Here is a 144,179-nt window from a genome sequence, read left to right on the forward strand (position 1 = left end):
CCATCTGTGCCACAGGATAATTTATTTTTTAGTTTGCTGATGGCATTCTCTACTTCATGTACTGTTACAGGATACAAAAACATAGTTTTGGGATTCAATGTGATGTTATGACTGATGTCTGTACTACTTTGGGTTCATATGACGTTTTGAACTACACTTGTAAAATGACTGTTGAATATATTGGCAATGTGTAATGGATCATTTATAGTTTTGTCCTCAGTTTTAATAACAGTGTTGTTTCTTACTTTGCTTCTTCCTAAGTTACTGTTGATCACTTTCCAAACTGATTTCATTTTGTTGTTGCCATTATTTCTACTGATATATGAATCATTATTTAACTTTTTTGCCGCAGTAATTACTTTCTTGTATAATTTCCTATAACACTTAACATGTTGTTTCAAAGTGGGATTTTGCCTTGCTGATTTACTTAACATTTTGAGTTGCTCTCCAGATTTTCTTATGCCCTGTGTTATCCATGTGTTAATTTTGCTTTTACTTTCATTTTATTGAGGGGAAAAGCAATTTCAAAGTTATGTTTGTAACCAGCTAGAAATGACTCAAACTTCATGTCTATACTGTCATACTTATCTACACTCCTGGAAATGGAAAAAAGAACACATTGACACCGGTGTGTCAGACCCACCATACTTGCTCCGGACACTGCGAGAGGGCTGTACAAGCAATGATCACACGCACGGCACAGCGGACACACCAGGAACTGCGGTGTTGGCCGTCGAATGGCGCTAGCTGCGCAGCATTTGTGCACCGCCGCCGTCAGTGTCAGCCAGTTTGCCGTGGCATACGGAGCTCCATCACAGTCTTTAACACTGGTAGCATGCCGCGACAGTGTGGACGTGAACCGTATGTGCAGTTGACGGACTTTGAGCGAGGGTGTATAGTGGGCATGCGGGAGGCCGGGTGGACATACCGCCGAATTGCTCAACACGTGGGGCGTGAGGTCTCCACAGTACATCGATATTGTCGCCAGTGGTCGGCGGAAGGTGCACGTGCCCGTCGACCTGGGACCGGACCGCAGCGACGCACGGAAGCACGCCAAGACCGTAGGATCCTACGCAGTGCCGTAGGGGACCGCACCGCCACTTCCCAGCAAATTAGGGACACTGTTGCTCCTGGGGTATCGGCGAGGACCATTCGCAACCGTCTCCATGAAGCTGGGCTACGGTCCCGCACACCGTTAGGCCGTCTTCCGCTCACGCCCCAACATCGTGCAGCCCGCCTCCAGCGGTGTCGCGACAGGCGTGAATGGAGGGACGAATGGAGACGTGTCGTCTTCAGCGATGAGAGTCGCTTCTGCCTTGGTGCCAATGATGGTCGTATGCGTGTTTGGCGCCGTGCAGGTGAGCGCCACAATCAGGACTGCACACGACCGAGGCACACAGGGCCAACACCCGGCATCATGGTGTGAGGAGCGATCTCCTACACTGGCCGTACACCACTGGTGATCGTCGAGGGGACACTGAATAGTGCACGGTACATCCAAACCGTCATCGAACCCATCGTTCTACCATTCCTAGACCGGCAAGGGAACTTGCTGTTCCAACAGGACAATGCACGTCCGCATGTATCCCGTGCCACCCAACGTGCTCTAGAAGGTGTAAGTCAACTACCCTGGCCAGCAAGATCTCCGGATCTGTCCCCCATTGAGCATGTTTGGGACTGGATGAAGCGTCGTCTCACGCGGTCTGCACGTCCAGCACGAACGCTGGTCCAACTGAGGCGCCAGGTGGAAATGGCATGGCAAGCCGTTCCACAGGACTACATCCAGCATCTCTACGATCGTCTCCTTGGGAGAATAGCAGCCTGCATTGCTGCAAAAGGTGGATATACACTGTACTAGTGCCGACATTGTGCATGCTCTGTTGCCTGTGTCTATGTGCCTGTGGTTCTGTCAGTGTGATCATGTGATGTATGTGACCCCAGGAATGTGTCAATAAAGTTTCCCCTTCCTGGGACAATGAATTCACGGTGTTCTTATTTCAATTTCTAGGAGTGTAGATCCCAACTTGTATTTTTTAACAAGGAATTAAAAATCCTAATGTTGTCCTCATTAATACATCTCCTGTGGATGTGTTTCTTACTTGGCCTACAGTTTTTACAGAGTACATTATTTATACTAAGTTTTAGTGCTTTATGATCAGAGAATCCACTGTCAATCACTTCTACAACATTGTCTAGTTTATGTATGTCAAGAAATATTTGGTCTATTATTGTTTCAGAGTTCTTTCCATGTCTAGTGTATTCAAAGATAGTTGGTGCTAAATTATGCGAACAAAAGACATTGATCAGTTTTGTAACATTTAAACAGTTGATTTTAAAGTTGACATTGAAATCTCCAAGTACAATAATGCTTTCTGTAGAATGTCTTAACTCACTAAAAAGACTTTCAACACTGTCCAAAAATTCCATAAAGTTGGCTGAGGGGAACAGCATACACACACAATAATTATTTTAATGTTTATAAGTTTGCAAACGCAATATTCAAAAACTTTTTCAATGTTTTTTATCTTACTGAACTTGATTTCTTTACATTCAATTCCTTGTCTGACATAAATGCATGTTCCTCCCCCTTTAAAAGTTTCTCTACAGAAGCTACTAACCATTTCATATCCTGTTATTCTGGCAGTAAAAGCTTGATTTTCTTTTAGCCAATGTTCACATACACATAAAACTGAAACATTCTTTAGTTCATCAAGCAATAGTACTCCTAATTCTGGAATCTTACTAATTATACCCTGTACATTTTGATATAAAACTACTAATTTTTTATCCTTAGCATTTGTTGCAGTGCTCATCGCATTGGCTGATTGCTGCCTGCCTCCAATAAAAAAATCTTTGAGATGGCCTGGTGGTGACACTCTTCTTTTGCTTAAGGGGCGGGTGGTTTTCATTGCTTCTGCTGGTTTAGTTGGTACTGTTGTTGAACCTGTCAGTGATGTGAGCTGATCTGCTTCTACTGAAGACGGTGATTGTAGTACTGGAGAAGATGCTGTAGACTGGGCTACTGGAGGCAGAAGAATAACGGTCTCTCTTTCCTTAGTAGGTACTGTTGTTGAAGCTGCCAGCAGTGTAGGCTGATCTGCTTCTCTTGAAGATGGTGATTGTTGTCCAACACATGATGCTGTAGACTGGGTTTCTGGAGGTGGAAGAATAATGGGCTCACTTTTCTTGCATCTGCCTAGTGAACAAAGGAAGTCTCGGATTTTTTGTCCTAATAGAATCTTTCCCCTGTTGTTTAAATGCAGACCATGTTGGGTATAATGTTCTCTCTCTAGTGAATCTACACTCATGAAATGTGAGTTCTGGAATGCTTTGCATATCTTCTTGAACTGTCTGTTAGCCTTAATGATTTCTTTACTAACAATAGAAGTAGTCATAAGATCGTGTCTATGGGGAATACCAACGACAATTACAGGTGTCCTAGCAAAGCCCAAAATTTCTTTCAAATTGTTAGTGGATTTGTAAAGTTCATTCCTGTAGACATCATTAGCTCCACCTATTATAATTGTACACTGAGTTGTGCTGGGGCAATTTCCGACTTTTATGTTTGTTGTGATTTCAGACATAGGTGCCCTCGGTTTTACAATGGCGGTTGCATTTACATGATAATTATCACGTAAGATTTCAGCAAGACCATGTCCGTGGCTGTCAGAATATATACACACATTTGATTCAGAAATCTGTGAATGTAACACTGTATTAATTTGCACATGTTCCTTTGTGTGATTTACAGTACCGGTAGGACTACCTGTAGTTACTTCACTCTGCGTATTTATCACTGTGTTTACAGCTGTATGAAACATATTTTTACACTGTTTACGATGCACTGCACTAGACATAACATAATCTTCCCTGTACGTAGTTTTACCTGTATTCACACCTGCCTCAAGTGCACTGATACATACGTTTATTGCTGTGTGCAGCATGTCTTTACACTGTTTACGATGCACTGGATTAGGTGTAACATATTCACTGTTATCATCATTAATACTATCCGAGCTGCTAAGAAGGTTTCTCATCATTTTCTTAAGTAGATTTGTATACTGTTCGCACATTTCCACATCACGCTGTAGAGAACATAATACACTTTTGTCTTGTCCATCTGCAAACATTTTGGCTGCAATCTGTCAGCTGTTACATGTTGTTACCCCACACTCACAACTTGGATTATTAAAGTTAGTAACACCAAAACATTCTATGTGGTACCATTTTTGCAATGTAGAACAAATTTTTATTCTCTTATGTACTATTTCACTACATAATACACACTTTATAGACACTATGCAATTAATTTTCATGGAGCAACTCATTTGTCCTACTATACCAGACGCCATGGTTCTAACTGAAATCTTCCTGTATCACCCGGTCTTTTGCAAGTTTACCTTCTCCTCTTGTGATTCTTGAACAGAGTATTTACTATTACTTGCTGAAATTTATTACAGAAGTCAATTAGTCTTTCTCCTCTCTCATTCCTTGTCCAAAACCCATATTCTCCTCTAACCTTTTCTTCTATTCCTTCACCTACAACTGCATTCTAGTCTCCCATGACTATTAGATTTTCATCTCACTTTGTGTACTGTATTATCCTTTCAGTATCCTCATATACTTTCTCTAGCTCTTCACCATCAGCTTTCAATGTCAGCAAGTGTATAAAAAATATTGTTGTCGGTGTTTGTTTGCTATCAATTCTGACAAGAACAACCATACTACTTGACTGTTCACTGTAACACACTCTTTGCCCTCCCTTTCTATTAATCATAAATCCTTCTCCAGTTATACAATTTTCATGCTGCTGTTGATGTTACCCTATACATATTATAAGCTTAATTAAACAAATTGGCCACAATATGCCCAAGAATTAAATTTTTGGGGATTCTGCTTATAAACTCAATTTACCAGCATTTAAACATAAATATAAAGAATGTATGTAATAAAAAGGGCCTAAACGAATGAGTGTTGATTATTCACACCTCTGATTATATCTGCTTGGATTATAATTCATTTAGGTATGCTTAAATTGTAAGTCTTTGCTTAGCTTAGGACCTACCGACTTAGTTATTATGCCTCTGTCTAATACATCTAGTAGAATTTCTACTTTAATCTCCTTCTTGTGATTTGTAAAATTTCTTCCATTCCATTAGGCCATCTGGTGCAGCAACCATATGCAGAATATATGAATTAAAAACAGTTTTGGTTGCAATTTATTCTTTTATTAACAACATGTTTTGCCTTCATGTGGTGTCTTAAGATTATTTATGGGGATAACAACATGAGCAAAAATAAGGTATGATCTATCTTGCACATCTCTAAATGGGAATCAGAAATTCTTACTGACATTAACCCCCCCCCCCCTCCCCCACTCATGTACCATGGACCTTGCCATTGATGGGGAGGTTTGCGTGCCTCAGCGATGCAAATAGCCATATCGTAGGTGCAACCACAACAGAGGGGTATCTGTTGAGGGGCCAGGCAAACGTGTGGTTCCTGAAGAGGGGCAGCAGCCTTGTCAGTAGTTGCAGGGACAACAGTCTGGACGATTGACTGATCTGGCCTTGTAACTCTAACCAAAATGGCCTTGCTGTGCTGGTACTGCGAACGGCTGAAACCAAGGGGAAACTACAGCCGTAATTTTTCCCAAGGGCATGCAGCTTTACTGTATGATTAAATGATGATGGCATCCTCTTGGGTAAAACATTCCGGAGGTAAAATAGTCCCCCATTCAGATCTCCAGGCGAGGACTACCCAGGAGCATGTTGCTATCAGGAGAAAGAAAACTGGCATTCTATGGATTGGAGCGTGGAATGTCAGATCCCTTAATCAGGCAGGTAGGTTAGAAAATTTAAAAAGGGAAATGGATAGGTTAAATTTAGATATAGTGGGAATTAGTGAAGTTCAGTGGCAGGAGGAGCAAGACTTCTGGTCAGGTGAATACAGGGTTATAAATACAAAATCAAATAGGGGTAATGCAGGAGTAGGTTTAATAATGAATAAAAAAATAGGAGTGCGGGTAAGCTACTAAAAACAGCATAGTGAACACATTATTGTGGCCAAGATAGATATGAAGCCCAAGCCTACCAATGTAGTACAAGTTTATATGCCAACTAGCTCCACAGATGACGAAGAGATTGATGAAATGTATGATGAGATAAAAGAAATTATTCAAATAGTGAAGGGACACGAAAATTTAATGGAAGAGGAAGCCGCCTGGTAGAATTTTGCACAGAGCATAACTTAATCATAGCTAACACTTGGTTCAGGAATCATAAAAGAAGGTTGTATACATGGAAAAAGCCTAGAGATACTAGAAGGTATCAGATAGATTATATAATGGTAAAACAGAGATTCAGGAACCACATTTTAAATTGTAAGACATTTCCAGTGGCATATGTGGACTCTGACCACAATGTATTAGTTATGAACTGTACATTAAAACTGAAGAAACTGAAAAAAGGTGGGAATTTAAGGAGATGGGACCTGGATAAACTGAAAGAACCAGAGGTTGTAGAGAGCTTCAGGGAGAGCATTAGGGAATGATTGACAAGAATGGAGGAAAGAAATACAGTAGACGAAGAATGGGTAGCCTTGAGAGATGAAATAGTGAAGGTAGCACAGAATCAAGTAGGTAAGAAGACAAGGGCTAGTAGAAATCCTTGGGTAACAGAAGAGATATTGAATTTAATTGATGAAAGGAGAAAATATAAAAATGCAGTAAATGAAGCAGGCAAAAAGGAATACAAATGTCTCAAAACTGAGATCAACAGGAAGAGCAAAACAGCTAAGCAGGGATGGCTAGAGGACAAATGTAAGGGTGTAGAGGCACATATCACTAGGGGTAAGATAGATATTGCCTACAGGAAAATTAGAGAGACCTTTGGAGAAAAGAGAACCACTTGTATGAATATCAAGAACTCAGATGGAGACCCAGTTCTAAGCAAAGAAGAGAAAGCAGAAAGGTGGAAGGAGTATATACAGGGTCAATACAAGGGCGATGTTCTTGAGGACAATACTACAGAAATGGAAGAGAATGTAGATGAAGATGTAATAGGAGATATGATACTGCGTGAAGAGTTTGACAGAGCACTGAAAGACCTAAGTTGAATCAAGGCCCCGGGAGTAGACAACATTCCATTAGAACTACTGACAGCCTTGGGAGAGCCAGCCCTAACAAAACTCTACCATCTAGTGAGCAAGATGTATGAGACAGGCGAAATACCCTCAGACTTCAAGAAGAATATAATAATTCCAATCCCAAAGAAAACAGGTGTTGACAGATGTGAAAATTATGAACTATAAGTTTAATAACCCATGGCTTCAAAATACCAACACGAATTCTTTACAGATGAATGGAAAAAATTGGTAGAGGCTGACCTCGGGGAAGATCAGTTTGGATTCCGTAGAAATATCAGAACACGTGAGGCAATACTGACCCTACGACTTATCTTAGAAAATAGATTAAGGAAAGGCAAACCTACGTTTCTAGCATTTGTAGACTTAGAGAAAGCTTTTGACAATGTTGACTGGAATACTCTCTTTCAAATTCTGAAGGTGGCAGGGGTAAAATACAGGGAGCGAAGGGCTATTTACACTTTGTACAGAAACCAGATGGCTGTTATAAGAGTTGAGGGGCATGAAAGGGAAGCAGTGGTTGGGAAGGGAGTGAGACAAGGTTGTAGCCTATCCCCGATTTTATTCAATCTGTATACTGAGCAAGCAGTGAAGGAAACAAAAGAAAAATTCGGAGTAGGTATTAAAATCCATGGAGAAGAAATAAAAACTTTGAGGTTCGCCGATGACATTGTAATTCTGTCAGAGACCGCAAAGGACTTGGAAGAGCAGTTGAACGGAATGGATAGTACCTTGAAAGGAGGATATAAGATGAACATCAACAAAAGCAAAACGAGGATAATGGAATGTAGTCGAATTAAGTCGGGTGCTGCTGAGGGAATTAGATTAGAAAATGAGACACTTAAAGTAGTAAAGGAGTTTTGCTATTTGGGGAGCAAAATAACTGATGATGGTCGAAGTAGAGAGCATATAAAATGTAGACTGGCAATGGCAAGGAAAGCGTTTCTGAAAAAGAGAAATTTCTTAACATCGAGTATAGAGTTAAGTGTCAGGAAGTCGTTTCTGAAAGTATTTGAATTTAGTGTAGCCATGTATGGAAGTGAAACGTGGACAATAAATAGTTTAGACAAGAAGAGAATAGAAGCATTCAAAATGTGGTGCTACAGAAAAATGCTGAAGATTAGATGGGTACATCACATAACTAATGAGGAGGTATTGAATAGAATTGGAGAGAAGAGAAATTTGTGGCACAACTTGACTAGAAGAAGGGATCGGTTGATAGGGGATATTCTGAGGCATCAAGGGATCACCAATTTTGTATTGGAGGGCAGCATGGAGGGTAAAAATCTTAGAGGGAGACCAAGAGATGAATACACTAAACAGATTCAGAAGGATGTAGGTTGCAGTAGGTACTGGGAGATGAAGAAGCTTGCACAGGATACAGTAGCATGGAGAGCTGCATCAAACCAGTCTCAGGACTGAAGACCACAACAACAACAACTGACTTTAAAATTTTCTTCCACAACACTTTAAAAACAATATAACAGCTATGTGCTAGACTGAGGCACATGTTGCATCAGATGGAGCTGCCGAGACCTCTTCCTCGGCAGGTTCATCTGATTCGACATGTACTTCTTGTGATTATTAATGGTGGTAATCTATTAATAAATGATCCATACATCACTGTAGAATTTGGTTTCCATTTCTCTTCACATTTACTAACACAAAGTTTAGTTCAAAGATGAAAGGAAATTATCAACAAAATAACTGTGTGTGTTGTCAGACTCACTGTGAAATTTACCATACTGACACACAGTATCTAAACATTTCAGCTGAATGACTTTTAAGTTAAGATTTCTATTAAAAGGCGCAGACTGACTAATGTAGTGACTGTGCTGACTGAAAACGTAGATTATCTGTGAGATCACTGCTAGACCCTGACTGACTGAGGCTATGTGCGTAATACCTCTTTGAAACACGTGTGTTACAGAAATTAAGATTTGGTAAAATATCAGTTTATATCATTTTAAATATTAATGTAATTATAAAAGACAGAAAAATTAAAAGGAACAAAGATAAAATAAGAAGAGAAGTAAGTTTAACTACGAGCTGTACAGCTAGCATATGTCAAAATTATCAGTGCTTCGGTATGTGAGAGGAGTTTTAATGTGCAAAGGGAGTCCCAAAATTTGCCAATGAGTTTTTAACAAGTGAAATCTTCTAAGTTAAATAATAAACCCACTGAAATGCTACTTCAGTGAAAGTATGCATTTTCAGAAATAGAAAACTTAGGGCTACAAAACAAAAGCACTGGATTTTGGAAAAGAGTACATTTTGAGAGTAGAACACTGTGGAATATGAAAATTTTTAAATACAAACAACTTTTGAAATATTAAGTTTTTGCAAGAAGTGAGATGTTTACTGAAAAGTAGAGGATAAGGGCTTTATAAAAAAGCTAGGCCAACCTTAAAACAAGAAATTTTTAGCATAACTGAATTTTAACATTTTCATTGCTTGTAGGTGTAGTAAACCATAAATATTTCTTTAAATAAAATGTTTCCATAAGAACTAAATATACTTCTGTCATCAGTAATTAATAAATTATACAGTGAATAATGAAATACTCCTTGAACAAGAAATCAATTATTTGATGCAACTACTGTGCATGAACTACTAATGAAAAGAACTATAAAATTAAAAAATTATAATAATGACATCACTATAACAAGCAAGGTAATACCACTTTGCCCTGTCATTGGCTCCTCCTGTTCTGCAATCCATTAGACATGTCACTGCTGTGATCCATTGGTATGACGCAAATAAATAAATAAATAAATAAAAATGATTCACCATGGACATTAACCTGCAAATATTTCAGCATCTTTTCGTGGAGGAATTTGACATGGGAATTGTCACTTTGTTCATAGTTTCCGTGAAAGTGACAATATTTCAGAGCTTGTCCAAGATACAAGAGAGCTCACTTGTTATTTTCATCACATACCTGCAAGACAATGATGTGGTTAAGTCCTTTGAAATAGCTGCCCCAGTAATTATTTTTTAAGGCAAATGCTGAGAATTTTGGTCGTGGTACTGTAGTCACTGTCATGGATTTTATATTTAAGTAGTACCAACAGCTACATTTGATGGTGGTGCTTGAGGTGTTGCATTAGTTGCAGCAGTTTTGTTATTGTTGCTGGCACCGTTTCTACAGTTGTACAAGTTCTGTATACACGATCAGTGTTTGGTGCTGCATTAAATTCAGAAATTCTCACTGCCATTCCATCTTTAAGCATTAAAAAATGATGCATCAGTGTCATCTGTTGTATACGTACACACTTACATAAACAATACATTGATGTAACAGATACTTCAGATCATTATTGCCTGTCAAGGGACAAAACTGTCCATCATACTGCACATGATACATTCAGTATGAGGGTGGTTCGATAAGTATGATAAATTTCCTTGAAAGAATGGAATGTTTTTGTTGTGCCTTCATGTTTGGTAAGCTTGAGTATTCCAAGGATGTATAAAGAATTTCAACAACATATAGTGTACAGTTCATTGTTGACAGCCCTCTGAATTGGTAAGTGTGTTGACTGTGATTTAAAATGAAGAAAACTGTATTTTGTGCTGTTCTTAAACATTTTTATTTGAAAATCTGGACTGCCCACCTGACTAAAACTGAATTGAATGAAGTACACGATCACTGAGGACTATTTACTTTTGGTTAATGAATTTAAATATAGTCAGACAAGCAACAAAGATGAAGTGAAGCATCCTCTGGCCATCCAGTTGAGGCCACCACAAAGGAAACCATTGATAAAACCCATGATATGGCATTGCAAGATTGTGGATTAGAAATTTCTGAGACTGTAGGCATCTCAACTGAGTGAATAAATCCAGCATGGATAATTGGCTATGAAGAAGCTGTGCTTAAGATGAGTGCCATGATTGCTCATAGTTGACCAAAAGCGCATCCGGCACAACATTTCAACACAATGTCTGGTGATGTTTAGTTACCATATACAAGGCCTTTTGCTTCTAATTGTGACTATTGATGAAACCTGGATCCATCATTACACACCACAGTAAAAATAATAGACAAAGGCTGGTGAAAGTTCACCAAAGCAGGCAAAGATCATTTTGTCATGGTTAGCTCACTGGACTTGCATTCAGGAGGATGACAGTTCAAAAGCGCGTCTGACCATCCTGATTTTGGTTTTCCGGGATTTCCCTAAATCACTTCAGGCAAATGCCAGGATGGTTCCTTTGAAATGGTGTAGCTGCTTTGTTCCCCATCCTTCCCTAATCCATTGGGACTGATGGCCTCACTGTTTGGTCCCCTCTGCCCCAAACCAATCAACCAACCAGCCAAAGCAAACATTTTGTCAGCTGTTTTTATTTATTTATTTGTCCATATAAATCACTTTTTAAGCACATATATTGTACACAGGATATTGGACAGAAAAACTTTTAGCTATTAGATTTTCAAATGTCAAACATACATTTTATAAATTTTTATGACAAATTGGATCTATACAGTTAATAATTACAAATTTTTGAAATACTCTATATTTATAACTTATTTCTACAATTAAAGATACAAATTACATGTTTTCTTGCATAAGATACTGAGAGATTGAATAGTGGCAGTTTTTCAGAAGGTAGGATGTCACATACTTTTTAAAGCTTTGAAGTTCAGTAAGAGATTTTATATGTCTTGGTAATCTGTTGTAAAGTTTTGTTCCTGAATGATATACACCTCTTTGGCATAATGTGGTGTTACAATGATTAACATGTATGTCACTGTCTGACCTGGTACTGTAATCATGGACACTTTTGTTTTGAGGAAAAAGGTTTTCTTTTCTCAGTATGCTTTTTTTGACATGCGTGACTTCTTCCAGTATATAAATGCAGGGAAGGGGTAGGATCTTTAGATCTTTAAAGAAAGGTTTGCATGATTTTCTGCTGCTCACTTGTTTCATTATTCTTATAATTGCCTTTTCTTTCCTGAAAACTGTTATGGCCTGATGTACATTTCTCCAGAAAATGATACCATACTTCAGTATTGAATGTACACGAGCAAAGTATACAGCCCCAACTGTTTCTGCACTAGTACTGTTGCAGAGAATTCTTACCACATAGCTCATTTTTGCTAGTTTTGAATTTAGGGCTGTGATATGAGTGTTCCATTTAAGATTTTCCTGGATATGAGTCCCAAGAAATTTAGTTTCATTGACAGCACTAATGTTTTGGTTATCTATACATATTACAGGTTGTGCGGGATTTTTATTTTGATCAGTGTGGAAATTCATGAGTACCGTTTTTTTGGGGATTAACTATTAGCCTGTTTCTGGTAAACCATTCAGACACTCCTTTTGTAATATCTTTTGCAGATGCAGTAACATTTTCTTCACTATTCCCTTCAATCAATAGACTGGTGTCATCTGCAAACAGTACTGGTTCAGAATCCCTAACATGTGATGGGAAATCATTAATGTAGATCAAAAAAAGAAAGGGACCTAAAATGGAGCCCTGTGGGACACCATGACTTAGTCCACATGGTTCTGAAAGGTGTACCTGGAGTTCATTTCCCTCCACGTACTTAATTTCAATTACCTGAGAGCGATATTCCAAATATGATTTAATCCACTGATTTGGCACACCTCTTACACCATACCATTCGAACTTCCTCAGGAGTATAGAATGACCAATCATGTCAAAAGCTTTTGTTAGGTCCAAGAATAAACCTGAGATATTTCTGTGGTTGTCCACTGCATTTAAGACATGGTTTATCAGATTGAAAGTGGCAGTTTCAAATGATCTCTGTGGTCTGAAGCCATGTTGACATCCAGAAATAATATTATTCTTGTCGAAGAATGTAATTAGTTTTGAAAGGAACACTTTTTCAATAATTTTCGAAAACCCTGACAATAGAGACACAGGCCTATTGTTACCCATATATTGATGATCACCTTTTTTATATAGGGGTATTACTTTTGCCATTTTCAATTGCTGATGGAAGACGCCACATGATAAGGATGAATTGCATATGTCCAATAAAGGTGAAAGTATTTGCTTGCTGTTATTTTTATAATATAATCTGGAATATCATCAATACCAGTTGAGTACTTACTCTTTAGTGAATTAATGGTATTTAGGAGCTCTGTTGGGCTTACTGGACTGAGGAACATGGATATATTATTTATTTCAATAGATGAAAGTTCTTTCCATGTTGTATTAGGTGGATTTCCAAATTTTTCCTTCACTAATTTCCCAGCAACAGTTGCATAGTAAGAATTGAAACTGTTTGCAACTTCCCTAGGGTCAGTGACATTCTTGCCATCATATGATATCACAACATTTTTGCGAGTTGTCTTCTTCCCTGTAAGATCCTGCACAGCTTTCCACATGGACTTAGTTTTATTGGATGACTTCATAATATATTTGTCATTTTCCTTAATTTTTGCCTACTTTATGACGTGTTTCAAAACTAGCTTGTATTTTTTGAAATAATTAATAAATTCTGGACTGCTGTGGGTTTTTGACTGCAGAAAAAGTTCCTGCTTTCTTTTACAAGATACTCTGATGCCTGGTGTAATCCAGTTTTTGAATCTATCTGTGCTTTTGGAAATAACTTTAGCTTTGTGGAAAAGCTATGTCAAAATTATGCTTGAAAATGTTCAAAAAATGTTCCATCTTTTCGTTAGTATTAGAGGTATCATATACTTCTCTCCAAGATTGTTCGCTGATTATGTTAAGATGATGGCCATTGTTTTTTGGGATTCCCAAGGAATAATCCTTAAAGATTACTTGGAAAAGGCAGAACCATAACTGGACCCTACTATACTTCATTATTGGAGTGTTTGAAACAAGTGTTGGCTGAAAAAGGGCCAAGGTTGGCACTCAAAAAAGTGCTCTTTCAGCAGGATAATGTACCATCCCACACATCAACATAACAGTGGTGAAAGTGCATAAATTGGGCTTTAAATTGGTTTCTCATCTATCCTATTCACCAGACTTGGCCCCAAGTCACTTCATCCTGTTCCCTAACTTGAAACTTTGGCTTTCTGGGACGAAATTTTCATCAAATGAGGAGGTGGTAGTTGCAGTCAACAAATATGTTGCAGAGACTGGCATAACCTATTTTTCCAATGGAATTAAAAATCTGGAGGCTCACTGGATCAAGTGAATATCCTTCTAAAGGAGACTATGTTGTGAAATAATGTGAGTTGTTTATGAAACAAACATTTTTCTTGCTTTTTAGCAAACTTATTAAAACGCCCTTGTAAATTCCCATATGTAAATTAACTACATTTGAACTTAAGATCATCTTTAGGGCACATTTTGAATTCTTCTATTGCATAAAATGCTTTTCCTCTAAGCCATTTCTGTGTAAACCTTTTAAACATGCTCAGTGATATTAAACATACTTGGTGAAACATTGTATGCCTGTACTGGCAACAAGTTAAATAGTCTTATACCCATGTACTGGTAACTATCACCATATAGAGGATATGTTGAGTCACAGACAATCCATTGTTTGACTTTATTTTGAGTTTTCTTAAGTCTTGCAACTGTGATGACAACCTGCTGTTTTAGACATGTGTTTTGTTGATGAACAGATTGTCATACAAAGCATGTCAGGAAAGTAATTACTGTTTTGGTCTACCACCACTACAGCACTGTTGGTGAAGCTACACACTTTTGCACTTGTCTCTCAGGTTCACTGTTTTTCCACTGATGCCTTTACAGGTGGATTGTGTTGTTAGTGTTTGTTTAAAATGTGTGACACTCATGGAGCCTGCCATGTGTGAAATGCATTCTGCTGTACAGTTTTTGACCATGAAGTATATTAACCCAGCTAAAATTCATTGTCAACTTGTAGAGATTTAAGATGAAAATGTAATGACTGATGGAAAGTGGGTGAGACAATGCAATGATTGGTGAAGAAATTTTCATGATGAAGCACAGAGTGAGCAGCCTTCAAATGTGAATGATGGTTTGGTTGAGAAAGTGAATGAAGAAATTTGTGAAAACAGATAGTTCAAAATAAGAATCCTCTGTGATGACCTTCCACAAATGTCAAAAACTGTTTGGCAGAGAGACTGTCACAAATCGCTTAAAGTTTTACAAATTGTGTTCCCATTGGATTCTGAAAATGAAATATAGTCATCAATGCAGTACAATAGTGTGAACTGTTGAGAAAACTTTGGCATGCAATTCAAAACAAAATGCATGGAATGCTCAGTCAAGAAATTGTGTTGTTTCAGGATAACCCATGTCCCCATTCTATTGGTATCAGTCAAAAACTTATTCAGCAGTTCGGTTGGGAGCAGTTCGGTCATTGCTGTACAGCCCCAATCTCGCACCTTCTGACTATCACTTGTTCTTAAACTTCAAGTGCGATATTGGTGGAACTCACTTTGATTAAGTGCAGTGACTATCTTCACTGGTGTCAGCTTTCTATGAAAAGGGAATAGAAGAGTTGGTTTCCCACTATGACAAATGACTGAACAATGGTGGTAATTATGCAGAAAAATAGTTTGAAACATGTTCTTAAAATAAATTTTGGTTTGAAAATATGTTTTTATGAGTTTCTTCCAAAACAGTACTTACATTCCAGACATGCCTCTTAGTTTGTGACTGTTGGTTTTCTTTAGTATGTGTTAGACAAAGATAGTATAAAAAGGGATGTAACTGTTGCAATTTTTAGTTTTTTGAAATATGGCTGACAAGACTCATTATTTCTGACTTCACAGATGCATCTGATTGCCATCTCTTGCCAAATGAGACCTTTTTTGCTCCAGGAGAATAACCCCTTGATAAAATGGCGTACGTCAAGTATGTGCCAAAAAAGGCACAGTATGTGTGGCAAGCAGTTATTGCCAGTAGTTGAATGCTGATGATGCCACCACTTTTATTATTCAAGCAGCTCCTCATCTGGTTGTAGATGAAAACAAAAAATCCAGTTAAGTAAATGGCCAGCTGCTAGTAACGTTTTCACATAGATAATCTACATCTACATAGATATTCTGCGAATCACATTTAAGTGAATGGCAGAGAGTTCATAGAACCATTTCCACAATTCTCTATTACAATCTTGTATAGCATGCAGAAAAAATGAACACCTACATATTTCCATGCAAGCTCTGATTTCCCTTATTTTATTATGGTGATCATTTCTCTTTATGTAGGTTGGCATCAACAAAATATTTTCACACTCAGAGGAAAAAGTTCGTGATTGAAATTTCGTGAGAAGATTTCACCACAATGTAAAGACTTTGTTTTAATGATGTCAACTCCAAATCCTATATAATTTCAATGACATTCTCTCCCCTATTTCATGATAATACAAAACATACTATCCTTCTCTGAACTTTTCCGATGCACTCTGTCAATCCTGTCTGGTAAAGATTCCACAACACGCAGCAGTATTCTAAAAGAGGATAGACAAACATAGTGAAGGTAGTCTCTTTAGTAGATCTGTTACATTTTCTAAGTGCCCTGCCAATAAAATGCAGTCAGCAGTATTCTAAAAGAGGATAGACAAACATAGTGAAGGTAGTCTCTTTAGTAGATCTGTTACATTTTCTAAGTGCCCTGCCAATAAAATGCAGTCAGCAGTATTCTAAAAGAGGATAGACAAACATAGTGAAGGTAGTATCTTTAGTAGATCTGTTACATTTTCTAAGTGCCCTGCCAATAAAATGCAGTCTTTGGTTGACCTTCCTCACAACATTTTCTATGTGTTCTTTCCAATTTAATTTGTTCTTAATGGATCTCATTGGTATGCCTACTGACAGTTCCATATCGTCAGGAGTTGTTGTGAATATGATTTAGGTGACATGAAAAACGAAAACGAAATCTGGAACCAGTTAAATAATGGGAAGTCCAGGATGGAATAACAACAATATGGAAAAGACATTTTCTTACTCACCACATACAAGAGGAATTGATTCACACACAAGCACAATGTAAAAGAATGCTAGAAATGTTCAGCTTTTGGACTACATCCTTCTTCAGAACTAGAAAATACATTAACAGAAGCACAACTCACACACACAGCAAGCTTGAAAGGAGTTGAATTGTGGCCTTCTTAGTGGTACGATAGTTCTTTTGAAGAAATGTCACTCAAGTTGGACATGTTGCATCAGTTGTGCAATGATGCTGGTATCAGTGTTCATGTGAGCATTCTCACACCCCTAGGTGGGACTCTGAATGTTGACCCAGCAAAGAGGCCTGCGAGGATCATCTTACTGTAAGGGCAGCAGTGGCAATAACTTCTTGACTGTTAAAACTCTCCAGCCCTGATACAGTCTCCACTTTACCACCACATACTAGAGCCACAGTAACCCAACCATTACCATCTGCACTAACATCAGCATTAGTAAGTGTAAAATTCAGAACACATCCACAAAACACTGAATGACCATTCAGAATAACTTGCGCACCTACTCCGCTCTTTGTAGTAATATCTGTATTATCAATAGCTTTATACAATGTAAGGCACAAATGCCTTCTCCTCCTAAAATAACACAGCATAACTAGTCTGTGTTGATGGTGCCGCATGTGCAGCTGCTCTACGACTGACGCCGTCTTATCAGAAACGTCACAGCACAGGTCAGAGGGCTTGTGAACCAAGACATGTCAACACTAATTGTTATGAGCCAGTTATTATCATTGGGACTGTGAGCATGCTCACCTCTAACCTATCTTCCACTCATGCTATAGCACAGATGTGCATGGCTTCACTGGTTCCATCAATGGATCACTTGGAGGATGGAATATCATGGCATTGCCTTTAATGATGAAAACAATTCTGTCTGCATGCAAGTGATGAACTTCTGCGCATATGACATGGACCTGGTGAGGGCTGTCTCATAGACTGCATTTGTCCAATACACACTGGCCCCACCCAGGCCTTATGGTTTGGAGTGCAATAAGCTACAACTCTCGTTCACATTTGGCGTTTCTGGAGGGGATGCCAAACAGTGCTTGGTTTTGTGCAGAACACTGTTACATCCGTTCTTGCAACAGGAAGGTTGTGAGTTGTTCTGACAGGATAATGATCACCTACACACTGCCCGGGAAACTCAATTTGCCCTGCAAGATGTGCAGCAACTTCCTTGGCCAATATGATCTCTGCTCTTGTCTCCATTATTTCAGCACATGAGGATATCATGGGACAAGAAGTAACTCATGTGACTTGTCAACCAGTAATTCTTACAGAACTATGTGAACAGGTCAAGCAGGCATGGCACAACATATCCTAGACAGTATTCAACATTTGTACGATCGACTGAATGCCAAAGTAAGTCCCAGAATTACTGCCCCTGGAGGCTACATCATATATTGATATGGGTATTCCAGCACAAGTTGATATCTAGTACCTCAGAACTACTTGTGCTATTGACCTAACTGTAGTAATTTCATTACTTCATGTGCACTGTAGCAACAATTAATCTTGAGTGAATTGGAAATCTCTAACTGGTGTACTAACATTTTTTTCAGTGTAGTTATCATGCTATCTACACAGTATTTTAACTTCTACTCTATGTTGGAGGTGATATTTGTGAATGTACCTGTTACCCTCAAATGCCATTTAGGGAAAGTTATGCACCCATACTAGCAGAATTGACAAAACTTATCCTACTAAAATTCTACTGTTTATGAAACTATATTTGTGTAATGACAATGAAACTAGAGACTATTTAATATAAACACTATTACCTTTTGGAGAATTATTCATTTATACTATGTTTCTGGTAACTGATTGAAGTTTAATTTTGGCAGAGTATCGTGTCTGGTTGTTATCTATGATACCCTGCGGGGTGGGGGGTATTGACACATACCAATATATGATCATTAGAATAAGTGTGACATAAAGCATAGACATCAGGAATCAGACTGCCACATTCACAGACTTACATAAATTTTATGACTTTCTTATTTCATTTGTCTGGTCTTGTTATAACTCAATTTATTCTGCTGCTTGATATTCTGTCCTTAATTACATTTCAATTATACTGAGTGCAAAAACATCTCTGACCTGATTAACTGCTACTGGTCAAACATAAAGCATAAACAATTCTCATTTTGTAATTCTATAATACTTTTCACAGGAAGTGAAATAGCTTTTCATTTACATTTAGATACAGAACTTAAGTACTTGTTCTAAAATTTTCCATCTAATAATTTTCATGATGTAACTGATTTTGTAAAATGTATTGCTTGCATTTGTATTTTGTAAATTTTGGTACTAAAAATGAAGAACCAAGAATACCTAATATCCTAACATAAAAAGGACAAAGTACTGTTTAATATCCTACTATCAGTTTGTGAATGCCAACTTGATTTTGATTGTAATCCTCAAATTTTCTGTCTGTAATAAAGGATGATGTCACCAGTAATTATTGAAATGATATATAAGCAGTAATCAATCAGACATAGGGGAACCAATTATGTAACAGTTTTTGAGCATGAAACCTGTACCAAAGACAGCAATAAATATGTAATTACTTCAAATCTCTCTTGGCATACGCAATCGTTAGCTACACTGTAAAAAACTTGGGAAGTTCCAGGAAATTTGGCAGATCAGATATTCTCAAATCTTTTTGCAGCAACTGCAGTGTTGGAGTTTGCCAAAAAACAAAGATGAGTATTTTTTGCTAACTGTTACACCCACAAAACAGTGTATTAACTTAAGATAAAATGGGAATGCACACCTAGCCCCATTGTATTTCACACACACACACACACACACACACACACACACACACACACACACACACACATGAGTGCCTCATTCTGTTGAACAGTCCCTGTGGTTTTGGATTTAATCATTTGACAAAAGGTTTCATCTAGGACTTGTCAGTCAATGAGGCACATAGTCTTCACATTAATGCGAGGAGCACTCCCAGTGATGTACTTGAAAATATATATATATTTGTATTCACTTGTTTATTTGTAATTGCACGTTTGCTGCTACTAGGAAGTAGTAATGATTGAATTTTATGGACAACTATCTTAATATTATCATTTAAGCCTCAGCTATTTAAGGGTTCTAAATCTCATTCATGTCCTCCTTTCAGTTTGGTTATTTATTCTATTTCTTTCAATTGAATTTGTGTCAGTGACAAAATGACACACATTATTTCATTCCCTTAATACAGCTGATTGGACCTAACATATTCCTGTAGATAATGGAATCATGGACCATGGACCTTGCCGTTGGTGGGGAGGCTTGCATGCCCCAGCGATACAGATAGCTGTACCGTAGGTGCAACCACAATGGTGGGGTATCTGTTGAGAGGCCAGACAAACGTGTGGTTCCTGAAGAGGGGCAGCAGCCTTTTCAGTAGTTGCAGGGGCAACAGTCTAGGTGATTGACTGATCTGGCCTTGTAACACTAACCAAAACGGCCTTGCTGTGCTGGTACTGCGAACAACTGAAAGCAAGGGGAAACAACGGCCGTAATTTTTCCCGGGGGCATGCAGCTTTACTGTATGGTTAAATGATGATGGAATAATCTTGGGTAAAATATTCTGGAGGTAAAATAGTCCCCCATTCGGATCTCCGGACGGGGACTACTCAGGAGGACATTGTTATCAGGAGAAAGAAAACTGGCGTTCTACGGATTGGAGCGTGGAATGTCAGATCCCTTAATCAGGCAGGTAGGTTAGAAAATTTAAAAAGGGAAATGGATAGGTTAAAGTTAGATGTAGTGGGAATTAGTGAAGTGCGGTGGCAGGAGGAACAAGACTTTTGGTCAGGTGAATACAGGGTTATAAATACAAAATCAAATAGGGGTAATGCAGTAGTAGGTTTAATAATGAATAAAAAAATAGGAGTGCGAGTAAGCTACTACAAACAGCATAGTGAACACATTATTTTGGTCAAGATAAACACAAAGCCCATGCCTGCTACAGTAGTACAAGTTTATATGCCAACCAGCTCTGTAGATGGTGAAGAAGTTGATGAAATGTATGATGAGATAAAAGAAATTATTCAGGTAGTGAATGGAGACAAAAATTTAATAGTCATGGGTGACTGAAATTCAAGAGTAGGAAAAGAGAGAGAAGGAAACATAGTAGGTGAATATGGATTGGGGGCAAGAAATGAAAGACGAAGCCGTCTGGTAGAATTTTGCACAGAGCATAACTTAATCATAGCTAACACTTCGTTCAAGAATCATAAACGAAGGCTGTGTACATGGAAGAAACCTGGAGATACTAGAAGGTATCAGATAGAGTATATAATGGTAAGACAGAGATTTAGGTACCAGATTTTAAATTGTAAGACATTTCCAGGGAGAGATGTGGTTATGAACTGTAGATTAAAACTGAAGAAACTGCAAAAAGGTGGCAGTTTAAGGAGATGGGACCTGGATAAACTGACTAAACCAGAGGCTGTACAGAGTTTCAGGGAGGGCATAAGGGAAAAATTGACAGGAATGGGGGAAAGAAATACAGTAGAAGAAGAATGGGTAGCTCTGAGGGATGAAGTAGTGAAGGCAGCAGAGGATCAAGTAGGTAAAAAGACGAGGGCTAATAGAAATCCTTGGGTAACAGAAGAGATATTGAATTTAATTGATGAAAGGAGAAAATATAGAAATGCAGCAAATGAAACAGGCAAAAAGGAATACAAACGTCTCAAAAATGAGATTGACAGGAAGTGCAAAATGGCTAAGCAGGGATGGCTAGAGGACAAATGTAAGGATGTAGAGGCTTATCTCACTAGGGGTAAGATAGATACTGCCTACAGGAAAATTAAAGAGACCTTTGGAGAGAAGAGAACCACTTGTATGTATATCAAGAGCTCAGATGGAAACCCAGTTCTAAGCAAAGAAGAGAAAGCAGAAAGGTGGAAGGAGTATATAGAGGGTCTATACAACGGTGATGTACTTGAGGACAATGTTATGGAAATGGAAGAGGATGTAGATGAAGATGAAATGGGAGATACGATACTGCGTGAAGAGTTTGACAGAGTACTGAAAGACCTGAGTCGAAACAAGGCCCCGGGAATAGACAAAACTCCATTAGAACTACTGACGGCCTTGGGAGAGCCAGTCCTGATAAAAACTCTACCATCTGGTGAGCAAGATGTATGAGACAGGTGAAATACCCTCAGACTTCAAGAAGAATATAATAATTCCAATCCCAAAGAAAGCAGATGTTGACAGATGTGAAAATTATGAACTATCAGTTTAATAAGTCACAGCTGCAAAATACTAACGCGAATTTTTTACAGACGAATGGAAAAACTGGTAGAAGCCAACCTTGGGGAAGATCAGTTTGGTTTCCGTAGAAATATTGGAACATGTGAGGCAATATTAACCCTATGACTTATCTTAGAAGAAAGATTAAGGAAGGGCAAACCTACGTCTCTAGCATTTGTAGACTTAGAGAAAGCATTTGACAATGTTGACTGGAATACTCTCTTTCAAATTCTGAAGGTGGCAGGGGTAACATACAGGGAGCGAAAGGTTATTTACAATTTGTACAAAAAACAGATAGCTTTTTATAAGAGTCGAGGGGCATGAAAGGGAGGCATTGGTGGGAAAGGGAGTGAGACAGGTTTGTAGCCTATCCCCGATGTTATTCAATCAGTATATTAAGCAAGCAGTCAAGGAAACAAAAGAAAAATTCGGAGTAGGAATTAAAATCCATGGAGAAGAAATAAAAACTTCGAGGTTCGCTGATGACAATGTAATTCTGTCAGAGACAGCAAAGGTCATGGAAGAGCAGTTGAACGGAATGAACAGTGTCTTGAAAGAAGGATATAAGATGAACATCAACAGAAGCAAAACAAGGATAATGGAATGTAGTCAAATTAAGTCAGGTGATGCTGAGGGAATTAGATTAGGCAATGAGCTGCTTAAAGTAGTAAATGAGTTTTGCTATTTGGGGAGCAAAATAACTGATGATGGTCGAAATAGAGAGGATACAAAATGTAGACTGGAAATGGCAAGGAAAGTGTTTATGAAGAAGAGAAATTTGTTAATATCGAGTATAGATATAAGTGTCAGGAAGTCGTTTCTGAAAGTATTTGTATGGAGTGTAGCCATGTATGGAAGTGAAACATGGACGATAAATAGTATGGACAAGAAGAGAATAGAAGCTTTCGAAATGTGGTGCTACAGATGAATGCTGAAGATTAGGTGGGTAGATCACATAACGAATGAGGAGGTATTGAATAGAATTAGGGAGAAAAGGAGTTTGTGGCACAACTTGACAAGAAGAAGGGACCAGTTGGTAGGAAATGTTCTGAGGCATCAAGGGATCACAAATTTATCATTGGAGGGCAGCGTGGAGGGTAAAAATCGTAGAGGGAGACCAAGAGATGAATACACTAAGCAGATTCAGAACGATGTAGGTTGCAGTAAGTACTTGGAGATGAAGAAGCTTGCACAGGATAGAGTAGCATGGAGAACTGCATCAAACCAGTCTCAGGACTGAAGACCACAACAACAACAACATGAACAACAACAACAATGGAAAGAGTTTTTAAGGAGAAAAATATCTAATGTTGTGTTTACATTTGATGACAAACTACAATATCAAATATTGAAATTTATTGCTGAAATTGAGCTTAGCTGTAACAGGTATAGATGTACTACCTAAAAGACATATGAAAATTTATGCCAGACCAGGACTCGTACCCGGATTTCTCATCAATCGCGGGGAGTGACTTACCCCTTATGCTATCCAAGCACACTCCTGGACCAACCCCACCTTCTGTATGCTACAAACCTATCAATTTCTTCTCATCATCATCATCATCATCATCATCATCATTTAAGATTGATTATGCCTTTCAGTGTTCAGTCTGGAGCATAGTCCCCCTTATAAAATTCCTCCATGATCCCCTATTCAGTGCTAACATTGGTGCCTCTTCTGATGTTAAGCCTGTTACTTCAAAATCATTCTTAACCAAATCCAGATACCTTCTTCTTGGTCTGCCCCGACTCCTCCTACCCTCTACTGCTGAACCCATGAATCTCTTGGGTAACCTTGCTTCTCCCATGCGTGTAACATGACCCCACCATCTAAGCCTGTTCTCCCTGACTGCTACATCTATAGAGTTCGTTCCCAGTTTTTCTTTGATTTCCTCATTGTGGACACACTCCTGCCATTGTTCCCATCTACTAGTGCCTGCTATCATCCTAGCTACTTTCATATCCGTAACCTCAACCTTTTTGATAAGGTAACCTGAATTCACCCAGCTTTCGCTCCCATACAACAAAGTTGGTCGAAAGATTGAACGGTGCACAGATAACTTAGTCTTGGTACTGACTTCCTTCTTGCAGAAGAGAGTAGATTGTAGCTGAGTACTCACTGCATTAGCTTTGCTACACCTCGCTTCCAGTTCTTTCACTATGTTGCCATCCTGTGAGAATATGCATCCTAAATACTTGAAACTGCCCACCTGTTCTAACTTTGTTCCTCCTATTTGGCACTTAATCCGTTTATAACTCTTTCCCACTGACATTACTTTCGTTTTGGAGATGCTAATCTTCATACCATAATCCTTACATCTCTGATCTAGATCTGAAATATTACTTTGCAAACTTTCAATCGAATCTGCCATCACAACTAAGTCATCTGCATATGCAAGACTGCTTATTTTGTGTTCACACATCTTAATCTCACCCAGCCAGTCTATTGTTTTCAGCATATGATCCATAAATAATATGAACAACAGTGGAGACAGGTTGCAGCCTTGTCTTACTCCTGAAACTACTCTGAACCATGAACTCAATTTACCGTCAACTCTAACTGCTGCCTGACTGTCCATGTAAAGACCTTTAATTGCTTGCAAAAGTTTGCCTCCTATTCCATAATCTCGTAGAACAGACAATAACTTCCTCCTAGGAACCCGGTCATATGCCTTTTCTGGATCTATAAAGCATAGATACAATTCCCTGTTCCACTCATAACACTTCTCCATTATTTGCCATAAGCTAAAGATCTGGTCCTGACAACCTCTAAGAGGCCTAAACCCACACTGATTTTCATCCAATTGTTCCTCAACTAATACTTGCACTTTCCTTTCAACAATACCTGAGAAGATTTTACCCACAATGCTGATTAAAGAGATATCTCTGTAGTTGTTACAATCTTTTCTGTTTCCATGTTTAAAGATTGGTGTGATTACTGCTTTTGTCCAGTCTGACGGAACCTGTCCCGACTCCCAGGCCATTTCAGTTATCCTGTGTAGCCATTTAAGACCTGACATACCACTGTGTTTGATGAGTTCCGACTTAATTTCATCCACCCCAGCTGCTTTATTGCACTGCAATCTATTGACCATTTTCGCCACTTCCTCAAATGTGATCCTATTTCCATCATCATTCCTATCCCATTGTACATCGAAATCTGAAACATTACTGATTGTATTTTCATCTACATTGAGCAACTCTTCAAAATATTCCCTCCATCTGCCCAAGGAATCCACAGGATTCACCAGCAGTTTTCCTGACCTGTCCAAAATACTTGTCATTTCCTTCTTACCTCCCTTTCGAAGACTGCTAATTACACTCCAGAATGGCTTTCCAGCAGCTTGACCCAAAGTCTCCAGCCTGTTTCCAAAGTCTTCCCAAGATTTCTCCTTGGATGCTGCAATTATCTGTTTGGCTTTGTTTGTTTCTTCAACATAACTTTCTCTGTCTACCTGAGTTCTAGTATGTAGCCATTTTTGATACGCCTTCTTTTTCCTTTTACAGGCTGCCTTGACTGTGTCATTCCACCAAGTTGTTTGCTTCATCCTACCTTTACACACTACTGTTCCGAGACATTCTTTAGCCACTTCTAGTACTGTGTCCCTGTACCTTGTCCATTCCTTTTCCAATGACTGTAATTGACTACATTCTACTAACTGGTACCTTTCTGAGATCATTGTTATGTACTTGTGCCTGATTTCCTTATCTTGAAGTTTCTCCACTCTTATCCTCCTACATATGGACCTGACCTCCTGCACTTTCGGCCTCACAATACCAATTTCACTGCAGATTAAATAATGATCAATGTCATCAAAAAATCCCCTGAATACACGTGTGTCCCTCACAGCCTTCCTGAATTCCTGATCTGTTATTATATAGTCAATGACAGATCCGATTCCCCTGCCTTCCCAAGTATACCGGTGAATGTTCTTATGTTTAAAAAAGGAGTTTGTGATTACTAAGCCCACACTGGCACAGAAATCCAAGAGTTGTTTCCCGTTCCTGTTGGCCTCCATATCCCCTCCAAATTTACCCATAACCTTTTCATACCCTTCTGTTCGATTTCCAGTCCTGGCATTAAAATCACCCATGAGCAGAACACTGTCCTTGTCCTTTACTCTAGCAACTACATCACTGAGTGCATCAAAAAACTATCCATCTTATCTTGATCTGTCCCTTCACAATGCGAATATACTGGCACAGTCCGAATTTTCTTGCTAGACACTGTCAAATCTATCCACATCAGTTGTTCGTTTACATACCTTATTGCAACTACGCTGGGTTCCATTTCTTTCCTGATGTAATGCCCTACACCCCATTGTGCTATTCCTGCTTTGACTCCTGACAGGTAGACCTTGTATTCTCCCACTTCCTCTTCTTTCTCACCCCTTACCCGAATGTCACTAACAGCTAAAACGTCCAGTCCCATCTTACTTGCAGCCTCTGCCAGCTCTACCTTCTTCCCAGAGTAGCCCCCATTGATATTAATAGCTCCCCATCTCATTACCATTTGTTTGCCAAGTCGTATCTTAGGAGTCCCTGGTTTGTCAGTTAGAGGTGGGACTCCGTCTCCAAAGGTCTGAGGCATTCTGCTCTGATTGTTGCCAGCATCATATTTAAAGTACCAGGGAAGCAGGTTGCTAGCCTTACTTGCCCCGAGTCCCATTGAGTTTTAGCCCTAATGGTTGAGGGACTAACCGGTGGATTTGGTAGTCTTTGCCATATGAGCACAAAGGTGACCACAACTCAGAGTATGTCCGAGATGCCCAGCCTTATTTCAAAGTAACTGGTATCCCGACTGTCGGGACCACTTACTTGGCCACTCATACGTTGCACGTGGTTCATGAGCTAGGACATGCCTACAGGAACCCACACCATTCACACTCCCACACATCCTGATTCCTGTGCAGGTTTTAGAAAATGAGAAGTCATAGACTATAGGTGTAATTTTTGTCAGAAGCCCATCTTCGCCCATATATATATATATATGACCATAAGCTACAGTTTCAAATGTTGTATTGCTAAAATTCAACTTAACTGTTAAAGGTATAGATAGACTACCTTAAGGGATGTAAGAAAATCTGTGCAGGATCAGAACTTGAACCTGTGTTTCCTCTTTATCCCAAGTGGTCACCTTACGGGGGGTCCCACTCAAAGCTCCCTGATTTCAAAGACCCAGGTGTGTGTATATATATATATATATATATATATATATATATATATATATATATATATATATATATATATATATATATATATAAAGTAGATACGACAATTAAAAATGCACCACATTGTAGAGCATCTCAAAGAATTATTTATTTATCATCAATACACCTCTACATGTGAACCATTTGTAACACGAAAAATATTGACTATATATTCAATTTCTTGCCACGTTTTTTGTAACATTCCCTCTGTTATTGCTGCAATTGCATAAGTGATATGATGTTGCAACGTAGGAATATCATCTACTTTGGTTGCATACACTTGGTCCTTCACGAATCCCTACATGAAGAAATCAGGCGGCATAATGTCAGGTGAACGTGGTGGGCATGCAATGGGTCCTCCGTGTCCAATCCAACAATTGGGAAATTTCCTATCCAGGAACTTGCGGACAGCCATTGACCAGTGCGGTGGAGCTCCATCTTGTTGCAAAATGATGTTGGGTTGCAAGTCTTGTATCTGAGGGTACACAAACTGCTCCAACATGTCCAGATACACTGACCCATTCACTGTTTGTTCCGCAAAGAAGAACAGTCCAACAATCCTAGCACACACCAGCCCACACCAGACATTTAGTTTAGGGCTATCATGAACATGTTCAATGACAACGCGTGGATTTTGTGAACCCCAAATCCGAACATTATGCCTATTAACCCTTCCTGATAGATGAAAGGTTGCCTCATCTGAGTATAAACATCTTTCCAGGAAGCTGGCATCCATATCAATTCGCTACAGCATATCTGTAGAAAATTGTTGTAGGCGTGGTTTGTCGTTCAGCATCAGATGTTGCAGAATTTGCACTTTGTAAGCACACATACAAAGATGCTGGTGAACTACATGATGCAATGTTGATCGAGGTACATCAGGTTGCCTAGATGCTTGACAAATTGACTTACGTGGGCTTCTGGGAAACATTTGTCTGATGTCCAATGTCTCTTCTGAAACTCCATAATGTGCAATGCCAGATTGTTTCAGAACACTTCCTGTTGCCAGAAACTCTCTATACCATTTCTTAATCGTTTTCACATCAGGTGGATCACATTAATACACACGGCGATAATTTCTTTACAAAGTAATCGGCGATTTTGTTTCTGCAAACCACACTACTGCTTGCGCGTGCTGCTGTGGAGTCACTATTTTCGCTTCATGTGACCATGCTGCACTCTGGCGATGGTACTTGGCACTTCTGACGCAGGAATATAAATTCATTGAGATGCTCTATAGTGTGGTGCATTTTTCAGTGTCGTATCTACTGTGGTTTTTCTCTCCTGGGTTCTTGAAATCAGGGAGGTTTGAGTGGGACACCCTTTATAACTTGAGCTATGCAAGCATATTTCCTGGAGCAACCTAAACTTCCATACATCACCCACCTATCTGCCTCTTCTCATAGATTATTAAGTCATTTATCTACACTTGCAAATTCTGTGATTCCTCTGCAGGTTTTAGAATCAAGAGGACAACACTCTATGCGAAGAAATACACTCCTGGAAATTGAAATAAGAACACCGTGAATTCATTGTCCCAGGAAGGGGAAACTTTATTGACACATTCCTGGGGTCAGATACATCACATGATCACACTGACAGAACCACAGGCACATAGACACAGGCAACAGAGCATGCACAATGTCGGCACTAGTACAGTGTATATCCACCTTTCGCACCAATGCAGGCTGCTATTCTCCCATGGAGACGATCGTAGAGATGCTGGATGTAGTCCTGTGGAACGGCTTGCCATGCCATTTCCACCTGGCGCCTCAGTTGGACCAGCGTTCGTGCTGGACGTGCAGACCGCGTGAGATGACGCTTCATCCAGTCCCAAACATGCTCAATGGGGGACAGATCCGGAGATCTTGCTGGCCAGGGTAGTTGACTTACACCTTCTAGAGCACGTTGGGTGGCACGGGATACATGTGGACGTGCATTGCCCTGTTGGAACAGCAAGTTCCCTTGCCGGTCTAGGAATGGTAGAACGAAGGGTTCGATGACGGTTTGGATGTACCGTGCACTATTCAGTGTCCCCTCGGCGATCACCAGTGGTGTACGGCCAGTGTAGGAGATCGCTCCCCACACCATGATGCCGGGTGTTGGCCCTGTGTGCCTCGGTCGTATGCAGTCCTGATTGTGGCGCTCACCTGCACGGCGCCAAACACGCATACGACCATCATTGGCACCAAGGCAGAAGCGACTCTCATCACTGAAGACGACACGTCTCCATTCGTCCCTCCATTCACGCCTGTCGCGACACCACTGGAGGCGGGCTGCACAATGTTGGGGCGTGAGCGGAAGACGGCCTAACGGTGTGCGGGACCGTAGCCCAGCTTCATGGAGACGGTTGCGAATGGTCCTCGCCGATACCCCAGGAGCAACAGTGTCCCTAATTTGCTGGGAAGTGGCGGTGCGGTCCCCTACGGCACTGCGTAGGATCCTACGGTCTTGGCGTGCATCCGTGCGTCGCTGCGGTCCGGTCCCAAGTCGACGGGCATGTGCACCTTCCGCCGACCACTGGCGACAACATCGATGTACTGTGGAGACCTCACGCCCCACGTGTTGAGCAATTCGGCGGTACGTCCACCCGGCCTCCCGCATGCCCACTATACGCCCCCGCTCAAAGTCCGTCAACTGCACATACGGTTCACGTCCACGCTGTCGCGGCATGCTACCAGTGTTAAAGACTGCGATGGAGCTCTGTATGCCATGGCAAACTGGCTGACACTGACGGCGGCGGTGCACAAATGCTGCGCAGCTAGCGCCATTCGACGGCCAACACCGCGGTTCCTGGTGTGTCCGCTGTGTCGTGCGTGTGATCATTGCTTGTACAGCCCTCTCGCAGTGTCCGGAGCAAGTATGGTGGGTCTGACACACCGGTGTCAATGTGTTCTTTTTTCCATTTCCAGGAGTGTAGATAGGTATGTGACACATGGGAGATTGGGTCAGTCCAGGGACGATGCTTGAATAGCTTAAGTGGTAAGCCAACTGCTCACAATAAGTGGGAAATCTGGACTTGTGTCCCAGTCCAACACAAATTTTCATGTCAGTTTAGGTAGTACATTCATACCTATTACAGTTAAGTTGGATTTTAGAAATGAATTTCAACATTTTATTTTGGTCTGAGAATCTGCACTCTTCCATTAAAGACCTTGTGGAAACCTGTCAAAAGTTAACATTGCAGAGTTAACACATGTCTTGGACAATCATTAATCGTATTAGTTTCATGTTCAATGGATCATTTGCATGATAAACCATAATGATGTGATACAACTTATTTTCCATTCACCTCACAAATTAATCTGTAAATACGGCTACCTGTTGAATGTTTATGGTTTTCATTATTATTATTAAATACACAGATGTATGTTAATAACACCTACACATCCCCTTTTACACATCACAGTAGTAAAATTTTTCTGTGGAGTAATAGGACTTGTGAAGGAGAAACTTTTTCAGTTGGTTTTCAGATTTTACATTACTGTCTGTCAGACATTTTGTAATGCAGAGTCGGTGGTCAAAAATTTCAGTTGCAGTAGTTTGCAACCTTTTTATGCTAAAGAAAACCTTAGTGTGGAGTAATGAGTGTCATTTCTCCTTCTGGTATTCTATTTATGTACATCAATGTTCCTTTGGACCTGCAGTGGAGTATTTACAACAAACTCCATGAGGAAAAAAATATAATGCAAAGCAGTAGTTAGAATTCCCAACTCCTTAAACAAAATCGATTATTTTCATTGATATATCAACTCCTTAAACAGACGTCTACAATATGATCATGAGTGAGCACCACATATTATTCTTACAGCACAGTTTTGTGCAGTGAAGCCTTCCTTTCTAAAAGATGGGTTGCCCCATGGCATTATTGCATGACATTATTCAATGAAAATATTCAAATTATGTCTGCTTACTGATTTGCCTCTCCCCAAGATTTGCAATGATTCTAAGGGCAGAAGTGGCTGAACTAAAATGTTTTGGAGGTTCCAAAATGTGTTTTTCCTGACGAAATTCTCATCAATATGGGCAACAAAAAATATTGGTGTTTTCACCCTGTTTATTGTTTCCTTGCCATATGTTACGCTTATCATTTGTATAGTACCTCTAGATGCTCAGAACTGAATGTGTTGTATATTTTTAAAACTGAGAGTGAGACCATTAGCAGAAAATCAGTCAATGACACTGTTTAGAACACTGTTTCACTGTTTACCACTTTTTCTGTTTCTATATTTTTGCTTGGATTGATTAAAATACTGGTGTCATCTGCAAAAAGAACTATTTCTGCTACTATGAGTGCTTTGACAGTTAAATACTAGGATTTCAATTTTCTCATCTGGAGGGGGGCATTACACTAATACTTTGGGTCTTCTACAGATGTCATTAACCAGTCTGCGTGGAGAGTTGCCCAACCTAAGAAACATTTGTGAGTACCCCACACATAGTCAACTACTTGGGTAGCAGTCTCTGATGGGTAGTTCACACTTCACCCACTTAGGGGAACCCTACAGTTGCCAACGCTATGTCATGAATCCAGGAAGTTGCAGCCTAGCTTGCCAAACAAACTTGTGACTTGATACCCTGTTCCTAATTTGTCCTATACCACCTGGACTATGCCCCTCTCATGGCTATTACCTATCAGCAAGACTCTTTTCTTCAGGTTCTCTTTTGGTACTGACCTACACTTAGTTTCTTTGCTAGAAGTCTGCTGCAGTATACCGTGACTTACAAATGGATCAGGCTTTTTATCTCTTACTGCAGGTAAGAAAACAAACATTTGTGGCACAAAAGGAAGAAAATTTGGGGTAGGTGAATTGAGAACTGTTGTCAGTGACAATGGTTTCAGAGAGGTCTCCCAGTAGCACTTTGATGGTCTGGGCTAAGATGGTGGATGGCATCTGAATCACAAACAGAAAGCCCAGGCCAGCATCAATGATTATGAGCTAGAAGGTATGAAGGAAGGGACTGGCAAAATCAAGATGGATGTGAGACCAAGGAGTGGAGGCAATGGACAATGGGAAATATCTTTGGACTGGGGCAGCTTGCTTGCTCTCAAACACAGAGCAGGCAGCGAGTATGTCGGCTATTGTGACATCCATGCCCCTACAGTAGATATGTTTCCATGGCAGCCACTTAAGTCAGGATGACCCCCAGTGACCCTCATGGAGAAGCTCTAGGACACAGTCATGGAGAGTGCTGGGGACAAATGTTCAAGTCCAGCCACTGTTGCCTTGGATGAGGATGGTGCCTTGCATGTAGGGGGTTCCTGTTGATTCACCTAAAACACCTGGAGGTCAGGATGTAGCAGTGTCTTGCAGTTGGAGTATCAAGCTCAGTGGATGTATTGTAGGATGTCACAGAGGACAGGGTTGTTGGCTGTGTGCACCGTAACCCGATGCATCAGCTGCCAAGAATGGATTCATGGAAGGATCATAGGCAATCAGGCAGGTGGGCTGCAGGATTGTCCACTGTAGGACTTGAAATGCTCTGTCATATTGTGGTGACCAGCAGCTGTGTGAAACGTTCTTCTTGAGTCAGCACTGTGACATGGGGGGGGGGGGGGGGGTGAAATGCCTGTAATTATTGAGTTGTCCAAGTACTGATTCCAACTAAGATCTGTGTGACATAGTGAGAGTAGGGCAAACTCTGGAAACACAAAACATGTGTTGCATGTATTCCACTTGCCAAATGAGATCATTCACGTTCATGTTGCACCACAACTGAACCTGATAAAAAAAAGGGGAAAGAGAGCATTCAAGCTGTGTGCAAGGTCTACGGCAGATTTTCTGGCTATCAGGATATCATCTTAAGTAATTAGCCTTTCCAAGGACATCATGGAGTAACTGATCAAAATATCTCTGAAAAATGGCAGGCAAACTGACAGTTCCGGATGGCAGGTGATTGTATTGAAACAAGCCAAAAGGACTACTGATCACGAGCACTTCCAGAGAGGCAGTGTCCAATGGCAGCTGTAGATAGGTGTCCCGGAGGTCAATTTTGGTGAGCACTTTAACACCCCTGAGCAAGGCCAGAACATCTTACACTTTGGGAGTGGGGAAGGAGTCCGTCACTGACTGAGGGTTACCTGTACAACTAAAATCACCACAGGTCCTGAGAGTGCCATTTGGATTTTCTAGGAATGGCCCATCTGCTGTCAGAGACCAGCATGAGAATTACCTCATCTCGAAGCTGCTGTGGTTACTGGCAAAGCCTGTCATATATAGTGAATGGGACAGTGCAGGCCTTACAGAACTTTGGTACTGCTGTGGATAAGAAGGTGATGTGGGCTTGGAAGTTAGTGACCCTGGAGGAAGATGCTAAAAACACCAACAAATATTTACCAAAAAATTCTGATGTATAAGAATCATTGTCCACAACACTGATGGTGGGGATGGGGCTGTGAATCTCTAAGCCCAAGGCATGAAAGAGATTCAGACTAAGGGTGTTAGAAGTGTCACAGATGGCTACAACCAGAGTCTGAGTTGTGATCCTTGTGGAACCATACTAAATCTGGGATGAAAATGCAACAGAGATTGAGATGAGCGTGTTACTAAAACTATGGAGTGGCGGGGGGGGGGGGGGGGGCTCATAATGTTGAAGGAGAGGTGTCCCCACCTTTTGATACATAGGCCAGTTGATAAGGATGGTAGACGAGCCAGTGTCTCTTTGTAGGTCCATCGGAAATGTTAGAGTAAAGTTGAGCACTGGCACACCAGTTGGGAATGATAGAGCAGAGAGGGCTGTGAGGAGAGGTCAGCCAATCACTTGTTGACTGACCCCTCTCCAGGAATTCTTGTACTATGAGACTCAATTTATGCCCAATTAACAGGCATCGCTGCGGAAGACTGGCAGATGTCAGCCATGTGGCCAGAGTTGCTGCAGGCAGCACACTTTGCCCACCGGAAGTGGAAATTTGTTGTTGGTAACTGACAAAACACCGGCTACAGGAAGGGAGCTTTTGGAACTGATGAGGGCCTGGCGGTTCCTTATTGGACTTCTGGATGGGTTTAGATGGAGAAGGGTTCCATGCTCCAGGTGTGAGGCAAACACCAAAGATGGATTTTGTAAAGCTGCTGAAGGCTGCAAAGACTGCTCAAATGCCATAATGATAAGCGGACTTGCCTCCAGATACAGGTATTTGAATTTCAGAAAGTTATGACCTAATGCTTTATCTGGGGAATGAACAATGATCATGTCCTGAACAAGTGAAGAGGCATAAGATTGTCTAACCTGGGTCAACATACTGAAAACAGCACTCCCTAGAGATCCTCTGGAGGTGAGCTATACATACCTGTAAGACTCATACGGTAGTTTATGACAACAAAAGAATTTCTGATGTGGTGTGGCCACATGCACCTAAGAATCAAAGTAAATGAGAAGACTAGACTTCAATGTGGTACAAGGGAGGGCCTGGGGTTCTGCCTCAGGATGGAGCTGCTGAAACACTGATATACATAAGGGCCAGCATTTGCCATGAGGAAAGTGCATTGCTGTGTCTCACTAATGACATCATAGACAAGAAAATGCTGCTCCATTCATGCAGTTCCATCTTGCAGTCAAATTCCTTGAATGGTGGCCAGATGCTGGAGACTGAAGACTCAAGTTGTGCTATGTGTCCGCCAAACACCAATGGCAATTGGGTCATCATCATGAGCCTCTCCAAAAGGATTTCATTGGTTTTCTGTGGCAGAAGGATCACTGAATGAGTTAAGTCTACAGGGTCTGCAGGCGTTGCCATGGCTTAAAGTGTCCATACACAGAGGCGCTACCTGTAAAAGTTATGTGTACAGTTCATGCAAATGTTCATCACAACTGAAATGGTCCAGGCCCGGAACACTGTTAGACCAAACAGAAAGTTCACTGAATGCTTGATAAAACAATCCTTCTGTTACTGGAACACCCAAAGCTACTCTATGTGATATGATACATTCCTGCCACTTGACAGAACACTCAGAAATCTCTAAGTCCACACTTACACTAGGAGATGTAAGTCTTAACCAAATGAAACTTAAGGTTCTGATGCAATCAGTATAATTTCAAAGCCCCTTCAGTCACGCTGGAAGAGTATAACAGTAACGAATGGTACCAACAGTTCCTGTGAGCATATCACTGGACTTAGTGCTGTCCACTGGAGGTGATGGCGGCATGTGATCGGAAATGGTGCTGGATCCATAGCAGAAGACATCAGTTGAATGGCTGCAACAGAACTGCCTGGATTGGGGCTGGCATGGTACTAATTACATGCACGGCAGAGATATATTTGCATCTGATTGGACACATGTGACAAGGCAGTTGAAGCAAAGGGCCTGCAGCAGGAGCTGCCTTGGTTGTGTGCACCACCTGTTCTTACATCCAGTGTACGCAAAGGCCCTCTGTGAGCTCAGCTGAAAATTTCTTGGCTTGCTGGACTGTGTGGTCACTGAGTCACAAGGGCTGTTACTGCTGCAGCCTGCCTGGCAGAGATATGTGGCAGGATGGCATCAACACTCAATGGCTTCCATGACACATCAATAAGGATTTCTGGCCAGATAGATATTGGGTACTAACAACAACAGAAGAACATGGTTTAATGGGGTAGGATTCGTTAAGAATGGGTAGGTAGGGCAGATAGTGAGGCACTGTGAACAGTTCAGTGATGGTGTTGTTTCCATCAGATTCGACTGCAAACCAATACTGACAAAGATAGTTCAGGTATACATGGCAACATTGCAAGCGGTAGATGAAGAGACAGAGAAAGTATATGAGGGTACTGAACTGGCAATTAAGTTTGGAAAGGGAGATCAGAATCTAATAGGGTGGACTGGAACATGATTGCAGAGAAAGGAATGGAAGAAAGTATTACAGGAGAAATGTGCTTAGTAATAGGAATGAGAGAGGAGAAAGACTAATTGAGTTCTGCAATAAATTTCAGATGGTAACAGCAAATACTGTGGTTATGAATCACAAGTGGAGGAAGTATACTTGGGAAAGACTGGGAGACACAGGAAGTTTGCAGCTGGATTACATCGTGTTCAGCTAGAGATTCCTTAATCAGATATTGGATTGTAAGATGTACTCATGTGCAGCTATACAGGGTGATTCACAAAGACATGCAAACTTTTTAATATGTTATTCTAAAAGTAAAACTAAAGAAAAAAGTTCATATAAACATAGGCTGGGAAATGTTTAGTTACGGAGTTATGGCTAATAAAATATTTTGTCTGAAATTAGCTACTTCATCAACATGAAGACATCACAATACTGTATGAGGTTAAAGTAAAGCAGATTTCCATTTATTTCATTGTTATTTTTCTGGTGAACTGAATAAAACCTGTCCCAGATGTGTATCTGCAGTAGTTTTCCAGAACATCCAGAGAAGCAGAGATGTAATTTCATAAAATTTTTAATTTATTAACTACTTGGCCCAATTTATTTTTTAAATTTCACACAATTGCACAAAGTTTTCAACAGAAAAATCTGGGGGAAGAAAAGCGGCAGAATCATGGGGCAAATGATACTCATGAATCTGGTTCTGGTGGCAGTGCTGCAAACCATCAGGACCTGCAAATAAGTACATAAAACAGCCAATGTGCAATTGGATCACACATCTTTCCCAGCACCCAGGGTTGCAGTAAACCCTGAAAAGAACAAGATCATGTGACGCAAAGCAATACTTGCGGACCATTTGTGGCGCTGGATGCTGCGGTGGGTGTAGCAAGTGTAGCAGCGTCCTATGGTGGCGGCCATGCAGAAGTTCTGCTGGTGATGGTCCATCTCATGGGTAGGAGTGGTAGGAGGCGAGAAAGAGTTGCAGTGCCTGTTCACATGTGTGGGAGATGCAAAGCTTCGCCATCTGTTGTTTAAAAGTGCATACAAAGTATTCTGCTTCTGCATTGGACTGGGGAGAAACATAGCTCTTGTTAGATGACAAATGCCATTTCGTTCACAAAACTGTTCAAAGTCATGTGACATGAACTGACGTCCATTGTCCATAACAATGATTTTAGGCAATCCTTCAATGCAAAAATTGTGGACAGTACTTGAATGGTGCTACATGACATGGTAGAACTCATAGGTACCACAAATCGGAACTTACTAAAAGATTTTACCGCTATGAGCTGACAAGTGTTCCTAAATGGTCCTGCAAAGTCTGTGTGCACTTGTTGAGAGGAGGATTGAGTCTTAGGCCAGGCTGAGAATGTCTGTGATGGAGTGGATAGGTTTTCTGCACATGCATGACACTGTAATGTGATTTGTTCAATAAGAGCATCCATGCCCTGCCAAGTACAGTACTGTTGCACTAATTGTTTAGTGCAAACAATTCCCCAATGTCCTTGGTGGAACAATTGCAGCACATCCTTTTTCAACACTTTAGGAATAAGCACACTTGATTGTCCACTGTCATTTTGAACTAGAATCACACCCTGTTGAACTGAAAGGTTATGCCGACGTACAAAATATTGGTGCACAACTGGGTTCTGGGTATTATTCAATGAACGTGGCCAAGACATGTGAATGTAATGCCACAAAAATCTTGAGATCTGGGTCTGCTTCTGTTGCCTGTGCAATTTTTCTATAGTGCAAGGAAAAAGATTACAGCAATTCAGAGTCCTCCGTATTGATTTGGCAACAACATGCAGCACATGCATCAAAATCAGAGTCTGGGCCAATCGGAAGGTGAGATAGGGCAGCTGTATTGCTATGCTTTGCTGTAGATCAGTACACAATTTCATACTGATACAGCAGAAACAACAAAGTCAAATGTTGTAATTTTTGAGCAGTGCATGTAGGAACTGACTTTGTTGGATGAAACAAGGACTGCAAAGGCTTGTGATCTGTCACTAAAAAGAACTTGTGACCATACAAATAGTGATGGAATTTTGTCACAACACACACAATAGTGAGAGCCCCTTTTTCTATTTGAGAATAATTGCAATGAGTTTGAGTTAAAAACTTTGAGGCAAAAGCAGTAGGTCTGTCTTGTGAACTAATTCCATGTGAAAGCACAGTGCTGATTCCGTAAGAAGAAGCATCGACTTGCAAAAGTACTGGCTTGGCAGGGTCAAAATGCACCAAACATCTGTCACCAAGCAAGGCATTTTTGAGTTTCCGAAATGCATTGTGACACTCTTTGGTCCACATGAAAGACACATTTTTTTTATGCTAGTGATGCAATGGAACCGTGATCTGAGCAGCCTTCAATATGAACTGAATGTAGTACATCATTTTGCTTAGTACTGACTGCACTACAGACACATTGAGGGGAACAGGCATATCATAGATTGCAAGCAAATGAGATTGGAGGGGGCAGACACTGTGACTGTTTTTATCACATGACCTAAGTACTGAAGTTCAGTTTGAAAAATGCCACTCTTTTTGAGATGACACTTGAGTCCTGCTTCTGACAACACTTGAAAAAACATATGAAACTGGCAATGTGTTCCTCTGCTCTATGACCTGAGATGACAATATCATCAAAGTAATGTGAACAAAATGGTGCTGTTCCAAGAAACGCTGAAAAATGGCAGGTGTGGAGGAACTGCCATAGGGCAAACACAAATATCTGAACAGGCCTATGTGTACATACGACAAACGCTTTCTGTGATTCTTCATCCAATAGAATTTGCAAGTAGGCATCACGCAAATCTATCTTGGAAAAGTAACGCCCTGCACCAAGCCTGTCCACAAATTCCTCAGGACGAGGTAACGGATAAGTGTCAGCTACTGTCTGTGGGTTGACTGTAGACCTTATAATGATACAGCCTTCCCCAAAATTCATATGAAATGTCTGATACAACATTTTTTTATATATATGCATCCGGATAATTATCAGACAATTCAGTGCTTCCTAAGGCCTTGTATGTGTGTCTTTATATATATATATATATCATTCTGTCCAATTTGCTAAAACACTTTATGTTCAAAATGAAAGCAAATAGAAGGTTCTGGAAAAACGTGTATTATCATGATTATCAGCGGATTGTTGTCATTAACAAAAATTATGTACAGGTTCCAAATCAAAAACCTAGCTGAGAAGTTGAAGTAACAGATATTTAGTAACAAATGTAAAAAGGCCGTGGAAATGTTGGCTTAAGTGGTTGGCACCTCTAATTACCATAATTAGAATTGAATAACGAGTAAACACAGAAAACATCTTTATCTTGAGAAACAGGTTAAAAGTTATTACCAAGCAATGTATTTTCATTTGTTGTCTATTTTATGTCCTCTGTAATTAATATCCTTTAATTACTTTTCTAATTAACTATCCAATTGTTTAAATCACGCAGTTTTCCGACTATCAGAATTTGAGGCCTTATTTATAACTTTATAACATCGGATAAAGCACGAGTTCTGTACTATCACTGAATGTTAGTAACCAAATCCAAACTTTAATTAAATACGTAACTAAAATAATACAAGAGACATTATTAAATTAAAGTTCAGATTGATTTTCATAATTAAAACTAGTGATGATGCTATAAAAATTACATCAATTAAGATTGTATTTTTTTCCTTATTCAGCTGTAACATCAGCTACTTTATGTTTTGTAAATTTTAATTGTAAAATTGAAATTGTACAAATTTAATAATGTATTATTTTGTAATTTTTTGTTAAAATTCTATATAAAGCAAAGCAATGATTCTACGAGTCAGTCAGTTTTGAAGAGTTTTGGAAGTCAAAGAAATCAGTGATGTTAGTCAGTGTTTTGTTAACATGAAGAGTGTGCAGTTCAGTTGTCATTTGTCAATAAATTTTGTGAAGTTGTAAACTGTTATTTTCATTCATCAAATGAACTCCAGGCCAAGTTATGTTACTTTAAGTAACGTTCAAGAATATAGCATCATTACAACTTGAAGTCAACACAAATGTGAATGTGACCAGAAGGCTTAGGCAACAAAATGAGATGACTTGCCCACTGAGTAGCTTGAATTGGAGCAATTACACAATTGTCTTGCAATTCTTTCAATTCACTGGCTACTTTGTCTCTTAAAGCAGTGGAATGGGGTGGGCCCGGAAAAACTTAGGCTGTGCATTGTCTTTCAATGTAACATGCACTACAAAGTTATTAGCTTTTCCCATTCCCTCTGAAAATAGTTCAGGAAATTCTTTAAGCAAGCTAGCTACACTGACTTTTGGTTCAAAAGCAAACATTGAAAGTACATTGTCTTGGATGTTAAGTCAAAACAAATCAAAGGCATCTAAATTGAATATGTTTGCACTGTCTCTTGATTTCAACATAGTAAAATTCACTGTTGTAGTGTGAGATTTGCAAGAGGCAGGGAAACTCCACTGTCCAAGTTCTGGAATTTTCCGTCCGTTGTCAACAGGAAGTGCTTGCTAGATTTAAAAAGGCGTAGTGAGCCTAACTGTTCATACGTGGCATGATCAAGCAAAGTTATATTACTATATCTTCATTGTTTACCAGCCGTGGCTGGACAGACTGCATCAAGATACAATGTTTATCAACTAACATTTATACAACACCATATACAAAATTTGTATTACAAATGAAAGAAAATATTTATGCAGTGCACAAAAACACATAGAACATAGAGAAAATGAAATATAACTAAACAGGAAAGTAAAACTTCATAGCAGCAAATGAAAATACCATAAAGCAAAATGTTTACAGAACCAAGTAGATCACACACATAAAGTTTCGTTTTGGCAAAATATGTACTTTAAGTAAAACACAAAATTAAATGTGCAGTTAACTGAGAACATAAAAAGAAGATTAAATTTAGGCAAAATTATATATAAAACAAAACAATATTTATTATTTTGTCCATTCACTAGAACCACTGTTGAAAAACTCTTCCAAGGAATATAGTGGATGTTGTTTCAAGTCCTGAGCAATTTTTTTCCGAAATAATTCAGGCGGCAGCTATTTCACTCCTGGAGGCAGTTGATTGTACATTTTTAGGGAAACTGTTGGAAAGCTGTCTTGTGTACTTGATAGGCGACACCTTGGCACTTCAATGTTCCTCTTACAGCAAGTGTCATGATTATGTATTTCTTGTCTTATGCTAAAATTCCTTTGATTTTCTTTTATATAAATGAGGCAGAAAAACACATACTGGCTAAAAACAGTCATTATGCCTAGCCTGGTGAAAATAGGCTTACAGTGGTCCAGTCTTTTGCTAGAGGATATGATCCTGATGGCTTTTTTTTTTTTGTAATAGCAACACATCTTTGCAGCCTGAGGAGTGTCCCAACAACAACAGTCCATAGCTAATGTGGCTGTGGAAGAGTGCATGGTAGACTATTGTGAGAAACTGGTCAGTTATTACCCTCTTCAGCTTCCTCAGGAGGTATATCACACAAGAAAGTTTGATGCATACATATGCAGTATGATCATTCATGGAGAGTTTGCTGTCAATCTTGAAGCCCAGTAGTCTGACAGTCTCCATGTTTTCTTGCTCTTCAATGTTGGTTGGACCGCATATCAAATGGTGGGTTTTTTCTTCATTGATCTTCATTTTATTTATGATGAACCATTCTCTTATTTCTTCAAACATCAAATTTGATGCACCAAGAGCTTCTGCGGCTGTATGTCCTTTGGCAATAAGGGTAGTGTCATCTGCAAACTGCAACATTTGACTATTACAGCTCATATCATTAATAATAATAATAATAATAATTTTATTGTCTTTAAGCCATTACAGCAATAGACAAAGTCATACATATAATACAATACAGTACAGTACATGCTATAGAAGGACAGAATTGTTAAGAACTTTACAGTTTAATATCACAGGTCATGAAATCCTTTACATTGTAGAATGGGTTTACAACCAACCAGTCATAAAGTGTTTGTTTGTATTGTTGCTCGGGTAAATTTTGTATACCTTGTGGAAGTTTGTTAAATAATTTGTGGCCCATAAGTTCATAACTGTTAACTGATTTTGACAGTCTGTGGTAGGGCGTATACATAGAGCTGTTTGTCCTAGTGCTGTAACAATGTATATTTGCCCTGCGTTTTACTTTAGGTAAGTTCTTTCTTGTGTAGATTAAAACATAATAAATATATAGGTTTATTACTGTCATGATTTTTTGTTGAGTAAACAAAGGTTTACAATGAGCCTTGTATGGTGAGCCTGTAATTATCCTAATAGCTTTCTTTTGCAGCAATAGTATATCATGCACACAAGTGGAGTTTCCCCATAAAATAATGTCATAGGATATGATGCTTTGGAAAAATGAGTAGTAAGATACTCTAACATAATTTTTAGGTACACAGTGCATTAATCGCCTTAACAAATAGATTACCCTAGACAATTTACCGCTAATATACTTAATATGTGGATTCCAAGAAAGTTTATCATCCAAATATACCCCCAAAAATTTAACACAACTAGTATCATCTGATGGAAACTTGTCTTTTAAACTAAATACCATCTGCTGGGTTTTGCTTTCATTAAGCAAGAACCCATTTGCTTTAAACCAGAGTGAAGCTTGCTCAATTGTCTCTTGACATATATGAGGAATAGGAGAGCTTCTAAGACTGATCCTTGGGGCACTACATGTTCCAGTTTTTGTTCAAGAGAAGTTGCTCCATGCACTGATACTACCTGCTTTCGGTTTTCCAAATAAGATTGGAGTGTTGATAGAACAACACCTCCAACACCATAGCATCTTAACTTGGCTATTAGTATTGTGTGTGAGATGCAGTCAAAGGCTTTGCTGAGGTCACAGAGTGTCAGTGCCACACTTTCTCTCTCTTCAAAACTCTGTTGAATCATTTTTAATAAGTCCAACGTGGCTGTCACTGTTGATCTCCCTTTGCAGAATCCATGCTGTGTGTTTGAAATAAGTTGTTTTCCTCAAAGTAATTCAGTACCTGGCAGTGCATCACAGATTCAGTAACTTTGGCTAATACTGGTACCACTGAGATTGGTCTGAAGCTGGACACCTCGCATGGATCCCCCTTCTTATATATTGGTACTGCGCGCACCAGTTTAAGGAAGTCTGGGAAGACACCAGAAGATAGACATTTGTTTATTGCTATGGCTAGTGGCTGAGCTAATTCTGCAATAATTTTCTGTAGCAGTGTGCAGGACATGCCATAGATGTCTACACTTTCTGAGTGTTTGTAGGAGTTCACAATTTTTATCATGTCTTCAGGGTGTACTTCCTTCCAGTTTTGAATACTGCGACTGTCTGCATTTCTAATGTTTGCAGTCGGATCTAGGTCAGAGTGTGGAATTTCACTCACTGTCTTTTCCACTATTCTGACAAAATATTCATTGAAGTCATCAGGGCTACATGAATTTAAGCAGGAGGTAGTCTTCTTTCTGTTCTCATTTACAAGATTCCAGGCAGCTTTACAAGGATTTTGGGAGTCTTTAATGTATGTATTATTATATTTCTTTTTTGCTTCCTCTACTGCCTTCCTATAAGCTTTTTTGGCTTTTAGGTAGTTGTGGTGATGTAATTCTTTAGCTGGAATATCTAAAGCTGATTTCATTTGGTCCTTGCATATTGTTACAATACACTTCAATTTATTGAGCTTGGGTGTGTACCATTGTTTCACATTGACAACTTTCTGCCTGCCTTGTATTTGTCCACAGGATTATTTACTGGTCTTACCAGAAACATGTCATCAAATATTGCTTTTAAGGTTTGGAACAGACATAAGAAAGAATTACTGCCAATTAATTCTGCAATTTTCTGCTGCCAGTTTACACAAGACAGAGCTTCTTTGAGATCATTTAGTCTCTTTTCTTTAACAAATCTTCTTTTGAATGTGTAGTTTGAATGCCATGTGCTTATCTGCAGTTTGCTCCTCATACTGGTTTCCATTACTAGCTCACAGTGATCTGCTATCATAGGTTCAACTACACTGAGTTTATAATCCCAGATGTGATTATGGTGTCCAAGCATGCACCACCCCTTGTTGGGAGCTTATTTGCAATAAACAACTCATAACTGGTAATTAATCTCATAAAGACCCTCTCTCTGGCATCTCCATCACCTATGTGTATGTTAAAATCTCCACACAGTGTGATTTTTGACTTTAGGCGTGTTAGGTAAAACAAACAGTTCTCCATATGTCCAATAAAGTTCTCAAAGTTACCATCTGGTGAATGGTACACAGCAACAACAACTAAATCAATATTTGTTAATAACAGTGCAGCTAATTCAAGATCAAAATGCACACAAAAACTGCTTAAATCAATTTCCTTGATGCTATGATCTCTGTTGGCATACACAGAGACCCCACCGTGGGTTCAGTTCTTCAAAACCAAGCACTGGCCATGTCTAAGTATTCAACAGATTTATAGAAATCACCTTCTGCTTCAGCTAGCCAGTGTTCACAAATACATAAAACATCTGGTTTAATTTCTTCTATAAAGTGATAGGAGATCCATTTTGGTTCTTATGCACTGCACATTTACACTTGCAATGATTATAGGTGTATTGTTTTCAGTACTAGCAACATTCTTGTACAGTGATCCTTGATCCTTGTTTTTAACTTCATAATCTATTTTATTGGCATAATGGTTGATCTCCGGAACAAAAAATGCTTAATTACAACATTTTTGGGCCATAGAGCAGTGAGACACCTGTGTCTAACTGAAAGTAAACGCGACAGTCAGCAATTCGTAAAGAGACAAATAGTTTGTTAGAACACTGTTGCACAGCACTAGGGTGAGAAGGAGGCACAACCTTAGTCTTTACTTTCATCAGAACCTGTTGTAGTTTTGAAAAGACAGGGTTCACTGCATGTGCATGACCCTGTGTCTCAGGGAACATACAAAATTGTCGTTTTTGTGCCACTGCAAACAAACAGCTTGGACATGGCCTTTCTGTTCCACACGTGTAAGACAGTGTGTTACATGATGGGTATTCCTGTCTTTTACATCAGCAAAACATCTAGGACAAGACTTCACTAAATTCACATGGCTGTTTACATATCTACTTGGTTTCCCGCACAGCTGTGTACATGCTCGTTGTTATGGCTGCTTGAGGCGGTCACAAACAAGATGTGACTAGACCCAACAAATCGGGGCCTAGTCAAATGTATAGGTTCCTTCAGCACATGATCACATTGCTCTAAGATTTGCTACACTTGGGGAAGTGATGGATCAGAGTACTTTAAGGTCTGTTCCCATATTCTACTATCTGGGACATGTTGCCACAACTACAGTTAAATTTGCACGTCCTAGTCATGCCCGTTAATTCTGTGTACCACTGGTGGTACGTCTGTTCTGGCTTTTTCTGCAAGTGAAGAAACTGATATCTGGCTGCAGCTACTTGGTCTTGCTGGTCATATTATTGAGTTAATGCAGTGATTACTTGATCATAGACAAGTTCGTCGGGAGACGCGGTTGGGAATAGTTTTTGTATTAACCTGAGCACTGGGGTTCCTGGGCAATCAAAAGGAAGTATTGTTAACTTTATAGTACCTTGAACATGATGAACATGACAATCTGCTTGGAACTGAGTCAGGTATTCAAGCCATTCCTCATCTGTTTCATTAAATTGCCCGAATGTTGGTATACTAGTTGGTGGAACTTGTTGGGCTGGTTGGCTGATTGGTTGTGATTTTGCAGCCAGCACAGCTTGTGCAGCCAGTAGCTGTACTGTTACCAGTAAGGTAGTAATTTGTTGGTTCTCAAAATGAAAAACTTGTGTTAGATCCATCACAGTGGCCATCTGCTGCTGAGGCATGGGGCAGGGGGTGGACTGGGTGGGGAATCCATGGTTTACATAAATACCTTATATCAAAAGCAAACAAAGCCTCTGAAAAGATAAATTTGAATAGTTCTGCTGCTCCCCTCCTGGAAGAACACAGCATCAAATTTGCGAATAGAAACACTTGAACACAATCACCCCTGCAAGCGAAAACACAAGAGATGCAAGAGCGAAAACACAAGAGATGCAAGCAAAATCTTCAGCCAAGTTGATTATCTTTGATTGCCACTGAATTAGCCTTGTTCGTCATTGCAGAGTCTTGTACCACAAGGGAGAGGATGTTGTTATATGTGGATTAATATGGTTCATTATTTACATGAACTGGAAGTTTTACTCAACTTAAATAGAGTCCATTTTGTGTGGTATAGGCTCATCAGTAATAGTCCTCTTGCAGACTGATGTAAAGTACAATTCTGATTGAGGTAAACTACTCCCACTATAGTCACTAATCTGGTAGCTATGCACTGTCGTAGCCTGTGATGAACTGAACCCGCTCTGTGAGTATACTGACAGATGCTAAACTGGATGATTGAGTGTGTGAGTGAGCAATTGACTACATGAGTGAGGCCCTCCAGTCAGTGGCAGAGGGCTAAATACGAGGGCTATCCACAAAGTACATTACATTTTGGAATTAAAAATAAATAAAGTACTGGAATTTTTTTTTTATTATATACAGATGAAAGCCACACTTAAATACTACTTTTCTACATAGTTGCCATTTAAATTAAGGCACTTATCGTAGCGATGGATGAGCTTGGAAATTCCTTCATCGTAAAATTCGGCCGCCTGCGCCTTCAACCACGTGGTTACCTCTTCTTGAAGCTGTGCGTCGTCATCAAAACGCTGCATAGCCAACCACTTCTTCATTGCTGGGAATAAGTGGAAGTCGCTCGGTGCCAGGTCGGGACTGTACGGCAGATGAGGAAACAACTCCCACTTAAAAGATTCGTTGTCGTGAATCAGCAAGATCTTTGAGCCCAACTTTCCCCTGCGCTTGTTTTGTATTGCTCTTCTGAGGTTGTGCAGAGTTTGGCAATACCTTTGAGAGTTTATTTAGTGCCTCTTTCCAGGAAATCCACAAAAATCACACCTTTTCTGTCCCAAAAGACAGTCGCCATCACCTTCCTTGCCGACATTGTCTGCATGCATTTCTTGGGTTTCTGGGGGGAATTTGTGTGCCCCCACTGCACTGACTGCAATTTTGTCTCGCAGTTCACATGCTTAACCCATGTTTTGTCACCAGTAATGATGCGATCGAGTAATGAGTCGCCATCTTTCTCGTAAGCGTCCAGAAACGTTAACGCTGCAGGCATTCACTGATTTTTGTGAATCTCTGTCAAGATTTTTGGTATCCATCTTGCACAAAACTTGTGGTAACCAAGCTTTACGGTAATGATTTCGTGCAACAAACTTCGTGAAATTTGTGGAAAACTCATAGAGAGTTCCGTTATTGTGAAATTACGGTTTTCACGGACCGCGGCATCGACATTTTCGACAAGTTCGGCAGTCACTATGCTGGGTCTTCCACTTCGCTCTTTGTCATGAACGTTAGTTCAGCCATTTTCAAATTTTATTACCCATTGATGCACTCCACCTTCAGTGATTATGTTGTCCCCATACACTTCACAAAGCTGCCAATAGATTTCTATCGGTGTACAGTTTTTTGCAGTCAGAAACCTTATTACAGCACGCACTTCACACTTCGCGGCATTTTCAATTAACACTGACATTTCAAACTGTCACAGTAACTCAACGGAGTACAGCACAAACCTCTCACTAGCACAGCAGGATGCCGACTGAGCGGCGGAATGCCATGACACCAAGATGGCCGCGCTAGCCCTGCCCCTAACGGACACAAACGAAAACGTAATGTGGTTTGTGGATAGCCCTCGTACATGCTGTTGAGAGGGCAGTGGTGGTGCATTGCTTGTGGGTGCGTCTCTAGCCTCTCTTTTGATAGGTGCGCTTGATCCAGTGCCTCCTAATCGATCTTTGCCAACTAGTGTGCTGGCGACAGCTTGCACCACCACAGATAGTACATGGTAAAGACATCAGGGAATAAGTTCCATGGTACTAGAGGGGTATGTAGAGGGTAGAAACTGTAGAGGAAGACAGAGATTTAAATATGTCCAACAAATAACTGAGGACATAGGGTGCAAGTGCCACTCTCTGATGATGAGGTTAGTGCAGGAGAGGGATTCATGGTGGGCCACATCAAACTGTTGACTAAAAGAAATGATGTTTAGGGTACTATGGAGTTATGTGAAAGATAATGGTAAGGACCCTCCATGGTATAATGATTGTAAAGAAACTTCTAAAGAAACAGAGGCTACAGCATAATAGGTGTAAAACAATGTATAGGACTATACATAGAAAGATGCGGAATGAAATGCATGCGGCTGTCAAGAGAGAAATGCATGAAGCCTTCAGTGACTAGCAGAATACAGTCAAATGATTGTTCACAAAATCTAAAGAAATTCTGGCCATATGTAAAGGCTGTTGGTGGTACCAAAGTTAGTGTCCAGTCACTCGCAGACAAAACAGGAACTGAAATTGATGGTAGCAAAGCAAAAGCTGAATTGCTTAACTCCTTTTCTGGATGTTGCCTTACAATGGAAAACCTAGAAGAACTGCTGCAATTTAATCCTTGTATAATTGAAAAAATGAATGAAATAAGAGTTAGTGTCAGTGGTATTGAGAAACAGCTGAAACTGATTAAATTGAATACGCTCCAGGGCCCAATGGAATACTGATTAGATTATGTAATGAGTCTATAGCTCAGTAAACCTCTCTTCTAACTATAATCTACCATAACTCTCTCAAAGAAAAGAGTTGGAAGAAAGCACATATCACACCTGTTTACACGAAGGGTAGTTGAAGTGATCCACAAAACTATCACCTTATATCCTTGACACTGATTTGATGTAGAATCTTATAACATATTCTGAGCTCAACATAATGTGGTATCTTGAACAGAATGACCTCCTCCTTGACAGACAGTATGGACTCTAAATACATCAATCACGTGAAAGCCCACTCACATTTTTCTGACAAGACATAATGAAAGTTTTGGATCAACACAGTCAGAAGATGCAGTGTTTCTGCAAACCTAAGTGTACTGTCAAAGTACGTGCATATGGTGTATCAAGAGTAATTTGTGACTGGATTGAGGACTTTTTGGTAGTAAGGAGGATGCAACAGGTTATCTTCGATGTAGGGTCATTGTCAGGGGTGCCCCAGGGAAGTGTGTGTTGGGACACTTGCTGTTCATGTTGTATATTAATGACCTTGCAGATAATATTAATAGTAATCTCAGACTTTTTGCAGATAACAAAGTTGTCTGTTATTAAGTACTGTCCCAAACAAACTGCATAAGTGTTGAAACAGATCTTTATAAGATTTCAAAGCAATGTAAAGATTGGCAGCTTGGTTTAAATGTTCAGAAATTTATAATTTTACACTTCAAAAAACAAAAAAATAGTGTCTCCTGACCGTAATAGTAATGAGTCTCAGTTGGATTTGGCCAACTCATACAAATATCTGGGTGTAACACTTTTTAGGGATGTGAAATGCAATGATCACATAGGCCCAGTCTTAGGTAAAGCAGATGTTTGTTCAATTTATTGGTAAAATGCTGGGGAAATGCAATCAGCCTACAAATTAGATTGCTAACAAATCACTCAAGTAACCCATTCTAGAATATTGTTTAAGTGTGTGAGACCAGCACCAAACAGGACTAACTGGGGATATTGAATGTATGCTGAGAAGGGCAGCAAAAACAGTCACATGTTTGTTTGAGCCATGGAAGAATGTCACAGAGATGCTGAAGAAACGGAACTGGCAAGCTCCTGAAGACAGGTGTAAACTATCTTGAGAAAGCCTACTTACAAAGTTTCAAGAAACGGCCTTAACTGTTGACTCTAGGAGTATACTAAAACCCCTTATGTATCCTTCACATATGGATTATGAGAACAAAATTAGATTAATTACAGAACACACAGACACATTTAAACAATCATTCTTCCCACTCTTCATTCATGAATGGAACAGGAAGAAACCCTAGTAACTGTTTCAATGGGACAAACTCTCAGCAATGCACTTCACAGTGTTTGCAGTGTACAGATGTAGATGTAGATGATATGGAGAAGTATCTTGTATTTATAGTATTGGTGTTTATGGTATTGTCATGAAGCTTATGAAAGTTACTGGAGATATTAAGATGAAATGGTGTGTTGTATTCTGCATCAATTATGATGATGTTAGGTTGAAGATCTGTTAGGGACTTGCTGTTGCTCTGATTTAGAATTTATTTTACTCTTATTAGTGACACTATGTTGTATACGGTTTTGGAAAATAACTATGATGAGTTTATGTTATCTGTTAAAGTTTTGGTATATGAGTATGGTGATGATCTTTTGAGATGCTTTCCATGGGTCTGACACATTTGTGTTATGTGAATATCAGTCAGTAACTTTAATGTGATGACCTAGTATTCAGTGGCAGCTTGTGAGTATACATTCTTGGGGTTAACAAATTTTTAGATTAAGGTAAATTTGAGAGTGTGAAATTAATATCTGCTGCATAACAGTTATGCTTATCAACAAGATTATATAACCACAGTCACTGCCAATAATAATAACAAGTCATAAAAATAATCATAACAACAGCAATAATAACAATAATAATAATAAGATGCACAATGTATCTGACAAAATAAATAATTGTTTTGTGGAATTTTATTGTTTTCTAGATAATTAAGTGCAGTTTAGGGCAATAACGAAATAATGTGTAGGCTTTCACAACTCTCCATTCTGCATTTTTATGTAAGTGGAAGATTTTGTGCTTTTCCCTTTTTTTGGACACACGTACAAGATCCCTAACAGATGTATTAGTTCACTAATTTCCTTCTGGGCGGAAAATCAGATAGTCTTACGCTGCACCCACACAACAACTTGTGCTAACTGTACACTTCCTTGTTAAATGTTCACTTGTAATCAAGCTTAGTTGATTCCATCACTCTCTCAATCAAAGGATCTGTTCTCAAAGGTCCTTGTTCCTTTGGAGCTAACTTTTTCTGGTAATTTACTTTTCTGTTCCCAGAACGAGATTTTTGCTCTACCTGGCAAATTAAAACTGTGTTCTGGACTGAGACTCAAACTCAGGACCTTTGCCTTTCACGGGCAAGTGCTCTACCAACTGAGGTACCCAAGCATGACTCATAACCCATCCTCACAGCTTTACTTCTCTTTTAGCATTTAAAATAGATTCAACATAGTTCATGTTTACGCTGCACATGAAAGTCAATTCCTGCACAGTAAATAAGCATTTAACAGAATTCAATAAAAAATAACCAGTAAATCTGCAAGGTGCCGAAAGTTAGGACGTTCACATGCTCTTGTCCTCTTATACAGCAGCTGTCACTGCTAGTATTTGAATGAGAGAAATAACTGGGTAGATTCATGGGAAGTGCTGAATATATAACATTTAAAATTGGAGAAAAAACTTTGGAAACTGTCTGACTTATTAATTTCACAGCTGAAAATAAATAAAAATGGGGGTTATCACTGTCAGAAAAATATTATGTATATTTGATGGTTACAATATAACTGAAGTAGACAGAGTGAACCTGGTTTTTACATCTTACATCATATTGTGAGATTATTTAAAATTCTGTTTAATGACAATATTATGAAAAGGACAGATTGCTGCTCACCATATTGTGGAGATGTTGAGTCACAGACAGGCACAACAAAAAAACTGTCAAACAAGTAAGTTTTCAGCTGAGAGACTTTCTTCCAAAATAGATAATGTACAGACATACCCTCGTGCAAACACAAATCACACACACGACCACTATCTCTGTATCCCAAGGCCAGACTCGAGAATCTGGCCTCGGCAGCCAGAGACAGTGGTCATGTGTGTGTGAGTGTGTGCATGTGCACACATCGTCTAATTTGGAAGAAGGCCTTTTGGCCAAAAGCTTACTTGTAAATAATATATTTCAGCTATCAGCTGTCCTTTTGAAATTTTATTGGCAGATCTAGATTTCAGCTATAAACTAGCCATTCTCAATGCACTATCATTTTTGATCAATGCATGTAATGCCTGTTGGTTAGGCTTCATCCACAGTTCATTGAATTTGAGATTTTTGTGGGATTTGACTAGCTGAAAACTTAGGACTATTTCCATGAAACTCAAATATTTTTCTTACCATCTTAAAAGGTGCAAAGTCTCATTTGTCAGAATTCTTAGGTGTGAGTAGTGAAACATTATTCAATGAACTGTGGATGAAGCCTGACCAACAGGCATTACATGCATTGATCAAAAATGATAGTGCATTGAGAATGGCTAGATTCTAGCTGAAATCTAGATCTGCCAATAAAATTTCGAAAGGACGACTGATAGCTCAACTCTATTATTTACAAGTCAATAATAGTCACTGCATGCAGCAGCCTCTGAATAGAGGGTAACCTGATAAAGCTTACTTGTTTGACAGTCTTCTTGTTGTGCCTATCTGTGTGTCAACATCTCCACTAGATGGTGAATAGCAATCTATCCTTTTCATAATATTTCAAAGTTTTGTTTAATAAGAGAAGTAGGAATACTTTGTGCTTTAATCAGTATTTGTTTGTACAGTATGCTCATGTTGTATAGGCTAGAAATGAAGCTGTTTTCTTTGACTTTGAGATTTTTGTGGGATTCGACTAACTGAAAACTTAGGACTATTTCCACGAAACTCAAATATTTTTCTTACTATATTAAAAGGTGCAAAGTCTCATTTGTCAGAATTCTTGGGTGTGAGTAGTGAAACATTAATCTCAGTGTAACTTGAAAGGAGGGGAGAAAGAGGGTCAACCCCACATTTTTTACTGTATTTCGAAAGAACTTCCTGATTCATATGTTAGCAGCCAGGAAGTTATAGGTTGGTGAAGGCAATATACACCTTTTTGGGGAAGAAATGAGGAAAGGAATGGATGTATATGCAGATTTAGTATTGATTTTTCTTATGTCTTTCATAAATATTTCTTGAGTCAGTTGTTGGCACTCTGAAATAAAGATACCTTCAGACTCCAAACCCACTACTTCATCCCTCATATACCTCACTAACTTTATCCAAACTCACAATTGCTTCTCCTTTGAAGGGAAGGTATACAAACAAAACTGTGGTACAGCCACGGGCACCTGCATGGTACCCTCCTATGCCAACCTGTTTATGGGCCATCTAGAGGAGACTTTCGTAGCCTCCCAAAATGTCAAACCCCTAGTCTGTTTAAGGTTCATTGATGATATTTTCATTATATTGGTTCAGGGCCAATTCATTGATGATATTTTCATTATATGGGCTCAGGGCCAATACACCCTATCTTCATTCCTTCACAACCTCAACACCTTCTCTCTCTTCTCCTTAACTTGGTCCTCCCCAACTCAGTGTGCCATCTTCCTAGATGGTGACCTACTCCTCCCTAATGGCTCCATCAACACCTCTGTACACGTTAAACTAACCAGCCACCAACAGTACCTGCATTTTGACAGCTGTCATCTCTCCCATGCCAAAACATCCTTATAATACACTCTGGACACCTGGAGATTGCGTATCTGTAGTAACGAGAACTCTCTTCCCTACTATGTTGAGGATCTCACCAAGGCCTTCACAGACAGCCACAACCCCCAGACCTAGTAGGCAAACAGAACTCCCATGCCATTTCCTCTCACATCCCCAAATCTCCCACCAGCCCCAAGAAGAAGCCACAAAGGAGTGCCCCTTTGTCACCCAATACCACCACTGGAACAACCGAACCACATCCTTCAACGAGGGCTTTGATTATCTGTCATTGTGCCCTGAAATGTGGGACATCCAGCCAAGATCCTTCCATCCCTCCTAAAGTGGTATTCTGTCACCCCTCCAACTTCCACAACATTTTAGTCCATCCTTATGACACTCCCAATCCTAACCCCTTGCCACAGGAATCATATCCCCGTGGAAGAACCATGTGCAAGACCTGTCCAATCTACCCACTCCACCCTCCATTTCCCAGTCCTGTCACAGGATTATCTCACCCATCAAAGGCTGGGCCACCTGTGACAGTACCCATGTTGTATATCAGCTCTGCTGCAACCACTGCACAGATTTTTATATTGGCATGACTACCAAACAGTTGTCCATGAGAATGAATGGTCATTGCCAAACTGTGTCCAAGACCAAAGCAGGTCACCCTGTGGCACAAGATGCAGCTGAAATAACATGCTTGATGCCAATGGCTGTTTCACTACCCAAGCCATCTGGATCCTCCCCTCCACCACCAGCTCTTCTGAACTGTATGGATGGGAGTTATACTTACAACACATTCTCCACTCTTGAAATTACCTACATAACCTACTAAGCCCTGCACCCTCTACGCAACAGAATCCACTGCCCCTGTCCTATCACTTCCTCCATATTCTCATTTCTCATTTTCCAGGCTCTTTGTGTGCCACACTCTGCTGACACACTAGTCAATCTTTCCCCTTCCTGCTCTTCTCCTTTTTCGTTCCCAGTCCCCCTTCCCAAACTCCCTGCCCCACAGCCTCCCGACGCTGTGCCTGTTGGCAGTCTAGTCTCTGCACATTCTGCCAAACAGTACTCTTCTCTTCCACCACCCATACACTGCTATCCCTTCCTCTCTCCTGCCCCCTCCAGACTGCTGCCTCCATTCCACATGGTAGATGCATTCTGGTCTGAGCTGCTGGAGATGGTGGTCATGTGTGTGTGAGATGTGCTAGCTTGTGTGAATGAATGTTTATGTATTTACTTTTATGAGGAAGACTCTGGGTGAAAGCTAATGTAAAAGTGTCTTTTAATGGATTCTGTCTGCAACTTAATGTGTCATCTCATTGTATTTGTATTTTATTATATACATGTGAGTGTGCACCAAGTGCATGGATGTTGATACAAATATGAAACATAATAATAATAATTTCTAAAATGTTTGTAAGCATTTGTTACATGTCTGTAAATTTTTTTGAGCTAAAAGAAGTCATAATTGGGTTCTACACTGACGTTTTCTGTTAAATTACAAAGCACAGCTAACTCTTCCAAAAATGTCACTTTTATATTTATCCCATTATGTTATTTTCTGAGGCAAAAAAATTTATGCAAAGGATTAAACTTTTGAAAATCAACAGCCTATATTAGTTGTTCCAAAGCTTAGTTTTATTATAATCACAATGTGTTACAAGAAATTTACAATATTGGACAAAAAACTTACCTAAAATTCGGAATTTTTATTCAACAAAAAACTTAAAATATATGGGACAATTAGTGTCATTATAAGCAATTATGTGCCACAGGGACACACAATTCCCTGCATCATATGTGCATAGTATTTTGTATGTGTGTGTGTGTGTGTGTGTGTGTGTGTGTGTGTGTGTGTGTGTGTGTGTGTGTGGAGAGGGGGGGGGGGGAAGGGAGGAATGGAGGGGTGTTTTATAACTAACCATTACCAAAGGGACGATTGATCAATAGTAAATTTTCCACTCATTTTCCAAAAATTGCAAATCTGGTGTTCAAAAGCAGAGCCTTTGTGACCGAGATATTGTCTAGGAAAATTTACTTGAAATTTCATACTTCTTCATATTTTATGTAAAATTTTGGAAATAAATTTTTGTTTTTGCCATTTAAGAATTTTCCTATAAAATTCCAATTGTTTCTTTTATCAGTAACTGGCAGTTGTTTCTGTATTTGTACCAACTGGTCATGAAAATTCCATTCCAAAATTATCTTCAAGAATATACAAGTATTTTATTTATATAAGTTCTGTTTGTAACTGGGACACATACCAGCCTTAGGCTGTCTGTGGTAGGAAGGACAGGACCAAGGGGAGATTGCACATCATTTGCGTTGTGAACTTTCTCTTTATTTTAACAGAGCATGTTAATTTAGAGTTAATAAACGTTTATCGGGAAAACACCTCCTGGCACTGACTACTGAGAAACAGAATAATTTACAATCATAAAACAGTACCATATTGAATAATAGCAAACAGCAGCACAATAAAAGAGCTAAAAATTCTTTGTTGAAAGAAACTTTAAGATCTACAATCCAAAATAGAAGTGTACTCAGCAAATAAGCACCATACAAGACAATTACTATACTGCCATGCTGTGGAGATGTGCAAGGCACACAAGAGAGATAAACAGACAAAATTGATGTTAAATATTGTGTCCTGAAGGGTACAAATATTCAGTGAGAACCTCCATCAAATTAATAGAGTAATTTTAATTTTAATAGATTAATTTTAAGTTATGATAAACAATGGCATGTGGCTTTAGAGCCATCCTCATCAGACCACATGTATATTAAGTTTGAGGTTGAAGTGGGCATTAGACAGACCATGTCCTATAGGAATCCCAGGAAAACGGACTGGGAGGCATATAGGAGGGACCTCGACTCAAGCCTATCGGAAGTCAGTACTTCGATGAGGAATCCAGTAGAGTTTGACGAGTAGCAGAGGCAGTGACCTCATACCAAGACAACTGCTCAGTCACCAAGAAGTGCACAAATAAGAATGTGTCTTAGTGGAACAACAATCTGGAATCACAGAGGAAATAGGTACGAAGACTGTTTAACCTTGCAAAAAGGAAAGGACAATGGGCAGAATATTGGGAGGTCCTTGTCAAATACAATCTTGCAATTAAGCAAGCAAAGCAGGTACCCTGGAAGGTATTCTGTGAGGAGGTAGAATGTATGGCTGTTCAGGCCAGACTTCTCACAAAATTCTCACTAGGATACCAACTAATCCAGGAGTAACTTTCAGGAAAGAGGATGGGGAGTATACAAGGACAGCACATGAAACACTGGAACTACTTCTCAAGACTCATTTTCCTCAATGTACTCTGATAAACAACGTAGACTAGGATGACATCCCTGTGAGATACCAGTTTTCAGGTATTCAAAGGGAGAACTGGAAATCTGCCAGAGAATGTTTTGACCATAGTAAAATCCAATGGGTAGTGGGAACACTGCTGTTCCTTATTTATGTAAATGATATGCCTTCTAGTATTACAGGTGATTCAAAAATATTTCTGTTTGCTGATGACACCACCTTGGTAGTGAAGGATCTTGTGTGTAATATTGAAACATTATCAAATAATGTAGTTCATGAAGTAAGTTCGTGGCTTGTGGAAAATAATTTGATGCTAAATCACAGTAAGACTCAGTTTTTACAGTTTCTAACCCACAATTCAACAAGAACTGACATTTTAATCAGACAGAATGGGCATGTTATAAGCGAGACGGAACAGTTCAAGTTCCTAGGCGTACGGATAGATAGTAAGCTGTTGTGGAAAGCCCATGTTCAGGATCTTGTTCAGAAACTAAATGCCGCTTTATTTACCATTAGAACAGTATCTGAAATAAGTGACATTTCAACACGAAAAGTAGTATACTTCGCATATTTTCATACGCTTATGTCATATGGTATTATTTTTTGGGGTAATTCTTCTGATTCAAAAAGGGTATTTTTGGCTCAAAAACGGGCTGTTCGAGCTATGTATGGTGTAAGTTCGAAAACCTCTTGTCGACCCCTATTCAATAGTCTGGGAATTTTGACATTGCCCTCACAGTATGTATTTTCTTTAATGTCGTTTGTTGTTAGCAATATTAGCTTATTCCCAAGAGTTAGCAGCTTTCACTCAGTTAATACTAGGCAGAAATCAAATCTGCATGTGGAATGCACTTCCTTGACTCTTGTGCAGAAAGGAGTGCAGTATTCTGCTGCATCCATTTTCAATAAGCTACCACAAGAACTCAAAAATCTTAGCAGTAGCCCAAACACTTTTAAGTCTAAACTGAAGAGTTTCCTCATGGCTCACTCCTTCTATTCTGTCGAGGAGCTCCTGGAAGAGATAAAAAATTAAGCAAATTCCAGTGTTACATTCTTGATTTTCTTTATTTAAACTAACGACTTGTTTCATTTTATGTGTTTCTACAATCGTGTTATAATTTCATGTATTGACTCGTTCCATGACCATGGAGACTTCTCCTAAATGTGGTCCCACGGAACAATAAATAAATAAATAAATAAATAAACATTCCAAACGTTCAAGTCCCCTGGCCCAGATGGAATTTTCCCAGTCCTCCTTCAACAAGCAGGAGTGAACTTAATAACATGCCTATGCAGGTTATTTAGGGTCAGCCTAGCAGCAGGAATCATTCCTAATGTTCAGTTGGCAGTGAAGGTTGTCTTCATTCCAAAGCCAGGGAGAACCGATCATACCAAGGTCAAGGATATGAGACCAATCAGTCTGTCCTCCTTTCTTCTTAAAACATTAGAAAAACTGGTCAATGTGCATGTTAGGGAGAGGAGGTTAACTAGGGTCCCTCTACACATAAACCAACATGCATACCAACCAGGAAAATCATGTGAAACTGAGTGACTATATAACAACTCCCAGCTGCTTCAACAAGCCTTTTAATGTAGTAATTGGAAGTAGAGAGCTCTGGGAGAACAAATTTCTACACCATACTGGAGACATAGTCTGGTTCACTGATGGTTTGACAACAGACCAAGGTGTTGGTGCCAGGTATACAGAGTACAGCCAAGGCTGGAGAGTGCAGTCTCTCTAGCGAAGATGGCCACTGTGTTTCAAGCAGAAATATCTGCTATCAGGGTGTGCGTGGAGGAGAATTTGTGGAGGTGCTACAGAGATCAAAACATTTTCATTTATTCAGACAACCAAGCAGCCCTGAAAGCACTGGCAGCCTCTGCAATAAGATCAAAGGTTGTGGCAGAATGCCACAAAGTCCTTTTGGAGCTAGGGGAAAGCAATAGGGTGTCCCTGGACACTCAGGAATTAGTGGTATTGAGCATGCCAGTAGGTTGGCCAGGATAGGGGCGATGACACCATTTTTTGGACCGGAACCTGTCCTGACACTCACCAAGGTGATGATCAAAATAAAACTATGAGATTGGACAAGGAGACATCATGTAGAATACTGGGCTAAGTCCCAAGAGCAAAAACATGGAAAAGCCATGTTCTAAGAGAAATCTCTCAATCCTGAGCCTGAACAGGAGAGAAATGAAACTCATGTTGGGTTATTGTGGGTTATTGGCAGGCCATACAAATATCAAAAATCACCTACCTACAATGGGTATGATAGAAGAAGACCCCAAATGTAGGATGTGTGGTGTAGGCGAGGAAACCACATCACATTTGATCTTTGAATGCAAGGTATTGGAGATTAAAAGACACAGAATATTCAGATCAACCAGACCTGAAGAAATTGTGTCTGGCAAACCACTGGTAAAGGATCTCCTCACACTGTTCAGGGGCATTGTTGGCTTTACTTAGACACAGGGAATTATATACACAATAAACTCTGTTTTGGTGCACGCAGCAGCAGGCTTGTCCGATGTTGTTTTTGCTGATAAAATGAAATCAAATTAGATCAAATCGATGTGTGAGCCTGAAAAGACCTGTGAATAGACAGCGTAAAGCAGTGGACTGCTTCCAAGATGAGTGGAAGGAAGAGCACTAAAGTATAGTAGTCTCCTTGATTGTGTGAAGTTTATTACTGAGAGCAGCAGTGCACCAGATATCATTCCACTTTTGAGTAAAGAGAGATTTGACATATATCTGGATATCCACAGCTGGAGTCATGAAAGGGAATAGAGGGTGAGTATCAGCTTATCTAGCCAAATGGTCAGCCAATTCCTTCCCTGATACCCACATGACTTGGGACCCAGAGAAAGTCAACTGAGCAGGCAGCATGACCAAGGGAGGAGAGAAGGTCATGGATAGCAGAGACCAAAGGATGACGAGAGAAGCAGGCTGCTCAATGAGTTGATACATAATAAAACACAGTGGATGGAGGCCTGAGTAACAAAATGGAGGGCTCTGGTAATGGTTAGCAGCTCTGCTGTGAGCACATTACACAATTCCAGCAATAAATGGTGTTCTAAGCCAGTAGGAGACGTGAAAGAGTATCCCGCTTTATCTATCGTCTTAGAACCATCAGTGTAGAAGATGGTAACACCCTGGAACTCTGCAAGAGTGGAATGTACAAGATGCCGGAGGACCATAGGGATGACAGAGACCTTAGGACCCTGGAATAGGTCAGTCCTACACATTTCAGTGATGGAAGATGGAGATCCTGACAGAGGGAAGTGAGATGCATTCCAACAGGCAATTGAACTCATGGGCAGTGATCAGGAGGGAGACATCCCTCACTTGCAAAGAGGGCAGACTACACGGGATTGTCAGGGAATCTGAAAATGGCGATTGTGTAAGAAACAAGGAGTTGGCTTTGTCGTATTTGTAGAGCGGGAATCCCCACTTCTGTGAGGGGAGCATCAACGGGACTAGTGCGAAAGGTGCCTGTAGCCAGATGCACCCCATAATGGTGAATAGGATCAAGTATTTTCAGAGTGGAAGAAGCCATTGAGACATAAACCTGATTTCAATAATCTAGTCTGGGCAAGACCAAGCATGGTAAAGATGGAGAAGAGTAGCATGGTCTGCTCCCCAAGATGTGTTGGCCACGAGGTGAAGAGCATTAAGCTTCCACATGCATGTCATTCTCATTTACATAAAAAAAGGGTCCAAGAAATGGGACAGTGCTGCAACATCTAGGAGCTGGTCACCTAAACAAAATTCTCGATCAGGGTGTACTATGAATTGACAACAAAAATGCAAAACCTGCATTTTGGAGGGAGAAAATTGGAAGCCATGTGAGACAGCCCACGCAGAGGTCAGTCAGATGGTGCCTTTTAGTTGGCACGCAGCAGACGTTGCCAAGTGAGAGCCTGTAATGGAACTGACAAATAGAAATCATTTTATTATATTATACACTAAAGTCGTGTTAAAAAAGCTTTTGCTTAAGATAATACTAAGTTAGGTGTTGCGATCAATAATTGATATTGGAATTGTGTGTTCTTTGTAGCTTATGACTGTGATCCATTAGCCACACCGTAATGGTGTCCTTATGGAGATAATTTTTCCAGCACAGTAGAGAGGGTTCATGACAACTGGGGGCTCTTTGCCAGGACTAAGACATTTATATGTACTGGATTGACGAAATCTGTTTTGCAGAAGTCTAATGACCACGTGGTACAAAGAAGTGCTATTCATGGAAGTCAAGGGAGATGAAACGAAACAGTAAAGTGGACTGACCACACGAGTGAGGACCCAGACTGAAAAGATAAGTACATCTGTGTAGTACTGTTTATTCCTGTTATTATTTTGTGTGTGAAATTCTATGAAAATGACCATTGTGAAAGAGGAAAGTGGTGCTGAATCCGAGCAGGATTGTGAAAATTTGTTAGTCTTTGAGGACATAGACATGCCGATAAAATCGGAAGATGAGTCAGTCAAAGGAGCGGATCAAAGTCTTAATTCATCAGAACGTGAGACGTCGGACAATAAATCACTGTTACAAATGATGGAACAATCATTAGCTTTAAATCAAACAGTTGCAGCCCGCTTACAAGCTAATGAAGAACAATTGAAAAACATGAATCAGATGGTTGTGGACAGTTTTTGGGTCATAAATCAGAAAGTGTCGCGTCTAGAGGGAGCTATGAACAAAAAAATTGATGTCTTACTTTGGGGTAATAAACTTCGCAATGATATATCAAAGATAGACAAGAAACTTAGCAGGGCAGAAACAAAGATTTTAGCGGTAGAATCTAAAGTGGGAGAAGTAAAATCCAGTCTGAGTAACAAAATTCAGTCTGTAAAAAAAGAACTGGTCACAGACAGAGAGAAAAATGCAAAGTGTTTTATTAATTTTAATAGTCAACTAGATACAGTTTGTGTGAATGTAAAAGCTATGGTGGTAGATCTTGAAAGTAGAGTATCTTTGAAACTAAATGTTGTGGATGATAAAATAGAAACAGGCAGTAACACAGTAAAACTCCATGAGATTGAAACTAAGACAAACATTAGTGAATTAAAAAGTACAGTATCAGAGTTAAACCAGAAGTTAGAAATATTTAGCAACGATGCAGCTAACAAAAATTTTTCTATGAACACATGTACCTTGTTATCCAATATTCCAGTTAAAAACTTTTATGAGTGTAGCTTGCATCCTGTTCACTTTCTACAGAGTTGTAGAGACAATTTTTTGCCCAATATGAGTGAAAGTTTCAAAATTAAATTTGTTAAAAAATTTTTGGAGAGGGAATCTTTGTCATGGGACAATCAAAATTTTTCTATGGACTTGTCTTATGCAGAATTTGAAATTGAGTTCTTAAAACGGTTCTGGTCTGAAACTGAAGAAGCCAGGATAAAGAGCGAGTTCCTGAATGGACCAAATTATAGAGAAACACAGGGGACTATGAAACAGTTTTGTAAAAATCAGTTGAAGAAACTTGTACATTTGAGTAAACCCTTTGATGAGCTCACACAGATAGATGCTTTAAAGAGAAGGTTGCCAACAGATGTGAAATGGGACCTAGTGTATGGACCACATGACAACATTGAACAATTTCTAAACTATGTGGACAAACTTGACAGGATTATAGACAAAGTGGGGAAACCAAAAAACTATTTCAATCACAAACAAAGATGTGGGGATCATAGTTGGGGAAACACTAATTTAAAAGGAGGGAAAACAGTAGACCCAACAACCATAGTTTTCATCATAGGGAACAAAATAGTCACAATATTAATAATAATTTCCATTCAAGGGAAAACTATAATATCCATTCAAGACGACAATCTGGGAACAATTGGAACAGAAGTAATAACAGGGAGTCGGAAAACAGGAATCAGCATGAAAATAGTGACACCATGAGTCAAAATGCTATGGGAAGTCATGAAGTAAAAAACTAGCATGCGCTCCATTGTTGGTCCACAAGGTAGGGGTGAAAAGCATACATAATAGATGGACCAATAACAGTGACTACGTTGCACCAAGAGATAAGATTTATGAATGTGTACTACCCTCTAAACACAGTACCTGTTAAGAATGAACACATTGGTTGTAATAAAAAAGCCAGAGAAAATAATTGACTTGGTTGAATTTTATGAATGGGCAAAAGCTTGTAGTTTGTCAGAGGACCAGCAGGTTAATGATTTAAATGATTTAGGAATTGATGCACTGATGAGGGAACCAGGTGAGCAAATTGTTGACACTGATTTAACGAGCAAAGAATTAAATACACTTGGGTGTGAAAGCAACGTTTGAAGTTTTCGGGAGAGAGAGGTTGATGATTGTAGTATTTGGGAAAATGGAGATTTAATGATACATGATGATGGTGAAAAATATTTTGTTTGCTTGAAAGAGGAAATGGAGGAATTAGGTATGGTGGGAGAAACTGATATGCATGTTGTAGATGTACCCAAGGATGTTATTAACAGTTTAAGTGGTGTTAATGTCAGTGTCACAACCAATAGGATCTGTAATCCAAGATCTTGTGAAGGAACCTGGGTAGATGATAAAGATTGCCTGAACAATACAACTGACTGTGCAAGTAGGCTACCATTTGCGATGAACAAAGGTGAATTATTTCTTTATAATATGTGGCTAAAGAGTGATGCAATTAGAGATGATAGCAATTTTAGAAAAATGATTCTTAATATGTCTCAAATTTTATATCCTTATTGGTGGCAAAATACTAAACATATTATTGTTGAACAACTGAAGGATAAATACCTTAGTGATGAACAATGTTATATGGGTGAAAATATTCGGATTAATGAAATTATCAATGCAAGTGACAATGCTAATGATGCGTGTGTTAATGTAATGACCATAGATAATAAAGGTGACAGTAACATAGGTACTTGTAAGTCAGGAAGTCATTGTTTTAGTGAAATTCAAAATGATTTATTGTATGAATATGTTCAGCCTGAAAAAAGTGATGACATAGGTAGTCCATTAATTAGAGCAAACGTTGGTACCTGGGAAGGCAAGTGCCTTATAGACACAGGGAGTCAGGTGTCAGGAATATCTTAAATACTAAGCAAAAAGCTGAAGTGCGAGAAAGATTGCATTGAAATATGTCATTGGGGTGAAAATAAGAGGGGCTACAGGAAAACATAGTAAAACTGTGAAAAGTCAAACTTTGTTATCTTTTACAATTGAGGGAGTTACATTTACACATGAATGCCTAATTATACCAGGCCTCAGTGAGAACTGTATTCTTGCGATGTCACGGATTCAGAGTGTAGATGCAAAATTTGACTGGGGAGGACAAAAACTTATCATAACAACACCAAATAGGGGGTGTATCTCCACCAAGTTTGTCAGATCAAATACAGTTTTGTGTAATGATAAATTTAACACTATAAATCTTGTAAAGGAGGAAAGATATGTTGACAAACACATAACAGAGCTAGATGTAAGTGAAGTAGATTTCAACACGCTGGTTCAGATTCAGATTCTTTATTGGTCATTCGGCATTATTACGTGCAATAGACTTCGTCAGTTCACTTAACCTATTAATTTTACAAAATAAATTTTTACGTATTTAAGTTGATATTGGGCATTTCTAAAAATGCTTCTAATGAGTAGAATGGATTAGCTAACAAGAAGTTATGAACATTGTCTTTAAATAATTTGTCAGGCTTGATTGACCCATTTTTAGACAATTTGTTATATATTTAATTTCCTTATACTTATGACTATTGTTAGTCTTAGCTAATCTATTTTGTGGCAACAGCAGAGAAGTACACGTTCTTGTATAGTAGTTATGCCTTTCATTTGTTACACTTAAATTAGGTAGTTCAGCAAGTATGTAGTTAACACTGTCAAGAATATGTAAATTAATAACTGCTAAAATTCTATATTTAATGAACAATGGTTTACAATGTGTTCTATTACCTACCTTAGCCATTATTCTGATTGCTTTCTTCTGGATCACCATAATTTCATTTATTTTTCTGCTGTTTCCCCAGAATATTAACCCACACCTTAAAACAGATTGAAAAAAGGCGAAGTACGCTGTCCTTATGTACTCAAATGTCACACAACACATCAGTCTCTTCAACAAATATATAACTCTTGACAACCTAACCACTATGTGATCAACATGAGAGTTCCATGTTATACTGTTGTCAAGTACAATACCTAAAAACTTTGCCTTTTGTTTTTCTATTTTTGTAGTCTTTGATAGACTGAACCACATATTCTGGGTCTTTTCCTCATTTAATAGCAGACCTTTGGCATTAAACCATGATGTTGCATTTTCTTTTGCCAATTTCATATCACTTACAAGGTTATCAAGTACATGGTTTACAGATAGAAAAGTTGTGTCATCAGCATACATATATGTCTTTACATCTATATTTCCTGGTAAGTCATTTATGTGTACAAGGAAAAGAAGTGGTCCCAATTTAGATCCCTGTGGCACTCCGTGTTGAACCGCGAGTATGTTTGACAGATGACTTCCTGAACTCACCATCTGTTTCCTTTTATTGAGGTAAGATATGATGAGTTTTAAACTTTTATCACATATTCCATAGTCCTCAAGTTTAGAGAGCAGAAGTGAGTGGTCAACACAGTCAAAAGCTTTGCTCAGATCACATAAGGTTACCTGTGTGTGCGCATGGTCCTCTAATGCTGCTAGAATGTCTCTGACTAAGAGCTCTATGGCATGTATAGCTGATCTTCCTTTTCTGTAACCAAACTGTGATGCACTTAACATACCATTTAGTTCTAGGTACTCATACCTCTGCTTATATATTATGCCTTCAAAGACTTTTCCTAGAACTGGAATTAGTGAAATTGGTCTGTAGTTTGCAGGATCTGATTTGACACCCTTCTTAAAGACTGGAGTTACCTTGGATAGTTTGAGAGGATCGGGAAAAAACCCTTCTAATAGACACAGGTTTATAGAATATGTTAATGGTGCTGCAATGTAATGTATGATTTCTTTCAATAGATTGTTTGACATATTAAAAATATCTGTACTGTATGAATTTTTAATTTCTTTGACTATTTTAAAGAACCTCATGTTGGCGTACCTCTTTGAAGTGTTTCAATGATGATATGGCCCTATTACGATTTATGTTTGATCTCTTAAGATAATCCACACATGTTACATTGTGTTTACTGATCAGCTTTTTGATATCATCAGCACATCTTACAAAATATTTATTGATTAATGGAAAATCTCATATAAAGATGTGAAACAAATACTAACAAAGAGATAGAGGGGCTGGCCAGTACTTACCTCAGCTCAGTACAGCTGACAGATACACATAAAACAGAACCGAAAATTTACGTTCCTAGCTTTTGGAACAAATGTTCCTTCATTGGGGAGGAGAGAGGGGAAAGAAAGGGAAGAAGGGAAAGGAGATTCAGTTACTCACAACCCAGGTTATGAGGCAACAGGGAAAGGAAAATAGGGAGGGTAGCAAGGATGGAGGCATGGTTGTCAGAGGGAAGCCAAAGATATTCTACTGTAAGTACTGTGCCAGCTTCAAACCAAAGAGGATGCATACAGAAGTAAAGAGGTATATACGAGGGCGGTTCAGAAAGTAACCTCCGATTGGTCACGGTGCGGGTTGTGGGGGGAGTAGCGACGCCATCTGTGCGTTCACGCACTCAACGGGTCAGTCGGCATCAAGCCGTGGTCGAGTGAACGTCGTACCTGCGCTAGTTTAGTTTTTGTGGCAGTTTGAAATGTGTGCTGCAATAGAAAACCCCGCCAAATGTGAAGTGCTTGCTGTCATAAGGTTTTTTACAGCCAAAGGATATTCTGCAGCAGCTATTCATCGTGAGCTTTGTGCCGTGTACGGACCAAGAGTTATGAGTGAAGGAGTTGTCCGTGAATGGGTACGTTTATTTAAAAGTGGACGAGAAAACGTTCATGATGAAGAGAGGAGTGGTAGACCATCATTGGTGACTGACGAACTCGTTCAGACAGTTGATGCAAAAGTTCGTGAAAATCGACGTTTCTCAATGTCAGAGTTGTCTACTGGTTTTCCACAGATTTCTAAGACTCTCTTGTACGAGATAGTGACAGCAAGATTGGGTTACCGTAAGTTCTGTGCACGATGAGTGCCCAAAATTCTTACCGACCACCACAAAACTCAAAGAATTGCCTCTGCATTAGACTTTCTGTCACGTTATGAGGACGAAGGAGAACCATTGTTAAACAGAATCGTGACCGGTGACGAAACCTGGATTAAGTACGTGAACCCTGAGACAAAAGAACAATCAAAGATGTGGGCACATTCAAATTCGCCTACCAAACCAAGAAAAGCCTCGCAAGATTTTTCTGCCAGAAAACTGATGGCAACGGTGTTTTGGGATGCCAAAGGGGCGTTGTTGGTTGAATTCATGGAACGTGGTACGACCATTAATCAAGACGTGTACTGTGAAACAATAAAAAAGTTACGACGGGCTATACAGAACAAACGCCGTGGTATGCTGACTTCCAGTATCGTTTTTTTGCACGAAAACGCCCGTCCTCACTCTGCTCGCAGAACAACGGCCCTTCTTGAGTCCTTCAAGTGGGACGTTATCAACCATCCACCTTACAGCCCAGACCTGGCGCCAAGTGATTATGACCTCTTCATGCATTTGAAGAAATGGCTCGGGTCACAGCGGTTTGATGACGACGAAGAGCTCAAAGATGCGGTCACAGGCTGGCTCCAGGCACAAGCGGGTGATTTTTATGCAGAAGGAATTTCAAAGCTTGTGAAGAGATACGATAAGTGCCTCAATCGCTATGGAGACTATGTAGAAAAATAGTGCAAAGATGTAGTTGTAAGATGTATATATTAAAATATTTTTATTTAACTTGGTGTATTTTTTTAAATCAACCGGAGGTTACTTTCTGAACGGCCCTCGTAGTATAAAGATAAACACAACTATGTAGGATGAAAAGATGCGTGAATGGCTAAAGAGGAATCACCCGCAGACTCCCATCCTACATCAAAGACACAAACCACTTCCTAGAACGCCTCAAATCCATTCCCACCCCTCTCCCACCTGAAACCTTTCTTGTCACCATAGATGCTACATCCCTTTACACAAACATCCCACATACCCATGGTCTCTCTGCCCTTGAGCACTACCCCTCCCAAGGCCCACCCGAAGATCTTCCAAAAACCTAGTTCCTTATCACACTTACCAACTTCATCCTCACCCATAATTACTTCACTTTTGAAGGCCAGACCTACAAACAAATCAGGGGAACGGCCATGGGAACCAGGATGGCTCCGTCCTATGCCAACCTCTTCATGGGCCGCATGGAGGAGGTTTTCCTGAAGACCCAACAGCTGCTTCCCCTGGCCTAGTATAGGTTTATAGATGACATCTTTGTGGTCTGGACTCATGGTGAAGAAACACTCCTTAATTTCCTCCATAACCTCAACTCCTTTTCGAATCTGAATTTCGCCTGGTCCTTCTCCAAAACCCAAGCCACCTTCCTGGATGTTGACCTTCATCTTGTTGAAGCGCACATCCACACTTCTGTCCATATCAAACCCACAAATAAACAACAGACCTTCACTTTGATAGCTGCCATCCTTTCCACATCAAACACTCCCTTCCCTACAGCCTAGGTATTCGTGGCAAACGTGTCTGCTCCAGTGACAAATCCCTCAACAATTACACCAATAACCTTACCAGTGCTTTCCTCTCCCGCAACTATCCTGCAGACCTTGTCCACAAACAGATTTCCCGAGCAATACATTCCTCCCCGTCCAACAACAATGTTCCTACCCCCAGACCACACAGAAGCATCCCCCTTGTCACCCAATATTATCCTGGCCTCGAAAACATCAACAAATTACTCCGCCAGGGATATGACTTTCTCAAGTCAACCCCTGAAATGAGATCATCCCTTGAGAAAATTCTCCCCACACCACCCAGAGTTGCCTTTCGTCGCCCCCCTAACGTCCGTAACATCCTTGTTAAACCCTACAATATTTCCAGACTACCTTCTCTACCCAGCGGTTCCTACCCCTGTAACCGACCCTGCTGCAAAACCTGCCCCATGCATCCCCCCACAACAACCTACTCCAGCCCCGCTACTGGTAAAACATACACAATTCAAGGCAGGGCCACGTGTGAAACAACACATGTCATTTATCAACTGACATGCCTGCACTGCACAGCCTTTCACATCGGCATGACAACAACTAAACTGGCTGAGTGCATGAACGGACACAGACGAACTGTCCGCCTAGGAGATGCCCAATACCCAGTAGCGGAGCATGCCCTCCAGCATAATTCTAGGGACCTAGGAACCTGCTACACTGTATGTGCCATTTGGCTTCTCCCACCCAACACCAGTCCCTCTGAACTGCGGAGATGGGAACTTGCACTCCAACACATCCTGTCATCCCACCATCCCCCTGGACTGAACCTACGTTAAACAACCTCACTCCCATTTACTCTTCAGTCTTATCCTCTTTCCCTTTCCTCTTTAGCCATTCACGCATATTTTCATCCTACATAGTTGTGTTTATCTTTATACTATATACCTCTTTACTTCTGTATGCATCCTCTTTGGTTTGAAGCTGGCACAGTACTTACAGTAGAATATCTTTGGCTTCCCTCTGACAACCATGCCTCCATCCTTGCTACCCTCCCTATTTTCCTTTCCCTGTTGCCTCATAACCTGGGTTGTGAGTAACTGAATCTCCTTTCCCTTCTTCCCTTTCTTTCCCCTCTCTCCTCCCCAATGAAGGAACATTTGTTCCGAAAGCTAGGAACATAAATTTTCGGTTCTGTTTTATGTGTATCTATCGGCTGTACTGAGCTGAGGTAAGTACTGGCCAGCCCCTCTATCTCTTTGTTAGTATTTGTTTCAAAATATTTGTTAATGTATCTGCTGGTATTGGGACTGTCTTGTCGAAGTTTCTGACTTCACCTTTAACAGTATTAATTACTGACCAGGCTGTTTTGCATAGGTTTTAACTATTTTTTATGAAATTTGCGTTGTATCTTTGTTTCGCCAATTGCAACTCTTTCTTATACAGTTTCTTAGTGATTTTTTCGAGATCCTTAATTTCATTAGAATTGTTTACTTTGGCAAGGCGCTTCAGCAGCAGTAGCTTATTTTTTAGGTTCTCCAGTTCTTTGGTGTACCAGATTTTACCCTTTCTTGTTTTATGGTATTTCTTTTGAACAAGATGGGCTTTTAAAATACCTGTTAAGTAATTGTGGAATGTTTCATAAACTGTTTGGACACCGGAATCACAGTTTTGAAATAATTTGTCCCAGTTTGTTATGCTCAGCTGGTGTGTTAGTTTTATGAGATTGTGTTGTGTTAATATTAAGGTATTAGATTTTAACTTTTGTGCAGCCTTGCTCTCATCCCCTTTTATAAAATGTCTCAACTCTACTGTTAACATGGAGTGGTCTGAGAAAACAAATTCCTTTACCTTGGTGGAGTACATATCATGAGCACAGTTGACAAAAGCATTATCCAAGCACGCTTGTAGTCTTGTTGGTTCTGAATTTACATGATGAAAGTTGTGCTGCCTTAGCATATTCAGTAACTTATTTACACTGGGTTTGTTACATGTTACATCAAAGCTTGAATTAAAGTCTCCCTCAATTACAGTTACATACTGTTTCCATTTCGTTATGTAGCAGAGTACACTGTCTAAATTATCTAAAAAAGTTTTATCATCTGAGTCAGGGGAATGGTAGATACATAATATGATAAGTTTCATTATATCACATATGATCCCGGTAATTTCACAGTGTTTCTCTACACATGCCCAACTAAGATCTAGTTCTCTAAACTCTATTCATTTGAAACACAGATAACAGTACAACCATTATGGTACAGAGATCTACAAAAACTGTTTCCATGTTTATAACCTTCTGGTACATAGTATTGTATTTGTTCTGGTTTTAGCCAATGTTCTGATAGACGTAAGAAGACACTAAGTTTGCAGAAGCTAGTGGTCTAAACGATGAGCAAAAACAGGAACTAGAGTCTTTGTTATGGGAATACAGTGATGTCTTTAGCAACATTCCAGGGAAAGTTAGGGGCTACAAATGTACTTTGCTAGTAAGACCACATGACCCATTTTTCATAAAACCGTATGGTGTGCCCATAGCAAAACGTACAGCAGTTGAGAAAGAATTACATAAGATGGAAGTGTGTGGCATTATTGAAAGGAGTATCAGTGCTTAAAATAACCCACTGGTAGTTGTGTCAAAGAGTGATGGGGGAGTGAGAATAGTTCTTGACTCCAGGCCTTTAAACAAGATCTCATACAGGGAAACAGACCACCCTGAGAACATTGATGAGCTGTTGCACAAGTTCAAGAACATAAAATTAATGTCAAGTCTAGACTTAACCTCAGGCTTTCACCAAGTACCCCTGGGACCCATATCTAGGAAATACACTGCTTTTCTTTACAATGGCCGTTGCTATCAGTATTGTGTAGCCCCTTTTGGCTGGAACTCATCGGTAGCAGAATTCATTAGAGCTTTTGACCATGTGCTTGGGCAGGAACTTGTATCCAAATTAGTGATTTATGTAGATGACATTTTAGTAACTGGACAAGATTGGAATTAGCATGTTGGGCTTTTAAGACAGGCATGTGAGAAACTTAGAAGAGGGTGAATGACACTAAAATTAGAAAAGTGCAAACTTGCAGTACCTGAGTTAAAATTTTTGGGATGTGTCATAACAGAAAAAGGAATTTTAGCTGATCCAGACAAAATTAAAGTTTCCTTTACCCCATAACAGAAAACAACCGAAATAATTTTATATCTTTAATGCACTATTCAGTTTAAAGATGGATTTTTCTTTCCTTATGAAGCACATCAACGAGAATATATATTGCGCAGTGGATGTAAGTATTTCAAGCTTCTTAAAATGATTCCTGCATGTGGCTCTAGTGTGGAGTCCATCCTAGAGCCACATGCAAGAATCTTTTTAAGAAGCTTGAAATACTTACATCCACTGCGCAATATATATTCTCGTTGATGTGCTTCATAAGGAAAGAAAAATCCATCTTTAAGCTGAATAGTGCATATCACAGTCACAATACTAGAAGGAAACATGATATCCAATATGAACAGCCAAATCTAAGTATAGTGCAGAAAGGAAACCATTTCAGTGGCTGTAAGATTTTCAATGCCCTCCCCTCAAGAATTAAGTGTTTGGTAGATGATCTCTTGTTTAAAAAAACCTTAAGGCAGTTCCTATTGCAAAGATCATTTTATACATTAGAAGAGTTCCTGAACTACAGTGTTTAACATTTCTTGTATTGTAAATTGCAAATGTATGCCCAATTTTGTATTTGCAATACCGAATATTTTTATTGTAAACATATATTTTGCAATATTTATTTCTCTGTAACACTTACTATTTTGTAATCTTTATCTATCTCTATAATGTATTTTTGTAGTGGGACCTAAGTTTTTGTTTACTGCTTTTTGTTTTGTCATCTCTATCTCTAAAATGTATTTTTTTTGTAGTGGGACCTAAGTTACTGTTTACTGTTTTTGTTTTGTTTTATGTATTACCATAAATTCTGGCCAAAAGCTTGTAAAATTGACACGTTCCATATCCTGTGATAGTGTCACAACATGGATCACTGGAACCAGAGATAAATAAATAAATAAATAAAATAAAATGGGCTATGTGGCTTCTACAGAAAATTTGTAAGTAAACAAAGCTTAAACACATCCTGTCTAAGTAACTTGTTAAAGAAGGACACTGTTTGGATATGGAGTAAAGATTGTCAAGGGGCTTTTGACAGAATAAAAAAGGAACTGAATAACCAGAACCTGTTACACAGACCAGATTTCAATTTACCTTTCTGTTTACATACTGACAGCAGTGGTTATGGGCTACCGGTAGGTGCTGAATTATTTCAAGTAAAAGAAGTCAACGGGGAGACAGTTCAAGCTACAATTGTATTTGCAAGCAGAATGTTACTGAAGCATGAAAAGAACTATACAGTCACAGAAAAAGAGTTATTAACCATACAGTGGTCATTTTCAAAATTGAGGACCTGTTTACTTGGACATAAGGTAATAGTGTACTCTGATCATAAAGCTTTAAGCTATATACAGGAATGCAAGCTCTATCATGATAGGCTTACAAGATGGGCATTATATTTACAACAATTCAACTTTGAAATTAAGTATATTAAAGGCACTGACTACATAGTTGCAGATGCTCTATCAAGGCTGCCAGTAGGAGGGGAAACAGAAATTTTTGACCAGAATGAAGAAAAACAGTTTAAAATGAGGTATATTAAAGGGGTCACAGATGAAAAAGTTGTTGGATCACTGTGTGATAAAATCTGGAGAAGCCAGAACCGTGATGCAAATTGGAAATTAGTAAAGAGCTGTTTAGGGAAAAAGAACTATGAAAAATTAGACAAGTACTGTAAGGTGTTTAACGATACTCTGTTTAGGAGAACTGATGAAGACTCAGACAATTGGAAACTATGCTGGCCTGAGGACGAAGCTGAGAGGTTAATTAGGTATACTCATTAGAGCTGTGGTCATTGTGGCATTCAGAAGTGTATGCAGAAATTACAAAAAAACATATACTTCTACAATATGGCCAAGAAAGTTAGAAAAGAATTGTCAACTTATGATAAATGCCAACGAGTCAAAGTAAGTAACAGAAAATGTCAAGGTGAAATGCAAAACATTAATCTTGCACAACCTCTAGACTTAGTCGCTGTTGATTTCTATGGGCCTCTTCCAAGGAGTAGGAGTGGCCACTGCTACATTTTTGTCATGGTGGATGTATTTTCTAAACTAATCAAGTTGTATCCTGTCAGAAAAGCCACAGGTAAAGAGATAGTTACAAAAGTTGAAAAAGACTATTTCTTAAATGTTGGAAAACCAAAAGCAATCTTGTCGGATAACGGTTCTCAGTTTTTGTCAAAAGTTTGGAAAGCCTTTGTTGATAAATCAGGAATCAAACACGTTCAAATATCTGTATATAATCTGTTGTCAAACCCAGCTGAGAGGTATATGCGCGAGACTGGTCGTTTATGTTGTACATATTGCAGTCATAAACATCCTACATGGTACGACCATGTACGAGACTTTGGAGATGTTATGAATATCTTGCAGCACACTTCCACAGGATTTTCACCTTATGAAATTATGTTTCATCTAAAACCAGACAACATTATCACTGAACTCTTAGAATTTCCACCATGCACAATGATGACTATGCGTGAACGTGAAGACATAGTCAAGGAAACCATGTTAAAACAGGGGGAAATTAGAAAAAGACAACATGATGGCAAGATCAAAGCAACCAAGTTTAAAGTAGGAGATTATGTTTTAGTAAAATCCCATGAGAAATCAAAAATTCTAACTTCTGAAGTAAAGAAATTCTTTGATATATACATGGGTCCATTTGAAATTGTAGAGCATCCACACTCTAATGCATACCGGTTGGTGTATCCTAAATCCAGGAAAGTTCTGGCCAAGGAACTTTGTTTCGTTGAAATTGTATAAACAAAGGGGGTAAGACTATTCTGAGAAAGTTAAAAGGTGACTCAACAAAAGTTTTTCACTGGAAATTATGAAATTTTATCTATAAAAATTGTCTGATTTTGATACAGTTTTGTGCCCTTGAAAACGTTTATTATTTGTTTAATATGTATTCACTGTATGAAGTGTTTGTAATGAATTTTCTGTGTACTATGCTTTCCATGTTAGTTCTTGATATTTCTGTATGTTAATGCAATTTGATTGATATTTGATAATTTGTGTAATTTTAGCTTGTGTAACTTTCTCACACCACACTTGCTGAGACATCATTTAAAACGCAATCCACTAATCAGCACTAAATCTGTCTTCCAACAATTACGTTTTTTTAATTTTAAAGGCAGAGTCCTAATTACTACACACTTAAGTGCTTGAAATGTCCAACTCTACTAGGAGACAATCATTTTTAGTAAACCACATGAATTATTGCATATTTCTTTCTCAACCACTGCAAAAGCATAGGCAGTAATAATTTTTAATTTTGATAGATACATACCATTCCAAAACTTTCATCCATGATTCTACCTTTGCACTTTTACTGTGAATATGAACCTTTGTAACAAACTGCCTGTAACTTTACTTTTGAAAACAATTCAATTTTTTTTATCCTTGGAGTAATGTCTTTGTCTTAAGACATTTTACACCCAATATGTTAATGCATTTGTATTACATGATTATTGAATTTATTGTTATTTAAAGGATCTTTTTTGGACCAGTTCATACCTGTGTAGTATTACTCAGACAGATTCTGTAAACCTCTCCCACTAGATAAACATTACCAGAAGAATAACTATGTATCCTAACCATGTACTTAGATATAAACATTATGTAACCAAAAGGTGATCTCTGTGTGTGATTTTTAGATAACATGGCATTATAGTCAATGAAGTGATACAGACAGCTAAGCTTTGGGAACAGACGTGCTGCAGGACAAGCAGAAATCAGACCTATTAACGGAAGTCACCTATGTGCAGATGGACAATGTGGGACATTACTGTGAGTAGTGTGAAAAGTGGGCAACAAAAGAAAATAAAACAAACCAGTGGTTAAAAGTTACAATCTTTTAATGGCTTAATGTGAAGTGCTACAGCATGATGGACTCTAAGTGAAAATTGTAAATCTTCTTTTGTGTTTCATTTACCTTAATATCAACAATTGTATGTTTTCCTTCACTTTGTATAACAATTTCAGTGTTAGCATAATTCAAAGGTAACAGTACTATTAAAAATTTCAATGTATTTAAAATCATATTCTTGGCAGTTTCATTATTATGGTTTCGGAATTTTGTTCGCATTTCCATACTTACAAAATTCTTGGAGGGCTATTGTAATGGAACTGACAAATAGAAATCATTTTATTATATTGCACACTAAAGTCGTGTTTAAAAAGCTTTTGCTTAAGATAATACTAACTTAGGTGTTGCGATCAATAATCAATATTGGAATTGTGTGTTTTTTGTAGCTTATGACCGTGATCTTTGGTCTACAACGGGTTTTCGGCACTTGAGTGTTGGCCGCGCTTGAGTGTAGTTGTGTATGTAGTTTTGGCAATAAATATGTGTTTTTGATACAAAGAAACCGTGGAATATTGCGTCATGATTTCGATAGTCCAGTGATGATTAAAAAACCCGCACCTTTTCTTGGACCCAGAGCAGCAAAGGAATCATCGCCTAGACAACGAGAAGCCACATGGACAACGCAGACTCAGCAGCATCAACAATGGAGACATCATCGCCAGCTCCACTAAAGTACTATACAGCCATTAGCCTTTAATGAAATTATACAAAAATAATTTCATTAAAAAAAAGAAAGAAATTAAATTATCAGTTACCCTTTTTAAAATTTGTTTCTTTTAGTTAATTAATTTGCCTTCTGTCTGTACGAACGAACTTTGTTGTAGAACCTACCTCTTATTTACGTGTGGTAATAAAAAAATGCATTTTCAAAAGAATTGAGTACATTTAAAATTACGTGAACTCATATTAACTGATTAAGAATATTTAGTTGAGAATTAAATCCTTTACATAATTCGGCCTTGGCACACATTTTCTAAATGCAGTGGGTTTTTTTTATATTATTTACTGAATTTTTTTCCGGCGTTAGCTATGGAACACAAGACTGTCTCTATTAGCAGAAAATGGTTAAATATTGCAAAGCCGACGTTTAATTATCACTGATAAGACACATCGCTATACATTTAAGTTATTTGAAAGAACCAAAATTGTTAAATTTCAACATTAACTATCCGCCTATGAATGCACAAATGTGTAACTATTTTTAAAATCCGTAAGTCTCAGGATCGCTGTAAAAGAAGAACATTTTCTTAATTCACTGCTAATTTTTTTATCTGTTCCCGATTTACGGGTTTGGTTAATTTTTCTTAGCGGAACAATTTTTTAAATGTGCCGCCGCTGCAAATCGATCGGTCGCGGCACAGCCCAGCAACACCGCTAAAAATGCTGAAAATTCTTTAAAGAAATATTATAGATGACATGGGCAAGCTAATTTACATTAATAATACACACTTTTGATAAATTATGATGTATTTATACCACAACAATAATTCAACTTACACTAGTTTGTAATTTCTGCTCTAATGGCGGCTAAATCTCGATACAGACAAAAGAAGTCTACCCATTCATAAAACGCTTCGTCACAGCTTCCTATCGCTTTCAGCTCTAAAGGACGATGACCAACGAATACATAGTACATTGTGCTTTTATACTACTGCTGACTATTAACATTTCTTTGTAATCTCACAACATTATTTTCCTCTGGCTGAATTTCACATCTCTGTTATCGCAGATATTGACACATTTCGCAGTTACATTATGAATATAGAAATATTACCATCCTAAATACAGAGAGAATATTACTACAAAAAATATTACAATAATAAAAAATGTCTTTTACACAAAATTCAATAATATTTTTTGCTAAATAATTACAGTATATACAAACTGCTCAGAGCGGCGTATATGGTACAATTAAATTTTAGTTTATTAATAGTGTGAGTTTGCCAGGGAACGTTACATTGCCCCCTGGCAGCATTTGGAAAAGAGTTTCTATACTTTGACACAATGGTGCCAGTAACGTTCTTTACAATTCTGTATTTTTTCATGGAATGGCTCTTTTAATTAGTCCCAGGGTTATATATGTTCATGGCTCCCCCATTTGGGCGAAGGCAGACAGGAAACCTGGGCAAAACTGTGCCGGAGCCCAGCCATCCCAGTTGGTTCATGTCTTGTCTCTTTAACAGTCATTCTTTTGAATTGATTTAACAGTTTGTCATCAACGGTTACATAATATCACAGTCACATACAGTTCAACGATATACTGCAAGGTCACTTGTCCTAGGATATATCACTTAGTTTTTTTTTTTTTTTAATCATTTAGCACAACGTCACTTTTCATAATGTTCCCACTACCTACGTGTTACAAATCCATCTCCTACACTTGTTAGTGTTCATTTTCTCTTATCAGTTCACAGGTATACATAATAAATGTTCAATGTTTATCAAAAATGGAGTCATTGACATGTTATGCAGTTCGTGTAAATATTTTGGAAAATGTCAATAATGCTGTAGTTGGTGAGCGGTGCGGAGTAATTGTTGAGCGGCGCTCGGCGCGGCGCGTCGGCTCCGTGTAGGTCACCGCCCCCGGTGTTGACAGCTACGGCGCGGAGAGGCGTGTGGCTGTCTGGTCTGCTACGGGCTGCTGCGGCCGCTGCATGGCTGAGGTAGCCGGATGCGCGTTGTATATCAGCTCGCCCGTGTGACATCCTCTTGCAGTGCTCCAGCAAACATGCAACAAGTTCACAAACAGTGTACTATCCTTATCGGCATTTTTCCTGCTGTGGGAAAAAACGCACACAGTTATTGGCAGTTATTATTCAGTAGGCCTTCACTAGTCTGGTTTGCACAATGTTTCGTTGTCACAGTAACACGTTTTATGGGCACACAATATTTTTTCACTATGTCATGACTTGTCATTAGTCACACGCAAGTTTTCACCTTAGGACAAAATGTATCTCTGTAGTCAATGCGCTTTTCTGGCGTCCCTTGACACACAAAGAGTTATAGGTTGACACTAACTTGGTTCACCGTCCGTAATTGGCTCACTGTTCGTGTCGTGCTAGTTCCTTGTCCACTTGCACACAGGGCGATGATACAGTTTCTTATTGCTTGTTCAAAACAACCTCGTGACGTATTGCTGCAGGTTTAACAGTCACTGTCTGTCTCTGCCACACAATACTGCTCTTTTGTTTAAGTTTTTTCATTTACAATGTCCGTTGTGCAATTTTTTTTAAACAGCACATTCGTAACTTCTTTGCTCGCTCTTTACCAAGGTGTGTGATACTTGCATACATGGTAACAAATATTAAAATTTCGTATTAGTTTGCCCAAAAATCATCTATATTTGTTCGAGTAGATTTTATTTGTGCATTCCAGCCGGATTCAGGCATATTGTTCAATAACTCCTTTGAAATTATGTCTCACTTTACTTGCAAGGTCCTACGTAACTACAGTGTAGTCTCTGTAGGCTAAAATTGACTTGGACTGTATCAGGCTAGCTCTTTTTACTGATTGAATCTGCACATGCTTCAATTGAAGCTTCTCTGTGCGTAACTTTGCGTTACTTAAATCTGCAATAAGTTTGCCTCCCATGGTGCCCTCGGGTCACTACTGGGTGCATTATTCTCTTTGATAACACTGGTTTGAAAATAAAGTTCTCAGGGTCTCATATTACTGATATTATTCTGGGTTCGAATCTGTCAATCTGACAGCTACACATATATACATACATACATATATAATAGAAAAGATTGTACCAAGAAATATTTCAAGTTTGACACACATATAGAATATTATGCAGTACACAAACTAATCACTACTAAAATGCTCCTCCTCACTGATCTCTGTCACAATTTAACACTATAAATAATTGCACCTAATCAGGTTATCTGTGCAGACATTTAGAGCATGTTTAAGCTAACACTAATTAAAAGAAGACATAACACAAATATTCGTAAACACATGAGAAAGTCAATCATATTCTTATAACTAAATACTTCTACACTAGTACATTATCTCTACAGATCACACATCATTAATGTTCATTCATTTTCAAAAGAATGGTGTATCTTTTTTTTTTTTACACATATCACATAGGAATATAGTCATTTACTGTAGGAATATTTTTACATCCTTACGCGGATACAGTCCCTGTACTCTCCGTGATTGGGGATCTGCTAAGAGATAGCTACTATTTCCTTCTTGGACTAAGGAATGGAGTATGAGGCTCGACAGTAGGTTTTGTGAGGCTTCACCTCGATATTGTACTGATATCCCTTAACAATTCCTGTTCGTTCTGAAAATACATCTACATATAGATAATAACTGTACCAAATCCTGCTGTTGCATTGAGTTCAAATTTTCGGACTGTGATACTTTGTTCACAAGTGCGTCCACATTTGCTTTTAATTGATCACTTTGTACGTCTGGATAATAGAGATTTTGTCCTAGACAATGATTGTCTAAATGTAGTATCCACTGATTCCTACATTTTATGTTAATAGCATTACAATTAGGCACAGTTACCTCTTCAGATCTGAGCATGGACAATTCTATCCTCCTACCCGCGTTCATCAAACTTAATTTTCCCCGAGAAAGGTCGATTACTGCGTCCCTTTCTCTCAAAAAATCTACCCCCAAAATGCAGGCTACCTTTAAACCCTTTACTACCAGGAATGAGCACGCTATGGCTTCTTCCCTTATATACATCTCTACCCACACTTGGAGTTTAATTATTTGTCGCTGTGCACTGATGGCTCCAGAGACTTTACAATTGTTCACAGGAAAAGTCAGCATACGCCTTTCTTTCCCCAGTACTCTGAATAAGTCCATACTCATGTCACTGACAGTAGCACCTGTATCTACGATTGCTTGCACATCAATATTGTTAATTTTGATCTCTATTATCGCTTGTACTTTGTCTTTGTGCTCCTTTATGCACGTGGATGGTTCAGTTATTAATTCATGTCCCATCTGTACCCCGTCATTATACCTGAGGATACAGATTCCCGATGTTTTGTTCTGTGTCGGGCTGCTCTCACTCCAAACCTCAGCCGACGATGGAGAGCGTATCTCGGCTGAATCTAGTTTGTTGGATTATTTCTGGTGGATGGGTGTGGCTGCTCTGTGTCACTGACCTCCACTATGTGTAAGTTGTGTTGCGTCGGCCGCCACGGTTGCGCAATTGGCGCATTTTGTGGTGGCGGTTGGTTATTGTCATATCTTTCACTGTTTTGCCGGTCCGGACTGGGCCTCTGGTTCTGTGGCCAAGTTCGGTTTGCATCATTATAGGTATTAGTGTTCCACGGCCCCCTGGAATTTTTCCATCTACTATTGCTTGGTGGGCCTGTTTCATATCAGTCATCTGACCTCCTTTTCCGGTCATTATTCACCGGCGGACTATTGCCGTTCCGGTCTCTACCTCTATTCCCGTTTTGTACATAATCTTGTCTCCTATTGTTACCTCCGCCGTTTCCATTATTTGGTGGAGGCGTGTTATTTCGACCATTTCTGTAACCGTTTCCGTTACTTCTAGCCTGTTCAGAGGCTGCCTTAACATCCTCCTGAATCAGGTCAATTGAGTCCAGAACAGACAAGAAATGTTCTATGTCGTTCTCCGGCACGTGTATAAGTTTTTCCTTTACGTGTATCGGCAAGTGTGATTTCAAAAGTCTGATCAAATCCCGGGATGAAATCTGCTCGTCCCAGTAACGGGTCTTATTAATGTACTTCTCAAAATATTTTTGCAAATTGCCTAATCGTGGAGAATACGGCTCTGGATTATATACATCTTTCCGTAATCTCTCCTGAATACATGTTGACCAATATTTGGCCAAGAATGCCTTTTCAAATTGCTCATATATGTCGCAACTGTCAGCTGCTTCGGTTGCCCATAATGCAGCATCTCCTTGTATGTAAGACATAACGAACTGTATTTTCTGTGTATGACTCCAAACGCTAGGCAAAATGTTTCTAAATCCCTTGATAAACACTACAGGGTGAACAGATTTCTTCTCCGTTGTAAAGATCTGAAACTGTCAGTTTCTAATCAGGCTTTCTTCAATCACTATTTTGGAATGACATTTATTTGTTTCGCTAACATTGGTTGCCTGTTCTGTCTCGCAGTCGCAATTTTTTACTGTTGTATTTATATGCCTATCATTGTTGGACCTAGCTGGCGTGACACACGCCTGTGCGTCGCCGTGCAGCAAGCTGATTTCTAGCTCGGCAAGACGACAGTTGACATTCCGCTGCCACAGCGGAATGTCAGTGTGTACAGCCTTTTTTAGGTCCTGCATTTCCGCATTGGAGCCCACATCTTTGGCTTCAATCGCGGCGTTCACCTTCTCGTCTATTTCTTTTATAAATTCGTTTTGAATTTTGTGCACTTGTTCAGACATTTTCTGATCAATTACTTGAGTTGTGTCAATTTCTAATTGTTCGATTCTGTTAGCCAGTACACTGATTTCACCCATGATACTGGCGTTAGCCACTTGGATGTTATCTACTCTATCGCTCAGTTCTTGCACCGCTTTGGGTATGGTTTCATAGTTTTGTTTCATACTAACAATCTCATTTTGCATAGCTTCCAAAGATTGCATTAACTGCAAATCTCTCTCATGCTGGCGTCGATCGCGCTCTGCTTGTTCATGCATAAACGTAGCTTGGAAATTGAGCATGCGCTCGAACGTAACTCTTAATGATTGCACTTCTGACACCTCACCACTCTCTGGTACGTGTCTAGTGCTTGTGGGTGGCACAGTATTTTTACTATCAACTGCATCACTGGCTGGCAGTGGCAACATTTCTTGCCCTTCTGCCCCCAGATTCTCACATTGTACTTCCTGAACTATGCTACTAACATTACTTTGTGCCCCACTTTCTAACTCGGTACCACTACTTGCTAACTGTTGTTCATTATCCATGTTGATATCTTTCTGACTACGCAATCTAACCATAGTCAACAAAAGAAACAAAATCTGAACTAAATATCCTAACACTCAGGTCTCACTGACATAATCACACTAGAAATGGTCATTTGTTGAAACACACTTATTATATACTACAATGACTAACTACTCAAATGTCCTGTTATTTAAAAAAAAAACACTAACAACAAGCACACCACTAATGATCCGAGAACACTGCACTGAGGCTACTTTACTACCCAAAGGACAACTACACTGTAGCTTTACCTTTTGGTGATCTATCTTGCGTGCAGCTGCCCCCTGGTATTGTGGTAGGTAATTAATTTTTCGATATAATGAGCTCTCTTCTTCAGCTTGCCTCTGGGTATATAGTGTTCTCATGCAAAAAATCATATACAGGTATTACTACACAATATTGGTTAGGCAATACATACAATACATGGAAAAAATTATTAGTTGTTCTCCAACAAAGTTCGACTACAATAATTCCCTAGTTTTCTCATGGGTATTTTGTGGCCACTACATATTCGAGCCCCACGTTGGGCGCCAATTTAATGAAATTATACAAAAATAATTTCATTAAAAAAAAAAGAAAGAAATTAAATTATCAGTTACCCTTTTTAAAATTTGTTTCTTTTAGTTAATTAATTTGCCTTCTGTCTGTACGAACGAACTTTGTTGTAGAACCTACCTCTTATTTACGTGTGGTAATAAAAAAATGCATTTTCAAAAGAATTGAGTACATTTAAAATTACGTAAACTCATATTAACTGATTAAGAATATTTAGTTGAGAATTAAATCCTTTACATAATTCGGCCTTGGCACACATTTTCTAAATTCAGTGAGTTTTTTTTTTATATTATTTACTGAATTTTTTCCTGGCGTTAGCTATGGAACACGACTGTCTCTATTAGCAGAAAATGGTTAAATATTGCCAAGCCGACGTTTAATTATCACTGATAAAACACACATCGCTACACATTTAAGTTATTTGAAAGAACCAAAATTGTTAAATTTCAACATTAACTATCCGCCTATGAATGCACAAATGTGTAACTATTTTTAAAATCCGTAAGTCTCAGGATCGCTGTAAAAGAAGAACATTTTCTTAATTCACTGCTAATTTTTTTATCTGTTCCCGATTTACGGGTTTGGTTAATTTTTCTTAGTGGAACAATTTTTTAAATGTGCCGCCGCTGCAAATCGATCGGTCGCGGCACAGCCCAGCAACACCGCTAAAAATGCTGAAAATTCTTTAAAGAAATATTATAGATGACATGGGCAAGCTAATTTACATTAATAATACACACTTTTGATAAATTATGATGTATTTATACCACAACAATAATTCAACTTACACTAGTTTGTAATTTCTGCTCTAATGGCGGCTAAATCTCGATACAGACAAAAGAAGTCTACCCATTCATAAAACGCTTCGTCACAGCTTCCTATCGCTTTCAGCTCTAAAGGACGATGACCAACGAATACATAGTACATTGTGCTTTTATACTACTGCTAACTATTAACATTTCTTTGTAATCTCACAACATTATTTTCCTCTGGCTGAATTTCACATCTCTGTTATCGCAGATATTGACACATTTCGCAATTACATTATGAATATAGAAATATTACCATCCTAAATACAGAGAGAATATTACTACAAAAAATATTACAATAATAACAAATGTCTTTTACACAAAATTCAATAATATTTTTTGCTAAATAATTACAGTATATGCAAATTGCTCAGAGCGGCGTATATGGTACAATTAAATTTTAGTTTATTAATAGTGTGAGTTTGCCAGGGAATGTTACAAGCCACACCGTAATGGTGTCCTTATGGATATAATTTTTCCAGCACAGTAGAGAGGGTTCATGACAAGCTGCACCAGATGCAAAAATCGTCAACATACAATGCTGGGGTAACCTAAGGGCCAACAGAGGTTCCATGCCCATTGATGGATATGAGGAAGAGTGTGACACTTAATACATAACCCTGTGGGATTCCATTCTCCTGAATGTGAGGGGTGCTAAGTGAAGTGCTATCTGAAGCCGGAAGAGCCGGTGAGATAAAAATTCGGGAATAAAAATCTGAAAGGGTTCGTGAAAGTCCCAGTCATGGAGGCTAACTAAAATTCAATGGCAACAAGCCATGTTGTATGCCTTATGTAGGTCATAGAAGATCATGACAAGGTGCTGACAGTTAGTAAAAACCTGTCGGATTGCAGTTTCCAATCTGAGTAAATGGTGAGTTGGATTCCAGGTGTTCGAGTGTTCTTTGGGGAAGGAGACCAGACAGCGAGGTCATCGGTCTCATCACATTAGGGAAGGACGGGGAAGGAAGTCGGCCATGCCCTTTCAAAGGAACCATCCCGGCATTTGCCTGGAGTGATTTAGGGAAATCACGGAAAACCTAAATCAGGATGGCCGAACGCGAGATTGAACCGTCGTCCTCCCGAATGCGAGTCAAGTGTCTAACCACTGGGCCACCTCGCTCGGTCCAGGTGTTTGAATCCTTACCCAGTCTGTTACCCCTGGAAACCATCCTTGCAACCATTGATGCCACTTCCTTATACACAAATATCCCGCACGTCCAGGGCCTCACTGCGATGGAGCACTTCCTTTCCCGCCGATCACCTGCCACCCTACCTAAAACCTCTTTTCTCATCACCTTAGCCAGCTTCATCCTAACTCACAATTTCTTCACTTTCGAAGGGCAGACATACCAACAATTAAAGGGAAGAGCCATGGGTACCAGGATGGCCCCCTCGTATGCCAACCTATTTATGGGTCACTTAGAGGAAGCCTTTTTGGTTACCCAGGCCTGCCAACCCAAAGTTTGGTACAGATTTATTGATGACATCTTCATGATCTGGACTCACAGTGAAGAAGAGCTCCAGAATTTCCTCTCCAACCTCAACTCCTCTGGTTCCATCAGATTCACCTGGTCCTACTCCAAATCCCATGCCACTTTCCTCGACGTTGACCTCCATCTGTCCAGTGGCCAGCTTCACACATCCGTCCACATCAAACCCACCAACAAGCAACAGTACCTCCATTATGACAGCTGTCACCCATTCCATATCAAATGGTCCCTTCCCTACAGCCTAGGTCTTCATGGCAAATGAATCTGCTCCAGTCCTGAATCCCTGAACCATTACACCAACAACCTGAAAACAGCTTTCGCATCCCGCAACTACCCTCCCGACCTGGTACAGAAACAAATAACCAGAGCCACTTCCTCATCACTCCAAACCCAGAACCTCCCACAGAAAAACCCCAAAAGTGTCCCACTTGTGACAGGATACTTTCCGGGACTGGATCAGACTCTGAATGTGGCTCTCCAGCAGGGATACGACTTCCTCAAATCCTGCCCTGAAATGAGATCCATCCTTCACGAAATCCTTCCCACTCCACCAAGAGTGTCTTTCTGCTGTCCACCTAACCTTCATAACCTCTTGGTTCATCCCTATGAAATACCCAAACCACCTTCCCTGCCCTCTGGTTCCTACCCTTGTAACCACCCCTAGTGTAAAACCTGTCCCTGCACCCTCCCACCACCACCTACTCCAGTCCTGTAACCCAGAAGGTGTACATGATCAAAGGCAGAACCACGTGTGACAGCACCAACGTGATTTATCAACTGACCTGCCTACACTGTGAAGCTTTCTATGTGGGAATGACCAGCAACAAACAGTACATTCACATGAACGGACACAGGCAGACAGTGTTTGTTGGTAATGAGTATCACCCTGTGGCTAAACATGCCTTGGTGCACGGCCAGCACATCTTGGCACAGTGTTACACCGTCTGGGTTATCTGGATACTTCCCACTGACACCAACCTATCAGAACTCCGGAGATGGGAACTTGCCCTTCAATATATCCTCTCTTCCCGTTACCCACCAGGCCTCAACCTCCGCTAATTTCAAGTTGCCGCCGCTCGTACCTCACCTGTCATTCAATAACATCTTCGCCTCTGTACTTCCGCCTCGACTGACATCTCTACCCAAATTCTTTGCCTTTACATATGTCTGTTTGTGTCTGTGTATGTGCGGATGGATATGTGTGTGTGTGTGCGAGTGTATACCTGTCCTTTTTTCCCCCTAAGGTAAGTCTTTCCGCTCCCGGGATTGGAATGACTCCTTACCCTCTCCCTTAACACCCACATCCTTTCCTCTTTCCCTCTCCTCTCTTTCCTGATGAAGCAACCATTCGTTGCGAAAGCTAGAATTTTGTGTGTATGTATGTGCTTATTTGTGTTTCTATCGACCTGCCAGCGCTTTCGTATGGTAAGTCACATAATCTTTGTTTTTATATATATATATATATATAGAAGGAAACATTCCACGTGGGAAAAATTATATATAAAAACAAAGATGAGGTGACTTACCGAACGAAAGCGTTGGCAGGTCGATAGACACACAAACAAACACAAACATACACACAAAATTCAAGCTTTTGCAACAAACTGTTGCCTCATCAGGAAAGAGGGAAGGAGAGGGGAAGACGAAAGGAAGTGGGTTTTAAGGGAGAGGGTAAGGAGTCATTCCAATCCCGGGAGCGGAAAAACTTACCTTAGGGGGAAAAAAGGACAGGTATACACTCGCACACATGCACATATCCATCCACACATACAGACACAAGCAGACATATTGTCTTTAAATATGTCTGCTTGTGTCTGTATGTGTGGATGGATATGTGCGTGTGTGCGAGTGTATACCTGTCCTTTTTTCCCCCTAAGGTAAGTTTTTCCGCTCCCGGGATTGGAATGACTCCTTACCCTCTCCCTTAAAACCCACTTCCTTTCGTCTTCCCCTCTCCTTCCCTCTTTCCTGATGAGGCAACAGTTTGTTGCGAAAGCTTGAATTTTGTGTTTATGTTTGTGTTTGTTTGTGTGTCTATCGACCTGCCAGCGCTTTCGTTCGGTAAGTCACCTTATCTTTGTATATATATATATATATATATATATATATATATATATATATACATATGGTTATAATAGAGGGAAACATTCCACGCAGGAAAAATATATCTAAAAACAAAGATGATGTGACTTACCAAATGAAAGTGCTGGCAGGTCGACAGACACACAAACGAACACAAACATACACACAAAATTCAAGCTTTCGCAACAAACTGTTGCCTCATCAGGAAAGAGGGAAGGAGAGGGAAAGACAAAAGGTTGTGGGTTTTAAGGGAGAGGGTAAGGAGTCATTCCAATCCCGGGAGCGGAAAGACTTACCTTAGGGGAAAAAAAAGGACGGGTATACACTCGCGCACACACACACACACACACACACACACACACACACACACACACACACACACACACACACACACATCCATCCACACATATACAGACACAAGCAGACATATATATATATATATAAATATATATATATATATATATATATCTAAAAAGAAAGATGATGAAACTTACCAAACAAAAGCGCTGGCAGGTCGATAGACACACAAACAAACACAAACATACACACAAAATTCTAGCTTTCGCAACCAATGGTTGCCTCGTCAGGAAAGAGGGAAGGAGAAGGAAAGACAAAAGGATATGGGTTTTAAGGGAGAGGGTAAGGAGTCATTCCAATCCCGGGAGCGGAAAGACTTACCTTAGGGGGAAAAAAGCACAGGTATACACTCGCACACACACACATATCCATCCACACATACACAGACACAAGCAGACATTTGTAAAGGCAAAGAGTTTGGGCAGAGATGTCAGTCGGGGCGGATGTACAGAGGCAAAGATGAAGTTGAAAGACAGGTGAGGTATGAGCGGCGGCAAATTGAAATTAGAAATTAGCGGAGATTGAGGCCTGGCGGATAGCGAGAAGAAAGGATATGCTGAAGGGCAAGTTCCCATCTCCGGAGTTCTGACAGGTTGGTGTTAGTGGGAAGTATCCAGATAACCCGGACGGTGTAACACTGTGCCAAGATGTGCTGGCCGTGCACCAAGGCATGTTTAGCCACAGGGTGATCCTCATTACCAACAAACACTGTCTGCCTGTGTCCATTCATGCGAATGGACAGTTTGTTGCTGGTCATTCCCACATAGAACGCTTCACAGTGTAGGCAGGTCAGTTGGTAAATCACGTGGGTGCTTTCACACGTGGCTCTGCCTTTGATCGTGTACACCTTCCGGGTTACAGGACTGGAATAGGTGGTGGTGGGAGGGTGCATGGGACAGGTTTTACACCGGGGCGGTTACAGGGGTAGGAGCCAGAGGGTAGGGAAGGTGGTTTGGGGATTTCATAGGGATGAACTAAGAGGTTGCGAAGGTTAGGTGGACGGCGGAAAGACATTCTTGGTGGAGTGGGGAGGATTTCATGAAGGATGGATCTCATTTCAGGGCAGGATTTGAGGAAGTCGTATCCCTGCTGGAGAGCCACATTCAGAATCTGATCCAGTCCCGGAAAGTATCCTGTCACAAGTGGGGCACTTTTGGGGTTCTTCTGTGGAAGGTTCCGGGTTTGAGGAGATGAGGATGTGGCTCTGGTTATTTGCTTCTGTACCAGGTCGGGAGGGTAGTTACGGGATGCAAAAGCTGTTTTCAGGTTGTCGGTGTAATGGTTCAAGGATTCCGGACTGGAGCAGATTTGTTTGCCACGAAGACCTAGGCTGCAGGGAAGGGACCGTTTGATGTGGAATGGGTGGCAGCTGTCATAATGGAGGTACTGTTGCTTGTTGGTGGGTTTAATGTGGACGGACGTGTGAAGCTGGCCATTGGACAGGTGGAGGTCAACGTCAAGGAAAGTGGCATGGGATTTGGAGTAGGACCAGGTGAATCTGATGGAACCAAAGGAGTTAAGGTTGGAGAGGAAATTCTGGAGTTCTTCTTCACTGTGAGTCCAGATCACGAAAATGTCATCAATAAATCTGTACCAAACTTCGGGTTGGCAGGCCTGGGTAACCAGGAAGGCTTCCTCTAAGCGACCCATGAATAGGTTGGCATACGAGGGGGCCGTCCTGGTACCCATGGCTGTTCCCTTTAATTGTTGGTATGTCTGGCCTACAAAAGTGAAGAAGTTGTGGGTCAGGATGAAGCTGGCTAAGGTAATGAGGAAAGAGGTTTTAGGTAGGGCGGCAGGTGATCGGCGTGAAAGGAAGTGCTCCATTGCAGCGAGGCCCTGGACATGCGGAATATTTGTGTATAAGGAAGTGGCATCAATGGTTACAAGGATGGTTTCCGGGGGTAACAGACTGGGTAGGGATTCCAGGCGTTTGAGAAAGTGGTTGGTGTCTTTGATGAAGGATGGGAGACTGCATGTAATGGGTTGAAGGTGTTGATCTACGTAGGCAGAGATGCGTTCGGTGGGGGCTTGGTAACCAGCTACAATGGGACGGCCGGGATGATTGGGTTTGTGAATTTTGGGAAGAAGGTAGAAGGTAGGGGTGCGGGGTGTTGGTGGGGTCAGGAGGTTGATGGAGTCAGGTGAAAGGTTTTGTAGGGGGCCTAAGGTTCTGAGGATTCCTTGAAGCTCCGCCTGGACATCAGGAATGGGATTGCCTTGGCAAACTTTGTAAGTAGTGTTGTCTGAAAGCTGACGCAGTCCCTCAGCCACATACTCCCGACGATCAAGTACCACAGTTGTGGAACCCTTGTCCGCCGGAAGAATGACGATGGATCGGTCAGCCTTCAGATCACGGATAGCCTGGGCTTCAGCAGAGGTGATGTTGGGAGTAGGATTAAGGTTTTTTAAGAAGGATTGAGAGGCAAGGCTGGAAGTCAGAAATTCCTGGAAGGTTAGGAGAGGGTGATTTTGAGGAAGAGGAGGTGGGTCCCGCTGTGACGGAGGACGGAACTGTTCCAGGCATGGTTCAATTTGGATAGTGTCTTGGGGAGTTGGATCATTAGGAGTAGGATTAGGATCATTTTTCTTCGTGGCAAAGTGATATTTCCAGCAGAGAGTACGGGTGTAGGACAGTAAATCTTTGACGAGGGCTGTTTGGTTAAATCTGGGAGTGGGGCTGAAGGTGAGGCCTTTGGATAGGACAGAGGTTTCGGATTGGGAGAGAGGTTTGGAGGAAAGGTTAACTACTGAATTGGGGTGTTGTGGTTCCAGATTGCGTTGATTGGAATTTTGAGGTTTTGGAGGGAGTGGAGCTGGAAGTGGGAGATTGAGTAGATGGGAGAGACTGGGTTTGTGTGCAATGAGAGGAGGTTGAGGTTTGCTGGAAAGGTTGTGAAGGGTGAGTGAGTTGCCTTTCCGGAGGTGGGAAACCAGGAGATTGGATAGTTTTTTAAGGTGGAGGGTGGCATGCTGTTCTAATTTGCGGTTGGCCTGTAGGAGGATGCTCTGAACAACAGGTGTGGATGTGGGAGAGGAAAGATTGAGGGTTTTTATTAAGGATAGGAGTTGATGGGCGTGTTGATTGGCTGAGTGGATGTGTAGGTGAAGGATTAGGTGGGTGAGGGCAATGGATTGCTTGGTTTGGAACTGGTATAGGGACTGATGGAAAGAAGGGTTACAGCCAGAGATGGGAACTTTAAGTGTGAGGCCTTTGGGGGTGATGCCAAATGTCAGACAAGGCTGAGAAAATAAAATATGGGAGTGTAATCTGGCTAGGGCGAAGGCATGTTTGCGGAGGGAATGTAAATAAAACTTTATGGGGTCGTTGTGAAGGTGTTGTGAGGGTGACATGGTACTAGAAGGTGGAAAGTGGAACACGAGGCTGAAATGAAAATGAAAATAAATATGAAAAAATATATGGGGAGAGATAAAGGTAAAATTAGAAAGCAAATGGAGATCTGGTGTGAAAAAAGGCGAAAAAGGGTTGGTTAGGGCTGGGCTATGTTGATCCTGTGGTGAACTTGTGTAGGTAGATAATGATGTGCATAAAGGTTAGGTGGTTGTGTTGCCGCCAAAACACGTTAAAGGGTGGAGAAATTCGGGAAAATTTCGAAAAAACTACGTGAGGATGTATTAAAAGGAGTGGTTTGGTGGTGGCAGATTATGGAAATGAAGCTAACAATTGTTTGATGAAGAAATAATGACGTTAAAACCTGTGGGAAGCGGCTAAAAATGATCGGCGATGTGAGAAAAACGGAAATGGAAATAAAGCAAAAGTTATTAAAACTGCCGAAAGGGTTGTTTAATAGCTAAAAGGAACTGTTTGTGGACTGGAAACGGTGGATTTTATAGCAGCAAAGCGGAAAAAAAATTTTTGGTTATGGTTTCGAAGTGATTTACGTATTATTACGTATTATTGAGTGTATATCGACGGGATAAAATTGTATACTGGATTACGGTAAAAAAGGAGAAGGTGAATAGAAAGTGAAACTGCTGGCAAAAACAGAAGGAGGAAATAAGACGACAGAAAAGACTTCGAAATGTAACAGTGACAATAACAATAACGATAACAATAACAAACGTGATTGTTGGCTTCAAATTAATGATATGAATATAATAGAGGGAAACATTCCACGTGGGAAAAATATATCTAAAAAGAAAGATGATGAAACTTACCAAACAAAAGCGCTGGCAGGTCGATAGACACACAAACAAACACAAACATACACACAAAATTCTAGCTTTCGCAACCAATGGTTGCCTCGTCAGGAAAGAGGGAAGGAGAAGGAAAGACAAAAGGATATGGGTTTTAAGGGAGAGGGTAAGGAGTCATTCCAATCCCGGGAGCGGAAAGACTTACCTTAGGGGGAAAAAAGCACAGGTATACACTCGCACACACACACATATCCATCCACACATACACAGACACAAGCAGACATTTGTAAAGGCAAAGAGTTTGGGCAGAGATGTCAGTCGGGGCGGATGTACAGAGGCAAAGATGAAGTTGAAAGACAGGTGAGGTATGAGCGGCGGCAAATTGAAATTAGAAATTAGCGGAGATTGAGGCCTGGCGGATAGCGAGAAGAAAGGATATGCTGAAGGGCAAGTTCCCATCTCCGGAGTTCTGACAGGTTGGTGTTAGTGGGAAGTATCCAGATAACCCGGACGGTGTAACACTGTGCCAAGATGTGCTGGCCGTGCACCAAGGCATGTTTAGCCACAGGGTGATCCTCATTACCAACAAACACTGTCTGCCTGTGTCCATTCATGCGAATGGACAGTTTGTTGCTGGTCATTCCCACATAGAACGCTTCACAGTGTAGGCAGGTCAGTTGGTAAATCACGTGGGTGCTTTCACACGTGGCTCTGCCTTTGATCGTGTACACCTTCCGGGTTACAGGACTGGAATAGGTGGTGGTGGGAGGGTGCATGGGACAGGTTTTACACCGGGGCGGTTACAGGGGTAGGAGCCAGAGGGTAGGGAAGGTGGTTTGGGGATTTCATAGGGATGAACTAAGAGGTTGCGAAGGTTAGGTGGACGGCGGAAAGACACTCTTGGTGGAGTGGGGAGGATTTCATGAAGGATGGATCTCATTTCAGGGCAGGATTTGAGGAAGTCGTATCCCTGCTGGAGAGCCACATTCAGAATCTGATCCAGTCCCGGAAAGTATCCTGTCACAAGTGGGGCACTTTTGGGGTTCTTCTGTGGAAGGTTCCGGGTTTGAGGAGATGAGGATGTGGCTCTGGTTATTTGCTTCTGTACCAGGTCGGGAGGGTAGTTACGGGATGCAAAAGCTGTTTTCAGGTTGTCGGTGTAATGGTTCAAGGATTCCGGACTGGAGCAGATTTGTTTGCCACGAAGACCTAGGCTGCAGGGAAGGGACCGTTTGATGTGGAATGGGTGGCAGCTGTCATAATGGAGGTACTGTTGCTTGTTGGTGGGTTTAATGTGGACGGACGTGTGAAGCTGGCCATTGGACAGGTGGAGGTCAACGTCAAGGAAAGTGGCATGGGATTTGGAGTAGGACCAGGTGAATCTGATGGAACCAAAGGAGTTAAGGTTGGAGAGGAAATTCTGGAGTTCTTCTTCACTGTGAGTCCAGATCACGAAAATGTCATCAATAAATCTGTACCAAACTTCGGGTTGGCAGGCCTGGGTAACCAGGAAGGCTTCCTCTAAGCGACCCATGAATAGGTTGGCATACGAGGGGGCCGTCCTGGTACCCATGGCTGTTCCCTTTAATTGTTGGTATGTCTGGCCTACAAAAGTGAAGAAGTTGTGGGTCAGGATGAAGCTGGCTAAGGTAATGAGGAAAGAGGTTTTAGGTAGGGCGGCAGGTGATCGGCGTGAAAGGAAGTGCTCCATTGCAGCGAGGCCCTGGACATGCGGAATATTTGTGTATAAGGAAGTGGCATCAATGGTTACAAGGATGGTTTCCGGGGGTAACAGACTGGGTAGGGATTCCAGGCGTTTGAGAAAGTGGTTGGTGTCTTTGATGAAGGATGGGAGACTGCATGTAATGGGTTGAAGGTGTTGATCTACGTAGGCAGAGATGCGTTCGGTGGGGGCTTGGTAACCAGCTACAATGGGACGGCCGGGATGATTGGGTTTGTGAATTTTGGGAAGAAGGTAGAAGGTAGGGGTGCGGGGTGTTGGTGGGGTCAGGAGGTTGATGGAGTCAGGTGAAAGGTTTTGTAGGGGGCCTAAGGTTCTGAGGATTCCTTGAAGCTCCGCCTGGACATCAGGAATGGGATTGCCTTGGCAAACTTTGTAAGTAGTGTTGTCTGAAAGCTGACGCAGTCCCTCAGCCACATACTCCCGACGATCAAGTACCACAGTTGTGGAACCCTTGTCCGCCGGAAGAATGACGATGGATCGGTCAGCCTTCAGATCACGGATAGCCTGGGCTTCAGCAGAGGTGATGTTGGGAGTAGGATTAAGGTTTTTTAAGAAGGATTGAGAGGCAAGGCTGGAAGTCAGAAATTCCTGGAAGGTTAGGAGAGGGTGATTTTGAGGAAGAGGAGGTGGGTCCCGCTGTGACGGAGGACGGAACTGTTCCAGGCATGGTTCAATTTGGATAGTGTCTTGGGGAGTTGGATCATTAGGAGTAGGATTAGGATCATTTTTCTTCGTGGCAAAGTGATATTTCCAGCAGAGAGTACGGGTGTAGGACAGTAAATCTTTGACGAGGGCTGTTTGGTTAAATCTGGGAGTGGGGCTGAAGGTGAGGCCTTTGGATAGGACAGAGGTTTCGGATTGGGAGAGAGGTTTGGAGGAAAGGTTAACTACTGAATTGGGGTGTTGTGGTTCCAGATTGCGTTGATTGGAATTTTGAGGTTTTGGAGGGAGTGGAGCTGGAAGTGGGAGATTGAGTAGATGGGAGAGACTGGGTTTGTGTGCAATGAGAGGAGGTTGAGGTTTGCTGGAAAGGTTGTGAAGGGTGAGTGAGTTGCCTTTCCGGAGGTGGGAAACCAGGAGATTGGATAGTTTTTTTAAGGTGGAGGGTGGCATGCTGTTCTAATTTGCGGTTGGCCTGTAGGAGGATGCTCTGAACAACAGGTGTGGATGTGGGAGAGGAAAGATTGAGGGTTTTTATTAAGGATAGGAGTTGATGGGCGTGTTGATTGGCTGAGTGGATGTGTAGGTGAAGGATTAGGTGGGTGAGGGCAATGGATTGCTTGGTTTGGAACTGGTATAGGGACTGATGGAAAGAAGGGTTACAGCCAGAGATGGGAACTTTAAGTGTGAGGCCTTTGGGGGTGATGCCAAATGTCAGACAAGGCTGAGAAAATAAAATATGGGAGTGTAATCTGGCTAGGGCGAAGGCATGTTTGCGGAGGGAATGTAAATAAAACTTTATGGGGTCGTTGTGAAGGTGTTGTGAGGGTGACATGGTACTAGAAGGTGGAAAGTGGAACACGAGGCTGAAATGAAAATGAAAATAAATATGAAAAAATATATGGGGAGAGATAAAGGTAAAATTAGAAAGCAAATGGAGATCTGGTGTGAAAAAAGGCGAAAAAGGGTTGGTTAGGGCTGGGCTATGTTGATCCTGTGGTGAACTTGTGTAGGTAGATAATGATGTGCATAAAGGTTAGGTGGTTGTGTTGCCGCCAAAACACGTTAAAGGGTGGAGAAATTCGGGAAAATTTCGAAAAAACTACGTGAGGATGTATTAAAAGGAGTGGTTTGGTGGTGGCAGATTATGGAAATGAAGCTAACAATTGTTTGATGAAGAAATAATGACGTTAAAACCTGTGGGAAGCGGCTAAAAATGATCGGCGATGTGAGAAAAACGGAAATGGAAATAAAGCAAAAGTTATTAAAACTGCCGAAAGGGTTGTTTAATAGCTAAAAGGAACTGTTTGTGGACTGGAAACGGTGGATTTTATAGCAGCAAAGCGGAAAAAAAATTTTTGGTTATGGTTTCGAAGTGATTTACGTATTATTACGTATTATTGAGTGTATATCGACGGGATAAAATTGTATACTGGATTACGGTAAAAAAGGAGAAGGTGAATAGAAAGTGAAACTGCTGGCAAAAACAGAAGGAGGAAATAAGACGACAGAAAAGACTTCGAAATGTAACAGTGACAATAACAATAACGATAACAATAACAAACGTGATTGTTGGCTTCAAATTAATGATATGAATATAATAGAGGGAAACATTCCACGTGGGAAAAATATATCTAAAAAGAAAGATGATGAAACTTACCAAACAAAAGCGCTGGCAGGTCGATAGACACACAAACAAACACAAACATACACACAAAATTCTAGCTTTCGCAACCAATGGTTGCCTCGTCAGGAAAGAGGGAAGGAGAAGGAAAGACAAAAGGATATGGGTTTTAAGGGAGAGGGTAAGGAGTCATTCCAATCCCGGGAGCGGAAAGACTTACCTTAGGGGGAAAAAAGCACAGGTATACACTCGCACACACACACATATCCATCCACACATACACAGACACAAGCAGACATTTGTAAAGGCAAAGAGTTTGGGCAGAGATGTCAGTCGGGGCGGATGTACAGAGGCAAAGATGAAGTTGAAAGACAGGTGAGGTATGAGCGGCGGCAAATTGAAATTAGAAATTAGCGGAGATTGAGGCCTGGCGGATAGCGAGAAGAAAGGATATGCTGAAGGGCAAGTTCCCATCTCCGGAGTTCTGACAGGTTGGTGTTAGTGGGAAGTATCCAGATAACCCGGACGGTGTAACACTGTGCCAAGATGTGCTGGCCGTGCACCAAGGCATGTTTAGCCACAGGGTGATCCTCATTACCAACAAACACTGTCTGCCTGTGTCCATTCATGCGAATGGACAGTTTGTTGCTGGTCATTCCCACATAGAACGCTTCACAGTGTAGGCAGGTCAGTTGGTAAATCACGTGGGTGCTTTCACACGTGGCTCTGCCTTTGATCGTGTACACCTTCCGGGTTACAGGACTGGAATAGGTGGTGGTGGGAGGGTGCATGGGACAGGTTTTACACCGGGGCGGTTACAGGGGTAGGAGCCAGAGGGTAGGGAAGGTGGTTTGGGGATTTCATAGGGATGAACTAAGAGGTTGCGAAGGTTAGGTGGACGGCGGAAAGACACTCTTGGTGGAGTGGGGAGGATTTCATGAAGGATGGATCTCATTTCAGGGCAGGATTTGAGGAAGTCGTATCCCTGCTGGAGAGCCACATTCAGAATCTGATCCAGTCCCGGAAAGTATCCTGTCACAAGTGGGGCACTTTTGGGGTTCTTCTGTGGAAGGTTCCGGGTTTGAGGAGATGAGGATGTGGCTCTGGTTATTTGCTTCTGTACCAGGTCGGGAGGGTAGTTACGGGATGCAAAAGCTGTTTTCAGGTTGTCGGTGTAATGGTTCAAGGATTCCGGACTGGAGCAGATTTGTTTGCCACGAAGACCTAGGCTGTAGGGAAGGGACCGTTTGATGTGGAATGGGTGGCAGCTGTCATAATGGAGGTACTGTTGCTTGTTGGTGGGTTTAATGTGGACGGACGTGTGAAGCTGGCCATTGGACAGGTGGAGGTCAACGTCAAGGAAAGTGGCATGGGATTTGGAGTAGGACCAGGTGAATCTGATGGAACCAAAGGAGTTAAGGTTGGAGAGGAAATTCTGGAGTTCTTCTTCACTGTGAGTCCAGATCACGAAAATGTCATCAATAAGTCTGTACCAAACTTCGGGTTAGCAGGCCTGGGTAACCAGGAAGGCTTCCTCTAAGCGACCCATGAATAGGTTGGCATACGAGGGGGCCGTCCTGGTACCCATGGCTGTTCCCTTTAATTGTTGGTATGTCTGGCCTACAAAAGTGAAGAAGTTGTGGGTCAGGATGAAGCTGGCTAAGGTAATGAGGAAAGAGGTTTTAGGTAGGGCGGCAGGTGATCGGCGTGAAAGGAAGTGCTCCATTGCAGCGAGGCCCTGGACATGCGGAATATTTGTGTATAAGGAAGTGGCATCAATGGTTACAAGGATGGTTTCCGGGGGTAACAGACTGGGTAGGGATTCCAGGCGTTTGAGAAAGTGGTTGGTGTCTTTGATGAAGGATGGGAGACTGCATGTAATGGGTTGAAGGTGTTGATCTACGTAGGCAGAGATGCGTTCGGTGGGGGCTTGGTAACCAGCTACAATGGGACGGCCGGGATGATTGGGTTTGTGAATTTTGGGAAGAAGGTAGAAGGTAGGGGTGCGGGGTGTTGGTGGGGTCAGGAGGTTGATGGAGTCAGGTGAAAGGTTTTGTAGGGGGCCTAAGGTTCTGAGGATTCCTTGAAGCTCCGCCTGGACATCAGGAATGGGATTGCCTTGGCAAACTTTGTAAGTAGTGTTGTCTGAAAGCTGACGCAGTCCCTCAGCCACATACTCCCGACGATCAAGTACCACAGTTGTGGAACCCTTGTCCGCCGGAAGAATGACGATGGATCGGTCAGCCTTCAGATCACGGATAGCCTGGGCTTCAGCAGAGGTGATGTTGGGAGTAGGATTAAGGTTTTTTAAGAAGGATTGAGAGGCAAGGCTGGAAGTCAGAAATTCCTGGAAGGTTAGGAGAGGGTGATTTTGAGGAAGAGGAGGTGGGTCCCGCTGTGACGGAGGACGGAACTGTTCCAGGCATGGTTCAATTTGGATAGTGTCTTGGGGAGTTGGATCATTAGGAGTAGGATTAGGATCATTTTTCTTCGTGGCAAAGTGATATTTCCAGCAGAGAGTACGGGTGTAGGACAGTAAATCTTTGACGAGGGCTGTTTGGTTAAATCTGGGAGTGGGGCTGAAGGTGAGGCCTTTGGATAGGACAGAGGTTTCGGATTGGGAGAGAGGTTTGGAGGAAAGGTTAACTACTGAATTGGGGTGTTGTGGTTCCAGATTGCGTTGATTGGAATTTTGAGGTTTTGGAGGGAGTGGAGCTGGAAGTGGGAGATTGAGTAGATGGGAGAGACTGGGTTTGTGTGCAATGAGAGGAGGTTGAGGTTTGCTGGAAAGGTTGTGAAGGGTGGGTGAGTTGCCTTTCCGGAGGTGGGAAACCAGGAGATTGGATAGTTTTTTAAGGTGGAGGGTGGCATGCTGTTCTAATTTGCGGTTGGCCTGTAGGAGGATGCTCTGAACAACAGGTGTGGATGTGGGAGAGGAAAGATTGAGGGTTTTTATTAAGGATAGGAGTTGATGGGCGTGTTGATTGGCTGAGTGGATGTGTAGGTGAAGGATTAGGTGGGTGAGGGCAATGGATTGCTTGGTTTGGAACTGGTATAGGGACTGATGGAAAGAAGGGTTACAGCCAGAGATGGGAACTTTAAGTGTGATGCCTTTGGGGGTGATGCCAAATGTCAGACAAGGCTGAGAAAATAAAATATGGGAGTGTAATCTGGCTAGGGCGAAGGCATGTTTGCGGAGGGAATGTAAATAAAACTTTATGGGGTCGTTGTGAAGGTGTTGTGAGGGTGACATGGTACTAGAAGGTGGAAAGTGGAACACGAGGCTGAAATGAAAATGAAAATAAATATGAAAAAATATATGGGGAGAGATAAAGGTAAAATTAGAAAGCAAATGGAGATCTGGTGTGAAAAAAGGCGAAAAAGGGTTGGTTAGGGCTGGGCTATGTTGATCCTGTGGTGAACTTGTGTAGGTAGATAATGATGTGCATAAAGGTTAGGTGGTTGTGTTGCCGCCAAAACACGTTAAAGGGTGGAGAAATTCGGGAAAATTTCGAAAAAACTACGTGAGGATGTATTAAAAGGAGTGGTTTGGTGGTGGCAGATTATGGAAATGAAGCTAACAATTGTTTGATGAAGAAATAATGACGTTAAAACCTGTGGGAAGCGGCTAAAAATGATCGGCGATGTGAGAAAAACGGAAATGGAAATAAAGCAAAAGTTATTAAAACTGCCGAAAGGGTTGTTTAATAGCTAAAAGGAACTGTTTGTGGACTGGAAACGGTGGATTTTATAGCAGCAAAGCGGAAAAAAAATTTTTGGTTATGGTTTCGAAGTGATTTACGTATTATTACGTATTATTGAGTGTATATCGACGGGATAAAATTGTATACTGGATTACGGTAAAAAAGGAGAAGGTGAATAGAAAGTGAAACTGCTGGCAAAAACAGAAGGAGGAAATAAGACGACAGAAAAGACTTCGAAATGTAACAGTGACAATAACAATAACGATAACAATAACAAACGTGATTGTTGGCTTCAAATTAATGATATGAATATAATAGAGGGAAACATTCCACGTGGGAAAAATATATCTAAAAAGAAAGATGATGAAACTTACCAAACAAAAGCGCTGGCAGGTCGATAGACACACAAACAAACACAAACATACACACAAAATTCTAGCTTTCGCAACCAATGGTTGCCTCGTCAGGAAAGAGGGAAGGAGAAGGAAAGACAAAAGGATATGGGTTTTAAGGGAGAGGGTAAGGAGTCATTCCAATCCCGGGAGCGGAAAGACTTACCTTAGGGGGAAAAAAGCACAGGTATACACTCGCACACACACACATATCCATCCACACATACACAGACACAAGCAGACATTTGTAAAGGCAAAGAGTTTGGGCAGAGATGTCAGTCGGGGCGGATGTACAGAGGCAAAGATGAAGTTGAAAGACAGGTGAGGTATGAGCGGCGGCAAATTGAAATTAGAAATTAGCGGAGATTGAGGCCTGGCGGATAGCGAGAAGAAAGGATATGCTGAAGGGCAAGTTCCCATCTCCGGAGTTCTGACAGGTTGGTGTTAGTGGGAAGTATCCAGATAACCCGGACGGTGTAACACTGTGCCAAGATGTGCTGGCCGTGCACCAAGGCATGTTTAGCCACAGGGTGATCCTCATTACCAACAAACACTGTCTGCCTGTGTCCATTCATGCGAATGGACAGTTTGTTGCTGGTCATTCCCACATAGAACGCTTCACAGTGTAGGCAGGTCAGTTGGTAAATCACGTGGGTGCTTTCACACGTGGCTCTGCCTTTGATCGTGTACACCTTCCGGGTTACAGGACTGGAATAGGTGGTGGTGGGAGGGTGCATGGGACAGGTTTTACACCGGGGCGGTTACAGGGGTAGGAGCCAGAGGGTAGGGAAGGTGGTTTGGGGATTTCATAGGGATGAACTAAGAGGTTGCGAAGGTTAGGTGGACGGCGGAAAGACACTCTTGGTGGAGTGGGGAGGATTTCATGAAGGATGGATCTCATTTCAGGGCAGGATTTGAGGAAGTCGTATCCCTGCTGGAGAGCCACATTCAGAATCTGATCCAGTCCCGGAAAGTATCCTGTCACAAGTGGGGCACTTTTGGGGTTCTTCTGTGGAAGGTTCCGGGTTTGAGGAGATGAGGATGTGGCTCTGGTTATTTGCTTCTGTACCAGGTCGGGAGGGTAGTTACGGGATGCAAAAGCTGTTTTCAGGTTGTCGGTGTAATGGTTCAAGGATTCCGGACTGGAGCAGATTTGTTTGCCACGAAGACCTAGGCTGCAGGGAAGGGACCGTTTGATGTGGAATGGGTGGCAGCTGTCATAATGGAGGTACTGTTGCTTGTTGGTGGGTTTAATGTGGACGGACGTGTGAAGCTGGCCATTGGACAGGTGGAGGTCAACGTCAAGGAAAGTGGCATGGGATTTGGAGTAGGACCAGGTGAATCTGATGGAACCAAAGGAGTTAAGGTTGGAGAGGAAATTCTGGAGTTCTTCTTCACTGTGAGTCCAGATCACGAAAATGTCATCAATAAATCTGTACCAAACTTCGGGTTGGCAGGCCTGGGTAACCAGGAAGGCTTCCTCTAAGCGACCCATGAATAGGTTGGCATACGAGGGGGCCGTCCTGGTACCCATGGCTGTTCCCTTTAATTGTTGGTATGTCTGGCCTACAAAAGTGAAGAAGTTGTGGGTCAGGATGAAGCTGGCTAAGGTAATGAGGAAAGAGGTTTTAGGTAGGGCGGCAGGTGATCGGCGTGAAAGGAAGTGCTCCATTGCAGCGAGGCCCTGGACATGCGGAATATTTGTGTATAAGGAAGTGGCATCAATGGTTACAAGGATGGTTTCCGGGGGTAACAGACTGGGTAGGGATTCCAGGCGTTTGAGAAAGTGGTTGGTGTCTTTGATGAAGGATGGGAGACTGCATGTAATGGGTTGAAGGTGTTGATCTACGTAGGCAGAGATGCGTTCGGTGGGGGCTTGGTAACCAGCTACAATGGGACGGCCGGGATGATTGGGTTTGTGAATTTTGGGAAGAAGGTAGAAGGTAGGGGTGCGGGGTGTTGGTGGGGTCAGGAGGTTGATGGAGTCAGGTGAAAGGTTTTGTAGGGGGCCTAAGGTTCTGAGGATTCCTTGAAGCTCCGCCTGGACATCAGGAATGGGATTGCCTTGGCAAACTTTGTAAGTAGTGTTGTCTGAAAGCTGACGCAGTCCCTCAGCCACATACTCCCGACGATCAAGTACCACAGTTGTGGAACCCTTGTCCGCCGGAAGAATGACGATGGATCGGTCAGCCTTCAGATCACGGATAGCCTGGGCTTCAGCAGAGGTGATGTTGGGAGTAGGATTAAGGTTTTTTAAGAAGGATTGAGAGGCAAGGCTGGAAGTCAGAAATTCCTGGAAGGTTAGGAGAGGGTGATTTTGAGGAAGAGGAGGTGGGTCCCGCTGTGACGGAGGACGGAACTGTTCCAGGCATGGTTCAATTTGGATAGTGTCTTGGGGAGTTGGATCATTAGGAGTAGGATTAGGATCATTTTTCTTCGTGGCAAAGTGATATTTCCAGCAGAGAGTACGGGTGTAGGACAGTAAATCTTTGACGAGGGCTGTTTGGTTAAATCTGGGAGTGGGGCTGAAGGTGAGGCCTTTGGATAGGACAGAGGTTTCGGATTGGGAGAGAGGTTTGGAGGAAAGGTTAACTACTGAATTGGGGTGTTGTGGTTCCAGATTGCGTTGATTGGAATTTTGAGGTTTTGGAGGGAGTGGAGCTGGAAGTGGGAGATTGAGTAGATGGGAGAGACTGGGTTTGTGTGCAATGAGAGGAGGTTGAGGTTTGCTGGAAAGGTTGTGAAGGGTGAGTGAGTTGCCTTTCCGGAGGTGGGAAACCAGGAGATTGGATAGTTTTTTAAGGTGGAGGGTGGCATGCTGTTCTAATTTGCGGTTGGCCTGTAGGAGGATGCTCTGAACAACAGGTGTGGATGTGGGAGAGGAAAGATTGAGGGTTTTTATTAAGGATAGGAGTTGATGGGCGTGTTGATTGGCTGAGTGGATGTGTAGGTGAAGGATTAGGTGGGTGAGGGCAATGGATTGCTTGGTTTGGAACTGGTATAGGGACTGATGGAAAGAAGGGTTACAGCCAGAGATGGGAACTTTAAGTGTGAGGCCTTTGGGGGTGATGCCAAATGTCAGACAAGGCTGAGAAAATAAAATATGGGAGTGTAATCTGGCTAGGGCGAAGGCATGTTTGCGGAGGGAATGTAAATAAAACTTTATGGGGTCGTTGTGAAGGTGTTGTGAGGGTGACATGGTACTAGAAGGTGGAAAGTGGAACACGAGGCTGAAATGAAAATGAAAATAAATATGAAAAAATATATGGGGAGAGATAAAGGTAAAATTAGAAAGCAAATGGAGATCTGGTGTGAAAAAAGGCGAAAAAGGGTTGGTTAGGGCTGGGCTATGTTGATCCTGTGGTGAACTTGTGTAGGTAGATAATGATGTGCATAAAGGTTAGGTGGTTGTGTTGCCGCCAAAACACGTTAAAGGGTGGAGAAATTCGGGAAAATTTCGAAAAAACTACGTGAGGATGTATTAAAAGGAGTGGTTTGGTGGTGGCAGATTATGGAAATGAAGCTAACAATTGTTTGATGAAGAAATAATGACGTTAAAACCTGTGGGAAGCGGCTAAAAATGATCGGCGATGTGAGAAAAACGGAAATGGAAATAAAGCAAAAGTTATTAAAACTGCCGAAAGGGTTGTTTAATAGCTAAAAGGAACTGTTTGTGGACTGGAAACGGTGGATTTTATAGCAGCAAAGCGGAAAAAAAATTTTTGGTTATGGTTTCGAAGTGATTTACGTATTATTACGTATTATTGAGTGTATATCGACGGGATAAAATTGTATACTGGATTACGGTAAAAAAGGAGAAGGTGAATAGAAAGTGAAACTGCTGGCAAAAACAGAAGGAGGAAATAAGACGACAGAAAAGACTTCGAAATGTAACAGTGACAATAACAATAACGATAACAATAACAAACGTGATTGTTGGCTTCAAATTAATGATATGAATATAATAGAGGGAAACATTCCACGTGGGAAAAATATATCTAAAAAGAAAGATGATGAAACTTACCAAACAAAAGCGCTGGCAGGTCGATAGACACACAAACAAACACAAACATACACACAAAATTCTAGCTTTCGCAACCAATGGTTGCCTCGTCAGGAAAGAGGGAAGGAGAAGGAAAGACAAAAGGATATGGGTTTTAAGGGAGAGGGTAAGGAGTCATTCCAATCCCGGGAGCGGAAAGACTTACCTTAGGGGGAAAAAAGCACAGGTATACACTCGCACACACACACATATCCATCCACACATACACAGACACAAGCAGACATTTGTAAAGGCAAAGAGTTTGGGCAGAGATGTCAGTCGGGGCGGATGTACAGAGGCAAAGATGAAGTTGAAAGACAGGTGAGGTATGAGCGGCGGCAAATTGAAATTAGAAATTAGCGGAGATTGAGGCCTGGCGGATAGCGAGAAGAAAGGATATGCTGAAGGGCAAGTTCCCATCTCCGGAGTTCTGACAGGTTGGTGTTAGTGGGAAGTATCCAGATAACCCGGACGGTGTAACACTGTGCCAAGATGTGCTGGCCGTGCACCAAGGCATGTTTAGCCACAGGGTGATCCTCATTACCAACAAACACTGTCTGCCTGTGTCCATTCATGCGAATGGACAGTTTGTTGCTGGTCATTCCCACATAGAACGCTTCACAGTGTAGGCAGGTCAGTTGGTAAATCACGTGGGTGCTTTCACACGTGGCTCTGCCTTTGATCGTGTACACCTTCCGGGTTACAGGACTGGAATAGGTGGTGGTGGGAGGGTGCATGGGACAGGTTTTACACCGGGGCGGTTACAGGGGTAGGAGCCAGAGGGTAGGGAAGGTGGTTTGGGGATTTCATAGGGATGAACTAAGAGGTTGCGAAGGTTAGGTGGACGGCGGAAAGACACTCTTGGTGGAGTGGGGAGGATTTCATGAAGGATGGATCTCATTTCAGGGCAGGATTTGAGGAAGTCGTATCCCTGCTGGAGAGCCACATTCAGAATCTGATCCAGTCCCGGAAAGTATCCTGTCACAAGTGGGGCACTTTTGGGGTTCTTCTGTGGAAGGTTCCGGGTTTGAGGAGATGAGGATGTGGCTCTGGTTATTTGCTTCTGTACCAGGTCGGGAGGGTAGTTACGGGATGCAAAAGCTGTTTTCAGGTTGTCGGTGTAATGGTTCAAGGATTCCGGACTGGAGCAGATTTGTTTGCCACGAAGACCTAGGCTGTAGGGAAGGGACCGTTTGATGTGGAATGGGTGGCAGCTGTCATAATGGAGGTACTGTTGCTTGTTGGTGGGTTTAATGTGGACGGACGTGTGAAGCTGGCCATTGGACAGGTGGAGGTCAACGTCAAGGAAAGTGGCATGGGATTTGGAGTAGGACCAGGTGAATCTGATGGAACCAAAGGAGTTAAGGTTGGAGAGGAAATTCTGGAGTTCTTCTTCACTGTGAGTCCAGATCACGAAAATGTCATCAATAAGTCTGTACCAAACTTCGGGTTAGCAGGCCTGGGTAACCAGGAAGGCTTCCTCTAAGCGACCCATGAATAGGTTGGCATACGAGGGGGCCGTCCTGGTACCCATGGCTGTTCCCTTTAATTGTTGGTATGTCTGGCCTACAAAAGTGAAGAAGTTGTGGGTCAGGATGAAGCTGGCTAAGGTAATGAGGAAAGAGGTTTTAGGTAGGGCGGCAGGTGATCGGCGTGAAAGGAAGTGCTCCATTGCAGCGAGGCCCTGGACATGCGGAATATTTGTGTATAAGGAAGTGGCATCAATGGTTACAAGGATGGTTTCCGGGGGTAACAGACTGGGTAGGGATTCCAGGCGTTTGAGAAAGTGGTTGGTGTCTTTGATGAAGGATGGGAGACTGCATGTAATGGGTTGAAGGTGTTGATCTACGTAGGCAGAGATGCGTTCGGTGGGGGCTTGGTAACCAGCTACAATGGGACGGCCGGGATGATTGGGTTTGTGAATTTTGGGAAGAAGGTAGAAGGTAGGGGTGCGGGGTGTTGGTGGGGTCAGGAGGTTGATGGAGTCAGGTGAAAGGTTTTGTAGGGGGCCTAAGGTTCTGAGGATTCCTTGAAGCTCCGCCTGGACATCAGGAATGGGATTGCCTTGGCAAACTTTGTAAGTAGTGTTGTCTGAAAGCTGACGCAGTCCCTCAGCCACATACTCCCGACGATCAAGTACCACAGTTGTGGAACCCTTGTCCGCCGGAAGAATGACGATGGATCGGTCAGCCTTCAGATCACGGATAGCCTGGGCTTCAGCAGAGGTGATGTTGGGAGTAGGATTAAGGTTTTTTAAGAAGGATTGAGAGGCAAGGCTGGAAGTCAGAAATTCCTGGAAGGTTAGGAGAGGGTGATTTTGAGGAAGAGGAGGTGGGTCCCGCTGTGACGGAGGACGGAACTGTTCCAGGCATGGTTCAATTTGGATAGTGTCTTGGGGAGTTGGATCATTAGGAGTAGGATTAGGATCATTTTTCTTCGTGGCAAAGTGATATTTCCAGCAGAGAGTACGGGTGTAGGACAGTAAATCTTTGACGAGGGCTGTTTGGTTAAATCTGGGAGTGGGGCTGAAGGTGAGGCCTTTGGATAGGACAGAGGTTTCGGATTGGGAGAGAGGTTTGGAGGAAAGGTTAACTACTGAATTGGGGTGTTGTGGTTCCAGATTGCGTTGATTGGAATTTTGAGGTTTTGGAGGGAGTGGAGCTGGAAGTGGGAGATTGAGTAGATGGGAGAGACTGGGTTTGTGTGCAATGAGAGGAGGTTGAGGTTTGCTGGAAAGGTTGTGAAGGGTGGGTGAGTTGCCTTTCCGGAGGTGGGAAACCAGGAGATTGGATAGTTTTTTAAGGTGGAGGGTGGCATGCTGTTCTAATTTGCGGTTGGCCTGTAGGAGGATGCTCTGAACAACAGGTGTGGATGTGGGAGAGGAAAGATTGAGGGTTTTTATTAAGGATAGGAGTTGATGGGCGTGTTGATTGGCTGAGTGGATGTGTAGGTGAAGGATTAGGTGGGTGAGGGCAATGGATTGCTTGGTTTGGAACTGGTATAGGGACTGATGGAAAGAAGGGTTACAGCCAGAGATGGGAACTTTAAGTGTGAGGCCTTTGGGGGTGATGCCAAATGTCAGACAAGGCTGAGAAAATAAAATATGGGAGTGTAATCTGGCTAGGGCGAAGGCATGTTTGCGGAGGGAATGTAAATAAAACTTTATGGGGTCGTTGTGAAGGTGTTGTGAGGGTGACATGGTACTAGAAGGTGGAAAGTGGAACACGAGGCTGAAATGAAAATGAAAATAAATATGAAAAAATATATGGGGAGAGATAAAGGTAAAATTAGAAAGCAAATGGAGATCTGGTGTGAAAAAAGGCGAAAAAGGGTTGGTTAGGGCTGGGCTATGTTGATCCTGTGGTGAACTTGTGTAGGTAGATAATGATGTGCATAAAGGTTAGGTGGTTGTGTTGCCGCCAAAACACGTTAAAGGGTGGAGAAATTCGGGAAAATTTCGAAAAAACTACGTGAGGATGTATTAAAAGGAGTGGTTTGGTGGTGGCAGATTATGGAAATGAAGCTAACAATTGTTTGATGAAGAAATAATGACGTTAAAACCTGTGGGAAGCGGCTAAAAATGATCGGCGATGTGAGAAAAACGGAAATGGAAATAAAGCAAAAGTTATTAAAACTGCCGAAAGGGTTGTTTAATAGCTAAAAGGAACTGTTTGTGGACTGGAAACGGTGGATTTTATAGCAGCAAAGCGGAAAAAAAATTTTTGGTTATGGTTTCGAAGTGATTTACGTATTATTACGTATTATTGAGTGTATATCGACGGGATAAAATTGTATACTGGATTACGGTAAAAAAGGAGAAGGTGAATAGAAAGTGAAACTGCTGGCAAAAACAGAAGGAGGAAATAAGACGACAGAAAAGACTTCGAAATGTAACAGTGACAATAACAATAACGATAACAATAACAAACGTGATTGTTGGCTTCAAATTAATGATATGAATATAATAGAGGGAAACATTCCACGTGGGAAAAATATATCTAAAAAGAAAGATGATGAAACTTACCAAACAAAAGCGCTGGCAGGTCGATAGACACACAAACAAACACAAACATACACACAAAATTCTAGCTTTCGCAACCAATGGTTGCCTCGTCAGGAAAGAGGGAAGGAGAAGGAAAGACAAAAGGATATGGGTTTTAAGGGAGAGGGTAAGGAGTCATTCCAATCCCGGGAGCGGAAAGACTTACCTTAGGGGGAAAAAAGCACAGGTATACACTCGCACACACACACATATCCATCCACACATACACAGACACAAGCAGACATTTGTAAAGGCAAAGAGTTTGGGCAGAGATGTCAGTCGGGGCGGATGTACAGAGGCAAAGATGAAGTTGAAAGACAGGTGAGGTATGAGCGGCGGCAAATTGAAATTAGAAATTAGCGGAGATTGAGGCCTGGCGGATAGCGAGAAGAAAGGATATGCTGAAGGGCAAGTTCCCATCTCCGGAGTTCTGACAGGTTGGTGTTAGTGGGAAGTATCCAGATAACCCGGACGGTGTAACACTGTGCCAAGATGTGCTGGCCGTGCACCAAGGCATGTTTAGCCACAGGGTGATCCTCATTACCAACAAACACTGTCTGCCTGTGTCCATTCATGCGAATGGACAGTTTGTTGCTGGTCATTCCCACATAGAACGCTTCACAGTGTAGGCAGGTCAGTTGGTAAATCACGTGGGTGCTTTCACACGTGGCTCTGCCTTTGATCGTGTACACCTTCCGGGTTACAGGACTGGAATAGGTGGTGGTGGGAGGGTGCATGGGACAGGTTTTACACCGGGGCGGTTACAGGGGTAGGAGCCAGAGGGTAGGGAAGGTGGTTTGGGGATTTCATAGGGATGAACTAAGAGGTTGCGAAGGTTAGGTGGACGGCGGAAAGACACTCTTGGTGGAGTGGGGAGGATTTCATGAAGGATGGATCTCATTTCAGGGCAGGATTTGAGGAAGTCGTATCCCTGCTGGAGAGCCACATTCAGAATCTGATCCAGTCCCGGAAAGTATCCTGTCACAAGTGGGGCACTTTTGGGGTTCTTCTGTGGAAGGTTCCGGGTTTGAGGAGATGAGGATGTGGCTCTGGTTATTTGCTTCTGTACCAGGTCGGGAGGGTAGTTACGGGATGCAAAAGCTGTTTTCAGGTTGTCGGTGTAATGGTTCAAGGATTCCGGACTGGAGCAGATTTGTTTGCCACGAAGACCTAGGCTGTAGGGAAGGGACCGTTTGATGTGGAATGGGTGGCAGCTGTCATAATGGAGGTACTGTTGCTTGTTGGTGGGTTTAATGTGGACGGACGTGTGAAGCTGGCCATTGGACAGGTGGAGGTCAACGTCAAGGAAAGTGGCATGGGATTTGGAGTAGGACCAGGTGAATCTGATGGAACCAAAGGAGTTAAGGTTGGAGAGGAAATTCTGGAGTTCTTCTTCACTGTGAGTCCAGATCACGAAAATGTCATCAATAAGTCTGTACCAAACTTCGGGTTAGCAGGCCTGGGTAACCAGGAAGGCTTCCTCTAAGCGACCCATGAATAGGTTGGCATACGAGGGGGCCGTCCTGGTACCCATGGCTGTTCCCTTTAATTGTTGGTATGTCTGGCCTACAAAAGTGAAGAAGTTGTGGGTCAGGATGAAGCTGGCTAAGGTAATGAGGAAAGAGGTTTTAGGTAGGGCGGCAGGTGATCGGCGTGAAAGGAAGTGCTCCATTGCAGCGAGGCCCTGGACATGCGGAATATTTGTGTATAAGGAAGTGGCATCAATGGTTACAAGGATGGTTTCCGGGGGTAACAGACTGGGTAGGGATTCCAGGCGTTTGAGAAAGTGGTTGGTGTCTTTGATGAAGGATGGGAGACTGCATGTAATGGGTTGAAGGTGTTGATCTACGTAGGCAGAGATGCGTTCGGTGGGGGCTTGGTAACCAGCTACAATGGGACGGCCGGGATGATTGGGTTTGTGAATTTTGGGAAGAAGGTAGAAGGTAGGGGTGCGGGGTGTTGGTGGGGTCAGGAGGTTGATGGAGTCAGGTGAAAGGTTTTGTAGGGGGCCTAAGGTTCTGAGGATTCCTTGAAGCTCCGCCTGGACATCAGGAATGGGATTGCCTTGGCAAACTTTGTAAGTAGTGTTGTCTGAAAGCTGACGCAGTCCCTCAGCCACATACTCCCGACGATCAAGTACCACAGTTGTGGAACCCTTGTCCGCCGGAAGAATGACGATGGATCGGTCAGCCTTCAGATCACGGATAGCCTGGGCTTCAGCAGAGGTGATGTTGGGAGTAGGATTAAGGTTTTTTAAGAAGGATTGAGAGGCAAGGCTGGAAGTCAGAAATTCCTGGAAGGTTAGGAGAGGGTGATTTTGAGGAAGAGGAGGTGGGTCCCGCTGTGACGGAGGACGGAACTGTTCCAGGCATGGTTCAATTTGGATAGTGTCTTGGGGAGTTGGATCATTAGGAGTAGGATTAGGATCATTTTTCTTCGTGGCAAAGTGATATTTCCAGCAGAGAGTACGGGTGTAGGACAGTAAATCTTTGACGAGGGCTGTTTGGTTAAATCTGGGAGTGGGGCTGAAGGTGAGGCCTTTGGATAGGACAGAGGTTTCGGATTGGGAGAGAGGTTTGGAGGAAAGGTTAACTACTGAATTGGGGTGTTGTGGTTCCAGATTGCGTTGATTGGAATTTTGAGGTTTTGGAGGGAGTGGAGCTGGAAGTGGGAGATTGAGTAGATGGGAGAGACTGGGTTTGTGTGCAATGAGAGGAGGTTGAGGTTTGCTGGAAAGGTTGTGAAGGGTGGGTGAGTTGCCTTTCCGGAGGTGGGAAACCAGGAGATTGGATAGTTTTTTAAGGTGGAGGGTGGCATGCTGTTCTAATTTGCGGTTGGCCTGTAGGAGGATGCTCTGAACAACAGGTGTGGATGTGGGAGAGGAAAGATTGAGGGTTTTTATTAAGGATAGGAGTTGATGGGCGTGTTGATTGGCTGAGTGGATGTGTAGGTGAAGGATTAGGTGGGTGAGGGCAATGGATTGCTTGGTTTGGAACTGGTATAGGGACTGATGGAAAGAAGGGTTACAGCCAGAGATGGGAACTTTAAGTGTGAGGCCTTTGGGGGTGATGCCAAATGTCAGACAAGGCTGAGAAAATAAAATATGGGAGTGTAATCTGGCTAGGGCGAAGGCATGTTTGCGGAGGGAATGTAAATAAAACTTTATGGGGTCGTTGTGAAGGTGTTGTGAGGGTGACATGGTACTAGAAGGTGGAAAGTGGAACACGAGGCTGAAATGAAAATGAAAATAAATATGAAAAAATATATGGGGAGAGATAAAGGTAAAATTAGAAAGCAAATGGAGATCTGGTGTGAAAAAAGGCGAAAAAGGGTTGGTTAGGGCTGGGCTATGTTGATCCTGTGGTGAACTTGTGTAGGTAGATAATGATGTGCATAAAGGTTAGGTGGTTGTGTTGCCGCCAAAACACGTTAAAGGGTGGAGAAATTCGGGAAAATTTCGAAAAAACTACGTGAGGATGTATTAAAAGGAGTGGTTTGGTGGTGGCAGATTATGGAAATGAAGCTAACAATTGTTTGATGAAGAAATAATGACGTTAAAACCTGTGGGAAGCGGCTAAAAATGATCGGCGATGTGAGAAAAACGGAAATGGAAATAAAGCAAAAGTTATTAAAACTGCCGAAAGGGTTGTTTAATAGCTAAAAGGAACTGTTTGTGGACTGGAAACGGTGGATTTTATAGCAGCAAAGCGGAAAAAAAATTTTTGGTTATGGTTTCGAAGTGATTTACGTATTATTACGTATTATTGAGTGTATATCGACGGGATAAAATTGTATACTGGATTACGGTAAAAAAGGAGAAGGTGAATAGAAAGTGAAACTGCTGGCAAAAACAGAAGGAGGAAATAAGACGACAGAAAAGACTTCGAAATGTAACAGTGACAATAACAATAACGATAACAATAACAAACGTGATTGTTGGCTTCAAATTAATGATATGAATATAATAGAGGGAAACATTCCACGTGGGAAAAATATATCTAAAAAGAAAGATGATGAAACTTACCAAACAAAAGCGCTGGCAGGTCGATAGACACACAAACAAACACAAACATACACACAAAATTCTAGCTTTCGCAACCAATGGTTGCCTCGTCAGGAAAGAGGGAAGGAGAAGGAAAGACAAAAGGATATGGGTTTTAAGGGAGAGGGTAAGGAGTCATTCCAATCCCGGGAGCGGAAAGACTTACCTTAGGGGGAAAAAAGCACAGGTATACACTCGCACACACACACATATCCATCCACACATACACAGACACAAGCAGACATTTGTAAAGGCAAAGAGTTTGGGCAGAGATGTCAGTCGGGGCGGATGTACAGAGGCAAAGATGAAGTTGAAAGACAGGTGAGGTATGAGCGGCGGCAAATTGAAATTAGAAATTAGCGGAGATTGAGGCCTGGCGGATAGCGAGAAGAAAGGATATGCTGAAGGGCAAGTTCCCATCTCCGGAGTTCTGACAGGTTGGTGTTAGTGGGAAGTATCCAGATAACCCGGACGGTGTAACACTGTGCCAAGATGTGCTGGCCGTGCACCAAGGCATGTTTAGCCACAGGGTGATCCTCATTACCAACAAACACTGTCTGCCTGTGTCCATTCATGCGAATGGACAGTTTGTTGCTGGTCATTCCCACATAGAACGCTTCACAGTGTAGGCAGGTCAGTTGGTAAATCACGTGGGTGCTTTCACACGTGGCTCTGCCTTTGATCGTGTACACCTTCCGGGTTACAGGACTGGAATAGGTGGTGGTGGGAGGGTGCATGGGACAGGTTTTACACCGGGGCGGTTACAGGGGTAGGAGCCAGAGGGTAGGGAAGGTGGTTTGGGGATTTCATAGGGATGAACTAAGAGGTTGCGAAGGTTAGGTGGACGGCGGAAAGACACTCTTGGTGGAGTGGGGAGGATTTCATGAAGGATGGATCTCATTTCAGGGCAGGATTTGAGGAAGTCGTATCCCTGCTGGAGAGCCACATTCAGAATCTGATCCAGTCCCGGAAAGTATCCTGTCACAAGTGGGGCACTTTTGGGGTTCTTCTGTGGAAGGTTCCGGGTTTGAGGAGATGAGGATGTGGCTCTGGTTATTTGCTTCTGTACCAGGTCGGGAGGGTAGTTACGGGATGCAAAAGCTGTTTTCAGGTTGTCGGTGTAATGGTTCAAGGATTCCGGACTGGAGCAGATTTGTTTGCCACGAAGACCTAGGCTGCAGGGAAGGGACCGTTTGATGTGGAATGGGTGGCAGCTGTCATAATGGAGGTACTGTTGCTTGTTGGTGGGTTTAATGTGGACGGACGTGTGAAGCTGGCCATTGGACAGGTGGAGGTCAACGTCAAGGAAAGTGGCATGGGATTTGGAGTAGGACCAGGTGAATCTGATGGAACCAAAGGAGTTAAGGTTGGAGAGGAAATTCTGGAGTTCTTCTTCACTGTGAGTCCAGATCACGAAAATGTCATCAATAAATCTGTACCAAACTTCGGGTTGGCAGGCCTGGGTAACCAGGAAGGCTTCCTCTAAGCGACCCATGAATAGGTTGGCATACGAGGGGGCCGTCCTGGTACCCATGGCTGTTCCCTTTAATTGTTGGTATGTCTGGCCTACAAAAGTGAAGAAGTTGTGGGTCAGGATGAAGCTGGCTAAGGTAATGAGGAAAGAGGTTTTAGGTAGGGCGGCAGGTGATCGGCGTGAAAGGAAGTGCTCCATTGCAGCGAGGCCCTGGACATGCGGAATATTTGTGTATAAGGAAGTGGCATCAATGGTTACAAGGATGGTTTCCGGGGGTAACAGACTGGGTAGGGATTCCAGGCGTTTGAGAAAGTGGTTGGTGTCTTTGATGAAGGATGGGAGACTGCATGTAATGGGTTGAAGGTGTTGATCTACGTAGGCAGAGATGCGTTCGGTGGGGGCTTGGTAACCAGCTACAATGGGACGGCCGGGATGATTGGGTTTGTGAATTTTGGGAAGAAGGTAGAAGGTAGGGGTGCGGGGTGTTGGTGGGGTCAGGAGGTTGATGGAGTCAGGTGAAAGGTTTTGTAGGGGGCCTAAGGTTCTGAGGATTCCTTGAAGCTCCGCCTGGACATCAGGAATGGGATTGCCTTGGCAAACTTTGTAAGTAGTGTTGTCTGAAAGCTGACGCAGTCCCTCAGCCACATACTCCCGACGATCAAGTACCACAGTTGTGGAACCCTTGTCCGCCGGAAGAATGACGATGGATCGGTCAGCCTTCAGATCACGGATAGCCTGGGCTTCAGCAGAGGTGATGTTGGGAGTAGGATTAAGGTTTTTTAAGAAGGATTGAGAGGCAAGGCTGGAAGTCAGAAATTCCTGGAAGGTTAGGAGAGGGTGATTTTGAGGAAGAGGAGGTGGGTCCCGCTGTGACGGAGGATGGAACTGTTCCAGGCATGGTTCAATTTGGATAGTGTCTTGGGGAGTTGGATCATTAGGAGTAGGATTAGGATCATTTTTCTTCGTGGCAAAGTGATATTTCCAGCAGAGAGTACGGGTGTAGGACAGTAAATCTTTGACGAGGGCTGTTTGGTTAAATCTGGGAGTGGGGCTGAAGGTGAGGCCTTTGGATAGGACAGAGGTTTCGGATTGGGAGAGAGGTTTGGAGGAAAGGTTAACTACTGAATTGGGGTGTTGTGGTTCCAGATTGCGTTGATTGGAATTTTGAGGTTTTGGAGGGAGTGGAGCTGGAAGTGGGAGATTGAGTAGATGGGAGAGACTGGGTTTGTGTGCAATGAGAGGAGGTTGAGGTTTGCTGGAAAGGTTGTGAAGGGTGAGTGAGTTGCCTTTCCGGAGGTGGGAAACCAGGAGATTGGATAGTTTTTTAAGGTGGAGGGTGGCATGCTGTTCTAATTTGCGGTTGGCCTGTAGGAGGATGCTCTGAACAACAGGTGTGGATGTGGGAGAGGAAAGATTGAGGGTTTTTATTAAGGATAGGAGTTGATGGGCGTGTTGATTGGCTGAGTGGATGTGTAGGTGAAGGATTAGGTGGGTGAGGGCAATGGATTGCTTGGTTTGGAACTGGTATAGGGACTGATGGAAAGAAGGGTTACAGCCAGAGATGGGAACTTTAAGTGTGAGGCCTTTGGGGGTGATGCCAAATGTCAGACAAGGCTGAGAAAATAAAATATGGGAGTGTAATCTGGCTAGGGCGAAGGCATGTTTGCGGAGGGAATGTAAATAAAACTTTATGGGGTCGTTGTGAAGGTGTTGTGAGGGTGACATGGTACTAGAAGGTGGAAAGTGGAACACGAGGCTGAAATGAAAATGAAAATAAATATGAAAAAATATATGGGGAGAGATAAAGGTAAAATTAGAAAGCAAATGGAGATCTGGTGTGAAAAAAGGCGAAAAAGGGTTGGTTAGGGCTGGGCTATGTTGATCCTGTGGTGAACTTGTGTAGGTAGATAATGATGTGCATAAAGGTTAGGTGGTTGTGTTGCCGCCAAAACACGTTAAAGGGTGGAGAAATTCGGGAAAATTTCGAAAAAACTACGTGAGGATGTATTAAAAGGAGTGGTTTGGTGGTGGCAGATTATGGAAATGAAGCTAACAATTGTTTGATGAAGAAATAATGACGTTAAAACCTGTGGGAAGCGGCTAAAAATGATCGGCGATGTGAGAAAAACGGAAATGGAAATAAAGCAAAAGTTATTAAAACTGCCGAAAGGGTTGTTTAATAGCTAAAAGGAACTGTTTGTGGACTGGAAACGGTGGATTTTATAGCAGCAAAGCGGAAAAAAAATTTTTGGTTATGGTTTCGAAGTGATTTACGTATTATTACGTATTATTGAGTGTATATCGACGGGATAAAATTGTATACTGGATTACGGTAAAAAAGGAGAAGGTGAATAGAAAGTGAAACTGCTGGCAAAAACAGAAGGAGGAAATAAGACGACAGAAAAGACTTCGAAATGTAACAGTGACAATAACAATAACGATAACAATAACAAACGTGATTGTTGGCTTCAAATTAATGATATGAATATAATAGAGGGAAACATTCCACGTGGGAAAAATATATCTAAAAAGAAAGATGATGAAACTTACCAAACAAAAGCGCTGGCAGGTCGATAGACACACAAACAAACACAAACATACACACAAAATTCTAGCTTTCGCAACCAATGGTTGCCTCGTCAGGAAAGAGGGAAGGAGAAGGAAAGACAAAAGGATATGGGTTTTAAGGGAGAGGGTAAGGAGTCATTCCAATCCCGGGAGCGGAAAGACTTACCTTAGGGGGAAAAAAGCACAGGTATACACTCGCACACACACACATATCCATCCACACATACACAGACACAAGCAGACATTTGTAAAGGCAAAGAGTTTGGGCAGAGATGTCAGTCGGGGCGGATGTACAGAGGCAAAGATGAAGTTGAAAGACAGGTGAGGTATGAGCGGCGGCAAATTGAAATTAGAAATTAGCGGAGATTGAGGCCTGGCGGATAGCGAGAAGAAAGGATATGCTGAAGGGCAAGTTCCCATCTCCGGAGTTCTGACAGGTTGGTGTTAGTGGGAAGTATCCAGATAACCCGGACGGTGTAACACTGTGCCAAGATGTGCTGGCCGTGCACCAAGGCATGTTTAGCCACAGGGTGATCCTCATTACCAACAAACACTGTCTGCCTGTGTCCATTCATGCGAATGGACAGTTTGTTGCTGGTCATTCCCACATAGAACGCTTCACAGTGTAGGCAGGTCAGTTGGTAAATCACGTGGGTGCTTTCACACGTGGCTCTGCCTTTGATCGTGTACACCTTCCGGGTTACAGGACTGGAATAGGTGGTGGTGGGAGGGTGCATGGGACAGGTTTTACACCGGGGCGGTTACAGGGGTAGGAGCCAGAGGGTAGGGAAGGTGGTTTGGGGATTTCATAGGGATGAACTAAGAGGTTGCGAAGGTTAGGTGGACGGCGGAAAGACACTCTTGGTGGAGTGGGGAGGATTTCATGAAGGATGGATCTCATTTCAGGGCAGGATTTGAGGAAGTCGTATCCCTGCTGGAGAGCCACATTCAGAATCTGATCCAGTCCCGGAAAGTATCCTGTCACAAGTGGGGCACTTTTGGGGTTCTTCTGTGGAAGGTTCCGGGTTTGAGGAGATGAGGATGTGGCTCTGGTTATTTGCTTCTGTACCAGGTCGGGAGGGTAGTTACGGGATGCAAAAGCTGTTTTCAGGTTGTCGGTGTAATGGTTCAAGGATTCCGGACTGGAGCAGATTTGTTTGCCACGAAGACCTAGGCTGTAGGGAAGGGACCGTTTGATGTGGAATGGGTGGCAGCTGTCATAATGGAGGTACTGTTGCTTGTTGGTGGGTTTAATGTGGACGGACGTGTGAAGCTGGCCATTGGACAGGTGGAGGTCAACGTCAAGGAAAGTGGCATGGGATTTGGAGTAGGACCAGGTGAATCTGATGGAACCAAAGGAGTTAAGGTTGGAGAGGAAATTCTGGAGTTCTTCTTCACTGTGAGTCCAGATCACGAAAATGTCATCAATAAGTCTGTACCAAACTTCGGGTTAGCAGGCCTGGGTAACCAGGAAGGCTTCCTCTAAGCGACCCATGAATAGGTTGGCATACGAGGGGGCCGTCCTGGTACCCATGGCTGTTCCCTTTAATTGTTGGTATGTCTGGCCTACAAAAGTGAAGAAGTTGTGGGTCAGGATGAAGCTGGCTAAGGTAATGAGGAAAGAGGTTTTAGGTAGGGCGGCAGGTGATCGGCGTGAAAGGAAGTGCTCCATTGCAGCGAGGCCCTGGACATGCGGAATATTTGTGTATAAGGAAGTGGCATCAATGGTTACAAGGATGGTTTCCGGGGGTAACAGACTGGGTAGGGATTCCAGGCGTTTGAGAAAGTGGTTGGTGTCTTTGATGAAGGATGGGAGACTGCATGTAATGGGTTGAAGGTGTTGATCTACGTAGGCAGAGATGCGTTCGGTGGGGGCTTGGTAACCAGCTACAATGGGACGGCCGGGATGATTGGGTTTGTGAATTTTGGGAAGAAGGTAGAAGGTAGGGGTGCGGGGTGTTGGTGGGGTCAGGAGGTTGATGGAGTCAGGTGAAAGGTTTTGTAGGGGGCCTAAGGTTCTGAGGATTCCTTGAAGCTCCGCCTGGACATCAGGAATGGGATTGCCTTGGCAAACTTTGTAAGTAGTGTTGTCTGAAAGCTGACGCAGTCCCTCAGCCACATACTCCCGACGATCAAGTACCACAGTTGTGGAACCCTTGTCCGCCGGAAGAATGACGATGGATCGGTCAGCCTTCAGATCACGGATAGCCTGGGCTTCAGCAGAGGTGATGTTGGGAGTAGGATTAAGGTTTTTTAAGAAGGATTGAGAGGCAAGGCTGGAAGTCAGAAATTCCTGGAAGGTTAGGAGAGGGTGATTTTGAGGAAGAGGAGGTGGGTCCCGCTGTGACGGAGGACGGAACTGTTCCAGGCATGGTTCAATTTGGATAGTGTCTTGGGGAGTTGGATCATTAGGAGTAGGATTAGGATCATTTTTCTTCGTGGCAAAGTGATATTTCCAGCAGAGAGTACGGGTGTAGGACAGTAAATCTTTGACGAGGGCTGTTTGGTTAAATCTGGGAGTGGGGCTGAAGGTGAGGCCTTTGGATAGGACAGAGGTTTCGGATTGGGAGAGAGGTTTGGAGGAAAGGTTAACTACTGAATTGGGGTGTTGTGGTTCCAGATTGCGTTGATTGGAATTTTGAGGTTTTGGAGGGAGTGGAGCTGGAAGTGGGAGATTGAGTAGATGGGAGAGACTGGGTTTGTGTGCAATGAGAGGAGGTTGAGGTTTGCTGGAAAGGTTGTGAAGGGTGAGTGAGTTGCCTTTCCGGAGGTGGGAAACCAGGAGATTGGATAGTTTTTTAAGGTGGAGGGTGGCATGCTGTTCTAATTTGCGGTTGGCCTGTAGGAGGATGCTCTGAACAACAGGTGTGGATGTGGGAGAGGAAAGATTGAGGGTTTTTATTAAGGATAGGAGTTGATGGGCGTGTTGATTGGCTGAGTGGATGTGTAGGTGAAGGATTAGGTGGGTGAGGGCAATGGATTGCTTGGTTTGGAACTGGTATAGGGACTGATGGAAAGAAGGGTTACAGCCAGAGATGGGAACTTTAAGTGTGAGGCCTTTGGGGGTGATGCCAAATGTCAGACAAGGCTGAGAAAATAAAATATGGGAGTGTAATCTGGCTAGGGCGAAGGCATGTTTGCGGAGGGAATGTAAATAAAACTTTATGGGGTCGTTGTGAAGGTGTTGTGAGGGTGACATGGTACTAGAAGGTGGAAAGTGGAACACGAGGCTGAAATGAAAATGAAAATAAATATGAAAAAATATATGGGGAGAGATAAAGGTAAAATTAGAAAGCAAATGGAGATCTGGTGTGAAAAAAGGCGAAAAAGGGTTGGTTAGGGCTGGGCTATGTTGATCCTGTGGTGAACTTGTGTAGGTAGATAATGATGTGCATAAAGGTTAGGTGGTTGTGTTGCCGCCAAAACACGTTAAAGGGTGGAGAAATTCGGGAAAATTTCGAAAAAACTACGTGAGGATGTATTAAAAGGAGTGGTTTGGTGGTGGCAGATTATGGAAATGAAGCTAACAATTGTTTGATGAAGAAATAATGACGTTAAAACCTGTGGGAAGCGGCTAAAAATGATCGGCGATGTGAGAAAAACGGAAATGGAAATAAAGCAAAAGTTATTAAAACTGCCGAAAGGGTTGTTTAATAGCTAAAAGGAACTGTTTGTGGACTGGAAACGGTGGATTTTATAGCAGCAAAGCGGAAAAAAAATTTTTGGTTATGGTTTCGAAGTGATTTACGTATTATTACGTATTATTGAGTGTATATCGACGGGATAAAATTGTATACTGGATTACGGTAAAAAAGGAGAAGGTGAATAGAAAGTGAAACTGCTGGCAAAAACAGAAGGAGGAAATAAGACGACAGAAAAGACTTCGAAATGTAACAGTGACAATAACAATAACGATAACAATAACAAACGTGATTGTTGGCTTCAAATTAATGATATGAATATAATAGAGGGAAACATTCCACGTGGGAAAAATATATCTAAAAAGAAAGATGATGAAACTTACCAAACAAAAGCGCTGGCAGGTCGATAGACACACAAACAAACACAAACATACACACAAAATTCTAGCTTTCGCAACCAATGGTTGCCTCGTCAGGAAAGAGGGAAGGAGAAGGAAAGACAAAAGGATATGGGTTTTAAGGGAGAGGGTAAGGAGTCATTCCAATCCCGGGAGCGGAAAGACTTACCTTAGGGGGAAAAAAGCACAGGTATACACTCGCACACACACACATATCCATCCACACATACACAGACACAAGCAGACATTTGTAAAGGCAAAGAGTTTGGGCAGAGATGTCAGTCGGGGCGGATGTACAGAGGCAAAGATGAAGTTGAAAGACAGGTGAGGTATGAGCGGCGGCAAATTGAAATTAGAAATTAGCGGAGATTGAGGCCTGGCGGATAGCGAGAAGAAAGGATATGCTGAAGGGCAAGTTCCCATCTCCGGAGTTCTGACAGGTTGGTGTTAGTGGGAAGTATCCAGATAACCCGGACGGTGTAACACTGTGCCAAGATGTGCTGGCCGTGCACCAGGGCATGTTTAGCCACAGGGTGATCCTCATTACCAACAAACACTGTCTGCCTGTGTCCATTCATGCGAATGGACAGTTTGTTGCTGGTCATTCCCACATAGAACGCTTCACAGTGTAGGCAGGTCAGTTGGTAAATCACGTGGGTGCTTTCACACGTGGCTCTGCCTTTGATCGTGTACACCTTCCGGGTTACAGGACTGGAATAGGTGGTGGTGGGAGGGTGCATGGGACATGTTTTACACCGGGGGCGGTTACAGGGGTAGGAGCCAGAGGGTAGGGAAAGTGGTTTGGGGATTTCATAGGGATGAACTAAGAGGTTGCGAAGGTTAGGTGGACGGCGGAAAGACACTCTTGGTGGAGTGGGGAGGATTTCATGAAGGATGGATCTCATTTCAGGGCAGGATTTGAGGAAGTCGTATCCCTGCTGGAGAGCCACATTCAGAATCTGATCCAGTCCCGGAAAGTATCCTGTCACAAGTGGGGCACTTTTGGGGTTCTTCTGTGGAAGGTTCCGGGTTTGAGGAGATGAGGATGTGGCTCTGGTTATTTGCTTCTGTACCAGGTCGGGAGGGTAGTTACGGGATGCAAAAGTTGTTTTCAGGTTGTCGGTGTAATGGTTCAAGGATTCCGGACTGGAGCAGATTCGTTTGCCAAGAAGACCTAGGCTGTAGGGAAGGGACCGTTTGATGTGGAATGGGTGGCAGCTGTCATAATGGAGGTACTGTTGCTTGTTGGTGGGTTTAATGTGGACGGACGTGTGAAGCTGGCCATTGAACAGGTGGAGGTCAACGTCAAGGAAAGTGGCATGGGATTTGGAGTAGGACCAGGTGAATCTGATGGAACCAAAGGAGTTAAGGTTGGAGAGGAAATTCTGGAGTTCTTCTTCACTGTGAGTCCAGATCACGAAAATGTCATCAATAAATCTGTACCAAACTTCGGGTTGGCAGGCCTGGGTAACCAGGAAGGCTTCCTCTAAGCGACCCATGAATAGGTTGGCATACGAGGGGGCCATCCTGGTACCCATGGCTGTTCCCTTTAATTGTTGGTATGTCTGGCCTACAAAAGTGAAGAAGTTGTGGGTCAGGATGAAGCTGGCTAAGGTAATGAGGAAAGAGGTTTTAGGTAGGGCGGCAGGTGATCGGCGTGAAAGGAAGTGCTCCATTGCAGCGAGGCCCTGGACATGCGGAATATTTGTGTATAAGGAAGTGGCATCAATGGTTACAAAGATGGTTTCCGGGGGTAACAGACTGGGTAGGGATTCCATGCGTTTGTGAAAGTGGTTGGTGTCTTTGATGAAGGATGGGAGACTGCATGTAATGGGTTGAAGGTGTTGATCTACGTAGGCAGAGATGCGTTCGGTGGGGGCTTGGTAACCAGCTACAATGGGACGGCCGGGATGATTGGGTTTGTGAATTTTGGGAAGAAGGTAGAAGGTAGGGGTGCGGGGTGTTGGTGGGGTCAGGAGGTTGATGGAGTCGGGTGAAAGGTTTTGTAGGGGGCCTAAGGTTCTGAGGATTGCTTGAAGCTCCGCCTGGACATCAGGAATGGGATTGCCTTGGCAAACTTTGTAAGTAGTGTTGTCTGAAAGCTGACGCAGTCCCTCAGCCACATACGCCCGACGATCAAGTACCACAGTTGTGGAACCCTTGTCCGCCGGAAGAATGACGATGGATCGGTCAGCCTTCAGATCACGGATAGCCTGGGCTTCAGCAGAGGTGATGTTGGGAGTAGGATTAAGGTTTTTTAAGAAGGATTGAGAGGCAAGGCTGGAAGTCAGAAATTCCTGGAAGGTTAGGAGAGGGTGATTTTGAGGAAGAGGAGGTGGGTCCCGCTGTGACGGAGGACGGAACTGTTCCAGGCATGGTTCAATTTGGATAGTGTCTTGAGGAGTTGGATCATTAGGAGTAGGATTAGGATCATTTTTCTTCGTGGCAAAGTGATATTTCCAGCAGAGAGTACGGGTGTAGGACAGTAAATCTTTGACGAGGGCTGTTTGGTTAAATCTGGGAGTGGGGCTGAAGGTGAGGCCTTTGGATAGGACAGAGGTTTCGGATTGGGAGAGAGGTTTGGAGGAAAGGTTAACTACTGAAGAAAAATGATCCTAATCCTACTCCTAATGATCCAACTCCCCAAGACACTATCCAAATTGAACCATGCCTGGAACAGTTCCGTCCTCCGTCACAGCGGGACCCACCTCCTCTTCCTCAAAATCACCCTCTCCTAACCTTCCAGGAATTTCTGACTTCCAGCCTTGCCTCTCAATCCTTCTTAAAAAACCTTAATCCTGCTCCCAACATCACCACTGCTGAAGCCCAGGCTATCCGTGATCTGAAGGCTGACCGATCCATCGTCATTCTTCCGGCGGACAAGGGTTCCACAACTGTGGTACTTGATCGTCGGGAGTATGTGGCTGAGGGACTGCGTCAGCTTTCAGACAACACTACTTACAAAGTTTGCCAAGGCAATCCCATTCCTGATGTCCAGGCGGAGCTTCAAGGAATCCTCAGAACCTTAGGCCCCCTACAAAACCTTTCACCCGACTCCATCAACCTCCTGACCCCACCAACACCCCGCACCCCTACCTTCTACCTTCTTCCCAAAATTCACAAACCCAATCATCCCGGCCGTCCCATTGTAGCTGGTTACCAAGCCCCCACCGAACGCATCTCTGCCTACGTAGATCAACACCTTCAACCCATTACATGCAGTCTCCCATCCTTCATCAAAGACACCAACCACTTTCTCAAACGCCTGGAATCCCTACCCAGTCTGTTACCCCCGGAAACCAACCTTGTAACCATTGATGCCACTTCCTTATACACAAATATTCCACATGTCCAGGGCCTCGCTGCAATGGAGCACTTCCTTTCACGCCGATCACCTGCCGCCCTACCTAAAACCTCTTTCCTCATTACCTGAGCCAGCTTCATCCTGACCCACAACTTCTTCACTTTTGTAGGCCAGACATACCAACAATTAAAGGGAACAGCCATGGGTACCAGGAAGGCCCCCTCGTATGCCAACCAATTCATGGGTCACTTAGAGGAAGCCTTCCTGGTTACCCAGGCCTGCCAACCCGAAGTTTGGTACAGATTTATTGATGACATTTTCGTGATCTGGACTCACAGTGAAGAAGAACTCCAGAATTTCCTCTCCAACCGTAACTCCTTTGGTTCCATCAGATTCACCTGGTCCTACTCCAAATCCCATGCCACTTTCCTTGACGTTGACCTCCACCTGTCCAATGGCCAGCTTCACACGTCCGTCCACATTAAACCCACCAACAAGCAACAGTACCTCCATTATGACAGCTGCCACCCATTCCACATCAAACGGTCCCTTCCCTACAGCCTAGGTCTTCGTGGCAAACGAATCTGCTCCAGTCCGGAATCCTTGAACCATTACACCGACAACCTGAAAACAGCTTTTGCATCCCGTAACTACCCTCCTGACCTGGTACAGAAGCAAATAACCAGAGCCACATCCTCATCTCCTCAAACCCGGAACCTTCCACAGAAGAACCCCAAAAGTGCCCCACTTGTGACAGGATACTTTCCGGGACTGGATCAGATTCTGAATGTGGCTCTCCAGCAGGGATACGACTTCCTCAAATCCTGCCCTGAAATGAGATCCATCCTTCATGAAATCCTCCCCACTCCACCAAGAGTGTCTTTCCGCCGTCCACCTAACCTTCGCAACCTCTTAGTTCATCCCTATGAAATCCCCAAACCACCTTCCCTACCCTCTGGCTCCTACCCCTGTAACCGCCCCCGGTGTAAAACCTGTCCCATGCACCCTCCCACCACCACCTATTCCAGTCCTGTAACCCGGAAGGTGTACATGATCAAAGCCAGAGCCACGTGTGAAAGCACCCACGTGATTTACCAACTGACCTGCCTACACTGTGAAGCGTTCTATGTGGGAATGACCAGCAACAAACTGTCCATTCGCATGAATGGACACAGGCAGACAGTGTTTGTTGGTAATGAGGATCACCCTGTGGCTGAACATGCCTTGGTGCACGGCCAGCACATCTTGGCACAGTGTTACACCGTCCGGGTTATCTGGATACTTCCCACTAACACCAACCTGTCAGAACTCCGGAGATGGGAACTTGCCCTTCAGCATATCCTTTCTTCTCGCTATCCGCCAGGCCTCAATCTCCGCTAATTTCTAATTTCAATTTGCCGCCGCTCATACCTCACCTGTCTTTCAACTTCATCTTTGCCTCTGTACATCCGCCCCGACTGACATCTCTGCCCAAACTCTTTGCCTTTACAAATGTCTGCTTGTGTCTGTGTATGTGTGGATGGATATGTGTGTGTGTGCAAGTGTATACCTGTCCTTTTTTCCCCCTAAGGTAAGTCTTTCCGCTCCCGGGATTGGAATGACTCCTTACCCTCTCCCTTAAAACCCATATCCTTTTGTCTTTCCTTCACCTTCCCTCTTTCCTGACGAGGCAACCATTGGTTGCGATAGCTAGAATTTTGTGTGTATGTTTGTGTTTGTTTGTGTGTCTATCGACCTGCCAGCGCTTTTGTTTGGTAAGTTTCATCATCTTTCTTTTTAGATATATTTTTCCCACGTGGAATGTTTCCCTCTATTATATAAATAAATAAATAAATAAATATATATATATATATATATATATATATATATATATATATATATATATATATATATATATATATATATATATATATATATGTGTGTGTGTGTGTGTGTGTGTGTTTTGGTTTATTGAAATAAAATAACATCAGTGGTCTTTATATATTTTAAATCTGTCTTGTGACTCCAATGAAATATGTATTTTTGTCACCAAATATGTTTTGTTTTATTGAAATAAAATAACATCAGTGGTCTTTATACATATATATATATTGGAGTCACAAGACAGATTTAAAATATCTTCACTGATTTCAGAAATAACCTCAGAAAAAAAAGTAGGCCTCTTGAAAGAAGTGTATAAGGCAGGAAAGAGTTGTGTAAACCAACACTGTAGGTTACTGTCAATAAAATGTTGGTTCTACTATATTTGTTATTGTCAGTTATTGTCCACTGTCTTATATCTGTTGTTTTACAGGTATTGTATGGTTTTTCTTTCACGAAATATGTGAGTACATAGTGTAAAAACTGCCAGTGACTGCCATAGTACTAGAATAAATGAAATGTCTACAAAACACCACACTCTACAATGTTCTTGCTGTGAGACAGTCACAATTCCTGAAATCCATTGCCAATGGTCTCTGGCCTGCCAATGGGCACCACAGTTCTGAGTCCATGGATAAACCATGAAAATCTGCCACATTATGCCACACACAAACAGACCTTGCATGCAGGGAAATCAGTGAGGCCAGATCTGATTTGAGGGAAATGATGGGCTTCAGACCGGCAGATACTCACAGAAATGGCCTGCAGTTTTGGCCCTCATGGCAGTCCACTGGTGTGGTCAGCTATTTATATGTCATGAACAACATGGGACAAACAACATGTTGACGAAATGAGACCGTGGTGCTCAATCCATCCAACAGATAATTTGTGTGAATACTCTGAAAATCAATACTAATGAGGATAGGTAGCAACTTACTGTAAAGATAATCACTGAGCTGCAGACAGGCACATAGAAAAGACAGTCACACTCTCACAACCAAATTTTTTGACATAGCCTTTGTCAAAAAACGAGAGCACACACACTTTCACACAATCATTCAGACACAACTCATGCACACGTGACAGCTGTCTCCAGCCACTGCATCAACGATCTCTAAGAATCAGATTCAAACAAACCACTCCTCAGGCCTCCCTGCCTCTTGTCGGCAGCTGCCAGGCTAACAGCAAGAAGTGGTGGCTGGACTGACTGCAAGCGGAGAGGAATGGTGGAGAGGGAAGAAGCAGTAAGAATGAGGGAGTAGGGAAGCTGCTCATGTGCTCAGCTGCGCCCAGCCAGCGACGATGCATGACATCTCAGTAAACAAATCTTTTCCTCTACTGAGACAGAAATGAGGTTTTTCCAGTGTTTTTTTTTTTTTTTTTAAATTTCCTCGATATTTTCCTGATTTCCCTGACACGTTTGAAATTCCCTGATATTCTCTGATTTGGCCACAACGCACATGCATTCCGTTGACCTCAATGTCTGACTTGTAAATATCAATTTTCATGTAACTAATATTGTAGAATTATGATCATAAAAAATTACATAGAAAAGTTACTCAATAACAAAAGATGAAATATTAATCTTACAAAAAATCACAGTCTGTGTGCTGAATCTTCATTTTATTTCTGGATTAATATTATCTTATTTGTATGCTGTGTGTTTGCTATGTACGCAACTATATACTAAAAATCATCACACATAATGTTACATATATGAGACACATTTTGTTTGGCACTGGAAGAGTGGATTCACTAAGTAACCTATATAAGAACACTGTTAAAAACTAAATTGTGTTGAGTTGTTCTGAAGTAAATATTTGAATATGTACACAGAATTTTATACTTGCAATTGGTCAGTTATACTAGCAATCTTAAGAAAGAAGTGCACACGTGATACTGGAAAATATATTTCTTTAGGTTGTTAAGTGATAAGGGAGCTACTTTATTTAAATAATTACTGTCTGAAAATTACTTTCATATGAAGCCCTATATTATAATGAGAATATTGCTGCAAATTTATGTTGCATGCTTTGTGTACATTCTGTGGATAATTTTGTGGTTCACTTGCAATGAGTAAAAAGGAGATGTATACTGTTTTCAACTAAGGCACAAGTATTATCGATATTACTTTACATTAGTGTTGTTGCCATCAAGCCGCTGAGTGACTGATAGACTGTTAGGAAGAAGTCATTGGAGTTTATCAATAAAATGTGCCAAATATGTTCACATGGAAGAGTTTTACATTGTTTATGATCCACAAACTACCAAACAGTGACTTTAACTGAGCTGAATGTATATAGCCTCTTATGTTATTGGTAATGTCTTATTGACAAAACATGAATTATATATTTTTTAGGGTACACAAACAGAATCTACACAAAGAGATACTGAATAATATACAGAGAAGACTGTCTGACTGACATGAGTCAAAGCAGTTTGTGAAGCCACGCTCTTGTCAGATACATGCATTCATAGGAAATACAGTACTCTTGATAGTAGTTATATATAATAACAACTAACAGATCATACCGTTCCATACAAATTTACTTTATTGCCCTACAAGGTACAAAGCATGTTGTTACAAACATCAGTCAAAGCAGTTCCAGAGGGGTTAGTTGAGATACCTCAGCGAAGAGAAATTGTTCCATGTGACTCCATGGAGTTATGTACCCAATGTACCCACAGAGGCCCCCCCCCCACCCCCCCTCACTCCCTCCCATGTTGCAGAGCATATGGGGGAAACTTGTGCACACTGGCAGGATGTTGGTGCAGTGGAGGTGTTAATTGCTGAAACGTCATTGTCAGCAAGGTGCGCTGGTGGGCCCAGTGCACGGCTGCTGGCGGCTGAGGAGAGGGGAGTGGCAGTGCGGTGTAGGCGCTATGATAGTCTGCAACCAGTGAGAGAATGGAAGAAGAGACGTCATCAACAGCAACAGAGGAAGGGGCAGCGTATCCAGTGTTATAATTAGAGGCAGGTAAGGTGGTGGTAGAGATGGCATCATCTTCGGCATTGGCAGCGGGAGCTGTGTATACGGGGGTGGTGACAATGAGGGCTCCATTGGTCATGAAGCAAGATGTTAAACCCACTGTATGGACAAAAGAGGGCAGGAGTGTGGCATGTTTGATTGACCTGGAGACTAAACTGGGGCCTGCGTGCCTGTTTGTGAAACTGGCAGAGATGACTAACAGTGAGTCATGTAGGGATGACATTATCTTCTGCAGAAAGTCACTCGTATTTAGTTGTACTTTGAAGTTAGTATCTGTTGGCTGTGGAGGCACTGATGCAGGGCTTGCCACTGGGGAGTGAGCTAAGCTGTTTAAGGACACCATAGTGGTCTTTCCCGAGATCATAATGTCAAATATGTTGGTGGGGAGTGAGCTAAAATCCACGCAGGCTTCAGTCTGTTTAAGGGCACCATAGTGGTCTTTCCCGAAATCATAATGTCAAATATGTTGGTGTCTCGCTTGACTATGCAGTATGGGACACTGTAGGGGCGAGTGCAAAGCCAGCTTGACAGCGTCTGTGCACAGCATAAGGTGGGAACAGGTGTTTTAAGTTCTTGTGAACAAATATTGTATGCTGCACTAGTTCCAGCAGGTCATGGTCCAATGTAGCTACACCCTGAGTGACAAATTTTGCACGGAGGCAGAGCAGCTCACCATACAGGTCCTCAGCAAGTGAGGCATTCAAATCTTCTTTATAAGCAGTCCTAATTCCAAGAAGCACTCATGGCAGGGCATCAATCCATAGATGCAACAGGCCGATTAATGTTGCCTTGAGTGTGCAGTGCATTGTTCCAGTAGGCTGTTTGACTTGGGGTAGTAAGCAGTCATGTGGAAATGATGGTACCTGCAAAGTTAGCAGATTATATCAAACAAGGCAGACTCAAACTGGCAGCATTGATCTATCATCAGTGATGTAGGACAGCTGAACCTGGCAATCCAGTTGCAAACAAAGGCCTTGGCAACTGTCTGGTAAGAGGTTGTGCTCAACCCAACATGTCATACAGTCAATCATGGATAAGGTGTACTTTGAACGTGTTAAAAACGCCCCTTTGAGATAGATAATTTCCCAAAAGGGGGCTGAGCATGGCATCTTACCTCTCCTGTTGGCAAGGGGCGCAGGCACTGGTCCATGCAGTGCAATCACATTTAAGGTTGGGCCAGACGAAGCATTGTGTGACTAATTTAAGTGTGGAATGTACACCAGGATATGCAAGATTGCGCAGCAAGTCGAACACAGTTTCACAACATGATTGAAGGACAACTTGTCATATCCTCTCACGCAACACATCACACCAAACAGGTTTGGTGGCTGCTGGCAGTGTGCACTGTCATGGCTGTAGCCCAGTGTCTTGTCTGGTGATTAGTTGTTGTTGTACGTCAGGATCTGTGGCCTGTGCGTCAGCAAGTAGATTAGCATCCAGCTGAGTAGGTGTGGCCACTAAGTGAGACAGGTAGTCCACACCTCAGATGTGTCTGATGTCCGTGGTAACTTGCGAAAGTGACTTGACATGATGTTAACAGAAACGTTTTTGATCATGTCTGCAAGACGATTGCGGTCAGTGTAAATGGTTAAAGGGCATCCTTCAGTGTCATACTGGAAATAGTGAACCACCTCATAGATGGCCCAGAGCTTTCTATCAGAAGTTGACCACTTCTTCTGAGTAACAGTCAGCTTTTGAGAGAAGAAATACAGCAGTTGTGTTATGCTGGCAATCTCTTTTTGCAGTACTGTCCCAATTGAATGGTCGCTTGAGTCTGCAGTAATCATGAGGTGTGTGTATAGTGACAGAAGGGTGAGGGTGGCAGCCTGTGTGAGGTCAGATTTAATCCTGTCAAAAGCTGTTTGCATTTCAGGCATCCACATCAGGCATCATTGGCAGTGGTGTTCAGTCAGAGAGATGCCTGCAAAAGCTAATGACTCCAAGGAAAAGTTGTAGTTCTTGATAGTCTGAGAGGGGAGATAGTAGGTTCCCTTTTCCCCAGCACGGGGTGTATCCCAAAGCATCAACCAAATGTCCAATGAAGGTGATACAATTGAAATAGTTGGCATTTATCATTATTAATTATGACACAGTGTGCTCCTAACTTATCCAACACAGTGCGTAAATGAATATCTTGTTCATCAAGAGACTGCACAAAAATTTACATGTCATCTAGCTAAGCATAGCAGAAGGAATGTTAAATAGGAGGGTGTCAATAACAACAAACCTCTGCCAGGTCCGGGTCACATTTTTTAACCCATATGGCATAAATCAAAACTAGAACAGTTCTAAATGGCATAATTATTGAACTTTTTGGTATATCCCCATCAGCTGTAGGTATTTGCAGATAGGCCCTTTTACAGTCAACAACACTGAATATAGTGGCAGCAACAAGTTTGTGTGCAAAGTCTTATAATTTTGATAGAGTGTAGCTCTCTATTATAGTCTGGGCATTGAGGTACCAATAATAGCCACACAGTTGCCAATTATTGCTCTTTTTGAGGGTGAGCTTGTTAGGAGAAGCCCAGGCACTGTCAGATGGCCATGCAATACCTGTATGCAAGATTTCATCCATGGCGTCTACTGCTGCTTTGACGTCGTGGGAAGGTAGGCGACGGGGCGATGGTGGACCGGCGGGCCAGGCGTGGTGTTGATGCGATGAACTGTCCTGTCATGGCTGGAACAAATAGTCTGCTGCCAGATGGGCTGGCGTGAAGTGGCAGCCAAGGGCACTATTGTTTCGTTCTTCTGGAAATAAAATTATACTTAATACTTTGATATTTTCTCAGTCATGGACTACTTTGTGAGAGAGCAATTTTGAGGTAAAAAAGGATATACAAATATGCAAAGAAACTGAAAATAACTTATATAAATGGAAACAAAAACTGATTATCGTGCTATCTACACACTGTTTTAACTTTTATTCTGTCTTGGAGGTGATATCTGAGAATGTACACGTTACCCACAAATGCCATATGAGGAAGTCATGCACCCATATTGGTAGAATTGACTAAAAAGCTAGAAAGCTACTGTCTATGAAACAGTATTTGTGTAATAACAAAAATTGAGACTTTAAAATAGTCTTTGAGCATTAACCATGTTTAACATTTTTCCCTTTCTGTTTCTTTGTACACTACACTGTGCACATTACTGTAGTGAATTGTATGTATTAGCAGAAATTACTGAACACAGATTGTGTGCCTGGGAGCACCAAGGGAATATAAAGCGACTGGAAGGCAGAGTTACCACAAATGGACTGGAATCTTCTCAAGCAATGAGAAAAGGATATAAGAAAAATTACATTTTTTCTTTATAATTTTGTGTAACTGATTCCTTAACAATTCCTTTTTCAAATTATGTGCAAGTGGACAAGATTCAAATTTGAATCTTTGTGGTAAGTTTTGTTTTATACATGCATTCATTATTTTTTATGTGTTTGATCTGCTACATTCACTGTCACATTTTATGTGCAGTGAAGTCAACTTCATGTTGCGTTGATTAGTAATTTTTGGAGAATTTTTTACCATGTTTCTGGCAATTGACTGAAGTTTTATTTCTGACAAAGTATCATATCCGAGTCTTATCTACAATAATATCTGGGGTGTGGGGAGATGTGTTGAAACATACCAATATACGATCGTTAGGATGACATGAAGTGTTGATCTCAGGCATCAGGCTACCACATTTACATGCTTCTATAAATTTTGTAACAATCTTATTTCAATTATCTGGTAATTTAGAATTCAATTTATTATACAGATTCATATTCTGTCATTAACTTAATTCCGACTGTAGCAAGCATACATATAGCTCTGTGCCGGTTTGACTATTACTAATTGATACCTGAACATAAAACATAAACATTTCTCAATTTCTCATTTTGCAACTGCAGAATAGGTTTTCTAAGGACTGAAATTAGCATTCTGTTTGTATTTGTGTAATAAACTCACAGAAACATTAGGAGATTTCCCAACTAATAATGTTCATGATATGAGCAACTTTATAAAAGCATTGTTAGCGAATGTATTTTACGAATTTCGATACTAAAAGCTAAAAGCATGTAAAACTTCATGTTGCAATGTGCTCCTTATATAAATGGCATGCCTTTATTGCTGGCACGGTGAGATCGTAAATGAGTGTGCTACTTCAGATGAATTTTCTCGAGACTGGTGACAGATAGGTACCTCTACCCATGCCTAAAGAAAATTTCAGTATGTTAGCTAAATTTCATAAGAAACAACTTATTGTGTAATATTCACCAAACACAAAATCATAGTGACCTCTATTTTTCATTGCACACTTTTCTGAATTCTGTGCAGTGTCTTACTTTCATGTAAGTATCACAATAACTATGACCATTAACAAAATGATGGGCACAGCATCATGAACCTGACATAGTAAGCTATAAGTAAAGCAAAAATGAAATTTCTTTACCAAATAGTTTCTGTAAAATCATCTGAGAAAGATTGCAGGGTGCATGCCTTGATTCTGTCATTGCTGACTGGCCAAAAGGTGGAAAACACTTATCAGCCTCCCATTCTGAGCAAACGAACTTGCCCAGCACTTTAGGGGGAAAACTGGTCACTGCGCATTGGCCACCGTATCCTGTGCAAGCTATATTTTGTACATGGGCGTGACAACTAAACAAGCTGTCTGATCGCATGAATGGCCATTGCGCAACAGTGTCCAAGAGATGACTGGACACTGCCCAGCATGATGTGCATCACTTCAATGAATGCTTCACAGCCTGCACCATCTGGGTCCTACTTACCTACACCAACTTTTCTGAAATGCACAGGTAGAAATTCTCCTTACAAGATATCCTTCATTCTTGCAACTGGCCTCAAGCTTCACTATTCATTATACACCACCCCCTTCCCTGCTCCCACTCCAGCACTACACCTGCCTTCTTTTTTACCAATGCACCTACTAGTCTTTTCCCCTTCTCTACATCTTTCTTCTCCTCCTTCCCCTCCTCAAGCACGGTGTGCTGCCTCTGCAACTAGCAGTTCTATCCTGTCCCCACAGTGTCCCAGCCCACTCCCACAGAAGCACAACATGTTGCTCCATCCCTAACCTGTTATCTATTCCCGTCTCCACCCCCTGCCTCCTTCTTAGCCCCATAACACATCCCTGACTGCTGCTCACATCGTAGTTGGATCCAAATGGGTGCAGACAGTAGCCACAAGAATGTCAGTTGTGCTTGTGTGAGTGTGTCTGTTTTCTGCTATTCAAAAAGGACTTTTTTGCCGAAAAGCTAAAAGTTTAGCAGTGTTCTCATTGAGTCTGTCTGCGACTCAGAGATTCCTCTATGTGGTGAGTGGCAATCTGTCTTCTTTGTATTGTTGTTATTTCATGGTGGATTTTCCATTGTTTAATCCCTTTAATCATATTTATCCCTTTTTTGGCTGCTGGTAATGGGCCCCATTCTACACCATCAATCTTTTTGTATGGCATCTTACTGTTTCTACAATGTCTTCTAACATGCCCAACCACTCTGCAATGCCAACAACACAAGATACAATCCAGTCCCTCTTGAAGCCTAAAACATTGGACCAATGTTTTATGTTTAGAGATTGGAACCATGTGGCTGACTTGTCCACATATAAAACCATGTAATCTATTTCTGGTGGCTGTCCCTTTTCCTATCTTTTTCTTATCTCCCATTGACATATGTTATCCCCGGTATCTGATGTATAAAACTATTTCATTCTTTAAAGGTCTCTGGCATCTAACAGAAAATTATGCTCTGCCCATCTTCTAGTGTCAAGCCATCCAGCTATGTTGTATAATTTCTGTCCCGCTATATGGGAGACACATTGTTCTAGTAGTTGTTCATGATCTGTTAATGTAACTATCAACTGTTTCTTCCCAGCTGTGCTCTCAACTATACCATGAATATACTATTTCTTGCAATGCTCTAGCTGGTATCATATCATTAAAAATAACTGATCACAATTCATCAATTCCTTTTTTTTTGTTCAACTGCTTCTATGATCCACTCTGATAAGGTTCGTCCTATTTTCATTGTCAAAATCCATAATAGGTCGCAATCTGAAATTCCTATTACTCATGTCTGATCTTGTGTGTCAGTTAATAAAAGTAAGAATTTAACTACCTTCTCCAATGAGTGTCATGACATGATTTCACATTCTGACTTATATGCTTGCAAGGGGTTGGAAAATGTAGCAAACATGCGGTATTTCCCCTATTGAAATACACATTGTCTGACACCTCCATTCTGGTACTATCACTTGTTTTGTGTGTTAAACAGCAACCAATGACTAATTTTCAATATTTGTGATTGTCATTCATTATATCACCCTCAACCAGACCTGCCAAGACTCCTAATATTTCTACTCAATGATCTAAACAAGTTTGTAACCTTCTAATCTGACTGCTAGTAGGATTAAACAGCAGTGACAGCCAAACTTACCTCTTTACCTCTGCAAAACTGAATACCAATAGGCCTGCCCATATTCTGATGTAGTTGTTGTATTACTCCCTCAATATGTCCTTGCAGTTCAATGACCCTCTAGTGCATTTCGTACTGTATCTCATCTGCCCACAAGTAAGCCATATCTCTCACAATACAAGCAGCCGTTCTTTGGCCCATCTGTACGAATTATTGGCTAAACTTGCCAGGGACTAGTTTTTCTCTAAAACTGATTTACCTGAAGCCTATTTATATGTTCTGTTGGATAAGGAAACTAAACAGCTTCTTGTGAATAACACACCCTTTAGGTTGCACAAATATCAGCACCTTCTGTTTGGTATGGCTAGTACAACAGAAAATTGTCAGTGTTTATTGGAACAACCGACAATGTTCGTTTTGGGGTACATCAACTATCTTGATGACATCATCATAATGGCTGCGTCTATGGAGGACCTTTTTGTAACTTGTGCACATTGTTCACAGACTTATATACTGCAGGGTTGAAATGTGACTTAGCCAAGACACACTTTTTTCAGCCATCCATAGTGTATTTGGGGTTTGAAGTTTCTTGGGATGGTGTTGAGCCTTTACATCATCTTGTTGACACAGTCACAGCTCTGCCTAGCCCAACAAATGTCAAGGAACTCACAATCATTTGGTAGGTAAAATTGTTTACCATCACAACTTTATTCTGAGTGTGGTTGCACTGGGCCATCTCCTCCACGAGATCATCTCTTCCCAGTGGTGCCCATCCTCTGAGTGCATGTTCACGGTTTTGAAATCTAAATTACATTATGCCTCTTGTTCGGCTATTTTCCATCCTGGTCACCACCTGGTTTTGGCTATGGACGTCTCGGGGCCATTCTCGCACATTGATATGAGGATGGTTAAAAATGTCTGATAGCTTACCTGCCAAGAATACTCAACTCTGCTCAGTACCACTTCTCCCAAGTTGAAGAGGAAGTGTTTGCTATCATCTACACCCTCAAAAACTTTCGTGTGTTCTTTGATGGGTCTAATTTGCACCTCATTACTGACCACAAGCCCTTGGTTTCATTGTTTAAGCCTTCTGCTTCACTGCCTAATAAAGCAGCACATTGCCTCCAGTGCTAGGCCTTGTTTCTCTCTCACTACAACTATTAATAACATTTTCAGCCTATGGTGCAAATGACAATACTGATGTGTTGTCCTGGCTTCTAATGAGGCTGACTCCTACTTTTGATCAGGATGAACTCTTTTGTTTTCATTTAGATGTTAAGGTTTACCATACAGTGGAGTGTTTCCTATTGTGGGCTTCCCGATCCCAACTGCCATCACTATCAGTCTGGCTTCACATCTAGTTGTTCACCTCATTCATATCTGTTGGCTGGATAGGCCTCTAGGCACAGATTGTGATCATGTACATAAATTTTGCACACTGTCATTGCCTTTTGGTGTTTGATGGAGTTATTCTCTTAGCTACTGACAGACTGTCACCTAGGGTTGCATAGGTGCCCTACGGCAGGATGTGCTTCAGCTCATACATTAGGGACATTGAGGAAAACATTCTAAGTTATAGTCTGTTGGCAATGTTTTGGCCTGTTGTTGACGGTGACATTGTATATCTTGTCGCAGCCTGCTCTCAGTGTACTATTCAACAGGCAGCCCCAAGGACGACGCTCTCTCTGTGGCTGCACCACAGTGTCCACAGGAATTTGTCTATATCAATTTTGTGGGACAGTTTCTAAATTCTTCCTGGTTGTTGATTCTTTCTCTAAATTTCCATAAATCACACACAGTACTTTGATGTCAGCTGTGACTATGATTCAAGCCCTATCAAAAAAATTTTCTGTTGAAAGATTGCCTTATACATTTGTGAAGGATAATGGTCCGTAGTTTGTGTCTCAATCCTTCCACAATTTTTGTGTTCATCAAGGCATTAGCCACATGACTACTCCTCCTTTTCACCTCCAGTCTAAGGTGAGGTGGAACATCTCATTCGCCATTTCAATGTTCAAATGAAGAAATATGTTGTGGGATTCTCCTTGGATGACACCATGACACACTTGTTGAGTAGCTACAGGTTAACGCTGGTGGGGGATCAGAGTCCGTCTGGGATGCTCCATGGTTGGCAGCCACACATCCCTTTGCACCTGCTCATGCTGCCTCACCAATGCCAGTCAGCGTGGCCCTCATTGCAGTTCGCTCCTGGCTGTGGAGGTGGACCTGCCCTCCTTGTGGATGTCGTTGCCTCTTGCGTCTTCTCTGGGGTCCAGTCCCCCAGCACCTGCTACTGGGCCTCCCACTTTGCTGCCACTGGCGATTCTGCTACCAGCTGGGCTGGTGCCTTCGGGCCCTTCTACACCAGTGTCCCTGACTGAGTGGCCGGTGCCTTCAGTGTCAGCACAGATCCACCACATCAAGGAATCAGGCATTGAGGTGCTACCAGCAACCTAGTCACTGGGCCTCCCTTATGGTACTTTAGGGGGTGCAGTCACTGCATGTTCACGTCTGTGCCACTTCTGTCCTTAATCACTGGTTCCAGCCCAGAATCTCCTTCCACTGTTGCCATCATTGCCTATGGTGCTCACTGCAGAGGCCATGGATGTTTACACAGACTGTGGGAAGCAAAATTTCTAGAACTGTTGCTGCAAAAGACAGTGTTACATAATCATCACACATGTTGCTTAATGCTTTGATTTCACAAGGCATCTCATCAACGCAAATTTGTATAATTCTAAAAAGTTTGTTTCATGTGCAAGTCAATTACTGTAGATGTTGCTGCTGAGGTCTTGTAAAGTAATTTCTTCCTTAAATACAATAAGATGAGAATAGAGGTTCAGATATTACACACAAGGAATGAGTTTAGAACTCTCTCAGTCACAGGTGCTGTTCCATTTCTGCAATTCCTGCTCAAAAACAATGTGCAAGAGCCTTTTAGTAAAATAATGAAACTGCTGAAAGTGACTGTTACTATACCAACAACATCCGTAATGGAGCACTATTTATCTACCATGAAGAGAACAGAAATTTTCCTGTAAAGTATGAGTCAAGAGCAACTAGTAGCACTAGCAGATTTCTCTATCAAGAAGGAGTTTGTTCCCAGCATTGTAGACATCAATGAGTGCATCACTGACAGACTCTCTACCTGTAGGGAGACGATGGGGTTTTCATAAAAACATTCATTATAAAGTAATTGTGTTTCCTACAGCAGTGATTTTGTTATTCATTTTTAGTCTTTTTGTGTTAGTTATTTGGAACTTTGTAGCCCATCTTCCAGTGAAACCCCTAGAAAAAACTTTATGAACCGTGACTACTCTTCCTCCCTCCCTCTGTCTGTAAGTCTCCTTTCCCTCCCCTCCCTGTCTCTTAATGCACTCTCTCTATCTCCTCCTCTCCTCTCTCCTCCTCCCATGTTTATACACTAACCTTTTACCCACGGCTTCACCCATGCACTTGTATGTCACATGTATTGCATGTGTATGTATCTCAATCTCTGCTGTTTTATACACAATAACTCCAGAGAATAGGATAAATTTATCTATGGTATTCAGCCGTGTGGCATGATCTTTGGTGCAGACACACATAGACAAAACTGTTGCCTCCTCACAACCTATCCCTATTCCACCTGCCTCCACACACCCCATCCCACTTCCACCTCCTCTGTCTTCCACCTCATACCCTCTCCCTCTTTCTCCTAGTAGCGTCTTACTTTTCACCAGTTGACTACCTGTCTCCACCTTCCACATGCCTCTCAGTCTGTCTCCTTCTGCACTCCTCTCTCTGTCCATCTCCTCCTCCCCCTCTACTCATCTCCTCCTTCTCTCTGTACACCTCTGCCTTGCCTCCATCTATCTATTTCCTCCTCTCCCTCCCTCTGCCCATCATCTCTTCCCCCTGTCTATGCCCATCCCTTCCTCCTCTTCTTTCGGGCATCTCCTCCTGCCCCCTTTTTCTGTTCATGTCCAACTACACCCCCCTCTCATCCCACTCCTCCTCCTTCTTTGACCGTCTCCCCATTTTCCTTTTATATGTCCATCTTCCTGTAACCCCCCTCTCTGTTCATGTTCTCCTATCCCCTCCTTCATCCATTCTCTTCAACTTCCCCCTTCCCCCTACCCCCCTCTCTGAGCCCATCTCCACCTCCCCTCCTTTCTGTCAGTCCATCTCCTCCCCTTTCTATGTCCACCTCCTAAGTCACTCCCACACAAATGGGAGCTAGGTGGTTCTCACATCATAGTACTCCTTTCCAAACAATAAGTGCTATGTGCACCAAGTTTGGCTGAAATCGATCCAGTGGTTGAACATACAAACAATCTTCCATTTTTATATATGTAAGTGATACTTGGTTCAAGAATCATAAAAGAAGGTTGTATACATGGAAGAAGCCTGGAGATACTGGAAGGTCTCAGATACATTATATAATGGTAAGATAGAGTTTCAGGAACCAGGTTTTAAATTGAAGGACATTTCCAGGGGCAGATGTGGACTCTGACCACAATCTATTGCTTACGAATTGTAGATTAAAACTGAAGAAACTGCAAAAAGGTGTGAATTTGAGGAGCTGGGACCTGGATAAACTGAAAGAACCAGAGGTTGTAGAGAGCTTAAGGGAGAGCACAAGAGAATGATTGGCAAGAATGGGGGAAAGAAATACAGTAGAAGAAGAATGGGTAGCTTTGAAAGATGAAATAGTGAAGGTAGCACAGGATCAAGTAGATAAAAAGACAAGGGCTAATAGGAATCCTTGGGTAACTGAAGATATATTTAATTTAATTGATGACAGGAGAAAATATAAAAATGCAGTAAATGGAGCAGGCAAAAAGGAATACAAACGTCTCAAAAATGAGATCGACAGGAAGTGCAAAATGGCTAAGCAGGGATGGCTAGAATACAAATGTAAGGATGTAGAGGCGCATATCGCTAGGGGTAAGATTAGATACTGCCTACAAGAAAATTAAAGACACCTTTGGAGAAAAGAGAACCACTTGCACAAATATCAAGAGCTCAGATGGAAACCCAGTTCTAAGCAAAGAAGGGAGAGCAGATAGGTGGGAGGAGTATATATTATAGAAATGGAGAAGAATGTAGATGAAGATGAAATAGGAGATATGATACTGCATGAAAAGTTTGACAGAGCACTGAGAGACCTAAGTTGAAACAAGGCCCTGGAAGTAGACAACATTCCATTAGAACTACTGACAGACTTAGGAGAGCCAGTCCTGACAAAACTCTACCATCTGGTGAGCAAGATGTATGAGACAGGCGAAATTCCCTCAGACTTCAAGAAGGATATAATAATTCCAATCCTAAAGAAAGCAGGTGTTGACAGATGTGAAAATTACCAAACTATCAGTTTAATAAGCCATGGCCTCAAAATACGAACATGAATTTGAGGAAGATCAGTTTGGATTCCGTAGAAATGTTGGAACACATGAGGCAATGCTGACCCTATGACTTATCTTAGAAAATAGATTAAGGAAAGGCAAACCTATGTTTCTAGCATTTGTAGTCTTAGAGAAAGCTTTTGACAATGTTGAACTGGAACATTCTCTTTCATATTCTGAATGTGCAGGGGTAAAATACAGGGAGCGAAAGGGTATTTACAATTTGTACAGAAACCAGATGGCAGTTGTAAGAGTTGAGGGGCATGAAAGGGAAGCAGTGGTTGGGAAGGGAGGTAGGCAGGGTTGTAGCCTATCCCTAATGTTATTCAATCTGTATATTGAGCAAGCAGTAAAGGAAACAAAAGAAAAATTCAGACTAGGAATTAAAATCCATGGAAAAGAAATAAAAACTTTGAGGTTCGCCAATGAAATTATAATTCTGTCAGAGACAGCAAAGGACCTGGAAGAGCAGTTGAACGGAATGGACCGTGTCTTGAAAGGAGGATATAAGATGAACATCAACAAAAGCAAAACGAGGATAATGGAATGTAGTCGAATTAGGTTGTGTGATGCTGAGGGTATTAGATTAGGAAATGAGACACTTAAAGTAGTAAATGAGTTTTGCTATTTGGGGAGCAAAATAACTGATGATGGTCGAAGTAGAGAGCATATAAAATGTAGACTGGCTATGGCAAGGAAAGCGTTTCTGAAGAAGAGAATTTTGTTAACATAAAGTATAGATTTAAGTGTCAGGAAGTCGTTTCTGAAAGTATTTGTATGGAGTGTAGCCATATATGGAAGTGAAACGTGGACGATAAATAGTTTAGACAAGAAGAGAATAGAAGCTTTCAAAATGTGGTGCTACAGAAGAATGCTGAAGATTAGATGTGTAGATAACATAACTAATGAGGGGGTACTGAATAGAATTGGAGAGAAGAGAAATTTGTGGCACAACTTGACCAAAAGGAGGGATCGGTTGGTAGGGCATACTATGAGGCATTAAGGGATCACCAATTTAGTATTGGAGGGCAGCGTGGAGGGTAAAAATAGTAGAGGGAGGCCAAAGGAATACACTAAACAGATTCAGAATTATGTAGGTTGCAGCAGGTACTGGGAGATGAAGAAGTTTGCACAGGATACAATTATAGCTTACACTTATTTTCCTTTCGAAACATACTATTTACGGGCCCAAATAATAAATCAAATTAAAATCAAATGGCTGAGTTACAGATCCACATGAATCCTTCCAGTCATTATAAGAGATTTTGCACACACTTTTGTCATAGAATAAAGTATTTAATCATCAGAAGCAGGCAGCAATGTAGTTGTGACAGGATGAACTATTTAAGCATCAGAAGCAGGCAGTAAGGATATATATGATACCACATTGCCTGTATTTTCAGAAGAACTATGGCCATTGTGAAACATATGAAATGTATTTCCAATTGCGAACATGAATAACTGAATAACTGTCGGCTGTATAATGGAGTCACGACAATGAAAATTTGTGCCAGATTGGGATTCAAACTCGGATTTCCTGCTTATTGCGAGTGGTTGCCGTACCTTTAGACTATCTGAGCATGCCTCATGGACAGATGCAAACATCCATATGTTGTCAACCATGTGTCTACAACCTGCACCTGTACATCCATTATACATAGTCATGTACAGGGGAGACTTTTGATTGGGAGTTGCTTGCCTGGTATCAGTGGATAAATACGGTAATGCAGTGCATGCATGCATGTCCGAAGGAACACTGCATTATATTTGTGAACAACTTAGGCACTGAAATATTGTATTTATCTGACAACACTGGGCAATTGGCTTTCAATTAAAATGTCTCTCCTGCATGGGAATATACATAATGGATGTATGACTGCTGGTTGTCGACACATGGTTGACAGCATATGGAGGTTTAGGTCTGTCCATGATGCATGCTTGGATAGCCTAATGGTAAGGTGACTGCTGATGATAAGAGGTAAAACTGGATTGGAGTGCTGGTTCAGCACAAATTTTCATTGTTATCACTCCATTATACAGGTGATGGTTGCCTATATTCGCAACTGCGAATATATCTCACGTATTTCACAGCATGGCTATTGTGGAAAGTTGTTGACTGCATACCTTGAACAGGTCTTGGAATCCTTATACCAAATTTCAGTATATTTACACAATAATGGTCATTGTTGTTGAGAGTAAAATTAGTTTCAGCAGAACTGCTTTTTGCATAATTAAAAAAAAAAGTTATTTTCATGTAGAATTTTTCTCTTCACCCATAGCCCAGTTTGGATTGTAGCATTCTGGTGTAAAGGTATTCAAAGGTTTCCATCCAATACAAAGCAAGAAACTTGGAATCCCTATCAATTAAAAAGAACATTAAAACATGCCTCATTTGTCACTCCTAAAAATTATCTGGTTAATTAGATTCAAGGACTGACATTCCTGATAACTGCATTGCAGTTATCAGTGTTTACTATCAACTTATAAGTAGTGGTGTATTGTAAAGAAACCTCTGTCTTAAAGTTATAAACAACTATTTTCTCTAACAAATACCCATGTATACTGATCCCAATAGACGCAGAAGAGCAGCTAATTAATTAAACTGTGGAAGTGTCAGCTTTTCTCAAAGTAGAGGCTTCACTGCTTATGTACTATGGGACACTGAGATGGCTTAAATACAAATAGCATTAATCAATAGTGCTAATTAATACAAATGTGCTGCACATATTAATTTTCTATAAGCTGCTTCTTTTGTGTTAAAGTATACCTCAACTTGTTCTACATCTGTGAAAATCTCACCTTCTTCATGGGAGCTATGGAACACATTTCATAAATGAATTAACTGCCTCACAGCCTGGCTTCTGTGAAGTATTTCCCACAGACAAAGATATACAATATCTCACAAATGAAATAGTGACAGAAATAAAAAAATAAATAAAAATGGTAGAGCTAAAAATATCCTGCTGGTGTATTCTGTGACCTTGCGGAAAATGCTTCATGAGTGGTCCACAAAATTATAGTTGGGAAACTAAAATGTTAGGACATTAATGATACTCTTGTTTCTAACCTACAGAAATGACCTTCCAAATATCATAAAGACAATTTCAAAAACTGTAATGTCTGCTAGTGACTGGCAAAAGTATACTTAACATGGGTTCAAGCTCAACCATACCAAATATAGCTGACATGATAGCTCAGCATGCCTACAATTGGTTCACAGTAAGCAGTTTGTGTTAACTTTACAAAGACTCATATTTCAAACAAGCAAAAATAACCCCTTAGCACCCGAAGTAGACATTAAAGTATGACCAGAAATCCTGTATTTTACAGGGCATTTCTTGTTTAGCTTAAGCATCCCATTGTCCCAACAGAATACATTTGGGATGAAGAATATCCTGTTTTCAATTAACAGTACCATATATTTCAAAACAGCTTGTTTTTTATGTAACTTGTAGTGTAATCAAATGGAAAACTAATATTGGCATACCCAAAGAAGAGAGAAAACACACTCTTTGATTACACCCAACAGAACAAGGTTCGAGTTTAAAAGTTCTTTGGTTAATATGATGTAATGCTTTCACGTGGTCAGCAACTTCTCACTTCCGCTTCCTTTATCCACTGTCTATTATGATACTACAGGTTGTAGGCTTTAGAAGTGTGGTTTTAGACAGAATCACATGTTCTGTTACTTAATGTGATATACTGCAAACTTTTACTGATGAAATTAAGGCTGAGTTCCCATTTATGAAATCTGAACAGCAGAGCAAGAAATTATTTTGCATGTTGTGTAAAAGTATCACACT

Source organism: Schistocerca piceifrons, chromosome 6 (assembly GCF_021461385.2).
Source record: "Schistocerca piceifrons isolate TAMUIC-IGC-003096 chromosome 6, iqSchPice1.1, whole genome shotgun sequence".
NCBI lineage: Eukaryota > Metazoa > Arthropoda > Insecta > Orthoptera > Acrididae > Schistocerca > Schistocerca piceifrons.